Source organism: Salmo trutta, chromosome 32 (genome assembly GCF_901001165.1).
Source record: "Salmo trutta chromosome 32, fSalTru1.1, whole genome shotgun sequence".
NCBI classification, from domain to species: Eukaryota; Metazoa; Chordata; class Actinopteri; order Salmoniformes; family Salmonidae; genus Salmo; species Salmo trutta.
In genome coordinates, this window is record NC_042988.1 from 43621485 (window position 1) to 43765663 (window position 144179).

At 45.2% G+C, this 144179-nt stretch overlaps 4 protein-coding genes and 1 non-coding gene across 8 annotated transcripts in view; 4 read left to right on the forward strand and 1 right to left on the reverse strand.

Annotated features, from left to right (window-relative positions):
- Positions 1–15427: 15427 nt before the first annotated feature.
- On the forward strand, positions 15428–33454 carry LOC115171978 (cell death-inducing p53-target protein 1). Of its 2 annotated transcripts, none has more exons than XM_029729215.1 (5): positions 15428–15524; positions 25055–25116; positions 26820–26942; positions 27280–27490; positions 30954–33454. In XM_029729215.1, the coding sequence occupies exons 2-5, from the start codon at positions 25074–25076 to the stop codon at positions 31066–31068; spliced, it is 492 nt and encodes a 163-aa protein (XP_029585075.1). In that variant the 5' UTR covers positions 15428–15524; positions 25055–25073; the 3' UTR covers positions 31069–33454. The 2 variants fall into 2 exon arrangements, with proteins under 2 accessions (XP_029585075.1, XP_029585076.1); XM_029729216.1 differs by having other exon boundaries at positions 15456–15524; positions 24980–25116.
- A 2357-nt stretch (positions 33455–35811) lies between these two features.
- Positions 35812–93767, reverse strand: LOC115171979 (ubiquitin carboxyl-terminal hydrolase 7). 2 transcript variants are annotated; one of them, XM_029729217.1, is made up of 31 exons: positions 92702–93766; positions 83378–83479; positions 82533–82731; positions 80793–80931; positions 80622–80710; positions 78784–78892; positions 78236–78366; positions 77339–77393; positions 70746–70826; positions 67525–67615; positions 65986–66068; positions 64470–64579; positions 63371–63548; positions 62948–63092; positions 62581–62711; positions 62185–62319; positions 61916–62017; positions 61695–61800; positions 58736–58828; positions 58068–58135; positions 56111–56211; positions 55752–55905; positions 55100–55167; positions 54721–54829; positions 50619–50696; positions 47719–47819; positions 46896–46995; positions 46089–46208; positions 44492–44563; positions 42048–42138; positions 35812–37870 (listed from the first exon to the last, which is right to left on the reverse strand). In XM_029729217.1, exons 1-31 carry the CDS (start codon positions 92778–92780, stop codon positions 37764–37766), a joined length of 3327 nt encoding a protein of 1108 aa, XP_029585077.1. In that variant the 5' UTR covers positions 92781–93766; the 3' UTR covers positions 35812–37763. The 2 variants fall into 2 exon arrangements, with proteins under 2 accessions (XP_029585077.1, XP_029585078.1); XM_029729218.1 differs by having other exon boundaries at positions 37523–37870; positions 54721–54823; positions 92702–93767.
- Positions 93768–96849: 3082 nt separating this feature from the next.
- Positions 96850–97010, forward strand: LOC115172024 (small nucleolar RNA SNORA14). Its single transcript, XR_003871363.1, has one exon. It is a non-coding gene; the product is annotated as a small nucleolar RNA SNORA14 (small nucleolar RNA).
- Positions 97011–97127: 117 nt separating this feature from the next.
- On the forward strand, positions 97128–108326 carry LOC115171980 (UPF0472 protein C16orf72 homolog). Its single transcript, XM_029729219.1, has 4 exons — positions 97128–97516; positions 98784–98867; positions 100239–100529; positions 105891–108326. The coding sequence occupies exons 1-4, from the start codon at positions 97321–97323 to the stop codon at positions 106151–106153; spliced, it is 834 nt and encodes a 277-aa protein (XP_029585079.1). The 5' UTR covers positions 97128–97320; the 3' UTR covers positions 106154–108326.
- A 21549-nt stretch (positions 108327–129875) lies between these two features.
- The window catches only part of LOC115171981 (enoyl-CoA delta isomerase 1, mitochondrial-like), a 15682-nt gene continuing 1378 nt past the window's right edge, over positions 129876–144179 (forward strand). The window contains exons 1-7 of one of the 2 annotated variants that reach the window (XM_029729222.1): positions 129876–130024; positions 136775–136900; positions 138465–138592; positions 139255–139401; positions 140081–140202; positions 140373–140551; positions 143647–143709. In XM_029729222.1, coding sequence (XP_029585082.1) covers positions 129982–130024; positions 136775–136900; positions 138465–138592; positions 139255–139401; positions 140081–140202; positions 140373–140551; positions 143647–143696 — 795 coding nt within the window. In that variant the 5' untranslated portion in view covers positions 129876–129981 and the 3' untranslated portion in view covers positions 143697–143709. Of the gene's footprint in view, positions 130025–136774; positions 136901–138464; positions 138593–139254; positions 139402–140080; positions 140203–140372; positions 140552–143646; positions 143710–144179 lie in introns of those variants that run through there. The other variant, XM_029729220.1, reaches the window with a different exon arrangement.

The following is a 144179-nucleotide window of genomic DNA, read 5'->3' on the forward strand; positions in this document are numbered from 1 at the left end:
CCAGAGACAGTATTGTGTTATAATGTTAACAGACTGCCCAGAGACAGTATTGTGTTATAATGATACAGACTGCCCAGAGACAGTATTGTGTTATAATGTTAACAGACTGCCCAGAGACAGTATTGTGTTATAATGTTAACAGACTGCCCAGAGACAGTTTTTTTACCAGAGCCCTATAACACCCTATTCCCTATAGAGTGCACTACTTTAGACCAGGCTCTATCCATGTGGAACACACACAGATCTTTCCTCTGAACAGGTACAGTCATAACATGTGTTTGTAATACAGGAAGATAATGTGACAGATACGCATTACTTGCGTATGATGTAGTAATGTTGTAGTAATGTTGTAGTAATGTTGTCTGAGTGGTACAGGTTGTATGATGTAGTAATGTTGTAGTAATGTTGTCTGAGTGGTACAGGTTGTATGATGTAGTAATGTTGTAGTAATGTTGTCTGAGTGGTACAGGTTGTATGATGTAGTAATGTTGTAGTAATGTTGTCTGAGTGGTACAGGTTGTATGTTGTAGTAATGTTGTAGTAATGTTGTCTGAGTGGTACAGGTTGTATATTGTAGTAATGTTGTAGTAATGTTGTCTGAGTGGTACAGGTTGTATGATGTAGTAATGTTGTAGTAATGTTGTCTGAGTGGGACAGGTTGTATGTTGTAGTAATGTTGTAGTAATGTTGTCTGAGTGGTACAGGTTGTATGTTGTAGTAATGTTGTCTGAGTGGTACAGGTTGTATGTTGTAGTAATGTTGTAGTAATGTTGTCTGAGTGGTACAGGTTGTATGTTGTAGTACTGTTGTAGTAATGTTGTCTGAGTGGTACAGGTTGTAATGTTGTATTAATGTTGTAGTAATGTTGTCTGAGTGGTACAGGTTGTATGATGTAGTAATGTTGTAGTAATGTTGTCTGAGTGGTACAGGTTGTATGTTGTAGTAATGTTGTCTGAGTGGTACAGGTTGTATGATGTAGTAATGTTGTAGTAATGTTTTTGAGTGATACAGGTTGTATGTTGTAGTAATGTTGTAGTAATGTTGTCTGAGTGGTACAGGTTGTGTGATGTAGTAATGTTGTAGTAATGTTGTGTGAGTGGTACAGGTTGTAATGTTGTCGTGATGTTGTAGTAATGTTGTCTGAGTGGTACAGGTTGTATGTTGTAGTAATGTTGTAGTAATGTTGTCTGAGTGGTACAGGTTGTATGTTGTAGTAATGTTGTAGTAATGTTGTCTGAGTGGTACAGGTTGTATAATGTAGTAATGTTGTAGTAATGTTGTCTGAGTGGTACAGGTTGTATGTTGTAGTAATGTTGTAGTAATGTTGTCTGAGTGGTACAGGTTGTATGTTGTAGTAATGTTGTAGTAATGTTGTCTGAGTGGTACATGTTGCTCTGATGATGGCTATCGTACGGTAGATTTCCTGAACTTGTTTCGTCATTGGAAAAAACCTTAGAACACACACACACACACACACACACACACACACACAAACACACATGCAAACACATATACACACACACACAAGCATGGACACACGTATGCAAACACACACACAAAGAATGTTCATAGCCCTGTTGTGGAATGCAGAGAACACAAAAAAAGGTTTGGTCTGGGCTTCGGAATGTAGTTGATCAGGCCGAACAGCAACACACACACACACACACACACACACACACACACACACACACACACACACACACACACACACACACACACACACACACACACCTTGACTGAGTATTGGACCACGCCTGCAATGACAACCAAGTCAGAGCCAACACCCTCCAGGTCACTCAGACACACACACACACACACACACACACACACACACACACACACACACACACACACACACACACACACACACACACACACACACACCTTCTGATGGACCTCACCCTGTTCCCTGGGAGTAGTTGGGGGCTGGTGGGAGAAGAGGAGGGGGAGGAGGGAGTGACTGACACAAACAGTGAAAGATTATTTTCCATCCTGGACTTTAAATCACTCTAAATGACTTCTAAACCAGAGCTGCTGTCACGTCCTGGCCAGTATAAGGTTAATTGTTTTGTAGTTTGGTCAGGACGTGGCAGAGGGTATTTGTTTTATGTGGTTCAGGGTGGTGTGTTTTGTTAAAAGGGTGTTTGATTTAGTAATTCCGGGTTTTGGTTTATGTTTAGGTATTTCTATGTGGAGTCTAGTGAGTGTATGTCTATGTTTGGTTAATTGGGGTTGGGACTCTCAGTTGAAGGCAGGTGTTGTCAATCTGCCTTTGATTGAGAGTCCCATATAGTAGGGTGTGTTTGTGTTTGGTATTTGTGGGTGATTGTTCTATGTTGAGCCTTAGGCTTTGCCACTGTTTCTTGTTCATTCGTTAGTTCTCGTGTTTTTGTTATTTTTTTTATGTTCATTTTGAAAATAAATAATCATCAAGATGAGCATACACATACCTGCTGCGTTTTGGTCCTCCTTAACCGACGACAACCGTGACAGAATCACCCACCAAAATTGGACCAAGCAGCAGAGGAAGGAGCAGACGGATTTCGAGTTGGACTGGCGGGAGAAGTGGACTTGGGAGGAAGTTCTGGACGGGGCCGGACCTTGGCACCAGGCTGGGGAGTATCGCCGCCCGCAGTGGGAAATTGAGGCAGCCAAGGCAGAGAGGTGGTGGTACGAGGCCAGAGACGCGCTGAGGGAGAAGCACGAGAGGCACCCCCAATAAAAAAAATTTGGGGGGGCACACGGGTAGTTTGGATAGGCGAAGGAAGAGCCGGAAGCCAGCTACCCGTGGTTATATGGAGGAGCGTATGGGGTGGAAAGCGCTATGTTTCGCTGAGAAGAGCACTATCTCACCCATACGCACGCACAGTCCGGTGCGAGTTATTCCAGCCCCTCGCAGGTGCCGTGCTAGAGCGGGCATCCAGCCTGGTAGGAGGATGCCTGCGCAGCGCATCTGGTCGCCGGTACGCCTCCGAGGACCAGGCTACCCAACTCCCGCTCTACGCACGGCTACCATCAGGCCCCTGCACAGCCCAGTCTGCCCTGTACGAGCACCCCGCTCGTACAGGGCTACTAGTTCCATCCTGCCAAGCAGGGTTGTGCAGGAGGTAAGATCTAGACCGGCTGTGCGCCTCCATAGCCCTGGGTTTCCAGCTCCTGTCTCTCGTGCGGACCCGGAAGTGCGTCAACCCAGTCCGACTCGTCCTGTTCCCGCTCCCCGCACTAGCCTTCAAGTGCGTAAACCCAGCACCGCCAGTCAACAGTCGTCAGAGCTGCCCGCCATTCAACAGTCGTCGGAGCTGCCTGCCAGTCAACAGTCGTCGGAGCTGCACACCAGTCAACAGTCGTCGGAGCTGCACGCCAGTCAACAGTCCGTCGGAGCTGCCCGCCAGTCAACAGTCGTCGGAGCTGCCCGCCAGTCAACAGTCGTCGGGGCTGCCCGCCAGTCAACAGTCGTCGGGGCTGCCCGCCAGTCAACAGTCGTCGGAGCTGCCCGCCAGTCAACAGTCCGTCGGAGCTGCCCGCCAGTCAACAGTCCGTCGGAGCTGCCCGCCAGTCAACAGTCGTCGGAGCTGCCCGCCAGTCAACAGTCGTCGGAGCTGCCCGCCAGTCAACAGTCGTCGGAGCTGCCCGCCAGTCAACAGTCGTCGGAGCTGCCCGCCAGTCAACAGTCGTCGGAGCTGCCCGCCAGTCAACAGTCGTCGGAGCTGCCCGCCAGTCAACAGTCGTCGGAGCTGCCCCGCCAGTCAACAGTCGTCGGAGCTGGCCCGACTGCGCTGAACAGCCGCCGGAGTGGCCAGACTGCGCTGAACTGCCGGAGTGGCCAGACTGCGCTGAACTGCCGGAGTGGCCAGACTGCGCTGAACTGCCGGAGTGGCCAGACTGCGCTGAACTGCCGGAGTGGCCAGACTGCGCTGAACTGCCGGAGTGGCCAGACTGCCCTGAACTGCCGGAGTGGCCAGACTGCCCTGAACTGCCGGAGTGGCCAGACTGCCCTGAACTGCCGGAGTGGCCAGACTGCCCTGAACTGCCGGAGTGGCCAGACTGCCCTGAACTGCCGGAGTGGCCAGACTGCCCTGAACTGTCGGAGTTGCCAGACTGCCCAGACTGTCCCGAGCTGCCAGACTGCCCAGACTGTCCCGAGCTGCCAGACTGCCCAGACTGTCCCGAGCTGCCAGACTGCCCAGACTGTCCCGAGCTGCCAGACTGCCCAGACTGTCCCGAGCTGCCAGACTGCCCAGACTGTCCCGAGCTGCCAGACTGCCCAGACAGCCTGGAACGGCCTGAGCCGGAGCCACCTCCAGAAATAGGTGGGTTGGGGAGGGGGGGTGTAGCACAGTGCCGTCGTTGACGGCAGCCACCCTCCCTTCCCTCCCTTTAGAAAAGGGGAATTTTTCTTTTGGTGTTGCTTGGGGTTATTTTTTGTTAAGGTGCTTCCGGGGTAGCACCTTTAAGGGGGGGGTACTGTCACGTCCTGGCCAGTATAAGGTTAATTGTTTTGTAGTTTGGTCAGGACGTGGCAGAGGGTATTTGTTTTATGTGGTTCAGGGTGGTGTGTTTTGTTAAAAGGGTGTTTGATTTAGTAATTCCGGGTTTTGGTTTATGTTTAGGTATTTCTATGTGGAGTCTAGTGAGTGTATGTCTATGTTTGGTTAATTGGGGTTGGGACTCTCAGTTGAAGGCAGGTGTTGTCAATCTGCCTTTGATTGAGAGTCCCATATAGTAGGGTGTGTTTGTGTTTGGTATTTGTGGGTGATTGTTCTATGTTGAGCCTTAGGCTTTGCCAGACTGTTTCTTGTTCATTCGTTAGTTCTCGTGTTTTTGTTATTTTTTTTATGTTCATTTTGAAAATAAATAATCATCAAGATGAGCATACACATACCTGCTGCGTTTTGGTCCTCCTTAACCGACGACAACCGTGACAGAATCACCCACCAAAATTGGACCAAGCAGCAGAGGAAGGAGCAGACGGATTTCGAGTTGGACTGGCGGGAGAAGTGGACTTGGGAGGAAGTTCTGGACGGGGCCGGACCTTGGCACCAGGCTGGGGAGTATCGCCGCCCGCAGTGGGAAATTGAGGCAGCCAAGGCAGAGAGGTGGTGGTACGAGGCCAGAGACGCGCTGAGGGAGAAGCACGAGAGGCACCCCCAATAAAAAATTTTGGGGGGGGCACACGGGTAGTTTGGATAGGCGAAGGAAGAGCCGGAAGCCAGCTACCCGTGGTTATATGGAGGAGCGTATGGGGTGGAAAGCGCTATGTTTCGCTGAGAAGAGCACTATCTCACCCATACGCACGCACAGTCCGGTGCGAGTTATTCCAGCCCCTCGCAGGTGCCGTGCTAGAGCGGGCATCCAGCCTGGTAGGAGGATGCCTGCGCAGCGCATCTGGTCGCCGGTACGCCTCCGAGGACCAGGCTACCCAACTCCCGCTCTACGCACGGCTACCATCAGGCCCCTGCACAGCCCAGTCTGCCCTGTACGAGCACCCCGCTCGTACAGGGCTACTAGTTCCATCCTGCCAAGCAGGGTTGTGCAGGAGGTAAGATCTAGACCGGCTGTGCGCCTCCATAGCCCTGGGTTTCCAGCTCCTGTCTCTCGTGCGGACCCGGAAGTGCGTCAACCCAGTCCAACTCGTCCTGTTCCCGCTCCCCGCACTAGCCTTCAAGTGCGTAAACCCAGCACCGCCAGTCAACAGTCGTCAGAGCTGCCCGCCATTCAACAGTCGTCGGAGCTGCCTGCCAGTCAACAGTCGTCGGAGCTGCACACCAGTCAACAGTCGTCGGAGCTGCACGCCAGTCAACAGTCGTCGGAGCTGCCCGCCAGTCAACAGTCGTCGGAGCTGCCCGCCAGTCAACAGTCGTCGGGGCTGCCCGCCAGTCAACAGTCGTCGGGGCTGCCCGCCAGTCAACAGTCGTCGGAGCTGCCCGCCAGTCAACAGTCGTCGGAGCTGCCCGCCAGTCAACAGTCGTCGGAGCTGCCCGCCAGTCAACAGTCGTCGGAGCTGCCCGCCAGTCAACAGTCGTCGGAGCTGCCCGCCAGTCAACAGTCGTCGGAGCTGCCCGCCAGTCAACAGTCGTCGGAGCTGCCCGCCAGTCAACAGTCGTCGGAGCTGCCCGCCAGTCAACAGTCGTCGGAGCTGCCCGCCAGTCAACAGTCGCCGGAGTGGCCAGACTGCGCTGAACTGCCGGAGTGGCCAGACTGCGCTGAACTGCCGGAGTGGCCAGACTGCGCTGAACTGCCGGAGTGGCCAGACTGCGCTGAACTGCCGGAGTGGCCAGACTGCACTGAACTGCCGGAGTGGCCAGACTGCCCTGAACTGCCGGAGTGGCCAGACTGCCCTGAACTGCCGGAGTGGCCAGACTGCCCTGAACTGCCGGAGTGGCCAGACTGCCCTGAACTGCCGGAGTGGCCAGACTGCCCTGAACTGCCGGAGTGGCCAGACTGCCCTGAACTGCCGGAGTGGCCAGACTGCCCTGAACTGCCGGAGTGGCCAGACTGCCCAGACTGTCCCGAGTTGCCAGACTGCCCAGACTGTCCCGAGCTGCCAGACTGCCCAGACTGTCCCGAGCTGCCAGACTGCCCAGACTGTCCCGAGCTGCCAGACTGCCCAGACTGTCCCGAGCTGCCAGACTGCCCAGACTGTCCCCCAGACTGTCCCGAGCTGCCAGACTGCCCAGACTGTCCCGAGCTGCCAGACTGCCCAGACAGCCTGGAACGGCCTGAGCCGGAGCCACCTCCAGAAATAGGTGGGTTGGGGAGGGGGGGTGTAGCACAGTGCCGTCGTTGACGGCAGCCACCCTCCCTTCCCTCCCTTTAGAAAAGGGGAATTTTTCTTTTGGTGTTGCTTGGGGTTATTTTTTGTTAAGGTGCTTCCGGGGTAGCACCTTTAAGGGGGGGGGGTACTGTCACGTCCTGGCCAGTATAAGGTTAATTGTTTTGTAGTTTGGTCAGGACGTGGCAGAGGGTATTTGTTTTATGTGGTTCAGGGTGGTGTGTTTTGTTAAAAGGGTGTTTGATTTAGTAATTCCGGGTTTTGGTTTATGTTTAGGTATTTCTATGTGGAGTCTAGTGAGTGTATGTCTATGTTTGGTTAATTGGGGTTGGGACTCTCAGTTGAAGGCAGGTGTTGTCAATCTGCCTTTGATTGAGAGTCCCATATAGTAGGGTGTGTTTGTGTTTGGTATTTGTGGGTGATTGTTCTATGTTGAGCCTTAGGCTTTGCCAGACTGTTTCTTGTTCGTTCGTTAGTTCTCGTGTTTTTGTTATTTTTTTTATGTTCATTTTGAAAATAAATAATCATCAAGATGAGCATACACATACCTGCTGCGTTTTGGTCCTCCTTAACCGACGACAACCGTGACAGCTGCATTCTAGAATGTCTTAGTACCACAGTAGAACCTGAGACAGAGCTGCATTCTAGAATGTCTTAGTACCACAGTAGAACCTGAGACAGAGCTGCATTTCCCGACAAAATGTCAACAATATAAAACAATTAGAGAGTGTCATTTCCCCAAATTTAGAACCCTTATTAAAGGTTTCAAAGACCTCTCTGATGAGGATAGGCTACCCGTCCTGTTGGGGGAGGACACAGAGAGCTGTGGGTTGGCAGCACACTACATTGCTGCCTGCCATAAGTTGAGGGACAGTGTCTGACAGACCAATCAACCTGCACATGTCCTCTACTGTATGCTTATTGTTATTGTTCAATGTGTTGGTTATTTTGACCCTTGGTTATTGTTGTTACTGTTGTCCCGTTGACAATTTTGACCATTCTTACTTTAATTATGTTAATATTGTAAATCTCCAAAGAAAGCTTTGGCAATATGTACATTGTTACATCATGCCAATAAAGCAAATTTAATTTAATTGAAATGAGAGACAGAGACAGAGAGAATTGCCAAAGCTTTAATAATCAATATTGTCAGCGGGACAACAGTAACAACAACAATAACCAAGGGTCAAAATAACCATACATTCAACAATAACAATAAGCATATAGTAGAGGACATGTGCAGGTTGATTGGTCTGTCAGACACTGTCCCTCAACTTATGGCAGGCAGCAATGTAGTGCGCTGCCAACCCACAGCTCTCTGCGTCCTCCCCCAACAGGACGGGTAGCCTATCCTCATCAGAGAGGTCTTTAGGGAGTGATTAAAAAAGCTTCTTCTACTTTCCCAACACATAAGTGGTTATCTCCACCCTGCCACCATACAGTGGGTGAATGCAAGCATTTCACGTGACTGTGCCTCAAAACTAAATGTTTACCTGGACCACCACTCCACCCTGGACTTGAACAGCCTCTATGACCAGGTCCACCTATACAAGGCAGCAGTGCCCACCTTCGCCTGGACTCTAAAGGACATCGCTCTCAAACACAGCCCCAACACTTCACACAGGAGCAACAGATCAATAGACACCCCGCCCAGACCAGCGAGACACTCTCCCAGACCTGTGGGACCCCCCCCCCCCGGACCTACACATAGAGGACCCACGCTGAGAGGACCTACATCCAGACCACAACACCACCAGTCACATCCACACCCCCACCCCAACCAATCATCACCCCCCCAAGTCAACCATGCCCACACCCCATTTAGGTCCCCTCAGATCAGACCTATGCCCCTCCTGCCCACCCCATGACCCCCACTCCCGTAAAGAGGGCCTCAACATGGAAGTCACACATACGCCCAGACCATGAGCAGGCAAACAGGCCCAACCCCCCATCTTACACTAGCCCAGATGGACCCGCTGGTTGCCCTCTAGGTTACAGAGAGCTGGTAGTCCCATCCACCACACTACCAGGTGGTATAGAGGAGATGGACCCACTGGTTGTCCTCTAGGTTACAGAGAGCTGGTAGTCCCATCCACCAAACTACCAGGTGGGTGGTATAGAGGAGACGGACCCACTGGTTGCCCTCTAGGTTACAGAGAGCTGGTAGTCCCATCCACCACACTACCAGGTGGTATAGAGGAGATGGACCCACTGGTTGCCCTCTAGGTTACAGAGAGCTGGTAGTCCCATCCACCAAACTACCAGGTGGTATAGAGGAGATGGACCCACTGGTTGCCCTCTAGGTTACAGAGAGCTGGTAGTCCCATCCACCACACTACCAGGTGGTATAGAGGAGATGGACCCACTGGTTGCCCTCTAGGTTACAGAGAGCTGGTAGTCCCATCCACCACACTACCAGGTGGTATAGAGGAGACGGACCTACTAGTTGCCCTCTAGGTTACAGAGAGCTGGTAGTCCCATCCACCAAACTACCAGGTGGTATAGAGGAGACGGATCCACTGGTTGCCCTCTAGGTTACAGAGAGCTGGTAGTCCCATCCACCAAACTACCAGGTGGTATAGAGGAGATGGACCCACTGGTTGCCCTCTAGGTTACAGAGAGCTGGTAGTCCCATCCACCACACTACCAGGTGGGTGGTATAGAGGAGATGGACCCGCTGGTTGCCCTCTAGGTTACAGAGAGCTGGTAGTCCCATCCACCACACTACCAGGTGGTATAGAGGAGACGGACCCACTGGTTGCCCTCTAGGTTACAGAGAGCTGGTAGTCCCATCCACCAAACTACCAGGTGGTATAGAGGAGATGGACCCACTGGTTGCCCTCTAGGTTACAGAGAGCTGGTAGTCCCATCCACCACACTACCAGGTGGGTGGTATAGAGGAGACAGACCCGCTGGTTGTCCTCTAGGTTACAGAGAGCTGGTAGTCCCATCCACCACACTACCAGGTGGTATAGAGGAGACGGACCACTGGTTGCCCTCTAGGTTACAGAGAGCTGGTAGTCCCATCCACCACACTACCAGGTGGTATAGAGGAGATGGACCCACTGGTTGCCCTCTAGGTTACAGAGAGCAGGTAGTCCCATCCACCACACTACCAGGTGGTATAGAGGAGATGGACCCACTGGTTGCCCTCTAGGTTACAGAGAGCTGGTAGTCCCATCCACCACACTACCAGGTGGTATAGAGGAGACGGACCCACTGGTTGTCCTCTAGGTTACAGAGAGCTGGTAGTCCCATCCACCAAACTACCAGGTGGTATAGAGGAGACGGACCCACTGGTTTCCCTCTAGGTTACAGAGAGCTGGTAGTCCCATCCACCACACTACCAGGTGGGTGGTATAGAGGAGATGGACCCACTGGTTGTCCTCTAGGTTACAGAGAGCTGGTAGTCCCATCCAACACACTACCAGGTGGGTGGTAAAGAGGAGACGGACCCACTAGTTGCCCTCTAGGTTACAGAGAGCCGGTAGTCCCATCCACCACACTACCAGGTGGTATAGAGGAGACGGACCCACTGGTTGCCCTCTAGGTTACAGAGAGCTGGTAGTCCCATCCACCACACTACCAGGTGGTATAGAGGAGACGGATCCACTGGTTGTCCTCTAGGTTACAGAGAGCTGGTAGTCCCATCCACCAAACTACCAGGTGGTATAGAGGAGACGGACCCACTGGTTGCCCTCTAGGTTACAGAGAGCTGGTAGTCCCATCCACCACACTACCAGGTGGGTGGTATAGAGGAGACGGACCCACTGGTTGCCCTCTAGGTTACAGAGAGCTGGTAGTCCCATCCACCAAACTACCAGGTGGTATAGAGGAGACGGACCCACTGGTTGCCCTCTAGGTTACAGAGAGCTGGTAGTCCCATCCACCACACTACCAGGTGGTATAGAGGAGATGGACCCACTGGTTGCCCTCTAGGTTACAGAGAGCTGGTAGTCCCATCCACCAAACTACCAGGTGGTATAGAGGAGACGGATCCACTGGTTGTCCTCTAGGTTACAGAGAGCTGGTAGTCCCATCCACCAAACTACCAGGTGGTATAGAGGAGACGGACCCACTGGTTGTCCTCTAGGTTACAGAGAGCTGGTAGTCCCATCCACCACACTACCAGGTGGGTGGTATAGAGGAGACAGACCCACTGGTTGTCCTCTAGGTTACAGCGAGCTGGTAGTCCCATCCACCACACTACCAGGTGGGTGATATAGAGGAGACAGACCCACTGGTTGCCCTCTAGGTTACAGAGAGCTGGTAGTCCCATCCACCAAACTACCAGGTGGTATAGAGGAGATGGACCCACTGGTTGCCCTCTAGTTTACAGAGAGCTGGTAGTCCCATCCACCAAACTACCAGGTGGTATAGAGGAGATGGACCCACTGGTTGCCCTCTAGGTTACAGAGAGCTGGTAGTCCCATCCACCAAACTACCAGGTGGGTGGTAAAGAGGAGACGGACCCACTGGTTGCCCTCTAGGTTACAGAGAGCTGGTAGTCCCATCCACCACACTACCAGGTGGTATAGAGGAGATGGACCCACTGGTTGCCCTCTAGGTTACAGAGAGCTGGTAGTCCCATCCACCACACTACCAGGTGGTATAGAGGAGATGGACCCACTGGTTGCCCTCTAGTTTACAGAGAGCTGGTAGTCCCATCCACCACACTACCAGGTGGTATAGAGGAGATGGACCCACTGGTTTCCCTCTAGGTTACAGAGAGCTGGTAGTCCCATCCACCACACTACCAGGTGGTATAGAGGAGATGGACCCACTGGTTGTCCTCTAGGTTACAGAGAGCTGGTAGTCCCATCCACCAAACTACCAGGTGGGTGGTATAGAGGAGATGGACCCACTGGTTGTCCTCTAGGTTACAGAGAGCTGGTAGTCCCATCCACCACACTACCAGGTGGTATAGAGGAGATGGACCCACTGGTTGCCCTCTAGGTTACAGAGAGCTGGTAGTCCCATCCACCACACTACCAGGTGTGGAACAGGGAAGAGACTCAGGGGGTTGTGCTAATTTGGTGTAGAGCAGACCTAACCCACTCTATTAAATTAATCAAAACAGGAACACATTACATTTGGCTAGAAATTCAAAAGGAAATGATCTCAACAGAGAAAAATGTCCTCCTGTGTGCTACCTATATCCCCCACTAGAATCCCCATACTTTAATGAAGACAGCTTCTCCATCCTGGAGGGGGAAATCAATCATTTCCAGGCCCAGGGACATGTACTCGTCTGTCGTGACCTAAATGCCAGAACTGGACCAGAACCTGACACCCTCAGCACACAGGGGGACAAACACCTACCTGGAGGTGACAGCATTCCCTCCCCCTTCTGCCCCCCCTAGACACAACTACGACAACATAACCAACAGAAACAGGTCACAACTTCTGCAACTTGGTCTCACGCTGGGTATGTACATAGTCAATGGTAGGCTTCGAGGGGACTCCTGTGGTAGGTACACCTATAGCTCATCTCTTGGCAGTAGTACTGTAGACTACTTTATCACTGAGATCACCCCAGAGTCTCTCAGAGCATTCACAGTCAGTCCACTGACACCTCTATCAGACCACAGCAAAATCACAGTCTACTTGAACAGAGCAATACTCAATCATGAAGCATCAAAGCCAAAGGAAATGAGTAACATTAAGAAACGCTATAGATGGAAGGAAAGTAGTGTAGAAACCTACTTAGAAAACAATTAGGCAACAACACATTCAATCCCTTTTATACAACTTCCTGGACAAAACGTTCCACTGCATGGAAAAAAGTCCCCATATAGAGGTGTGCCAAGCTTGTAGCTTCATAAACATATGAGAGACACATATCTCCCTCAGATTCACAAAGATTTAAAAAACAAACCCAATTTTGATAAACTCCCATATCTATTGGGTGAAATACCACAGTGTGACATCACAGCAGCAAGATGTGTGACCTGTTGCAACAAGAAAATGTCAACCAGTGAAGAATTGTACAACCCATATTTATGTTTATTTATTTTCCCTTTTGTGCTTCAACTATTTGCACATAATATGAAATTACTTTATTATTTTGGAACTTTTGTGAGTGAAATGTTTAATGTTCATTTATATTGTTTATTTCACTTAGTTTATTGTCTACTTCACTTGGCAATGTTAACATGTGTTTCCCCATGCCAATAAATCCCCTTGAGTTGAAAAGAGAGAGAGAGAGAGAGAGAGAGAGCGAGAGAGAGAGAGGGAGAGGGAGCGAGAGAGAGAGAGAGAGGGAGAGAGAGAGAGAGAGAGAGAGAGAGGGAGCGAGAGAGAGAGAGAGAGGGAGCGAGAGAGACAGAGCGAAAGAGACAGAGCGAGAGAGAGCGAGAGAGAGCGAGAGAGAGCGAGAGAGAGCGAGAGAGAGAGGGAGCGAGAGAGAGGGAGCGAGAGAGAGAGAGAGAGGGAGCGAGAGAGAGGGAGCGAGAGAGAGGGAGCGAGAGAGAGAGAGAGAGAGAGGGAGCGACAGAGACAGAGCGAGAGAGACAGAGCGAGAGAGAGCGAGAGAGAGCGAGAGAGAGCGAGAGAGAGAGAGAGAGAGAGGGAGCGAGAGAGAGAGAGAGAGAGAGAGAGAGAGAGCGAGAGAGAGAGAGAGAGAGAGAGGGAGCGACAGAGACAGAGCGAGAGAGACAGAGCGAGAGAGAGCGAGAGAGAGCGAGAGAGAGCGAGAGAGAGAGAGAGAGAGAGGGAGCGAGAGAGAGAGAGAGAGAGAGAGGGAGCGAGAGAGAGGGAGCGAGAGAGAGCGAGAGAGACAGAGCGAGAGAGAGCGAGAGAGAGAGAGAAAGAATCTGTCAGTATCTGTGTCAATGTCCTCCTGTCACATTCCAAGATAAAGGGAAGTGAAAACAGGTAGAAATGTATTACCATATCAATAACAGAAATACCTTATTTACATAAGTATTCAGACACTTTGCTATGAGACTTGAAATTGAGCTCAGGTGCATCCTGTTTCCATTGATCATCCTTGAGATGTTTCTACAACTTTACTGGAGTCCACCTGTGGTAAATTTAATTGATTAGACATGATTTGGAAAGGCACACACCTGTCTATATAAGGAATTGTCCGAAGAGCTCTGAGACAGGATTGTGTTGAGGCACAGATCTGGGGAAGGGTAAAAAAAAAAAACTTCTGCAGCATTGAAGGTCCCCAAGAACACAGTGGCCTCCATCATTCTTAAATGGAAGAAGATTGGAACCACCAAGACTCTTCCTGGAGCTGGCCGCCCGGCCAAACAGAGCAATCATGGGAGAAGGGCCTTGGTCAGGGAGGTGACCAAGAACCTGATGGTCACTCTGATAGAGCTCCAGAGTTCCTCTGTAGAGATGGCAGAACCTTCCAGAAGGACAACCATCTCTGCAGCACTCCACCAATCAGGCCTTTATGGTAGAGTGGTCAGACGGAAGCCACTCCTCAGTAAAAGGCAAGAAACAAGATTCTCTGGTCTGATGAAACCAATATTGAACTCTTTGGCCTGAATGCGAAGCATCACGTCTGGAGAAAACCTGGCACCATCCCTACGGTGAAGCATGGTGGTGGCAGCATCATGCTGTGGGGATGTTTTTCAGCGGCAGGGACTGGGAGACTAGTCAGGATCGAGGGAAAGATGAACGGAGCAAAGAACAGAGAGACCCTTGATGAAAACCTGCTCCAGAGCACTCAGGACCTCAGACTGGGGCGAAGGTTCACCTTCCAACAGGACAACGAACCTAAGCACACAGCCAAGACAACGCAGGAGTGGCTTCGGGACAAGTCTCTGAATGTCCTTGAGTGGCCCAGCCAGAGCCCGGACTTGAACCCGATCTAACATCTCTGGAGAGACCTGAAAATAGCTGTGAGCGACGGTCCACATCCAACCTGACAGAGCTTGAGAGGATCTGCAGAGAAGAATGGGAGAAACTCCCCATATGCAGGTGTGCCAAGCTTGTAGCGTCATACCCAAGAACACTCGAGGCTGTAATCGCTGCCAAAGGTGCTTCAACAAAGTACTGAGTAAAGGGTCTGAATACTTATGTAAATGTCATATTTATTTTTGATTATATATATATAAATGTGCAAAAAAAATCTAAAACCTATTTTTGCTTTGTCATTATGGGGTATTGTGCGTAGATTGATGAGGGAAAAACAACAATCTAATCCATTTTAGAATAAGGTTGTAACGTAACAAAATGTGGAAAAGGTCAAGGTTTGTGAATACTTTCTGAAGGCACCGGAAGTGTGTATGCGCGTGAGAAGTCCCTCTAAGTTTGGACAGTCAGGTAAGAGTACGGGTGGCTAGAAACAGGTTATAGTGAGAGTAGAGCACTGCTGAGAAACAGGCCCAGCCCTACTGCATGCCAACAAACACAAAACACACGGAAACAAAGAACACACAGAGAAAACACACAGAGAAAACATACTCAGCATGTATCCCAAATGGTACCCTATTCCCTATATAGTGCACTACTTTGGACCAGGGCCCTGGATGGAAAAGGGATGGTCCCTGGTCAAAAGTAGTGCACTATATAGGGAATAGGGTGCGACTTGGAACGCACAATGAGACGGGCCCTGTACAGTATCATCCACCCAGGAAGATTCCTATGACATATTCAGGACTAGGTTAATGAGGGGGTGGGGCTTGGATAAGGGGGCGGGGCCTGGGAGTGGATAAGGGAAAGAGGGAAGCAGAGAGAGAGTTCTCCGTCCTATCAACAGCTTCAACACATATCTATCCACACAGCTAGACAGGTAAGACTCTCTACTGAATTACATTCATTATTATTGTTGTTAGACAAGTTAAATAAAGGTTAAATAAAAAAAAGGTAGGAATCTATACTGAATGACATTCATTTTTATGGTCGTCAGGGTTGAGCTGCGGCTTTCAGGTGATTTCAGGTGTGAGGTTCAGACGACCTGATAACTTAGAACCCACTGGGCAAAAACTGGTTGAATCAATGTTGTTTCCACGTCATTTCAACCCCCAAAAATCTATGTGATGACGTTGAATCAACGTGGAAGACTGATTGGATTTGCATAAAGTCATCAACGTAATGGAATTATTATAATTTTTTTCACCCAACTCGGAACCTAAATCCACTGACATGGTGACATTTATTGTTGATTTCACACTGAATTCACATTAGTTGACAACTCAACCAAATGTAAATCACAATTAGACGTTGAACTGACGTCTGTACCCAGTGGGTAGTTTCCATAGATTACACTGAAACAGATCTGAGACAGGCTACAAAACCAGGTGAACAGAAACTAAACCAAGCTGTTGAAATACTAATCATTCACTATCCACCTGTGAGACTTAGCAAGATAGAGATGAGGTGTCAAAGTGTGTGACGTCATTAGGGGGTTGGGTGCTTGGGAGGTGTCTCTCTGTCATATGGAGTTGGTGTCTGGTCTGAGAATTAAAGAGCAACTGCCTTTAAAAAGCAACAAATCCCTTTGAAAACGGCCTATGGGGTGTCCATATGAGTCAGAAACACTTATTCTACTGTCACAATTGACTACAAAGTAGAAATAGGATAATTTTGGTGATAAAGTCAGTCTGGTCTAAAATGGAGTTTGGAACATCCATGCATCACAATGGGTAAATGAAGGTTGGGTTTTGATTTGATGATGTTTTGCCCACTAACATGGGCTGAACAGCTGCCGTGATCGCTCTCTATCCAATAGCACAGACAATGCAACAGACCTGTTCAGCAGCTCCGCCTGTTTACATGAGACAACACGGAGACAACACATTTCTTTACTCCAGAAATACTGCATCATACACCTTAGTTAGATGTAAAATTGCGCAACAAAAAAAATCCTTGAGAAATAGGCTACGGTGTCTCATGAGGGACAAACATCACTAACCAAACACAGAATCGGTCAGGAAAAAATCGAGTTTTTCTAATGAGGAACAGAAAAACACACGTGCCAATCGGCGTGTTCAGTGGCTCTATAAGAGTTCATTATAAACTGGGTGGTTTGAGCCCTGAATTCTGATTGGCTGAAAGCCATGGTATATCAGGCCGTATATCATGGGTATGACAAAGCATTTATTTTTACTGCTCTAATTACGTTGGTAACCAGTTTATAATAGAAATAAGGCTCCTCAGCGGTGTGTGGTATATGGCCAATATACCACGGCTAAGGGCTGTGTTCAGGTACTCCACGTTGTGTCGTGCTTAAGCCCTTTAGCCGTGATATGTTGGCCATATACCACACCTCCTCGAGGCTTATTGCTTAATTATAGACTACCCTGACTTTCTCTGTTTCCTATTTCTATCATGTTAAATATTAGCCACTATCAGAATGGACTGTCACTAGGCCTAATTAGCCAATTAACTGTTAGTTCCCTTCAGTTGGTACAGCCTCCATCACCATTCCATTTAATAACATTGTTTCATTTGCTTTCATTTGCTTCCTCTGTAAACACACTCATTGCCATGTCGTTGTTGCTGAGGATCATTAGTAACAGTTGATAATATATATATATATATATATTTTTTTAAACGAATATTGAGGCCAATTAAATCGGTTAGGAAGCGGAGCACAGATCAAGTTGTAACATGTTGTACCTGACTTGGCTGTGTCATCAACACAATATCACACTCAATTCGTGCAAATATGTAAAAAAAAAAGTATTTCAGTAGATTTTGTGCATTTTGGTGCATTTTTGTACATTTTTGTATGTTTTTGTGTGGCTTAATTTGTGTGAAAATACACACATTTTCCGAATAGTCTTTTGAAAGTTATAGAATCAATGCATTTTGGGCAATGGTGTTCTACACGGCCTTTTTTAGTGTCACATTTATTTATATAAAAAACAAACGTCTTAACAACCCAATATTGTTAATCAACCAGGTTGTGACCTAAATAATTATAATATAAGAGTAGCCTTACGATGTTTTATTATTATTATTATTATTATTAATGCCAATACTGTTTCTATGCTTGTTTTCACTTAACACTTTGGGACACTGGTGCTGTGTCCGATATTATGAGGGTTGCCAGATTGGAGTAAAAAGCTGTATTGTCTGGGGTTTTGTGTGGTATTGATGAAGGTATTTGATTGGGGAATGGGGATACATGTTCATGATGGGAAATTAATTCATCAATAAATGTGAGGAATTTTATTTAACCTTTTATTTAACTAGGCATAGTTAAAACATAAGACCTGTAAAAAGAAACCTGTTTGGTCTAAATTCCCCTGGTCAAACTGCATGGCATTTGCAGCTATAACAAGTCTGGATTATGACCAATTAAGCCATATCTATAACAAGTCTGGACTATAATCAATTAAGCCATATCTATAACAAGTCTGGACTAGGATCAATTAAGCCATATCTATAACAAGTCTGGACTAGGATCAATTAAGCCATATCTATAACAAGTCTGGATTATGACCAATTAAGCCATATCTATAACAAGTCTGGATTATGACCAATTAAGCCATATCTTTAACAAGTCTGGATTATGACCAATTAAGCCATATCTATAACAAGTCTGGATTAGGATCAATTAAGCCATATCTATAACAAGTCTGGATTTTGATCAATTAAGCCATATCTATAACAAGTCTGGACTATAATCAATTAAGCCATATCTATAACAAATCTGAGCTATGATCAATTAAGCCATATCTATAACAAGTCTGGACTATAATCAATTAAGCCATATCTATAACAAGTCTGGACTATGACCAATTAAGCCATATGTATAACAAGTCTGGGCTATGATCAATTAAGCCATATCTATAACAAGTCTGGATTATGACCAATTAAGCCATATCTATAACAAGTATGGATTATGACCAATTAAGCCATATCTATAACAAGTCTGGACTATAATCAATTAAGCCATATCTATAACAAGTCTGGACTATAATCAATTAAGCCATATCTATAACAAATCTGAGCTATGATCAATTAAGCCATATCTATAACAAGTCTGGACTAGGATCAATTAAGCCATATCTATAACAAGTCTGGACTATAATCAATTAAGCCATATCTATAACAAGTCTGGACTATGACCAATTAAGCCATATCTATAACAAGTCTGGGCTATGATCAATTAAGCCATATCTATAACAAGTCTGGACTATGATCAATTAAGCCATATCTATAACAAGTCTGGACTATGATCAATTAAGCCATATCTATAACAAGTCTGGGCTATGATCAATTAAGCCATATCTATAACAAGTCTGGACTATGACCAATTAAGCCATATCTATAACAAGTCTGGACTATGACCAATTCAGCCATATCTATAACAAGTCTGGACTAGGATCAATTAAGCCATATCTATAACAAGTCTGGACTATGACCAATTAAGCCATATCTATAACAAGTCTGGACTAGGATCAATTAAGGCATATCAATGCAGTTAAACAGGTTAATGTAAAATAATGAATTTTGTTGGCTTACACTAATGGCACTTCCAAGGCCATTTCATGATGATTATTACGGTCCTGTCAATCATGTTATATAATTAGGCTGTTGTAACAAGGCATATGCCAGCATTGTTGGACTACTGCCTCTGCCCAGAGGCCTACAGGACTTTCATGGCAACCGCCGTTAGAGTTCACTTTGCCACGTATGAGCCCTGGTTAGAGTCCCTGTTGCAGCTTTCACTGTCTTCTGCTACATTGGTGGCAGAGTTGGGATCACGTCCAGCTCACATCTGGTTATGTGATCTAGTGTTGGGAAGCATTCTGTTTTTCAGCATTGTGTTGGGTGTAATTACACTGATATATCTAGTGAACAATGGATAAGCAGTAATGGGTGTAGCTCAGTTGGTAGAGCATGGTATTTGCAATGCATGGTGTTTGCAATGCCAGGGTTGTGGGTTCGATTCCCACAGGGGGCCATGTATGAAATGTATGCATTCACTACTGTAAGTCGCTCTGGATAAGAGCGTCTGCTAAATGACTAAAATGTAAAATGTAAAATGTAATCACTACAGGTGTGAACAAGCCTTTCATCCAAGCTGCCTGAAGCTGAATGGAAAGTGTTATGCCCTGACCAGTTATTCAGAGGAACATCCACTGTGACTGTCTCATTTACATAAGTTAACTTAACAGCGTGGACCCAAAACAAACACATTCTACACATTCAGAAACGAACTGTTTAAAGTGTTATAAAACCAGGGCTCCCGAGTGGCGCAGCGGTCTAAGACACTACAGTCGATGGTTCAAATCCAGGCTGTATCACATTGGGAGTGCCGTAGGGCGGTGCACAATTGGCCCAGCGTCATCTGGGTTTGGCTGGAGTAGGCCGTCATTGTAAATAAGAATTTGTCCTTAACTGACTTGCCCAGTTAAACAAAACCATAGTGTTGTTTTATTACTGAAGTATATATGTGTTGATTAATTATTGCTTTCTTCAGTGGAAATACAGAACATGTATAAAAATACCAAATATACCAAAAGCTAAATCAAGCAGAGATTTACAACTCTTTAACCATTACTGCAACATTCAAACTACAAACATTTTACCAGTTAAAGATAGTGAATACATTAGATACAAATATATTCTTAAAAATAATGAATACAAAAGTCAAGAGTTGGCTATAACATGAGTACAAACAAAGTGCATGTGTGTATTATGGTGTGTATTATATTTCCCATCATAAAAATGTATCCACATTCCCCAATCCAATACCTTCACCGACACCAAATTTTGTAAAAAAAAAGATAAATCAGTATTTCTTCTCCAATCTGGCAACCCTCATAAAATTCAACATATAAATTGTGTAATGTACATGAAAAAGTGGAGCCTTGTATTAAATGCATTATGAAAAAAATGATATAATATAGGCTCCACCAAATATGGAATACATTATGAAGAAAAGCGTGTAGGACTACTGTTGCCTACATGAAAAAAGGCCTTTCTGACTACAAGATCCCCAGCATCCCAAAGTGTTAAGTGAAAACAAACATAGAAAACAGCATTGGCATAAATAATAATAATAATAATAATAATAATAATAATAAAACAACGTAAGGCTATTATAATGAATTCTTTCTGTGATAACCTGGTTGATTAACAATATTGGGTTGTTAAGACATTTGCTTTTTTATATAAATAAATGTGGGACACAAAAAAAAGCCAGTGTAGAACACCATTGCCCATCATGCATTGGTCTAATAACTTTCAAAAGATTGTTCCCGAAATTTGCATCCCAAAAATGTATTCACTTATGAATGAAGTCACAAAGAACAATTGTGTATTTTCCTACGAATTACATCACACACATTTTTTTTTTTTTTGTCTTTTCACACGAATTAAGAAACACAAAAAACGCACAAAATCTGCTGAAATACTTTTTGTACATATTTGCTCGAATTGAGTGAGAGATTGTGTTGGTGTCATCACACAGTTCCATGGTTAGTACAGGCAACAGACGAGGGTATAGCCTACTACTGTACACTATTCTACATATTATAATTCTATGTACACTATTCTCCATATTATAATTCTATGTACACTAATCTCCATATTATAATTCTATGTACACTAATCTACCAACATTACTACAGGTTGAAGAACTGAATGAATCAAACCACAAACTGTTTCCTTTTTTTTTTTTGCGTAAAGGCTCTCCAAACCTGTTTTCATGATTCATAAATACTTTCCTAACCCTAAATAATCTACAAGATAAGAGTTTTTTAAATCTACCAAATGGTGCTGAAACGGAGAAGAATATGCACGTACATGACTTGGCCGAAAGTGGAAAAAAATTGTGGATTTGGCTATTTCAGCCACACCCGTTGCTGACAGGTGTATAAAATCGAGCACACAGCCATGCAATCTCCATAGACAAACATTAGCAGTAGAATGGCCTTACTGAAGACCTCAGTGACTTTCAACGTCTGTTTGTCAAATTTCTGCCCTGCTAGAGCTGCCCCGGTCAACTGGAAGTGCTGTTATTGTGAAGTGGAAATGTCTAGGAGCAACAACGGCTCAGCCATGAAGTGGTAGGCCACACAAGCTCACAGAATGGGACCGCCAAGTCCTGAAGCGTGTAGCGCGTAAAAATTGTCTGTCCTTGATAGCAAAACACTCTCTACCGAGTTCCAAACTGCCTCTGGAAGCAACATCGGCACAAGAACTGTTCGTCGGGAGTTTCATGAAATGGGTTTCCATGGCCGAGCAGCCACACACAAACCTAAGATCAAAATGCGCAATGCTAAGCATTGGGTGGAGTGGTGTAAAGCTTGCCCCCATTGGACTCTGGAGCAGTGGAAACGCGTTCTCTAAAGGGATGGACGAATCTGCGTTTGGCGGATGCCAGGAGAACGCTACCTGTCCCAATGCATAGTGCCAACTGTAAAGTTTGGTGGAGGAGGAATAATGGTCTGGGGCTGTTTTTCATGGTTCGGGCTAGACCCCTTAGTTCAAGTGATGGCAAATCATAACGCTACAGCATACAATGACATTCTAGACAATTCTGTGCTTCCAACTTTGTGGCAACAGTTTGGGGAAGGCCCTTTCTTGTTTCGCCCCCGTGTACAAAGCGAGGTCCATACATAAATAGTTTGTTGAGATCGGTGTGGGAGAACTTGAATGGCCTGCACAGAGCCTTGACCTCAATCCCATCAAACACCTTTGGGATGAATTGGAACGCCTACTGCGAACCAAACCTAATTGCCCAACATCAGTGCCCGACCTCACTAATGCTCTTGTGGCTGAATGGAAGCAAGTCCCCGCTCAGGAAAAGCTGTAGAGATGAACAGTATATGTTTACCTTGTATTTCCTCGTTTAGAGCCTGATCCCAACTTAGGAATTTATACCTTTCCCAAGAACGTCTTTCCTACGCACTTCTCAGTATTTTGGATTCAGACTTCCCTTTTTCAGTTGTGTAATGCTCTCTGAATGCATTTCATTCAACCACTGAAAACCCTCCCACTTGCTGACCAACCAATTTTGTTGTAGAGTTTTCATTCAATAGGGTTTTCAGGACATTTATCTTAAGCCATCCCTTCAAATATGGGGAAGCATCATGTAGGACACCAGAGGAGACAGACAGGGAAGGGAAGCATCCTGTAGGGATCCAGAGGAGACAGACAGGGAAGGGAAGCATCCTGCAGGGCACCAGAGGAGACAGACAGGGAAGGGAAGCATCCTGTAGGGCACCAGAGGAGACAGACAGGGAAGGGAAGCATCCTGCAGGGCACCAGAGGAGACAGACAGGGAAGGGAAGCATCCTGTAGGGCACCAGAGGAGACAGACAGGGAAGGGAAGCATCCTGCAGGGCACCAGAGGAGACAGACAGGGAAGGGAAGCATCCTGTAGGGATCCAGAGGAGACAGACAGGGAAGGGAAGCATCCTGTAGGGCTGCATTCCTCCTCTTCTGTTCTACGGTTGTATGACTGCTTCCACCAAGGTGTGTGTGTTTTTCCCTGTCTATGTGTGTATCTATTCCATTTGTGTGTGTGTGTGTGTGTGTGTCTGTGTGTGTCTGTAGCCTTTGGTCCCCACCCTAGTTAAGGTAGCCATCCTTCATGTTGCATAGTGTATAATCCCACTGACAGCAGAGGACTGAGTGACAGACAGTCAAAGCTCTTTGTCTGTTCCTTGTCTGATGGATGGGTGGGCAGGGTGTGTGTGTGTGTGTGTGTGTAGGTATATGAAAGGCTACAGGCAGGTTACAGTGAAGGCGTAACTCAGCTCTAGTAAAGGAGCTGGTCCGTATGTCTGAGCCTGGGGTAGAGTTAGATTTGGGTCAGATAGATAGTTCCATCTCAGGTCAGGTTTAACAGGTACAGATAGTCAGTCTTCTGACTTCCAAATGGAATCCTTAGGGCTTTACAACATTCTGAACATTTTGTCTCAGAATTCCCTGCTTTGCAGAAGTCCTGGTTGCAGGATTCCAGATTTAGCAGCAACACAACACTGATCCAGTAATGAGATGAGATTTGGTCGCTGTAGAATGAGATCATCTCCCTATATAAATGTTCTGCCGTTTGTGGATTGGGGTCAGATACAGTGAGCTACATGTATTGGGACAGTGACACATTTGTTGTTGTTTTGACTCTGTACTCCAGCACTTTGAAATGATACAATGTCTATGAGGCTAAAGTTCAGAGTGCAGAGTTTAATTTGAGGGTATATTTTCATCTATATCAGGTGAACCGTTTAGAAATGACAGCACTTTTTGTACATAGTCCCCCCCCCTTTTTCCGGGACCAAAAGTATTTGAACTTGTGGGTATTAAAATAGTCCAAAGTTTCATATTTGGTCCCATATTCCTGTGGTTGTTTTGAAATGTTTCTTCTTTGTGGAATTCAGGAAGAGTAGATGTTGCCATAGTAACAGCCAATGGACACCAAATATCTAGCTCTCTAAATTATGATGACTCATAACCAAAACAGTGGAGCACTAGTTTGGGTACCAGTCTGTTTAGTCGTCATTCCAACCCATGCTGAACATCTGACGTGGAGAACAAGGAGAGGAATGTTAGCTAAACAGACTGGTACTGAGACTAGTGAAGCCCCGCCTGTAACCTTCAAAAGACACAAGACGACACTCCCTAAACAACTACAGGACAGTAAGGCTGTTCAGCTCATTCTCACCATAACTCTTAGTCTGTGGAGTATGCTGAATGACAGGTTTCAGCTGTGGAGTGAATGTGTGTGTGTGTGTGTGTGTGTGTGTGTGTGTGTGTGTGTCTGTTCTCCGTACCTGGTGTTATAACACCACCTAGTGACTGAACAGAGGATTATGTCAGCCTGGGTTGGACTTGCGTCGTTTTAACGAAGGCAGTGGCACACATTTTACAGGGGCTGACTTCATATCTAAGGCTTCACTTCAGTCCCACTTTAAACCAATTACAACGTATAAAGGCTTTTGGTGGCCTACATAGAGGCTTCATAAGCACTACATAAATGCTTCTCAAACCATCTATATGTGTATGTTATCCTCTATAAATGGTGTGTAAACATAGTGCTTCATGTCACATTTGGCACATCAACCTATACTGGTAATTATATCACCGTTTATACACTATTTATAGAGGTTCACAAGCGCTTATAGATGATTTGTGAAATAATAGTTTTTTGTAGCGCTTATGAAGCCTCTCACTCCAGCCCTGCCTGTTACACACCTGATTCAAGTCTTTATTGGAGATTATGATTGGTTGATTCAGTCCTTATGAGCCTGGCTTGCTCCACCTAACCTCTGACCCCTCTCACAGAAAGCCCAGGCAGAGGACGATGCTGATGTTACAGTGCTAATGGTAGATACACCTAACTTCTGACCCCTCTCACAGAAAGCCCAGGCAGAAGACAATGAGCGTAAATGGAAAAGAACCTCCCCCCTACAACATACCAGGTACGTCAACATTCTGCTGTTCGCTGTAACATGCGGATTATAAAGTTGTATTGTACTGTACTATTACGTCCCAGGTTGTAACTATACTGTACCTGTGTATCATATAGGTTACATCCCAGGTTGTAACTGTACCTGTGTATCATATAGGTTACATACCAGGTTGTAACTATACTGTACCTGTGTATCATATAGGTTACATACCAGGTTGTAACTGTACCTGTGTATCATATAGGTTACATCCCAGGTTGTAACTGTACCTGTGTATCATATAGGTTACATACCAGGTTGTAACTGTACCTGTGTATCATATAGGTTGCATACCAGGTTGTAACTGTACTGTACCTGTGTATCATATAGGTTACATACCAGGTTGTAACTATACTGTACTTGTGTATCATATAGGTTACATCCCAGGTTGTAACTATACTGTACCTGTGTATCATATAGGTTACATACCAGGTTGTAACTGTACTATACTTGTGTATCATATAGGTTACATACCAGGTTGTAACTATACTGTACCTGTGTATCATATAGATTACATACCAGGTTGTAACTGTACCTGTGTATCATATAGGTTACATACCAGGTTGTAACTATACTGTACCTGTGTATCATATAGGTTACGTCCCAGGTTGTAACTGTACTGTACCTGTGTATCATATAGGTTACGTACCAGGTTGTAACTATACTGTACCTGTGTATCATATAGGCTACATACCAGGTTGTAACTATACTGTACCTGTGTATCATATAGGTTACATACCAGGTTGTAACTATACTGTACCTGTGTATCATATAGGTTACATACCAGGTTGTAACTATACTGTACCTGTGTATCATATAGGTTACATACCAGGTTGTAACTATACTGTACCTGTGTATCATATAGGTTACGTCCCAGGTTGTAACTATACTGTACCTGTGTATCATATAGGTTACATACCAGGTTGTAACTGTACTATACTTGTGTATCATATAGGTTACATACCAGGTTGTAACTATACTGTACCTGTGTATCATATAGGTTACGTCCCAGGTTGTAACTATACTGTACCTGTGTATCATATAGGTTACATACCAGGTTGTAACTGTACTATACTTGTGTATCATATAGGTTACATACCAGGTTGTAACTATACTGTACCTGTGTATCATATAGGTTACATACCAGGTTGTAACTGTACCTGTGTATCATATAGGTTACATACCAGGTTGTAACTGTACCTGTGTATCATACAGGTTACATCCCAGGTTGTAACTATACTGTACCTGTGTATCATATAGGTTACATCCCAGGTTGTAACTGTACTGTACCTGTGTATCATATAGGTTACATACCAGGTTGTAACTGTACTATACTTGTGTATCATATAGGTTACATACCAGGTTGTAACTATACTGTACCTGTGTATCATATAGGTTACATACCAGGTTGTAACTATACTGTACCTGTGTATCATATAGGTTACATACCAGGTTGTAACTGTACTATACCTGTGTATCATAAGTTCCAGGTGTCACTTGCTACAGATTGTATTCAGTTTATTTTACTTATTGGAGCTATCTAATCAACCTCTCTCTTTCTCTTTTCCTAACTCTCTATCAACCCCCCCGCAACTCTCTCCTTCTCTTCCTCCTCCCCATCTTCCCCCTCCCTCTCCCTCTCCCTCCCTCTGTCTCCCTCTCTCTTCCAATTGAAGGACAAGGTGATGATGGGGTGAAGGTATATCATGTCCATACCCCCTTCAACCCTCCTTCCTCCACCATCCCCTCCGATAACTACTCTATGTCTCAGTCTCAGTCTCAGTCTCAGGGCAAGCCAGGTAAGCACTTCCTGTCTTAAGCCTAATTTATACTGTACGCAAGCACACAACACCAGAACTGTAGCAACATCAGCTAGCTCATCTAGCTAGCGAAAATTAAATGTCGTTGGTTGAAGAATTGTTCTGACTTCAAAAGAAACTTGAACACAATCATGGCGTATTTATAACTGGTAAATTCCCAGGTTCCAAGGGAGGCATTTTGAAGGCAGCATAAGTCTCTCGCTTGTCTCTACCCATTATACCCTCTTTCTCTCCCTTGTTCCCCTCTATACCAGCAGTGTTGGAGCCAGACAAAATATAACTTGTCCTCTTTCTCTCTCTCTCTCTCTTCCCCTAGTGTACACCAGTGGAGGAGGTGGTATTGGAGGAGGTGGTATTGGAGGAGGTGATGGAGCTCCTACTCAGAAGTTTGTGAGTTATGAGACAGAACTGGGCCGTTCAGAGGGCATGACCACCTGTACTTCCTGTCAACAACAGGTGATGACTAACGTCACCTATAAAGTCGGAGCCTACGCCTGGCTCATGTGCATCCTCTTCATCCTCTGTGGGTGAGTAAAGAAGAGGAGGGGGAGGGGAGAGAGGGAGGGTGGGAGGGATAGAGGGGGACAGAGGGACCTATAAAGGGGTCGTCATCCTCTTTTTTAAACTTTTTTTTATTTATTTCACCTTTATTTAACCAGGTAGGCCAGTTGAGAATAAGTTCTCATTTACAACTGCAACCTGGCCAAGATAAAGCAAAGCAGTGCGACACAAACAACAACACAGAGTTACACATGGAATAAACAAACGTACAGTCAATAACACAATAAAAAAAAAGAAAGTCTATATACAGTGTGTGCAAATGGCGTGAGGAGGTAAGGCAATAAATAGGCCATAGTAGCGAGGTAGTTACAATTTAGCAAATAGACACTGGAGTGATAGATGAGCAGATGATGATGAGAAGATGAAGGTGTGTAAGTAGTGATACTGGTGTGCAAAAGAGCAGCAAAGTAAATAAAACCAAAATGGGGATGAGGTAGGTAGAATGGGTGGGCTATTTACAGATGGACTATGTACAGCTGCAGCGATCGGTTAGCTGCTCAGATAGCTGATGTTTAAAGTTAGTGAGGGAAATAGAAGTCTCCAGCCTCAGCGATTTTTGCAATTCGTTCCAGTCATTGGCAGCAGAGAACTGGAAGGAAAGGCGGCCAAAGGAGGTGTTGGCTTTGGGGATGACCAGTGAAATATACCTGCTGGAGCATGTGCTACGGGTGGGTGTTGTTATCGTGACCAGTGAGCTGAGATAAGGCGGAGCTTTACCTAGCAAAGACTTATAGATGACCTGGAGCCAGTGGGTCTGGCGACGAATATGTAGCGAGGGTGCAGCCGACTAGACCATACAGGTCGCAGTGGTGGGTAGTATAAGTGGCTTTGGTAACAAAACGGATGGCACTGTGATAGACTACATCCAATTTGCTGAATAGAGTATTGAAAGCTATTTTGTAGATGACATCGCCGAAGTCGAGGATCGGTAGGATAGTCAGTTTTACTAGGGTAAGTTTGGCGCCGTGAGTGAAGGAAGCTTTGTTGCGAAATAGAACGCCAATTCTAGATTTGATTTTGGATTGGAGATGTTTGATATGAGTCTGGAAGGAGAGTTTACAGTCTAGCCAGACACCTAGGTATTTGTAGTTGTCCACGTATTCTAGGTCAGAACCGTCCAGAGTAGCGATGCTAGCCGGGCGGGCAGGTGCGGGCAGTGAACGGTTGAAAAGCATGCATTTGGTTTTACTAGCGTTTAAGAGCAGTTGGAGGCCACGGAAGGAGTGTTGTATGGCATTGAAGCTCGTTTGGAGGTTAGTTAATGTCCAAAGAAGGGCCAGATGTATACAGAATGGGGTCGTCTGCGTAGAAGTGGATCAGGGAATCACCCACAGCAAGAGCGGCATCGTTGATATATACAGAAAAAAGAGTCGGCCCGAGAATTGAACCCTGTGGTACCCCCATACAGACTGCCAGAGGTCCGGACAACAGGCCCTCCGATTTGACACACTGAACTCGGTCTGCGAAATAGTTGGTGAACCAGGCGAGGTAGTCATTTGAGAAACCAAGGCTGTTGAGTCTGCCGATAAGAATACGGTGATTGACAGAGTCGAAAGCCTTGGCCTGGTCGATGAAGATGGCTGCACAGTACTGTCTTTTATCGATTGCGGTTATGATATCATTTAGTACCTTGAGCGTGGCTGAGGTGCACCCGTGACCAGCTCGGAAACTGGATTGCACAGCGGAGAAGGCACGGCGGGATTCGAAATGGTCAGTGATCTGTTTATTGACTTGGCTTTCAAAGACTTTAGAAAGGCAGGGCAGGATGGATATAGGTCTATAACAGTTTGGGTCTAGAGTGTCACCCCCTTTGAAGAGGGGGATGACCGTAGCAGCTTTCCAATCTTTAGGGATCTTGGACGATACGAAAGAGAGGTTGAACAGACTGGTAATAGGGGTTGCAACAATGGCGGCTGATAATTTTAGAAAGAGAGGGTCCATATTGTCTAGCCCAGCTGATTTGTACGGGTCCAGGTTTTGCAGCTCTTTCAGAACATCTGCTATCTGGATTTGGGTGAAGGAGAAGCTGGGGAGGCTCGGGCAAGTAGCTGTGGGAGTTGCGGAGCTGTTGGTCGGGGTTGGGGTAGCCAGGAGGAAAGCATGGCCAGCCGTAGAGAAATGCTTATTGAAATATTCGGTTATCATGGATTTATTGGTGGTGACCGTGTTACCTAGCCTCAGTGAAGTGGGCAGCTGGGAGGAGGTGCTCTTGTTCTCCATGGACTTTACAGTGTCCCAAAACTTTTTGGAGTTAGAGCTACAGGATGCAAATTTCTGTTTGAAAAAGCTAGCTTTTGCTTTCCTGACTGACTGCGTGTATTGGTTCCTGACTTCCCTGAACAGTTGCATATCGCGGGGTCTATTCGATGCTATTGCAGAACGCCACAGGATGTTTTTGTGCTGGTCAAGGGCAATCAGGTCTGGAGTGAACCAAGGGCTATATCTGTTCTTATTTCTACATTTTTTGAAAGGGGCATGCTTATTTAAGATGGTGAGGAAATTACTTTTAAAGAACGCCCAGACAACCTCGACTGACGAGATGAGGTCAATATCCTTCCAGGATACCCGGGACAGGTCGATTAGAAAGGCCTGCTCACAGAAGTGTTTTAGGGGTGCGTCTGACAGTGATGAGGGGTGGTCGTTTGACCGCGGACCCATAGCGGATGCAGGCAATGATCTCTGAAAACAGCAGAGGTGTATTTGGAGGGCAAGTTGGTCAGGATAATATCTATGAGGGTGCCCATGTTTACCGGTTTAGGGTTGTACCTGGTGGTTTCCTTGATAATTTGTGTGAGATTGAGGGCATCTAGCTTAGATTGAGGGGGACAGAGGGGGACAGAGGGGAACAGAGGGACCTATAAAGTGGTCTTCATCCTCTGAGGGGGAAGGGAACAGAGGGGAACAGAGGGACCTATAAAGTGGTCTTCATCCTCCGAGGGGGAAGGGAACAGAGGGACAGAGGGACCTATAAAGTGGTCTTCATCCTCCGAGGGGGAAGGGAACAGAGGGGAACAGAGGGACCTATAAAGTGGTCTTCATCCTCTGAGGGGGAGTAAAAAAGAGGAGGGGAGAGAGGGACAGAGGGGAACAGAGGGACCTATAAAGTGGTCTTCATCCTCTGAGGGGGAAGGGAACAGAGGGGAACAGAGGGACCTATAAAGTGGTCTTCATCCTCTGAGGGGGAAGGGAACAGAGGGGAACAGAGGGACCTATAAAGTGGTCTTCATCCTCTGAGGGGGAGTAAAGAAGGGGAGGTGGAAGAGTTATAGAATGTCTTGATTCTTTTGAGGGAATTAGACATGTCTAAAAATCAACTGAATACCATGTCTCTCTCCCACCCTTCTCCCCCTCAATCTCCCACCCCTCTCTCCCCCACCACTTCCACTCTCCCCATCTCCCATCCCCTCCTATCCCCCCTCTCTCTCCCAGGTTGGTAGTGGGCTGCTGCCTGATCCCGTTCTTCATGAAACACTTTAAGGATGCGTACCACTCCTGTCCTCGCTGTAACCGCATTCTCCACGTGGACAAGAAACGCTGCTGCTAACCGCCTTAACCCCACCCACCACTAGGGGAGCTGCTGCTGACCGCTATACCACCACCCACCACTAGAGGAGCTGCTGCTGACCGCTATACCACCACCCACCACTAAGGGAGCTGCTGCTGACCGCTATACCACCACCCACCACTAGGGGAGCTGCTGCTGACCGCTATACCACCACCCACCACTAGGGGAGCTGTGGCTCTGCTCTCAGTCTGACCACTGGCCACTCTCTCGGTCTGGGCTGGATTCCATTAGAAGTGCATCAGTACAGTGAAATGCATTTCTCACAGAAAACATGCCCCCTTTCCCTCATGCACCCACAGCTCTGTGTGGGAATTTGTGAGTGGTTATATTTATCCAGCCCCATCCTTCAGCTGTTTACCAATGCAGTGGCGGGGTCAGGGTGACCGTTTGGTAGTTCTTTGAATTGCAGATTGCCCTTTTAAGTTTCGGTTTCAATACTGCTCTTATCTACACTCTTTCAGAACAGCGAGGGAGAGGAAAAGGGGGGATGTTTTCAGAATGGAATCCAGCCGAAGGGAGCCTAGCAGCAGCCCCACAGAAACCTACAGGATTACACAGTCATAGGATGAATCCCAAAATGGCACCCTACTCCCTATATAGTGCACTACGTTCGAGAGGGAGCTAGTACAAAAGTAGTGCACTACATAGGGAATAGGGTACAATTTGGGATGCACATTAGTTTAAATGCTGACCTAACTTACTGTACCAGAGGGTTGTAAATAGTACGAATCTGTGAACTATTTTTGTAAAATTAAAAAACAAGCTAGCAGATGAAGACGTGGTCGAGCTCAACCTGGGTCTTGTTCACAAAGGGAGTAGGGTTGCACAATTCTAGTAACTTCCCCAGGTTTTCCACAAACCCAGGTTGGAAGACTGGAATCCGGAGGGAAGAGGGTAGCCTGGGTACCAGTCTGTTAAGATATCATTCCACTCTTTGTCTTGGAAAACATGGCTTGACAAAGAGTGGAATGTTAACACACAGACTGGATTTCTCCAGGCTAGAAAGAGGCAGAAAATACGGGAATACGCCAACCGGGATGTCTGGTTGGTTACCGGACGATTGCAAACCGTTGAGTAACCTTAGATAGAAATGTGTTGTGTAGAACAGACATGATTCCCTGGTAAATGTATACATTACTATCTATATTTCCTTGAATAAGGCCCTGGGTTGACCAACCGACAGACAACGAGCCCAATATACAGATTATTATCATTAAAACTATGATTCCTACAATCGGGTGTCATTTAGGGCTCTCCCCAGTTTCCCCCCTTTTCAGAAAGCTGTTATGTACATAAAGGACTGAACTGGGTGTTTTACCTTATTTTCGAATAAACCAAAGATGATTTTATTGAGAAAACTCAGTCTAACTCTCAACTACAATGACGTGTAACACCACCACACAGCTGACCTGATGGAGTTCTGTTTTATTGATGTGTAACACCACACAGCTGACCTGATGGAGTTCTGTTTTATTGATGTGTAACACCACACAGCTGACCTGATGGAGTTCTGTTATATTGATGTGTAACACCACCACACAGCTGACCTGATGGAGTTCTGTTATATTGATGTGTAACACCACCACACAGCTGACCTGATGGAGTTCTGTTTTATTGATGTGTAACACCACACAGCTGACCTGATGGAGTTCTGTTATATTGATGTGTAACACCACCACACAGCTGACCTGATGGAGTTCTGTTATATTGATGTGTAACACCACCACACAGCTGACCTGATGGAGTTCTGTTATATTGATGTGTAACACCACACAGCTGACCTGATGGAGTTCTGTTATATTGATGTGTAACACCACCACACAGCTGACCTGATGGAGTTCTGTTATATTGATGTGTAACACCACCACACAGCTGACCTGATGGAGTTCTGTTTTATTGATGTGTAACACCACACAGCTGACCTGATGGAGTTCTGTTATATTGATGTGTAACACCACCACACAGCTGACCTGATGGAGTTCTGTTATATTGATGTGTAACACCACACAGCTGACCTGATGGAGTTCTGTTATATTGATGTGTAACACCACCACACAGCTGACCTGATGGAGTTCTGTTATATTGATGTGTAACACCACCACACAGCTGACCTGATGGAGTTCTGTTATATTGATGTGTAACACCACCACACAGCTGACCTGATGGAGTTCTGTTTTATTGATGTGTAACACCACACAGCTGACCTGATGGAGTTCTGTTATATTGATGTGTAACACCACCACACAGCTGACCTGATGGAGTTCTGTTATATTGATGTGTAACACCACACAGCTGACTAGACATGGAGTACTGTTCTATTGCTTATATAGATTATATGCCTCTAATAAAATATGTTATCACTTTTGTTGTGGTTTGGTTGTTGCATTAGACAGGAAGTTGAGAGTAAATGAGAGTTGTTTATTTTAACCAGGGGGTCAGTTAAGAACCAAGTTGTTTAAGCTAAAGACAAAAGGTTTATCATATATAAACATACAGTGCATTCAGAAAGTATTCAGACCCCTTGACTTTATCCACATTTTGTTACGTTACAGCCTTACTCTAACATTTATTAACTCGTCCCCCCATATCAATCTACACACAATACCCCATGACAAAAAAAAACCTCCGGAAATATCACATTTCCATAAGTATTCAGACCCTTTACTCAGTACTTTGTTGAAGCACCTTTGGCAGCGACTACAGCATTGAGTCTTCTTGGGTATGACGCTACAAGCTTGGCACACCTGTATTTGGGGAGTTTCTCCCATTCTTCTCTGCAGATCCTCTCAAGCTCTGTCAGGTTGGATGGGGAGCGTCGCTGCTCAGCTATTTTCAGGTCTCTCCAGAGATGTTCGATCGGGTTCAAGTCTGGGCTCTGTCTGGGCCACTCAAGGACATTCAGAGACTTGTCCCAAAGCCACTCCTGTGTTGTCTTGGCTGTGTGCTTAGGGTCATTGTCCTGTTGGAAGGTGAACCTTCGCCCCAGTCTAAGGTCCTGAGTGCTCTGGAGCAGGTTTTCTTCAAGGATCTCTCTGTACTTTTCTCCGTTCATCTTTCCCTCGATCCTGACTAGTCTCCCAGTCTTTGCCGCTGAAAAACATCCCCACAGCATGATGCTGCCACCACCATGCTTCACCGTAGGGATGGTGCCAGGATTCCTCCAGATGTGACACGTGACACTTAGCATTTAGGCCAAAGAGTTCAATCTTGGTTTCATCAGACCAGATAATCTTGTTTGTCATGGTTGGAGTAATTTAGGTGCCTTTTGGCAAACTCCAAGTGGGCTGTCATGTGCTTTTTACTGAGGAGAGGCTTCCGTCTGGCCACTCTAACATTGGTGGAGTGCTGCATTGGTGGAGTGCTGCAGAGATGGTTGTCCTTCTGGAAGGTTCTCCAATCTCCACAGAGGAACTCTGGAGCTCTGTTACGAGTGACCATCGAGTTCTTGGTCACCCCCGATTGCTCAGTTTGGCCAGGCGGCCAGCTGTAGGAAGAGGCCTCCATCATTTAAGAATGATGGAGGCCACGGTGTTCTTGGGAACCTTCAATGCTGCAACAATTTTTTGGTACCTTTCCCCCGATCTGTGCCTCGACACAATCCTGTCTCTGAGCTCTATGGACAATTCCTTCAACCTCATGGCTTGGTTTTGCTCTGACATGCACTTGTCAACTCTGGGACATTATATAGACAGGTGTGCACCTTCCCAAATCATGTCCAATCAATTGAATTTTGACTCCAAGTAGAGTCCAAATTCCAGGTGGACTCCAAGTTATAGAAACATCAAGGATTATCAATGGAAACACGATGCCGCTGAGCTCAATTTCGAGAGAAAATATTTGTTAATACATTTGCAAACATTTCCAAAAACCTTTTTCACTTTGTCATAATGGGGTAGTGTGTAGATTATTTAGGAAAAACAAATATTTAATCCATTTTAGAATAAGGCTGTAACTTAAAATGTGGAACAAGTCAAAGGGTCTGAACAATTTCCGAACGCACCGTACATACACACCACAAATCCACTATATTTTCTTTAAACAATAATTGGTATATTTCTGGAAGTAGGCCGACAAGACAACTTGCTAGTCCTGGTGCCGTCCTTCTCAGCATTGTTTTAACACATACATACAGTATATTACAGTGTAAAAAACATTAGGAACACCTTCCTAATATTGAGTTGTGCACCCCCCTTTTCCCTCAGAACAGCCTCAATTCGTCGGGTATGGACCGTCGAAAGCGTTCCACAGGGATGCTGACTCATGTTTACTCCAATGATTCCCCCAGTTGTGTCCAGTTGGCTGGATGTCCTTTGGGTAGTGGACCATTGTTGGATACACACAGGAAACTGTCGAGTGTGAAAAACCCAACAGCGTCGCAGTTCTTGACACAAACTGGTGCACCTGGCACCTACCCCATTCAAACACACTTAAATCTGTTGTCTTGCCCATTCACACTCTGAATGGCACACATACACAATCCAGGTCTTAGTTTTCTGTAGGCTTAAAAATCCTTCTTTAACCTGTCTCCTCCCTTTCATCTACACTGATTGAAGTGGATTTTTTAAACAAGTGACATCAATAAGGGATCAAAGCATTTCACCTGGTCAGTCAACATCATGGAAAGGTGTTCTTAATGTTTTGTCCACGCTGTCTATATACTCGCTCCATATAAAACAGGCCTGGTTTTAACTTTGCTCAGATGGGACTAGCAGCGAGCGGACATGTTTTTATAGAAAATTTTATTCAACATACATTTTCCAGCAAAAAAAGGCAATATACAGGAGTAGTTGTGGTACACTGCTGCTACAGGGACGAGCTTCAACTGGAAAAATACCAAATCAAGGAGGAACAAGGGTGTTGATCAGGGACCGTATCCACCAAGAGTCTCAGGATAGTAGTGCTGGTCTAGCAGCAGTTTGGCCTTCTAGATCATAAAGGAATAAGCTTGTACGGACAGATCCTAGATCAGCACTCCTAATCAGAGACTCTTTGTGGATAACGGGCCCTGAACTCATCTAGGGTGAGAAAACTCCAGTAACTTTCCCCGAATTCCCTGGGTTTTCCAGAAATCCCTGTTGGAAGATTACTCGGAATCAGAGGAGTATACGCAGGTAGTCTGGAATCGTCCAACTGGGATTTGTGGAAAAGCTGGGAGTTTTTGGGAAAAGTGATCATTTCTGAACCCTAATCCCCCCGGTCGGTACCGCAGCTCGTTATCTTAACCCTTAACATCACTATCAGAACCAACGGGTGCCGTTAGTTAAAACAAAAATGAGAAAACAGAACCAAAAACAACAAGAATCTAAAGAATCAAGGAACCCTAAACAAAAAAAAACAAAAAAACTACACAAGGAATATGAACACCTGAATCTTTTCAGTTTGTAGCCAACCAATAACAAAGTTATGTTTCTCTCATTTCACATTTTTTTAGTGTTTTTTTTTTTAATATATATATACACACACAATTTCAAATCTCTTCACAAAGCCAACTATGATGGGCTTTTAGGCGGGGGGGCATTCCATCTGTGCTTAAGAAAAAAGGTCAGTGTGTTTGTTGTTCTAATAATAATTATAGTAACACTGGTTCTGTGTATATATGGTGAAACCAGAGGGCTCACTAATGGCCGAGGCTTCCTACTAAAGCAGCACTGCTCAGTCAAACTCCCCCAGCACAAACACCAGAGGAGATACACCCCGTCACAAACCCTCAGGGAGAGAGGGATGGAGGGAACATAACAGGAGAGGAAAAGAGGAGATACACCCCGTCACAAACCCTCAGGGAGAGAGGGATGGAGGGAACATAACAGGAGAGGAAAAGAGGAGAGGAAGGGCAACATTAAAATCATAAGTACGACCAAAGTTGCCATTTACCAGTCCTGAGAAACGGCTTTGATATGAAGTGGCAACGTGCAGATGAAAGTACAGACCACTTCTTCTCTTTTTACATTTATTTTAAACAGATGCTGTGGATTTTTATTTTATTATACAAGAAGATATTGCAGAAAAAAGACAAAAACTGATTTTTTTTTTTAAAGATGGAAACACTTTGACTAGTTGACTAAAGAGGAGGGGGATATGAAGGATCACATCAGGAATACGAGTCTCAAGCTTTAACCCTTCTGCAACTGGTTCTCTTCTTTACAAGACCAAATCATCCTTCTTGGTTTCTGCTAATGATGATGTCTGCCTCGTCACCCCCCACTATATGCAGCAGCGCTCTTTACGTTTCGAAACAACTCTTATTATTAAAAACAAAACAAAAAATAAACCGGGAAAAAGTAAAGTTCATCACCCTGTCCTTTTTCCAATTTCATTTCTTTCATCCAGACAAAAATAGGCAGTCGGAGTTAGAGAAGCCAAAAACCTAACAGCCTCAAAAACAGTAGAAGGGTGGTGGTGGTGGTGGGGGGTGGGGAAGGGGGTTTGGGAGGAAGAAGGGGTGGTATAGTATCATCATCATCATCATCATCATCAGCAGCAGCCTGCTAATGGATGGATGGATGGATCCGTGTGACAGAGACAGAAGACATCACGGTGTCTGTGGAAGGTGTTAGAGGTGGGGCACAGACACTTGGTTGGTTACAGTCTGTGGTTATGGTGGGGTAAGGAGGAGGAAGAGAGAGGAGGAAGGAGGAAGAAGAGGAGAGAGGAGGAAGAGGCGAGAGGAGGGTTGCTCAGTTGTGGATCTTGATAGCTTTCTCCAGGTAGGTATAGCGACCTCTCTTCGGGGCTTTGTTGAAGTGGTCCAGGCCTAACCAGGGTCGAGGGTGGGACATGTTACCTAGAGGGGAGAGGGATGTTACACAACTATAGCACATAGTTAACATTCTGAGAGAGAGAGAGAGAGAGAGAGAGAGAGAGAAAGAGAGAGAGAGAGAAAAAGCCTGGTGGTGGTAGTATTAGTAATAGTAGTAGCAGTGGTAGTAGTTGGTAGCAGTGATAGTATTAGTAGCAGTATTAGTATTAGTAGTAGTATTAGTAATAATAGTAGCAGTCGTTAGCAGTGTCAGCAGTAGTAGCAGTAAGTGGTAGTTAGTATTAGTCATAGTAACAGTGGTAGTAGTTAGTATTAGTAGTAGTAGTTAGTATTAGTAGTAGTAGTAGTAGTAGTAGTAGTAGTAACAGTAGTAGTAACAGTGGTAGTAACAGTGGTAGTAACAGTGGTAGTAAGTGGTAGTAGTTAGTATTAGTAGTAGTAACAGTGGTAGTAGTAGTAGTAGTAGTAGTAACAGTGGTAGTAGTAGTAGTAGTAGTAGTAGTAGTAGTAACAGTGGTAGTAGTTAGTATTAGTAGTAGTAATAGTAGCAGTAGTAGTAACAGTGGTAGTAGTTAGTATTAGTAGTAGTAACAGTGGTAGTAGTAGTAGTAGTAACAGTAATAGTAGCAGTAGTAGTAACAGTAATAGTAGCAGTGGTAGTAGTTTGTATTAGTAGTAATAGTATTAGTAGTAGTAACAGTGGTAGTAGTAGTAGTAGTAGTAGTAGTAGTAGTAGTAACAGTGGTAGTAGTTAGTATTAGTAGTAGTAATAGTAGCAGTAGTAGTAACAGTGGTAGTAGTTAGTATTAGTAGTAGTAAAAGTAGTGGTAGCAGTAGTAGTAGTTAGTAGTGGTAGCAGTAGTTAGTAGTGGTAGCAGTAGTTAGTAGTGGTAGTAGTAGTTAGTAGTGGTAGCAGTAGTTAGTAGTGGTAGTAGTAGTTAGTAGTAGTAGTGGTAGCAGTAGTTAGTAGTGGTAGCAGTAGTTAGTAGTGGTAGCAGTAGTTAGTAGTGGTAGCAGTAGTTAGTAGTGGTAGCAGTAGTTAGTAGTGGTAGTGGTAGCAGTAGTTAGTAGTGGTAGCAGTAGTTAGTAGTGGTAGCAGTAGTTAGTAGTGGTAGTGGTAGCAGTAGTTAGTAGTGGTAGTGGTAGCAGTAGTTGGTAGTGGTAGTAACAGTGGTAGTAGTTAGTAGTGGTAGCAGTAGTTAGTAGTGGTAGTGGTAGCAGTAGTTAGTAGTGGTAGCAGTAGTTAGTAGTGGTAGTGGTAGTTAGTAGTGGTAGCAGTAGTTAGTAGTGGTAGCAGTAGTTAGTAGTGGTAGTAGTAGTTAGTAGTGGTAGTAGTAGCAGTAGTTAGTAGTGGTAGTAGTAGTTAGTAGTGGTAGTGGTAGCAGTAGTTAGTAGTGGTAGTAGTAGTTAGTAGTAGTAGTGGTAGCAGTAGTTAGTAGTGGTAGCAGTAGTTAGTAGTGGTAGCAGTAGTTAGTAGTGGTAGTGGTAGCAGTAGTTAGTAGTGGTAGTGGTAGCAGTAGTTGGTAGTGGTAGTAACAGTGGTAGTAGTTAGTAGTGGTAGCAGTAGTTAGTAGTGGTAGTGGTAGCAGTAGTTAGTAGTGGTAGCAGTAGTTAGTAGTGGTAGCGGTAGTTAGTAGTGGTAGCAGTAGTTAGTAGTGGTAGCAGTAGTTAGTAGTGGTAGTAGTAGTTAGTAGTGGTAGTAGTAGCAGTAGTTAGTAGTGGTAGTAGTAGTTAGTAGTGGTAGTGGTAGCAGTAGTTAGTAGTGGTAGTAGTAGTTAGTAGTAGTAGTGGTAGCAGTAGTTAGTAGTGGTAGCAGTAGTTAGTAGTGGTAGCAGTAGTTAGTAGTGGTAGCAGTAGTTAGTAGTGGTAGTAGTAGTGGTAGCAGTAGTTAGTAGTGGTAGCAGTAGTTAGTAGTGGTAGTGGTAGCAGTAGTGGTAGCAGTAGTTGGTAGTGGTAGTAACAGTGGTAGTAGTTAGTAGTGGTAGCAGTAGTTAGTAGTGGTAGCAGTAGTTAGTAGTGGTAGCAGTAGTTAGTAGTGGTAGTGGTAGTTAGTAGTGGTAGCAGTAGTTAGTAGTGGTAGCAGTAGTTAGTAGTGGTAGCAGTAGTTAGTAGTGGTAGCGGTAGCATTAGTTAGTAGTGGTAGTAGTAGTGGTAGCAGTAGTTAGTAGTGGTAGCAGTAGCAGTAGTTGGTAGTGGTAGTAACAGTGGTAGTAGTTAGTAGTGGTAGCAGTAGTTAGTAGTGGTAGCAGTAGTTAGTAGTGGTAGCGGTAGTTAGTAGTGGTAGTGGTAGTTAGTAGTGGTAGCAGTAGTTAGTAGTGGTAGCAGTAGTTAGTAGTGGTAGCAGTAGTTAGTAGTGGTAGTGGTAGCAGTAGTTAGTAGTGGTAGTAGTAGTGGTAGCAGTAGTTAGTAGTGGTAGCAGTAGTTAGTAGTGGTAGCAGTAGTTAGTAGTGGTAGCAGCAGACAAAATAATTCTACAACTACATGTAATTTGAGACAGGGTTAATTTGTTTATCTATGGCCATAATATTGGGTCAAATCAGATCAGACATATAATTCATAACAGCTAAATAACTGAATGTATTAAATGAATAGTTTAGTTCCAAAATGACAAAACACACATCAAAACTCGTTTCTGAAGCTTCTATATTGCAATAGTCTACATGACATAGAAACACAATCTAATTTACACAGCATACTAAGATTCCCAGAGTGCATTTCATTTCCCAGGGTGCAACGCTCTGCCCAGGACTGCTGGCTGGCTAGTCCACACAAACGTGAAGTAGTCTAAAAGTATTGCTGTCAAGTTATGAGTGCATTTGACCTTACTTTTGGGTTGTGTAACCATATTATAATGCTCACATGTCATGCTGAATATATTGTCATGTCATTGTCACACACAAATTATTCACATTTAGTAGAATAATGATGACGTTACAATGTGATGTGTAAAGTATTTGTATGTTGTCATTTTGGAACAAAACCTCTCTTGCACTGCACTGTTTTGTTCCACCATTTGCTTACCGTAATTTCCGGACTATTGAGCGCACCTGAATATAAGCCGCACCCACTGAATTGTAAAAAAAAGTATTATTTTGAACTTAAATAAGCCGCACATGTCTATAAGCCGCAGGTGCCTAACGGTACATTGAAACAAATGAACTTTACACAGGCTTTAACAAAACACGGCTTGTAACAAAAATAAATAGGCTTTAACGAAACACGGCTTGTAACAAAAAATAAAAAATTAGCAGTAAGCTTTGTCTTTTTGCACTGAGTCAATTCCTCACGCTGCTGTTTCCAACGTCTTATCATCGACTCATTAAGACCAAGCTCCCGTGCAGCAGCTCTATTTCCTTCTCCAACAGCCAGATCAATCACCTTCAACTTGGAAGCTGCATCATATGCATTTCTCCGTGTCTTTGCCATGATGAGGGTGACAAAATAACTACCGTAATCAGAATGATGGGAAGTTTGAGAGCGCTCGATTTAATCTAAACAGTAAACAAAAAAGTTGTTTGACCTTAACCCGTTCGGCAATTTCATTGGTCTAATGAAAGCTTCATGCCGCCAAAAAACGGAGCACGTCACAGAATGTGTTTAAAAAAATTAAAAATAATTGAAAGCGGGAAAAATCCATATATTAGCCGCGTCCTTGTTTAAGCCGCGAGGTTCAAAGCGTGGGAAAAAAGTTGCAGCTTATAGTCCGGAAATGACGGTAGTTGTTTAGGTGGGCTGGCCCTCGTCATCTGCTCTGTAAGCGAAGTATTCCCATAGTTGACTTCTGCAGACAGTTTGGTCAACAAGCTGCGGGCGGAGGTGGTTTTTATTTCAACATGCCATGCTGACTGCATTTTCTCTTGCTTACTACTCCAAAATGTCTCACGCTGTGTCAGCTACATGCTCAAGCACAGCCTGGCTAGCTACTGCCCCCCCCTGGAGAAGACAAGTAGCCTGGCTAGCTACTGCCCCCCCCCCCCCCCCAGAGAAGACAAGTAGCCTGGCTAGCTACTGCCCCCAAGAGAAGATTCAGACAAATTACGAGACAGACTGGATCCTCTCTGACAGAAGTACCGAAAGTAACAGAAAGTGTAGTACCCAACCGTTTTTCATGTTCTAGTCTCAAAAGAGTACCAAAGTTTTGGTATACCGTGCAAAACTAGTAGTGAGTAGTAGTAGTTGATATAAGTTAGCAGTAGTGTACCTGGCTGTGGCTGGAAGTCTTTCAGGTTGACCTCGTACTCATCCTCAGTGATGTACTGATGCCGGCCCATCATCACTATCGCAAACTTGAACTGCAGACAAACAAAGAACACAGTGAGTATTCATAAAGCAGTTTATACTCAACCCTCCTGGTTATAGGCTATAGATGGCTGATGGATGTAGTAGCATAGCAGCTAGGCTTTAGATGGCTGAAGCAGCATAGTGGCTAGGCTATAGATGGCTGACGGATGTAACAGCATAGTGGCTAGGCTATAGATGGCTGACAGATGTAGTAGCATAGCTGCTATGCTATAGATGGCTGATGGATGTAGTAGCATAGTGGCTAGGCTACAGATGGCTGAAGTAGGCTATAGATGGCTGATGATGTAGCAGCATAGTGGATAGACTACAGAAGGCTGATAGATGTAGCAGCATAGCGGCTAGGCTATAAATGGCTGATAGATGTAGCAGCATAGCGGCTAGGCTATAAATGGCTGATGGATGTAGTAGCATAGTGGCTTGGCTATAGATGGCTGAAGCATGGGGTTGTCCATCTGCATTTGTTTAGGCTACCCCAATGGGCTAATCATTAGCTAGATCACTAAGTGTTCAGCATTTTGGCTTAGATACCTATACCAGCTTAGTATAAAGATACTTAATACCATAACGATATCACTGTGAAAAAAATAACTTAAAGTCAAATGTACAGCACTGTTACTGTATAAAACACATGGTCAACTGTCCATCTGGAGAGACAGGTCACTGGGTGTGCAGGCTTTTGGTCCAGCACTGCTCAAACACACCTGAGTCAGCTTAACAAGATCCTGTTGAGCTGTTGATTTGTAGAATCTGGTGTTAGAGTAGGGCTGGAACTAAAGTCTACACACCCAGTAACACTCCTGGAGGTGTTATACTATTACATTAAAACATGATCTTACAACCAGAAAGTCTAATAAAATCACTCCCCTCATTCAGTGAATCCGGTATGAAATGACTATACTTAGCAGCAGGAGGCCTCTAGACTGACCTTCCAGTGCCAAGTAAGACATGAAACAAGTTAGCCATTTTGTCCAACATGTTCTGGGAATGCATGATGGGATATTTTTAATGTGCAACATATCAAAATAAATCAGATATTTTGGGCTCTTTAGAGATGAATGTGCCTGCATGTTTTCAGTGAATATTGTCCTAGCCTATATGCTAGATAATTCACCACCTGAGGAACTGGCAACTCAAAACACATGAGCTATATTGCTAATTGTAAATATGATATCTCAATGACATACTCCGCCAGTATAGTGTTATTTCCTATATATTGACAGTTGACAAATAATTGTTATAGTCACAAAGCTGAAACTACTCGTTTTTAACAGTAACAGTAGGCGTTTTAACAACTGTCTTCGCCGCAATTACATTTCAAAACGTCGCTCAACTGTCAGAATGCTTGTGTGCATCAAAACGCTCCCTTCACTACTCTGTGTGCTAAGTGGGGGGGAGGGAGTGAGAGCCCGCAGAGAAACAAGGGCTAGGTTTCAGACTCATAAAAGACACACCCTTGTCTACTTACCCTCGCCTTATGCCCTTGGGGGAATCCCCGTTTGCGAGTGTACAATTATGTTCACGTCGGGGCCTGAAACGCCCCATAATTCAATTCACGATGATTGTACATCCGCTAAGAAAAGTCAGCCGAAACTTAACGTCAACGTCAATACGGAGAAGTCAACATACAAGTGTAAGTAAAAACGAATGTAAATAAGTTAGAAATTGTGCTACTAATGCACATGATGGCTCAAACACTTCTCGTAAAAGTAATGATGTTTTTGTTTGGTTATCTTCTGGAAATTGTAGAAATAAACATTTTCCTTATTCAGAAGTTCCAGCTAGGCAGGCTAAAGTTAGCTAGGTAATTAATTTGCTAGCTATCCTACAGTAGGTTTCTATTAATAATGATACAGTTAATATAAGTAGACATGCAATAATAATTGACTAACACATATAAAGCAACAACAAGCGGTGGCTGAAAACACAATTGCGGGATGAGACGAATTTCTGGGCAAGGGCGGTCCATTTAAAAACCTAAATCATTAAGTATGCACTTCATTTGAGGGCTGAGGGTGTGTCTTAAGTGTTTGGAATGCAGCCAAGGACTGGGCAGATACTGTCATTGCAGGAAGCAGGTTAATTGTACATTACTGTTGACCAAATAATGGTTTTAGAACACAAACAATCTGCAGTTGTGTGGCCTAATCATCGAAATTACCGACATTATCAAAACTGCTTCGGTAAGAGGGCAAATGTCGTCAGTAATTTTCTGTTTATCGTCACATCTTTAGTTAGTGAACACCCTGGAAAGAGAGCAACGGCGAGGGAGGAGGAGAGAGGAGAGAGAGGGAAGGAAGAAATAGAGAGGGAGTGAAGAGAGGAGAGGAGGAAGAAAGTACTGACCTTCTCAAACTCTTTCTCCTGGATTTCCAGCATGCTCTGAATCCTCCTCATCACGTCTCTGAACGGCTCACCCTGAGAACACACACAGAGTTTGTCAAACGCACAGGAAAACCCCAGCAGCGTTACAATTCTCCAAGTTGTTTAAAAGGCACAGTCAACTTAGTGTATGTAAACTTCTGACCCTGACAAAACGCATAGTGAATAGAACAGCAGACTTAAAAAACTTTTTTTTGATAAATCTTGGGGAATCTCTTGTACAATAGGTTAAAGTCATGTGCTTCTACACCTGCATTGCTTGCTGTTTGGGGTTTTAGGCTGGGTTTCTGTACAGCACTTTGAGATATCAGCTGATGTAAGAAGGGCTATATAAATACATTGGATTTGATGTACAGCAACACCAGATTTAAAATCATAAAATAATGGTTACTTCTCATAAAGTATTGAACTGCCCAGAGGAGTTAAACAAGGTTGTCCATTGTCTCCATATTTATTTGTTCTGGCCATTGAAATGCTCTCTTAATAAGATCAGATCGAACAATAACATCAAGGGTTTACAAAATCATAGACTAAAAACAAGTGTTAATATATGCAGATGTTTAACTATTTATGAAGAGATTAAAATATCACACTGATTAACTCTAATCACATCACAGTTTATGTATTTACTACTAACGGCGCTGTCTACTCCAGACTACTCATGGTTCAAATTATATGAGCAAATAATATTTACATGTATTTGGAATGGTAACCCAGACAAAAGTAAACATGCTTATTTATATAATGAATATGTTTGGGGGACTGAAATGTAAATATTAATGCATTAAAAGATCTCACTAAAAGCTTCACTCATATAAAAGTTAAACTGAAACCCAAAATGGTTCCTCAGTAGCAACATTTGTAGTTAATCCACAATAGTAATCTAATTGACAGAGTGAAAAGAAGGAAGCCTGTACACAATATGAATATTCCAAAACATGCATCCTGTTTGCAACAAGGCACTAAAGTAATACTGCAAAAAATGCGGCAAAGCAATTACATTTTCGTTAAATATGATTTTGTTTTAACAACATTACATGGCAAAAATAGTAGCAGCGGAAAGTTCCATCCTGAGTGATAAAGTAGAGGCTTTGAATGACTTTACCAGCAGCTACAGTGGCCTACACTCCTCTGTCTGAGACAGTAGAACAGACATGCTTCAGCATTAGGCTGTCAGTCAACACACAGACACATAGTAACTCAAACCAGATCCAGTCAGTCAGACAGAACAGTCAGTCACACCAGATCCAGTCAGTCAGTGAGAACAGTCAGTCACACCATATCCAGTCAGAACAGTCAGTCACACCTGATCCAGTCAGTCACACCAGATCCAGTCAGTCAGAACAGTGAGTCACACCAGATCCAGTCAGTCAGAACAGTCAGTCACACCAGATCCAGTCAGTCAGAACAGTCAGTCACACCAGATCCAGTCAGTCACACCAGATCCAGTCAGTCACACCAGATCCAGTCAGTCACACCAGATCCAGTCAGTCACACCAGATCCAGTCAGTCACACCAGATCCAGTCAGTGAGACATGAAACGGAGTAAAACAACACACACCTGTCTGATCTTCAGCAGGAAAGGGATTCCAAACGTTCCAAAGACCTCCTTGTGGAAATGTGCCACGGGAATCACCATCTCAGTGTCCTTATCCAGGTCTACCTGGTCCAGAGGAAGTTCCTAGAGAGAAAGAGAGAGGTTAGGAGGAGAGGAGGAACATATCTCTATTCTGAAGGAGTGGAGAGAGAGATAGGAGTGAGCAGGAGAGGAGGAACACACCTCTATTCTGAAGGTGTGGAGAGAGAGAGAGGAGTGAGCAGGAGAGGAGGAACACACCTCTATTCTGAAGGTGTGGAGAGAGAGAGAGAGGTTAGGAGGAGAGGAGGAACACACCTCTATTCTGAAGGTGTGGAGAGAGAGAGAGGAGTGAGCAGGAGAGGAGGAACACACCTCTATTCTGAAGGTGTGGAGAGAGAGAGAGGAGTGAGCAGGAGAGGAGGAACACACCTCTATTCTGAAGGTGTGGAGAGAGAGAGAGGAGTGAGCAGGAGAGGAGGAACACACCTCTATTCTGAAGGTGTGGAGAGAGAGAGAGGAGTTAGGAGGAGAGGAGGAACACACCTCTATTCTGAAGGTGTGGAGAGAGAGAGAGGAGTGAGCAGGAGAGGAGGAACACACCTCTATTCTGAAGGTGTGGAGAGAGAGAGAGGAGTGAGCAGGAGAGGAGGAACACACCTCTATTCTGAAGGTGTGGAGAGAGAGAGAGAGAGAGAGGTTAGGAGGAGAGGAGGAACACACCTCTATTCTGAAGGTGTGGAGAGAGAGAGAGGAGTGAGCAGAGAGAGAACAAGAGGAGAAGGAACACACCTCTATTCTGAAGGTACGGCTGGCGGCGGGAGATAAACATTCTAACAGCTCGTCCTCCTGGTGAACCCCGATGATCTTATAGCTTACTATCTCCAACAGTCTGGAGAGAGGGAGGTGGGAGGGAGAGCGAGAGGTTAGAGGCAGGGTGGAGAAAAGTAGAGAACAGCAGCAGTCATGCATAATAATAGCATTGAAGAACCCCTGGATGTAATACAGGCCTGACCAGCAGAGGTATAATAATAGCATTGAAGAACCCCTGGATGTAATACAGGCCTGACCAGCAGAGGTATAATAATAGCATTGAAGAACCCCTGGATGTAATACAGGCCTGACCAGCAGAGGTATAATAATAGCATTGAAGAACCCCTGGATGTAATACAGCCCTGACCAGCAGAGGTATAATAATAGCATTGAAGAACCCCTGGATGTAATACAGGCCTGACCAGCAGAGGTATAATAATAGCATTGAAGAACCCCTGGATGTAATACAGGCCTGACCAGCAGAGGTATAATAATAGCATTGAAGAACCCCTGGATGTAATACAGGCCTGACCAGCAGAGGTATAATAATAGCATTGAAGAACCACTGGATGTAATACAGGCCTGACCAGCAGAGGTATAATAATAGCATTGAAGAACCCCTGGATGTAATACAGGCCTGACCAGCAGAGGTATAATAATAGCATTTAAGAACCCCTGGATGTAATACAGGCCTGACCAGCAGAGGTATAATAATAGCATTGAAGAACCCCTGGATGTAATACAGGCCTGACCAGCAGAGGGCAGCACTGTGGTGACACTGTCTATCACAGTCTCTGCTTACCGGAGCTTCTCTGAGCCTTTGTCGGAGAGCTCCACAGCTTTTTTACATTCCTCCAGCAGGTCCCTGACACAGCCGTGTTTATCTGGGTAGAGAGTGATCTCCTGGAGGGAGAGAGGGAGATAGTTATGAAAATAATTTCTTCGTCATCAGGGTCAAAGTTTAGAAATCACATTTTTCATATGAGGTGACCGTACAGAATGTAAAATTTTATTTGAGGGTATTTTCATGTTTATTTTATTTTATTTTATTAATGCATTTTATACATCTAGTTCCACCCTTTTGAAGAAGTCAGAAGTATTGAGACAAATTCACTTGGGTGTATTAAAATAGTCAAAGGTTTAGTGTTCGGTCCCATAGTTCTAGCACGCAATGAATATATCAAGCTTGTGACTCTACAAACTTGTCCGATAAATTTGCAGCTTGTTTTGGTGTAACATTAAAGATCATGGCCCCGCCCCCCACTACTACTAATAATAGGGTGGTATGATCATGGCCCGCCCCACACTACTACTACTAATAATAGGGTGGTATGATCATGGCCCCGCCCCACACTACTACTACTACTAATAATAGGGTGGTATGATCATGGCCCCGCCCCACACTACTACTACTACTAATAATAGGGTGGTATGATCATGGCCCCGCCCCACACTACTACTAATAATAGGGTGGTATGATCATGGCCCCGCCCCACACTACTACTACTACTAATAATAGGGTGGTATGATCATGGCCCGCCCCACACTACTACTACTAATAATAGGGTGGTATGATCATGCCCCGCCCCACACTACTACTACTAATAATAGGGTGGTATGATCATGGCCCCGCCCCACACTACTACTACTAATAATAGGGTGGTATGATCATGGCCCGCCCCACACTACTACTACTAATAATAGGGTGGTATGATCATGGCCCGCCCCACACTACTACTACTAATAATAGGGTGGTATGATCATGGCCCGCCCCCCACTACTACTACTAATAATAGGGTGGTATGATCATGGCCCCGCCCCCCACTACTACTAATAATAGGGTGGTATGATCATGGCCCCGCCCCACACTACTACTACTAATAATAGGGTGGTATGATCATGGCCCCGCCCCCCACTACTACTACTAATAATAGGGTGGTATGATCATGGCCCCGCCCCCCACTACTACTAATAATAGGGTGGTATGATCATGGCCCCGCCCCCCACTACTACTACTAATAGGGTGGTATGATCATGGCCCCGCCCCACACTACTACTACTACTAATAATAGGGTGGTATGATCACGGCCCGCCCCCCACTACTACTACTAATAATAGGGTGGTATGATCATGCCCCGCCCCACACTACTACTACTAATAATAGGGTGGTATGATCATGGCCCGCCCCCCACTACTACTAATAATAGGGTGGTATGATCATGGCCCCGCCCCCCACTACTACTACTAATAATAGGGTGGTATGATCATGGCCCGCCCCCCACTACTACTAATAATAGGGTGGTATGATCATGCCCCGCCCCCCACTACTACTACTAATAATAGGGTGGTATGATCATGGCCCGCCCCCCACTACTACTAATAATAGGGTGGTATGATCATGGCCCGCCCCACACCACTACTACTAATAATAGGGTGGTATGATCATGCCCCGCCCCCCACTACTACTACTAATAATAGGGTGGTATGATCATGCCCCGCCCCCCACTACTACTACTAATAATAGGGTGGTATGATCATGCCCCGCCCCACACTACTACTAATAATAGGGTGGTATGATCATGGCCCCGCCCCCCACTACTATATAATAATAGGGTGGTATGATCATGCCCCGCCCCACACTACTACTAATAATAGGGTGGTATGATCATGGCCCGCCCCCCACTACTACTAATAATAATAGGGTGGTATGATCATGCCCCGCCCCACACTACTACTAATAATAGGGTGGTATGATCATGCCCCGCCCCCCACTACTATATAATAATAGGGTGGTATGATCATGCCCCGCCCCCCACTACTATATAATAATAGGGTGGTATGATCATGCCCCGCCCCACACTACTACTAATAATAATAGGGTGGTATGATCATGCCCCGCCCCACACTACTACTACTAATAATAGGGTGGTATGATCATGGCCCCGCCCCACACTACTACTACTAATAATAGGGTGGTATGATCATGCCCCGCCCCACACTACTATATAATAATAGGGTGGTATGATCATGGCCCGCCCCCCACTACTATATAATAATAGGGTGGTATGATCATGCCCCGCCCCACACTACTACTAATAATAGGGTGGTATGATCATGCCCCGCCCCCCACTACTATATAATAATAGGGTGGTATGATCATGCCCCGCCCCCCACCATAACCAATAACAGGGGAGCAATTTTGGGCAGTATGATCACTATTATTCATGATTTTGGGGGTATGAGTGATCATTGTTATTCATGATTCATTCAGGATTATCTGTAACCATGGTAGCATCCACATTCATGTGTTTAGAAACATTCTATTTACAATAAAAGTGACTCCAATGACAAAACATTATTTAACATTAATTTCTATTGGGCACAACATAACGCAAATTCATCCAACTAGTTGGTAGTCACAAGCTTGATGTAGTCATTGCATGCTAGGAATATGCAACCAAATACTAAACTTGACTATTTTAATACACCAAATACATGATACTTTCAAAATGGGGGACTAGATACATAAAGTGCTTTAATTTCTAAAACAGTAAAACAGATATGAAAATACCCTCAAATAAAAATGTCACATTCTGTTCTGTCGCCTCAGGAAACACATTCAAAAAGCTGGAGTATAAAGTCAAATGAAAAGTTGTATCTTTACTGTGTGTAATATAAACAGGGAGGCAGTGTGTATGTTACCTCTTCTCTGTATTGGCTGTTGAGCCATATGGACTTGAAGCTCCTCCTGTTCTCAAAGTCTGTGATCTTCATCTTTAACTGAGAGGAGACAACATTAACAGTCAGTTCACTCTCACACACACACGACCCCCCACTACCCCACCCACAGGTAAACCCCCACAGGTACACCCCCACAGGTACACCCCCACAGGTACACCCCCACACCCACAGGTACACGCCCACACCCACAGGTACACCCCCACACCCAACAGGTACACCCCCACACCCACAGGTACACCCCCACACCCACAGGTACACCCCCACACCCACAGGTACACCCCCACACCCAACAGGTATACCCCCACACCCACAGGTACACCCCCACAGGTACACCCCCACACCCACACCCCCACACCCACAGGTACACCCCCACACCCACAGGTACACCCCCACCCCCACAGGTACACCCCCACCCCAACAGGTACACCCCCACACCCACAGGTATACCCACAATGTCAACCTTTGTCCTATCGTGATTATGTACCCAGAAAACATTGTGATGTACGATGCCATCGCCCCGTATTGGACAAACACATTTTTTAAATGTTTTAATATAGTAAAATAAGAAGCTGAAACAACAGTTGGGCTACAGCGCAGAATCTAATGCAACTGGACGAATCAAAGAAATGTTGAGAGCCTGGGTAACCATGAGGAAAGATAATGTTGTTGAGAGCCTGGGAGAACCATGAGGAAAGATAATGTTGTTGGAAGTAGAGGTCGCCCGATTAAATCGGAATGGCCGATTTCAAGTTTTCATAACAATCGGTAATCTGTATTTTTAGACACACGATTTGCCGATTTTTTAATTTAATTTTTTTAACTAGGCAAGTCAGTTAAAAACACATTCTTATTTTCGATGACGGCCTAGGAACAGTGGGTTAACTGCCTTGTTCAGGGGCAGAACGACAGATTTTTACCTTGTCAGCTCGGGGATTCGTTTTTGCAACCTTCCGGTTACTAGTCCAACGCTCTAACCACTTGCTTTACATTGCACTCCACGAGGAGCCTGCGTGGCAGGCTGACTACCTGTTACGCGAGGACAGCAAGAAGCCAAGGTAAGTTGCTAGCTAGCATTAAACTTATCTTATAAAAAACAATCAATCTTAACATAATCACTAGTTAACTACACATGGTTGATGATATTACTAGTTTATCTAGCTTGTCCTGCGTTGCATATAATCGATGCGGTGCCTGTTAATTTGTCATCGAAACACAGTCTACTTCAACTTCTCCAAATGGGTGATGATTTAACAAGCGCATTTGCGAAAAAAGCACTGTCGTTGAACCAAACCTAACCATAAACATCAATGCCTTTCTTTAAAATCAATACACAAGTATATATTTTTAAACCTGCATATTTAGTTAATATTGCCTGCTAACATAAATTTCTTATAACTAGGGAAATTGTGTCACTTCTCTTGCGTTCCGTGCAAGCAGTCAGGGTATATACAGCAGTTTGGGCCGCCTGGCTCATTGCGAACAGTGTGAAGTCCATTTATTCCTAACAAAGGCCGTAATTAATTATGACATAACATTGAAGGTTGTACAATGTAACAGCAATATTTAGACTTAGGGATTAGATAAAATACGGAACGGTTCCGTATTTCACTGAAAGAATAAACATTTTGTTTTCGAAATTATAGTTTCCGGATTCGACCATTTTAATGAACAAAGGCTCGTATTTCTGTGTGTTATTATGTTATAATTAAGTCTATGATTTGGTAGAGCAGTCTAACTGAGCGATGGTAGGCACCAGCAGGCAAGTAAGCATTCATTAAAACAACACTTTCGTGCGTTTGCCAGCAGCTCTTCGCAATGCTTCAAGCATTGCGCTGTTAACAACTTTAAGCCTATCAACTCCCGAGATTAGGCTGGTGTAACCGATGTGAAATGGCTAGCTAGTTAGCGGGGTGCGCGCTAATAGCGTTTCAAACGTCACTCGCTCTGAGACTTGGAGTAGTTGTTCCCCTTGATCTACATGGGTAATGCTGCTTCGAGGGTGGCTGTTGTCGATGTATTCCTGGTTTGAGCCCAGGTAGGAGCGAGGAGAGGGACGGAAGCTATACTGTTACACTGGCTATGCTAAAGTGGCTATAAGAACATCCAATAGTCAAAAGTATTTAAATACAAATCATATAGAGAGAAATAGTCCTATAATTCCTACAACCTAAAACTTCTTACCTGGGAATATTGAAGACTCATGTTAAAAGGAACCACCAGCTTTCATATGTTCTCATGTTCTGAGCAAGGAACTTAAACGTTAGCTTTTTTACATGGCACATATTGCACTTTTACTTTCTTCTCCACTGTTTTGACATTATTTAAACCAAATTGAACATGTTTCATTATTTATTTGAGGCTAAATTGATAGTATTTATGTATTATATTAAGTTAAAATAAGTGTTCATTCAGTATTGTTGTAATTGTCATTATAATTTTTATTTTTTTTAAATTACAACCGTCCGATTAATCGGTATCGGCCTTTCTGGTCCTCCAATAATCGGTATCGGTGGTGAAAAATTATAATCGGTCGACCTCTAGTTGAAAGCCTGGGAGAATCATGAGGAAAGAATGTTGTTGAGAGCCTGGGCAGAGGCTAAGAGCAGGCAAATCTTACATAATATTCCTTTATGGTGGAGGAGCAGGTATGTGTGTGTGTGTGTGTGTGTGTGTGTGTGTGTGTGAGACACTGATGGAGCAGTTACTGGTGAGGAACGGGCTGTCTTACGGCCCTGCTACATTATAGACGCCGGGCACCCGGCCATCAGCCATCAAGGAAACGCTTCCTTTGAAATTAAATGAAAGCAGCTTTGTTTTCTGTGTTGTGTCACGTCCAACGGCAGGGTCCAAGCTCAAGAATCGGCGAGGTTCAATTCTCCACCAGACGCGCCACAGGGCCTCCCACCAGACGCCACAGGGCCTCCCACCAGACGCCACAGGGCCTCCCACCAGACGCCACAGGGCCTCCCACCAGACGCCACAGGGCCTCCCACCAGACGCCACAGGGCCTCCCACCAGACGCCACAGGGCCTCCCACCAGACGCCACAGGGCCTCCCACCAGACGCCACAGGGCCTCCCACCAGACGCCACAGGGCCTCCCACCAGACGCCGCTGGCCACAGGGCCTCCCACCAGACGCCGCTGGCCACAGGGCCTCCACCAGACATCTACCACCTCACTACCAGATTAGCGGGTTGGGGGGGGCAGTGTAAATCACCGTTACTCACTAATTAAGTTGTCATTTTTGCAGATTCAGTTTGAGCTAGTAATGTATCAGTATTTATTGTTTAGAAATCAGCCATGACATAGTGCCATATATTTAACTGGCCAACTTTGGATTTCACCCCAATGGTTAAGACTGTTTGGAAGTTCTGGAGAGATCTCTCTCTTCAGCCATGCAGTGTGGCTAGCAAAAGCGATTGATTCTGGAATGATCAAGTTTACGCTGTACATCTAAACATGACCATATGCACTGACTGTTGAAAGTAAAACTAGTGGTAATCTAATGTAGGCCTGTTCAGCAGGTATATCCAGATGAGAGATGTCTCTGATACATAACAATAACACATGTTGTCAGTCAGCTGATAAAGCCTCATATCAACAAGACATTTCATCATTTGAATGCTGAAGGTGTGCAAGATACCTCATTGGTCAGCGTGTGACGCTGGGCACAGTGCTCAGTTTGACTACTGATATTGTCTAGGGGTTCTTCTTCATGCTAAATAACCTGGAGACCAATGACGGTCAACACAGTGACATGCTCAGGTCCACACATCTTCTGTCACAAAAGATGAGGTGTAGAAACAATATGAAGGGTTTTTCCTGACTGATGCATGCTCCATTTGGACGGGTTTGGGGTCTGCAGACCGATGAACTCGTATCTTAAACATCTGAATGGGGACTGATAGGAGGTGACGTGTGTGCTGCTCTGCAGTGTCCCGAGAGACACACCGTTCTTCACTGGGACGCGCCAGTCAAGTTCAAATAGACTCAACCATCTGCTGTCACGTCACCATCAATGACGACTGTCAATCATATCACACACACACACACACACCCCTACCTGTTGGTAGTAGAGTTTCTTGGGCTGACGTGGTTTGAAGAACTGCAGCAAATCTCGGAGAGTTCCTTCATAGTTGTGTCTGAGAGGATTCCCAGGTCCGTCTCTGTACCTGCCCAGAGAGGAGAGGAGAGGGGGAGGAAAGAGGAGGAGAAGAGACAGAGGAGAGAGAAGGACGGAGGAGGAGAGAGATGGAGTAGGACGAGAAAGGGGGAGTAGGACAAGAGAGAGAGGGAAGGAAGAGGAGGGAGAGAGGGAGTAGGACGAGAGAGAGAGGGACAGGTTACTCAACAAGTCAACTTGGGGCTTCAAACTTTTTGTACTGACTCAGTCTGGCACGTGAAACCGGAGTGTGTGTCCATGTGTGTGACGGCAGTCCTACCCCTGGGATTTGAAGAACTGGAGGAGCATGGGATCTGTGTTCAACCTCTGAGCCACCGTCTTCGCCACCTGACAGACAGACAGGTTAAAGAGATTCTCCAGCACTTTTGTTGGGTGCAGCACAGCTTCAAGAAAACAGTTGCTTTCAAACTACGGATGTCATGGCAAATTGAGGTAAGACAGTAATTCTGCTGATAGATTATACATGTATGAACAACAAACACCTTGACACATCCAGCCCAAAGCAGTAGGTTAAAAAACACTTTCTTAGTGGCCAAAGTACCAGAGCATGTCTTTAACAAACACACTAGCTTTGTTGAACAATACCCAAATGTTGAAGGAACAGTCACAATGCAAGACAGTGTGACCTCTTGCTGACCTGGAAGTAGGTCATCCTGTTGGGAGTGTGTGTGTGTGTGTTACCTGGAAGTAGTTAATCCTGTTGGGTGTGTGTGTGTGTGTGTGTTACCTGGAAGTAGTTCATCCTGTTGGGTGTGTGTGTGTGTGTGTGTGTGTTAGTTACCTGGAAGTAGTTCATCCTGTTGGGTGTGTGTGTGTGTGTGTGTGTGTTACCTGGAAGTAGTTCATCCTGTTGGGTGTGTGTGTTACCTGGAAGTAGTTCATCCTGTTGGGTGTGTGTGTGTGTGTGTTACCTGGAAGTAGTTCATCCTGTTGGAGAGTGTGACGACAAAGCCGGGGTCGTTGTGGATGGTCTTGTCACAGAAGATAACGTCCACTCGGTGGTAGAGGTCCCGGAAGTAGTCCTTGGCTGTGGGCAGCTCACTGCTGTCGTTCTCTGGGTCGTCTCTGTAGAGAGGGGAGGAGAGGGGAGGGAGAGAGATAGAAAACAGACAGACATTAGCTGGGAGAGGCTAGTCAATATGTTACTGAATTCTCCAAACACAACTGATGTGTTGGGAAGAGCATAACATTCTCTACAACAGGGCTCTCCAACTCTGTACCCTCCTGTAGGTTTTTGTTAGATTCCCGGGACCATGTTGGAATGACTTACTTCTGGAAGACGATGATGTCTCCGTCCATGAGTTCATCCAGGGCCTTGTCCAGTGACACGTCATAGTCCTGTATCCGCTCCGTTAAATTAGGCTTCACTTCCTGGAACACAGACACATGGGAGATGTAGGCTGTTTGTGTAGATGTGTCAGACCTGGAGTTGGGTGTGTGTTCTCAACCGATAGAGGGTAAGGCAAGTGTGTGTGTGTGTGTGTGTGTGGTAGGGGTTGCGGTTCACCAAGCCCGTTCACCAAACTCAAAGTTCGGTACGCATTGTGGTTTTGGGGGGGGGGGGGTCACAGTTCGGTACGCATTGCGGTTTAGGGGGGGGGGGGGGGTTCACAGTTCGGTACGCATTGCGGTTTAGGGGGGGGGTCACAGTTCAGTACGCATCGCGGTTTAGGGGGGGGTCACAGTTCAGTACGCATTGCGGTTTAGGGGGGGGGGGTCACAGTTCAGTACGCATTGTGGTTTAGGGGGGGGGGGGGGGGGGGGGGTCACAGTTCAGTACGCATTGCGGTTTAGGGGGGGGTCACAGTTCAGTACGCATTGTGGTTTAGGGGGGGGGGTCACAGTTCAGTACGCATTGTGGTTTAGGGGGGGGGTCACAGTTCAGTACGCATTGCGGTTTGGGGGGGGGTCACAGTTCAGTACGCATTGCGGTTTAGGGGGGGGGTCACAGTTCAGTACGCATTGCGGTTTAGGGGGGGGGGTCACAGTTCAGTACGCATTGTGGTTTAGGGGGGGGGTCACAGTTCAGTACGCATTGTGGTTTAGGGGGGGGGGTCACAGTTCAGTACGCATTGCGGTTTAGGGGGGGGTCACAGTTCAGTACGCATTGTGGTTTAGGGGGGGGGTCACAGTTCAGTACGCATTGTGGTTTAGGGGGGGGGGGTCACAGTTCAGTACGCATTGCGGTTTAGGGGGGGGTCACAGTTCAGTACGCATTGTGGTTTAGGGGGGGGTCACAGTTCAGTACGCATTGCGGTTTGGGGGGGGTCACAGTTCAGTACGCATTGCGGTTTGGGGGGGTCACAGTTCAGTACGCATTGCGGTTTAGGGGGGGGTCACAGTTCAGTATGCATTGCGGTTTAGGGGGGGGGTCACAGTTCAGTACGCATTGCGGTTTAGGGGGGGGGGGGTCACAGTTCAGTACGCATTGCGGTTTAGGGGGGGGGTCACAGTTCAGTACGCATTGCGGTTTAGGGGGGGGTCACTGTTCAGTACGCATTGCGGTTTAGGGGGGGGTCACAGTTCAGTACGCATTGCGGTTTAGGGGGGGGTCACTGTTCAGTACGCATTGCGGTTTAGGGGGGGGGTCACAGTTCAGTACGCATTGCGGTTTAGGGGGGGGGGGTCACAGTTCAGTACGCATTGCGGTTTAGGGGGGGGGGTCACAGTTCAGTACGCATTGTGGTTTAGGGGGGTCACAGTTCAGTACGCATTGTGGTTTGGGGGGGGTCACAGTTCGGTACGCATTGCGGTTTAGGGGTCATATATTTACATTTTGGGGTGTAATTACCCTTTAATTTAGGCGTGCACCAGCAAGTGTAGAAGATTAGTGGTTTGATGTCCAGATCAGATTTACTGAAGGTTTACTACCCAGTGTAGAGGACTAGTGGTTTGATGATCAGATTTACTGAAGGTTTACTACCCAGTGTAGAGGACTAGTGGTTTGATGATCAGATTTACTGAAGGTTTACTACCCAGTGTAGAGGACTAGTGGTTTGATGATCAGATTTACTGAAGGTTTACCACCCAGTGTAGAGGACTAGTGGTTTGTATTTTATGAAGTATTAATTCTGGTTCACAGTGCGGATCCAAGATGTCCCCGTATCGAATGGGTCGGTACAAATATGTGTACTGTTACACCCTTAGTATGTGGATACGTGTTAGACCGGTGTTCTCGCCTCAGAGAAGGCTAGTGTGTGTGTGTGTGTGTGTGTGTGTGTTCTCACCTCATAGAGGATAAGGCTGGTCTCCTGTTGAAAGCCTGCTCTCTCACACATGACGGGCAGCAGGTCTCCTGGTAGAGAAAACAGCATACATTTAACACTGCTTTACACACACACTTTTCAACTGTAATACTACTCCACATCCACCACAGGGTTCTCCTCAGGATTTAACAAGGTGGTGCTGCTGAGTAAGGAGAGGGAGGCATAACTCAACTCCCTCCCCCCCTCAAACGCAACTCCCTCCCCCCCTCAAACGCAACTCCCTCCCCCCCTCAAACGCAACTCCCTCCCCCCCTCAAACGCAACTCCCTCCCCCCCTCAAACGCAACTCCCTCCCCCCTCAAACGCAACTCCCTCCCCCCTCAAACGCAACCACACAGCCCTGACACAGCAGGGTCCTTACGTATTGTTAGGAGAGGAGTCTGTACCACACAGCCCAGACACAGCAGGGTCCTTACGTATTGTTAGGAGAGGAGTCTGTACCACACAGCCCAGACACAGCAGGGTCCTTACGTATTGTTAGGAGAGGAGTCTGTACCACACAGCCCAGACACAGCAGGGTCCTTACGTATTGTTAGGAGGAGTCTGTACCACACAGCCCAGACACAGCAGGGTCCTTACGTATTGTTAGGAGTCTGTACCACACAGCCCAGACACAGCAGGATACTTACGTATTTTACAGGATATAGCTGTGTAGATATGTCCACAATAATTTAAGCTTCTGCTTTTTGGATCATACATCTTCAGGAACAACATGACGTCGTCTGAAAAGAGAAGTTTGAGGACGATCATTAAAAAAAGGACAATCTATTTTTACTTGACCACAGTTACATGAAAAAACATTTCCATTTCTTTGAAACGACTAGAAAAGTAAAATGGCTTTAACCTGTTGGGGAGAGGGGGCAGTATTTTCACGGCCGGATAAAAAACGTACCCGATTTAATCTGGTTACTACTCCTGCCCAGAAACTAGAATATGCATATAATTAGTAGATTTGGATAGAAAACACTAAAGTTTCTAAAACTGTTTGAATGGTGTCTGTGAGTATAACAGAACTCATATGGCAGTCAAAAACCTGAGAAGATTCCATACAGGAAGTGCCCTGTCTGACAATTTATTGTCCTTCTGTAGCCTCTCTATCGAAAATACAGCATCTGTACTGTAACGTGACATTTTCTAAGGCTTCCATTGGCTCTCAGAAGGCGCCAGAAAGTGTAATGAGATGTCTGCAGTCTCTGGGCAAAGAACAGCAGCAGAGTTTGTTACTGGCCTGCCTGGGGACAGTGACACTGGAGATGCGAATTCATGTGAATTCTCCATTTTGTTCTTTCAGTCTTTGAAGAATACAACGTCGCCAGGTTGGAATATTATCGCTATTTTACGAGAAAAATCGCATAACAATTGATTTTAAACAGCGTTTGACATGCTTCGAAGTACGGTAATGGAATATTTTTACATTTTTTTGTCATGAAATGCGCCACGCGCATCACCCTTCGGCTTGTGACCTGAGCGCACGAACAAAACGGAGCTATTTCAATATATCTATGGATTATTTGGAACCAAAACAACATTTGTTGTTGAAGTAGAAGTCCTGGGAGTGCATTCTGACGAAGAACAGCAAAGGTAATCCAATTTTTCTTATAGTAAATCTGAGTTTGGTAAGTGCCAAACTTGGTGGGTGTCAAATTAGCTAGCCGTGATATCTACTCAGAATATTGCAAAATGTGCTTTCACCGAAAAGCTATTTTAAAAATCGGACACCGCGATTGCATAAAGGAGTTCTGTATCTATAATTCTTAAAATAATTGTGTTTTTTGTGAACGTTTATCGTGAGTAATTAAGTAAATTCACCGGATGTTTGCGGTGTGTATGCTAGTTGCTAGTTCTGAACATCACATGCTAATGTAAAAAGCTGTTTTTTGATATAAATATGAACTTGATTGAACAAAACATGCATGTATTGTATAACATAATGTCCTAGGAGTGTCATCTGATGAAGATCATCAAAGGTTAGTGCTGCATTTAGCTGTGGTTTTGGTTTTTGTGACAGATATGCTTGCTCGAAAAATGGATGTGGTTATTTCTGACTATGTACCTTCCTAACATAATCTAATGTTTTGCTTTAGCTGTAAAGCCTTTTTGAAATCGGACAGTGTGGTTAGATTAACGAGAGTTCTTTTTCAAATGGTGTAAAATAGTCCTATGTTTGAGAACTTTAAATTATGACATTTTGTGGTTTTAAATTTGGCGCTCTGATGTGTCACTGGCTGTTGAATAGTGCGGGACGATTTTGTCCCACCTACCCTATTAACTTGCTGCTTTGTACTTAGTGGTCATTAGTCAGAGGGCGTTAACGCCCCCCCCCCCCCCAGTCAGAGGGCGTTAACGCCCCCCCCCCCAGTCAGAGGGCGTTAACGCCCCCCCCCCCAGTCAGAGGGCGTTAACGCCCGCCCCCCAGTCAGAGGGCGTTAACGCCCCCCCCCCCAGTCAGAGGGCGTTAACGCCCCCCCCCCCAGTCAGAGGGCGTTAACGCCCCCCCCCCCAGTCAGAGGGCGTTAACGCCCCCCCCCCCCAGTCAGAGGGCGTTAACGCCCCCCCCCCAGTCAGAGGGCGTTAACGCCCGCCCCCCAGTCAGAGGGCGTTAACGCCCGCCCCCCAGTCAGAGGGCGTTAACGCCCCCCCCCCCAGTCAGAGGGCGTTAACGCCCCCCCCCCCCAGTCAGAGGGCGTTAACGCCCGCCCCCCAGTCAGAGGGCGTTAACGCCCCCCCCCCCCCAGTCAGAGGGCGTTAACGCCCCCCCCCCCCAGTCAGAGGGCGTTAACGCCCCCCCCCCCCAGTCAGAGGGCGTTAACGCCCCCCCCCCCCCAGTCAGAGGGCGTTAACGCCCCCCCCCCCCCCAGTCAGAGGGCGTTAACGCCCCCCCCCCCAGTCAGAGGGCGTTAACGCCCCCCCGCCCAGTCAGAGGGCGTTAACGCCCCCCCGCCCAGTCAGAGGGCGTTAACGCCCCCCCGCCCAGTCAGAGGGCGTTAACGCCCCCCCGCCCAGTCAGAGGGCGTTAACGCCCCCCCGCCCAGTCAGAGGGCGTTAACGCCCCCCCCCAGTCAGAGGGCGTTAACGCCCCCCCGCCCAGTCAGAGGGCGTTAACGCCCCCCCGCCCAGTCAGAGGGCGTTAACGCCCCCCCGCCCAGTCAGAGGGCGTTAACGCCCCCCCCCCAGTCAGAGGGCGTTAACGCCCCCCCCCCCCCCAGTCAGAGGGCGTTAACGCCCCCCCCCCCCCAGTCAGAGGGCGTTAACGCCCCCCCCCCCCCCAGTCAGAGGGCGTTAACGCCCCCCCCCCCCAGTCAGAGGGCGTTAACGCCCCCCCCCCCCAGTCAGAGGGCGTTAACGCCCCCCCCCCCAGTCAGAGGGCGTTAACGCCCCCCCCCCCCAGTCAGAGGGCGTTAACGCCCCCCCCCAGTCAGAGGGCGTTAACGCCCCCCCCCCCCAGTCAGAGGGCGTTAACGCCCCCCCCCCCCAGTCAGAGGGCGTTAACGCCCGCCCAGTGTCCTAAACAACCTGGGAATAAAGGAATATCAGAATAACAGTCTTTGATAATCGGTAATAATCTGTAAAATAAATGTCTAAACGCACGGTCTTTGTCGAACTTGGGTAACGTTGCTCCACTGGCAGCCATCTCAGGATCCACCGTCTCCAAAAATATAGTCCAGGGATTCTCATTGTCGCTCAAGTCTATCATCTGGGGAGGAAATACACACAGGGTTACACACACATCTACACACACCAGTCCCTCTACTGTCTTCCAAGAGACTACAGGACAGTTTCCAGGTCAGCCTGATGGTTGTGTTACTCACAGACTTGCTGCAGTCTGCCTCGTAGTCCAGCATGGCAGGTCTCTTGGTGCCGTTGCTCCGGGCCTGCATGGGCCACAGCCTCATCTGGTCCTGTGGGAAACCCTGCAGCACATCAATACACACTGTCAGACTTGGGCTACACACAAGCATGGTTCCTCTCAAGGTTTCTTACTTCGGCGTCCTCTGGGAGAAGAAGAACAGTGGTCGAACAGCAGGTTAAAGGTTAACTGAGGAGAGGACAGCAACACACAGAGAGAAGAGAGTCTCACCATGGTCTGGGAGAGATTCTGGACAAACTCCTGCAGCGTGGAGCTCTTCAGGACCTTGAACACAGTGTACTTCACCTTCTCCTCATCATACATGTCATTACCCTGGTGACCACAGAACTGGTCCTCTGTCACAATCTGTGAGGAGAGAGGGGGAGGAGAGAGAGAGGGCGAGGGGGAGACAGAGGGAGGGGGAAGAGACATGGAGAGAGAGAGACAAGTGATTCATAACACCAACATTCTCCAAAAGCTGTTCTGTTATTAGCTGGACCTGTGACTGGGGGGGAAGAGCTCCAAGCCTTACCTGGACCTGTGACTGGCGGGGAAGAGCTCCAAGCCTTACCTGGACCTGTGACTGGGGGGGGGGGGGGGGGGATAGGAGAGAGCTCCAAGCCTTACCTGGACCTGCATGTAGAGATGGGCCTCCTGCCGCTCCTTCCTCTTCTGAGCCTCAACCCTCTTCTCCTCCTGAAGCCTCTCCACCAGCTGCTGGGGGATGTCCACGTCGTTTACCGCCAGCAGCACCTCACCTGGGGGGAGACGGGTAAACACAGGGTTACCTAACAATACCTCACCTGGGGGGAGACGGGTAAACACAGGGTTACCTAACAATACCTCACCTGGAGTGTTGACTACCATGTGCTACAAAAGGTAGTATAAGGCATCATAGCATTGACTTAGTGAGTTATAAGGCTTCATAGAGTTATAAAAGTCATCATAACCTGACTTAAGCTACTGAGTTGTAAAGCGCCATAAGGTGACTTACTGAGTTTGGACTCGCGGATGTACACCAGCATGTAAGCGTTGGTGCAGTGACGTACTGATAGGTCGTCGTCATGGCCACCGTAGTTGTGTTCAATGGCTTCCTCCTTGGTGCACCGTGACACCACGTCATCATCAAACTTACACCACTGGAGGAGGAGGAGAGACCGAGAGGAGACGGGAACGGAGAGGGAGACAGGAACAGATGTACGTTATGAAGAAAACAGTTGATGTTCCATCATTGTATCATTTCTTAGGACACACACGAGCAGAGTGTTGGGCTGCATATTATGACATCATTTCCTCTTACTAGGTTAATAACATGATAAAACACCTTCCAGGTTGACAATACAACAGTAGTTCTTACGCCACATTAATGATCAGATATACTAGTGCATTTAACTGATTGGTGGGTTGGGGGACTCACGATGGGCTCCTTGACGCTGACTTTTCCGTCTCCTTTGGGGTTGAGGTAGACAACGTAGTGTCCTCCGTGGTTGTCTCCGCTGTGCACCAGCACGGCATGCAGGATGTAGTTGGCCGGGTCCTTAGAGTCAGTCTTCTGGAGGAACTCATCCAGGGGTAGCTGCTCTGGAAACTCAAACCTGGGAGGGGGAGGAGAGACAGAGACACAGAGAGGGGGCAAGACAGAGAGGGAGCGAGAGGGAGAGGGGGCGAGAGGAAGAAAAGGTGTTTCTGTGATCAGTATTATCGTGTCCATGTTCTTCCTGTGTTGTAGATTCAATGTGAGCTCCATTCAGGACATCAGACAGGTATGTGCTGTGTTACCCCAGTGGGGCTTTGACCTACACGGGGGGTGGTACAGTTACCATGACCTACACGGGGGGGTACAGTTACCATGACCTACACGGGGGGGGTACAGTTACCATGACCTACACTGAGTGTACAAAACATTAGGAACACCAGCTCTTTCCATGACATAGACTGACCAGGTGTTATACATAACAGACTGACCAGGTGAATCCAGGTGAAAGCTATGATCCCTTATTGATGTCACTTGTTAAATCCACTTCAATCAGTGTAGATGAAGGGGAGGAGGCAGGTTAAATAAGTGTTTAAGCCTTGAGACAATTGAGACATGGATATTGTATGTGTGCTATTCAGAGGACAAGACAAAAGATTTAAGTGCCTTTGAACGGGATATGGCAGTAGATACCAGGTACACCGGATTGTGTCAAGAACTGCAACGCTGCTGGGTTTTTCACACTCAACAGTTTCCCTGTGTGTACCAAAAATGGTCCACCACCCAAAGGACATCCAGCCAACTGGACACAACTGTGGGAAGCATTGGAGTCAACATGGACCAGCATCCCTGTGGAACGCTTTCAACACCTTGTAGAGTCCATGTCCTGATGAACAGGCTGTTCTGAGGGCAAAACAGGGGCAACTCAATATTAGGAAGGTGTTCTTAATATTTGGTATAGTCAGTGTACCTGTGGAATCAACATGTTTAGACAGGTGTGTGTGTCGGTGTGTGTGCCCAGTGTGTGAGCTAGATGTGTTACCTGTCGTTGATCTTGATGTTTTGGTCGGTCTGAGGGTCGTACATGAACCTCATCAGCTGCAGGTGCAGAATGGGAGGGAAAGTCAGGAACTTCACCCCCTTCTCCGCTTCCTGGAAACACACACATGGCCAGGAAGTTTACTGACTCATCATCCATGTGTCCTCCAGTAGATTATACAGGACCGGAAACACTCCAGGTTTAAATCTAGATTATACAGGACCAGAAACCCTCCAGCTCTGAATCTAGATTATACAGGACCGGAAACACTCCAGGTTTAAATCTAGATTATACAGGACCAGAAACCCTCCAGGTCTGACTCTAGATTATACAGGACCGGAAACACTCCAGGTTTAAATCTAGATTATACAGGACCAGAAACCCTCCAGGTCTGAATCTAGATTATACAGGACCGGAAACACTCCAGGTCTAAATCTAGATTATACAGGACCAGAAACCCTCCAGGTCTGAATCTAGATTATACAGGACCAGAAACCCTCCAGGTCTGACTCTAGATTATACAGGACCAGAAACCCTCCAGGTCTGACTCTAGATTATACAGGACCAGAAACCCTCCAGGTCTGACTCTAGATTATACAGGACCGGAAACCCTCCAGGTTTAAATCTAGATTATACAGGACCAGAAACCCTCCAGGTCTAAATCTAGATTATACAGGACCAGAAACCCTCCAGGTCTGAATCTAGATTATACAGGACCAGAAACCCTCCAGGTTTAAATCTAGATTATACAGGACCGGAAAACCCTCCAAGTCTGAATCTAGATTATAGAGGACCAGAAACCCTCCAGGTCTAAATCTAGATTATACAGGACCAGAAACCCTCCAGGTCTGAATCTAGATTATACAGGACCAGAAACCCTCCAGGTCTAAATCTAGATTATACAGGACCAGAAACCCTCCAGGTCTGAATCTAGATTATACAGGACCAGAAACCCTCCAGGTCTGAATCTAGACAGAAAGTATGTGAAGATTATACAGGACCAGAGATGTTCAACTAACTGACCTTTCTCTGGTCCAAATAATTCATTTTTACCAACAAATCCTTCCTAAGAATTTTGAAATCCCGTTGTGGCCCTCAAACCAAAAATGATTGTAGAACAGGTGGGCAGCCTCACCTATAGGCCATGTTCATAAAGCACATTTACACCATTCATTAACCTGTTCTACAGCCTCACCTATAGGCCATGTTCATAAAGCACATTTACACTCCTCATTAACCTGTTCTACAGCCTCACCTATAGGCCATGTTCATAAAGCACATTTACACTCATCATTAACCTGTTCTACAGCCTCACCTATAGGCCATGTTCATAAAGCACATTTACACTCATCATTAACCTGTTCTACAGCCTCACCTATAGGCCATGTTCATAAAGCACATTTACACCATTCATTAACTCTATATAAACCCATTATGAAGATGTTATGGCCACCCGTAGTCTTATAAAGCATCTTTTAACCATACCTAAGGCCTTTATAAAGCCTGAATAAGGCCTCACCTGTAGGCCGTGTTCTCCTGCGTCGTATTTGTTGTCTCCGTCAAGCTGCTCCACAGCGACATAGTCCTTAAAGGACTCAAAGACTAGAGAGAGAAGAGAAACAGTTAGCCACACACACACACACCAACTCAGTAGCCTTGTGGTTAGAGTGTCTGCCCTGATATTGAAAGGTTGGGAGTTCTATCCCCGTACGAGTCATACCAAAGACTGTACAAATGCGATTTGAAGCATCTCTGCTTGGCACTCAGCATTAAGGACACTGGGAGTAAAGGCCGTCTGCATGTCAAACTCAGATAAACCCTTAACACTAGAAACGCCTGGCCTTTCAGCCCATCAGTACACGCTAGAGAACATTGCCTGGCATCCCCTTTAGCATCAGATGCATATCAACCTGCAAAGTGCACAAACATGCTTGATAAATAGTGAATAAACTAGCATAATTTATTAATTGCATTAAATAATATTCATGGAAATATCAAGGATGTAAACACTTGATATTTCCTTTACGTCTGTACACAGTGAGTGTTGCTTTACCACACCCCATCACACCGTGAGTGTTGCTTTACCACACGCCATCACTGATGTGGAGCACAGCTCCGCTGGTATGTTGTTCTGCTCAGAGGGAGGGGGGGGGGGCAGCTCCCAGCTTTGTTTGTTCACTGTTCCTAGCAGGCTAGTGTTCTTTGTTTGTTCACTGTTCCTAGCAGGCTAGTCTTCTTTGTTTGTTCACTGTTCCTAGCAGGCTAGTCTTCTGTGTTTGTTCACTGTTCCTAGCAGGCTAGTCTTCTGTGTTTGTTCACTGTTCCTAGCAGGCTAGTCTTCTTTGTTTGTTCACTGTTCCTAGCAGGCTAGTCTTCTGTGTTTGTTCACTGTTCCTAGCAGGCTAGTCTTCTTTGTTTGTTCACTGTTCCTAGCAGGCTAGTCTTCTTTGCAATCAACTTGTCTGCCAGGGAAATTGATGTGAAGAAGTTGTCCATGGTCACATTTCTGCCTTTGCCCATGTAAGGCTCCACGAGTCTCTAAACCACACTGTCAAACAGTCGCTCACCCGCCGGCCTGGCTTCCCACCCGCCGGCCTGGCTTCCCACCCGCCGGCCTGGCTTCCCACCCGCCGGCCTGGCTTCCCACCCGCCGGCCTGGTTTCCCACCCGCCAGCCTGGTTTCATCTTTCCCCAGATAGGGAAAGTCATTGAGCCAGTACCTGGTTGGGACATCAGCGGCTAACCAAAACTGAAGTCACATGTTCCATTATCAGCTTCTATCTCGTTTCTATTGGCCATTCAGCCACTGATGATATTTTAATGTTACGTTTATTATGTTACTAGTTTTTTGCTTGTAGAATTGCATGTAATTGGTTAAAAAGAAACGTGAACATTTGTCTACACCACCAAGATGGGGGCCTCTAAATGTCTCTAAAATCCAGCCGAGCCGACAGGACGACTGAGCCCCTTTCCAAAGCAGAAAACCCCCTGTATAAGGACGGAGACTGGATTGGACACACATCCAATAACCCAGAGAAGAAAAGGGATTGATACTCACTGTTTTTCTTTCCTTTGATACTGAGCTGGATGTCGTAGTAATCCTCTATCCGCTCTGACCGGTAGTCAACGTGCTTACACTGGATATAGGACTGGAGAGAGAGAGAGATACAACACAGTTACACTGGATATAGGACTGGAGAGAGAGAGAGATACAACACATAGTTACACTGGATATAGGACTGGAGAGAGAGAGAGATACAACACAGTTACACTGGATATAGGACTGGAGAGAGAGAGAGATACAACACATAGTTACACTGGATATAGGACTGGAGAGAGAGAGAGAGATACAACACATAGTTACACTGGATATAGGACTGGAGAGAGAGAGAGATACAACACATAGTTACACTGGATATAGGACTGGAGAGAGAGAGATACAACACAGTTACACTGGATATAGGACTGGAGAGAGAGAGAGATACAACACAGTTACACTGGATATAGGACTGGAGAGAGAGAGAGATACAACACAGTTACACTGGATATAGGACTGGAGAGAGAGAGAGATACAACACAGTTACACTGGATATAGGACTGGAGAGAGAGAGAGAACACAGTTACACTGGATATAGGACTGGAGAGAGAGACAACACACAGTTACACTGGATATAGGACTGGAGAGAGAGAGAGAGACAACACACAGTTACACTGGCTATAGGACTGGAGAGAGAGAGAGAGACAACACACAGTTACACTGGATATAGGACTGGAGAGAGAGAGAGACAACACACAGTTACACTGGATATAGGACTGGAGAGAGAGAGAGACAACACACAGTTACACTGGATATAGGACTGGAGAGAGAGAGAGACAACACACAGTTACACTGGATATAGGACTGGAGAGAGAGAGAGAACAACACACAGTTACACTGGATATAGGACTGGAGAGAGAGAGAGAGAGAACAACACACAGTTACACTGGATATAGGACTGGAGAGAGAGAGATACAACACACAGTTACACTGGATATAGGACTGGAGAGAGATACAACACAGTTACACTGGATATAGGACTGGAGAGAGATACAACACAGTTACACTGGATATAGGACTGGAGAGAGATACACAGTTACACTGGATATAGGACTGGAGAGAGAGAGAGAGAGAGACAACACACAGTTACACTGGATATAGGACTGGAGAGAGAGAGAGAGAGACAACACACAGTTACACTGGATATAGGACTGGAGAGAGAGAGAGAGAGAGAGAGACAACACACAGTTACACTGGATATAGGACTGGAGAGAGAGAGAGAGAGACAACACACAGTTACACTGGATATAGGACTGGAGAGAGAGAGAGAGAGAGAGAGAGACAACACACAGTTACACTGGATATAGGACTGGAGAGAGAGAGAGACAACACACAGTTACACTGGATATAGGACTGGAGAGAAAGAGAGACAACACACAGTTACACTGGATATAGGACTGGAGAGAGAGAGAGACAACACACAGTTACACTGGATATAGGACTGGAGAGAGAGAGAGACAACACACAGTTACACTGGATATAGGACTGGAGAGAGAGAGAGACAACACACAGTTACACTGGATATAGGACTGGAGAGAGAGAGAGAGAGAACAACACACAGTTACACTGGATATAGGACTGGAGAGAGAGAGATACAACACACAGTTACACTGGATATAGGACTGGAGAGAGATACAACACAGTTACACTGGATATAGGACTGGAGAGAGATACAACACAGTTACACTGGATATAGGACTGGAGAGAGAGAGAGAGAGAGACAACACACAGTTACACTGGATATAGGACTGGAGAGAGAGAGAGAGACAACACACAGTTACACTGGATATAGGACTGGAGAGAGAGAGAGAGAGAGACAACACAGTTACACTGGATATAGGACTGGAGAGAGAGAGTGACAACACACAGTTACACTGGATATAGGACTGGAGAGAAAGAGAGACAACACACAGTTACACTGGATATAGGACTGGAGAGAGAGAGAGACAACACACAGTTACACTGGATATAGGACTGGAGAGAGAGAGAGACAACACACAGTTACACTGGATATAGGACTGGAGAGAGAGAGAGAGAGAGACAACACACAGTTACACTGGATATAGGACTGGAGAGAGAGAGAGAGAGAGACAACACACAGTTACACTGGATATAGGACTGGAGAGAGAGAGAGAGAGAGACAACACACAGTTACACTGGATATAGGACTGGAGAGAGAGAGAGAGAGAGACAACACACAGTTACACTGGATATAGGACTGGAGAGAGAGAGAGAGAGACAACACACAGTTACACTGGATATAGGACTGGAGAGAGAGAGAGAGAGAGACAACACACAGTTACACTGGATATAGGACTGGAGAGAGAGGGAGACAACACACAGTTACACTGGATATAGGACTGGAGAGAGAGTGACAACACACAGTTACACTGGATATAGGACTGGAGAGAAAGAGAGACAACACACAGTTACACTGGATATAGGACTGGAGAGAGAGAGAGACAACACACAGTTACACTGGATATAGGACTGGAGAGAGAGAGAGACAACACACAGTTACACTGGATATAGGACTGGAGAGAGAGAGAGACAACACACAGTTACACTGGATACAGGACTGGAGAGAGAGAGAGACAACACACAGTTACACTGGATATAGGACTGGAGAGAGAGAGAGACAACACACAGTTACACTGGATATAGGACTGGAGAGAGAGACAACACACAGTTACACTGGATATAGGACTGGAGAGAGAGAGAGAGAGAACAACACACAGTTACACTGGATATAGGACTGGAGAGAGAGAGAGAGAGACAACACAGTTACACTGGATATAGGACTGGAGAGAGAGAGAGAGAGAGAGAAACACACAGTTACACTGGATATAGGACTGGAGAGAGAGAGAGAGAGAGAGAGACACAACACACAGTTACACTGGATATAGGACTGGAGAGAGAGAGAGAGAGAGACAACACACAGTTACACTGGATATAGGACTGGAGAGAGAGAGAGATACAACACAGTTACACTGGATATAGGACTGGAGAGAGAGAGAGACAACACACAGTTACACTGGATATAGGACTGGAGAGAGAGAGAGATACAACACAGTTACACTGGATATAGGTCTGGAGAGAGAGAACACAGTTACACTGGATATAGGACTGGAGAGAGAGAGAGAGACCTCAACGGGGAGAGAGAATAGAGGACGTGAACGTACCACCATCTTTCCTCTGAACAGTTTGGGGATGGTTCCCTCCACGCAGGTGCCTTTCATTTTGTTCTCAACGTTGTCCAGGAGCTGGAACACACACATTATGGAAGGAACAGTGTGTGAGCAGAGCAGAGATGGAGCGTGCCCGATTTGACTGGAGCGCAGAGCGAGATTCCCCAAAAGCTGGAGCGTTGGGCTTCTCACCCTCTCCAATCTGGCTCCAGCAACGTTCACTTCCCTAGCTCAGGGAGCGCCCGGCCCAGCATGCATTTGTAGTCTAATTGATTGCCACTATAGCCCCTTGCTTTAGCTACTGTCATGGAGTTCACTAAATATTTTCATCAAGAAACTGATAAAACACACAGGTGCTAAATCAAGGTGACTTACAAAGATGAGGACCAAGAGCAAGAGAGGCAGTGTGGTGATGTAGTGTCCACAACTAAAGAAGAGAGGCAGTGTGGTGATGTAGTGTCCACAACTAAAGAGAGGCAGTGTGGTGATGTAGTGTCCACAACTAAAGAAGAGAGGCAGTGTGGTGATGTAGTGTCCACAACTAAAGAAGAGAGGGAGTGGGGTGATGTAGTGTCCACAACTAAAGAAGAGAGGCAGTGTGGTGATGTAGTGTCCACAACTAAAGAAGAGAGGGAGTGTGGTTATATAGTGTCCACAACTAAAGAAGAGAAGCAGTGTGGTGATGTAGTGTCCACAACTAAAGAAGAGAGGCAGTGTGGTGATGTAGTGTCCACAACTAAAGAAGAGAGGGAGTGTGGTGATGTAGTGTCCACAACTAAAGAAGAGAGGCAGTGTGGTGATGTAGTGTCCACAACTAAAGAAGAGAGGCAGTGTGGTGATGTAGTGTCCACAACTAAAGAAGAGAGGGAGTGTGGTGATGTAGTGTCCACAACTAAAGAAGAGAGGGAGTGTGGTGATGTAGTGTCCACAACTAAAGAAGAGAGGCAGTGTGGTGATGTAGTGTCCACAACTAAAGAAGAGAGGCAGTGTGGTGATGTAGTGTCCACAACTAAAGAAGAGAGGCAGTGTGGTGATGTAGTGTCCACAACTAAAGAAGAGAGGCAGTGTGGTGATGTAGTGTCCACAACTAAAGAAGAGAGGCAGTGTGGTGATGTAGTGTCCACAACTAAAGAAGAGAGGGAGTGTGGTGATGTAGTGTCCGCAACTAAAGAAGAGAGACAGTGTGGTGATGTAGTGTCCACAACTAAAGAAGAGAGGGAGTGTGGTGATGCAGTGTCCACAACTAAAGAAGAGAGGCAGTGTGGTGATGTAGTGTCCACAACTAAAGAAGAGAGGGAGTGTGGTGATGTAGTGTCCACAACTAAAGAACCATTGTGGAATCTGAAACGACACCTATCCTGAAAGTATGATGGTGTTCTTACTGTGTACATGCCAACAGAAAGAACGAGGTGGGTAGATAACTAACTGTGTTATTGTAGCAAAGTATTTATTAACTAAAATTCAGATCTCTTAAACATTTCAGTTCATTGTTGTTCTATTATCTATACGATAGGGCATAATTGATTTTAGCCCAATAGGCCTGGCAGTCCCATGTTCAAGGAGCTTTCTGTTTTGATTGGGTTGTTTTGCCTAAAAGCCTTTAGGCCTACCTATAGATAAAATAACTCTGCATCTCTGCCCAGCCTGGATAGAGTGGCCAAAAGGGTGTTTATCATCCCCAGTGGCTCTGCAAGTGAGGAGATGATGTTCTCCACCACTGTCCTGCTCTCCAGTCACCATCACATGAGCCTGCAGACAGACAAGTCAAACTCCTGTTTCTAAGAATGAATTCAAAAAGGCACTAATAAGTGCATTTTCATTTTATTTGTATTTAATTCTAAGTAAGTCACAGGCCATATGCGTAATTTATAGACTATAATGATTAAATACAACTAAATGCTGTTTAAATGCTGAGTGCTTTATGTCCCTACCAGCCACTCCCAAATGCTTCAATGTATTTCTTTGTAGACTATACCCTTGAAATAATTGAAATAATACAGCCTAAATACTTCATTTTTGTTCCTTCTTAGTCTCCCTGTCTGGCTCTTAACCGATTGAGAGTGTTTATATGCTGTTTAATATGACATATAGCCTATTGAGTGTTTATATGCTGTTTAATATGACATGTAGTCTATTGAGTGTTTATATGGTGTTTAATATGACATGTAGCCTATTGAGTGTTTATATGCTGTTTAATATGACATGTATCCTATTCAGAGTGTTTATATGCTGTTTAATATGACATGTAGCCTATTGAGTGTTTATATGGTGTTTAATATGACATATAGCCTATTGAGTGTTTATATGCTGTTTAATATGACATATAGCCTATTGAGTGTTTATATGCTGTTTAATATGACATGTAGTCTATTGAGTGTTTATATGGTGTTTAACATGACATGTAGCCTATTGAGTGTTTATATGCTGTTTAATATGACATGTAGTCTATTGAGTGTTTATATGGTGTTTAATATGACATGTAGTCTATTCAGAGTGTTTATATGCTGTTTAATATGACATGTAGTCTATTCAGAGTGTTTATATGGTGTTTAATATGACATGTAGCCTATTCAGAGTGTTTATATAGTGTTTAATATGACATGTAGCCTATTGAGTGTTTATATGCTGTTTAATATGACATGTATCCTATTTAGAGTGTTTATATGCTGTTTAATATGACATATAGCCTATTGAGTGTTTATATGCTGTTTAATATGACATGTAGCCTATTGAGTGTTTATATGCTGTTTAATATGACATGTAGCCTATTGAGTGTTTATATGCTGTTTAATATGACATGTAGCCTATTGAGTGTTTATATGCTGTTTAATATGACATGTAGCCTATTGAGTGTTTATATGCTGTTTAATATGACACGTAGCCTATTCAGAGTGTTTATATGGTGTTTAATATGACACGTAGCCTATTCAGAGTGTTTATATGGTGTTTAATATGACATGTAGCCTATTCAGTGTTTATATGGTGTTTAATATGACATGTAGTCTATTCAGAGTGTTTATATGGTGTTTAATATGACATGTAGCCTATTCAGAGTGTTTATATGCTGTTTAATATGACATGTAGCCTATTCAGAGTGTTTATATGGTGTTTAATATGACATGTAGCCTATTCAGTGTTTATATGGTGTTTAATATGACATGTAGCCTATTCAGAGTGTTTGTATGGTGTTTAATATGACATGTAGCCTATTCAGAGTGTTTATATGCTGTTTAATATGACATGTAGCCTATTTGAAATGATGAGCGCTTCTGTTAATTATAATTCTTATCATTGAAATCCATATGGTTTGGTTTCAATACTTCAAAACCCAAATGGTAGGTTCAGGTAGACACACAAAAATAGATGGCTGCTGGTTAAATTATGATTTTAATGAACGGAGCGAATTTGGAGCGATGATTGTTTTTTTCCCTGTGAGGAAAGGACCGTGGGGCACCAGAGAGGTGAGTGATGAGCGGGATTTCAACCATTCAACTCTGCTCACATACTCTGGGAAGGAACACATACACATGTTATTTAACAAACATGGGACCTCAGATCCTCAAAAAGTTCTACAGCTGCACCATTGAGAGCATCCTGACTGGTTGCATCACCGCTATGGCCCTAAACATTTTCTAGGACTCCAGCCACCCAAGTCATAGACCACCGCATGGCAAGTGGTACCTGAGTCTGTGACCAAAAGGCTCCTAAACAGCTTCTAGCCCCAAGCCATAAGACTCCCGGACCAGTTCACCAAAGGGCCACCCCCGGACCAGTTCACCAAAGGGCCACCCGGACCAGTTCACCAAAGGGCCACCCGGACCAGTTCACCAAAGGGCCACCCGGACCAGTTCACCAAAGGGCCACCCCCGGACCAGTTCACCAAAGGGCCACCCGGACCAGTTCACCAAAGGGCCACCCGGACCATTTCACCAAAGGGCCACCCGGACCATTTCACCAAAGGGCTACCTTGCCTCTTGCACCGGCTCGATGTACACTCACCGCACATTCTACACTGGCACTCTAACACACACACACACACACGGGACACACACACATTGACGCCACACACACGCTGCTGCTTCTCTTATCTATCCTGATGGCCTAGTCACCTTTACCAATACCTACATATTACCTCAACTACCTGGTACCCCTGCACATTGACTCAGTACTGCTACTCCTTATAGTCTCATTATTACCTCAACTACCTGGTACCCTGCACATTGACTCAGTACTGGTAGTCATTATAGTCTCATTATTACCTCAACTACCTGGTACCCCTGCACATTGACTCAGTACTGGTAGTCATTATAGCCTCATTATTACCTCAACTACCTGGTACCCTGCACATTGACTCAGTACTGGTACTCCTTATAGTCTCATTATTACCTCAACTACCTGGTACCCCTGCACATTGACTCAGTACTGGTACTCCTTATAGTCTCATTATTACCTCAACTACCTGGTACCCCTGCACATTGACTCAGTACTGGTACTCCTTATAGTCTCATTATTACCTCAACTACCTGGTACCCCTGCACATTGACTCAGTACTGGTACTCCTTATAGTCTCATTATTACCTCAACTACCTGGTACCCCTGCACATTGACTCAGTACTGGTACTCCTTATAGTCTCATTATTACCTCAACTACCTGGTACCCCTGCACATTGACTCAGTACTGGTACTCCTTATAGTCTCATTATTACCCCAACTACCTGGTACCCCTGCACATTGACTCAGTACTGGTACTCCTTATAGTCTCATTATTACCTCAACTACCTGGTACCCCTGCACATTGACTCAGTACTGGTACTCCTTATAGTCTCATTATTACCCCAACTACCTGGTACCCCTGCACATTGACTCAGTACTGGTACTCCTTATAGTCTCATTATTACCTCAACTACCTGGTACCCCTGCACATTGACTCAGTACTGGTACTCCTTATAGTCTCATTATTACCTCAACTACCTGGTACCCCTGCACATTGACTCAGTACTGGTACTCCTTATAGTCTCATTATTACCCCAACTACCTGGTACCCCTACATACTGACTAGGTACCGGTACTCCTTGTATACAGCCTCGTTACTATCTTTCCTTTAGATCATTATTTACAACTCTGCCTTGTTGGTGAAGGCCTTGGAAGTAACCATTTCACGCTAAGCTCAACACCTGTGGTACTCGGCACGTGACAAAGAAAATTAGATTTGAACACACACACACACACACACACACACACACACACTGGAAAGAAAACAAACAGTGCGACCAACTCGGTCACATATGTGACAATATTTTGCTGTATGAGCAGCAGTTTTATTTTGGGAGCACTGTGTGACTATGAAAATGATCTTCCTGATAATAGTTGTAGTAATAAGGCTTGGCTGTACCAGTGTTTCTGATGCCTTACAGAAGCAAGTCAGTGCAGATTCATCAGCGTCATGGTTGCACCATTACTACAGAGACAATGGCTTGGTTCATACCCAACCAGGTCAACAGATCTGACCCATTACTATAGTGAAAACATGTTGGTTCTAACCCAACCAGGTCAACAGATCTGACCCATTACTATAGAGAAAACATATTGGTTCTAACCCAACCAGGTCAAAAGATCTGACCCATTACTATAGTGAAAACATGTTGGTTCTAACCCAACCAGGTCAAAAGATCTGACCCATTACTATAGTAAAAACATGTTGGTTCTAACCCAACCAGGTCAAAAGATCTGACTAGAAGCATTTGAATCTTCCTATAGCGGATTGCCGGGAACCGCATTTAACATTCATAAACCACGTCACAGACCATTCTAAAAGGACGTGCGCATCGACATCGTTAACCATTTGTTTACACGCCGTTCAGTCATGTTAGGTCACTGGCTAGCTAGTTAATAACCTGGTAACTTTAGTATATCCAGACATCTGGGGACACAGACAGGTAAAGCTTCTTCAGGAGATCAAGGATCATAGTAAGGACAGACATCTTGCATGTCATCATCAAACCAGACTTATTTTTAAAGAGACAGTGTACCATTTATAATATAACGCTTCTCAATAGGAAAACTGTGCTTTTACACAACATAGAAACCTCATTTCCCACAAATGATTTTGTAATTTCAATGGCATGTATTTTTCATCAAATGTTTAGCTTTTATAATAAACTAATGTATTTACAGTGTTACATATTAGTTTCTAGGTCTCAACATGTGCTTCAAAAGTAGCTAGAATTCATATAGGCCCAACATAGGCTGTATCTCAATCAATTTGAAGGTGCAATGTGCAGAAATCGCTCCAACATTTCCTGGTGGCTAAAATTCAAATAGCTCGCCTAATTTCAGTTTGTGACCAAACAAGCAATGTATAGTGTAGAGAATCATTGTACCATCTAAACCGCTGTGAAATATCTCTTCAATAACCAAAAATATTGTATTTTCAGCCGGTATACAAAACCTAAAGAAAAATACACACAAACAAAACTTAAGATCCGGTCTGGTGCTCCTAAATTTCGCGTGGTGCAACCAACATTTTTAAATTTAGAGCCCTGAATACACACACTACTGAACGAACACACACACACAGAACTACTCACCACTCTGCACAGCTCCTGAACGTCATGTTGCATGAAGCTGTCTAACGTCTCCCACCTACACAGAAAACAACACATTCACTGTCAACTTCAGTCACAATACCGCCATGTTTTTTTAAACAACACATTCACAATACCACCATGTTTTAAACACATTCACAATCTGTCAACTACGGTCACAAAACCACCATGTTTTAAACAACACATTCACAATGCCACCATGTTTTAAACAACACATTCACAATCTGTCAACTACTGTCACAATGCCACCATGTTTTAAACAACACATTCACAATCTGTCAACTACTGTCACAAAACCACCATGTTTTAAACAACACATTCACAATCTGTCAACTACTGTCACAAAACCACCATGTTTTAAACAACACATTCACAATCTGTCAACTACTGTCATAATACCACCATGTTTTAAACAACACATTCACAATCTGTCAACTACTGTCATAATACCACCATGTTTTAAACAACACATTCACAATCTGTCAACTACTGTCATAATACCACCATGTTTTAAACAACACATTCACAATCTGTCAACTACTGTCATAATACCACCATGTTTTAAACAACACATTCACAATCTGTCAACTACTGTCACAAAACCACCATGTTTAATCACTGACCCATAATGGAACATGATGCAAAGCGTCACTTGATCAGGACAATGTGACTTATTACCAGGGTCCATCACTGTAGTCACTATTCATTAGTGCACACCGATGCAAAACATTTAGCAATGGAAAATGAAAACAATCGTTTCTCAGACAAAATCAGGTAGTCCCTTCCAGTCTCATTGATTGATTAATCAATCAATCAATCAATCAATCAATCATCTCTTTCCTCCTGCAGCGTTGCTAGCTGAGGGGTCCTGGCACCTACCCAAAGGACTTGGTGAGTTTCTTGGTGCCGACGGGCTTGTCGCTGTGCTGCAGCTCATAGAAAACCCTCTGTAGAGCCAGCGGAACACTCTTAGACGAGTCATCTCCCTCTGTAGGCATCATGTACACCGCCTGGTAGAGAGAGAGAGGTGGGGTTAGACACACAAACACTCTCAGACGAGTCACCTCCCTCTGTAGGCATCATGTACACCGCCTGGTAGAGGAGAGAGGTGGGGCTAGACACACAAACATTCACACACTCTCTCAAAAGAGTTGTCTCCCTGTATAGACACCATATACACCGCCTGGTAGAGAGAGAGGGGGGTTAGACACACAAACACACTCTCATAAGAGCCGTCTCCCTCTGAACACATGTACACCGCCTGGTAGAGGAGAGAGGAGGGTTAGACACAAACATTCACACACTCTCTCAAAAGACTCGCCTCCCTGTATAGATATCATATACACCGCCTGGTAGGCACAGAGGAGAGGGGAGTTACACACACTTGAGCGTAGTATGACAGAGTGGTAGTTAGTTGTCTCACTGACCCTCCGTAGCTGGTTGGTGAAGAACAGGGTCTGTAGGAGGCTGTTCATATAACATGTCGCTCCCTGGTTCTTCAGACCCACGTAGCCGGTGTGTTTCTTTGAGTCCCACCTGCACACACACACACACACACACACACACACACACACACACACACACAGGACAGAAATGGGTTAACCCAACTACACACACACACACAGGACAGCCCTGCTCTAAACCAGGGGTGGGTAACTCCAGGAAGAGGGTTGGACAGCCCTGCTCTAAACCAGGGGTGGGTAACTCCAGGAAGAGGGTTGGACAGCCCTGCTCTAAACCAGGGGTGGGTAACTCCAGGAAGAGGGTTGGACAGCCCTGCTCTAAACCAGGGGTGGGTAACTCCAGGAAGAGGGTTGGACAGCCCTGCTCTAAACCAGGGGTGGGTAACTCCAGGAAGAGGGTTGGACAGCCCTGCTCTAAACCAGGGGTGGGTAACTCCAGGAAGAGGGTTGGACAGCCCTGCTCTAAACCAGGGGTGGGTAACTCCAGGAAGAGGGTTGGACAGCCCTGCTCTAAACCAGGGGTGGGTAACTCCAGGAAGAGGGTTGGACAGCCCTGCTCTAAACCAGGGGTGGGTAACTCCAGGAAGAGGGTTGGACAGCCCTGCTCTAAACCAGGGGTGGGTAACTCCAGGAAGAGGGTTGGACAGCCCTGCTCTAAACCAGGGGTGGGTAACTCCAGGCCCTTGAGGACCTGATTGGTGTCACACTTTTTCTCCATCCCTAGCAAACACAGCTGATTAATCACGTCATTCTAAACTGAAGATCATGATCAGGTGATTATTGGAGTCAGGTGTGTTAGCTGGGGCAAAACTGTGACACCAAATCAGGCCCTCCAGGACTGGAATTGCCCACCAGCCCTGGGTTAACCCAACTACACTGGGACACAGGGGTAAGTTTACAACCACACACTGATGTCAGGATCACAGGATCTATGGTCAGGTCACTAGAAATTAAACATTCTTAAAATCAAGCTTTTAATAAGATAGTTTTAATTCAAGACACCGCTAAATAGAACTGGTTCAAGATAGTGTTCTCGTTATTCCAAACATCTGGTGAACTGGCCAATGGTCCCAAAACACAGAGGTGAGAGAGGACAGCAAAAAGGGAACGAGAAGGAGAGAGAGAAAGAGAGCAGGTGAGAGAAGAGAGAAGGAGAGAGAGAGAGAAAGAGGCCAGGTGAGATAGAAGAGAGAAGGAGAGAGAGAGAGAAAGAGGCCAGGTGAGAGAAGAGAGAAGGAGAGAGAGAGAGAAAGAGGCCAGGTGGGATAGAAGAGAGAAGGAGAGAGAGAGAGAAAGAGGCCAGGTGAGAGAAGAGTGAAGGCGAGAGAGAGAGAAAGAGGCCAGGTGAGATAGAAGAGAGAAGGAGAGAGAGAGAGAGAGAAAGAGGCCAGGTGAGATAGAAGAGAGAAGGAGAGAGAGAGAGAGAAAGAAAGAGGCCAGGTGAGATAGAAGAGAGAAGGAGAGAGAGAGAGAGAAAGAGAGCAGGTGAGATAGAAGAGAGAAGGAGAGAGAGAGAGAGAAAGAGAGCAGGTGAGATAGAAGAGAGAAGGAGAGAGAGAGAGAGAAAGAGAGCAGGTGAGATAGAAGAGAGAAGGAGAGAGAGAGAGAGAGAAAGAGAGCAGGTGAGATTGAAGAGTGAAGGAGAGAGAGAGAGGAGAGCAGGTGAGATAGAAGAGTGAAGGAGAGAGAGAGAGAGAGAGAGAGAGAGGAGAGCAGGTGAGATAGAAGAGTGAAGGAGAGAGAGAGAGAAGGAGAGCAGGTGAGAGAAGAGGGAAGGAGAGAAGTGAGGAATCAAGACTCACGCCACTCCATGAGGAGCGTCCGCCTGCACGTAGACTTCAAAGGAGACTTTATCATCCTCCACAAAGCCTCTCTCTGGATCAGTCACATCCTGAAAACACACCGGAGGAAAATTATGTTGGCTGTGTCTGTACGTGTATATCCCAGTGTGTGTGTGTGTGTGTGGTACTCACGCTCCAGGACATAAAGTTAGAGAAGCCCCAGTCGTTTTCCTTGTGGAAGAAGAGGTGGCTGATTCTGCGGCTGAACGACTTCTCATCGTCCTTATAGTTGATGATCTTCAGCATGGCCTGAGCATGGCACGACCAGGACCTAGCAGGGGGACACATTTACACGTTACACCAGGAAACTACTTCAGCATGGCCTGAGCATGGCACGACCAGGACCTAGCAGGGGGACACATTTACACGTTACACCAGGAAACTACTTCAGCATGGCCTGAGCATGGCACGACCAGGACCTAGCAGGGGGACACATTTACACGTTACACCAGGAAACTACTTCAGCATGGCCTGAGCATGGCACGACCAGGACCTAGCAGGGGGACACATTTACACGTTACACCAGGAAACTACTTCAGCATGGCCTGAGCATGGCACGACCAGGACCTAGCAGGGGGACACATTTACACGTTACACCAGGAAACTACTTCAGCATGGCCTGAGCATGGCACGACCAGGACCTAGCAGGGGGACACATTTACACGTTACACCAGGAAACTACTTCAGCATGGCCTGAGCATGGCACGACCAGGACCTAGCAGGGGGACACATTTACACGTTACACCAGGAAACTACTTCAGCATGGCCTGAGCATGGCACGACCAGGACCTAGCAGGGGGACACATTTACACGTTACACCAGGAAACTACTTCAGCATGGCCTGAGCATGGCACGACCAGGACCTAGCAGGGGGACACATTTACAGGTTACACCAGGAAACTACTTCAGCATGGCCTGAGCATGGCACGACCAGGACCTAGCAGGGGGACACATTTACACGTTACACTAGGAAACTACTTCAGCATGGCCTGAGCATGGCACGACCAGGACCTAGCAGGGGGACACATTTACAGGTTACACCAGGAAACTACTTCAGCATGGCCTGAGCATGGCACGACCAGGACCTAGCAGGGGGACACATTTACACGTTACACCAGGAAACTACTTCAGCATGGCTTGACCAGGACCTAGCAGGGGGACACATTCACACGTTACACCAGGGGGACACATTTAAATGTTACACCACACACGAGCTAAGTCAGTGTTTCCACTTAAAAAGTCTAAATAAAAAGTCTGATGTGGAAAGTAATCGTGTGTGTGTGTGTGTGTGTGTGTGTGTGTGTGTAGCGGAGGTGAGTCGGACTCATGCTCTCGTGATGAGTTCACGTCACCCAGCCTACAACTTCAAAAACAGCGCCACCCTGGACCCAAGATGAAATGTCTTGTCCTAATGAACGGTTAAGTTGGTTTCCCCAGCAGGAGGCCGGGGTTCAGATCCCACCCATGACGTCTGTCTGTATCATGTGACGTCCATGGAGTCAGCAGGATACATATACCATGAGGTAGTCGCTAGAAACAGGGCCTAAGAGAAATGAAGCAATGCTGTGTTTCTCTGTGTGTGCGTGTCGATCAGGGTCTCTGCCTGCATGCTGTGTGTGCGTGTCGATCAGGGTCTCTGCCTGCATGCTGTGTGTGCGTGTCGATCAGGGTCTCTGCCTGCATGCTGTGTGTGCGTGTCGATCAGGGTCTCTGCCTGCATGCTGTGTGTGCGTGTCGATCAGGGTCTCTGCCTGCATGCTGTGTGTGCGTGTCGATCAGGGTCTCTGCCTGCATGCTGTGTGTGCGTGCACTAAGGGCCTAATGATTAAGGCGTTGGTCCCTGAGTGTGTGTGTGTATATCATGTGACTTACGTGGAGTCGGAGTCTGCGTTGCACTGCAGGAAGAAGCCAACACTCTTCTGGTGCGGCCGGTCTGGGTAGAAGCGAGGCATCACCATGATCTTCCAGGGCAGGTTCCTGACGAAGCAGGACGGGCTGAGAACAGACTCACTCAGCCGGCTGAACCTCTCCACCACAAAACGACATGTCGCCTCCGACCGCCAGCTGGTATCTAGATACACACACACAGCAGGGGAGGGTCAGTGTGTGGCCATCAGTGTGTGTGTGTGTGTGTCCATCAGCGTGTGTGTGTGTCCATCAGCGTGTGTGTGTGTCCATCAGCGTGTGTGTGTGTCCATCAGCGTGTGTGTGTGTGGCCATCAGTGTGTGTGGCCATCAGTGTGTGTGTGTGTGTCCATCGGTGTGTGTGGCCATCAGTGTGTGTGTGTGTGTGTGTGTGTGGCCATCAGTGTGTGTGTGTGTGTGTGTGTGTGTGGCCATCAGTGTGTGTGTGTGTGTGTCCATCGGTGTGTGTGTCCATCAGCGTGTGTGTATCCATCAGTGTGTGTGTGTGTGGCCATCAGTGTGTGTGTGTGTGTGTCCATCGGTGTGTGTGGCCATCAGTGTGTGTGTGTGTGTGTGTGTGTCCATCAGCGTGTGTGTATCCATCAGTGTGTGTGTGTGTCCATCAGCGTGTGTGTGTCCATCAGTGTGTGTGTATCCATCAGTGTGTGTGTGTATCCATCAGTGTGTGTGTGTGTGTGTATCCATCAGTGTGTGTGTATCCATCAGTGTGTGTGTGTGTGTGTGTGTGTGTGTGTGTGTGTGTGTGTGTGTGTGTGTGTGGCCATCAGTGTGTGCAGGTGAGTCCTCCTCACCATCCTCCATGTCCTCCTCTGTGTTGTGTCCGTCTGCCATGGCAACGTTGCCGTTAATCACCGGGTTGGCTGGGATTCTCGGGGGATCGTCTGTGTCCCCAGCTGCACATACACCACACAGAGAGGAAGACGATCGTCAGATAAACAGACATGGAAGACACCAGCATGGAGATACTGTATTATAGTTACTGTATTATAGTTATGATGACGGTCAGTTTAAAACACTGATCTGTATTATAGTTATGATGACTGGGTCAGTTTAAAACACTGATCTGTATTATATAGTTATGATGACTGGGTCAGTTTAAAACACTGATCTGTATTATATAGTTATGATGACTGGGTCAGTTTAAAACACTGATCTGTATTGACGTTATGATGACTGGGTCAGTTTAAAACACTGATCTGTATTATATAGTTATGATGACTGGGTCAGTTTAAAACACTGATCTGTATTATAGTTATGATGACTGGGTCAGTTTAAAACACTGATCTGTATTATAGTTATGATGACTGGGTCAGTTTAAAACACTGATCTGTATTATATAGTTATGATGACGGTCAGTTTAAAACACTGATCTGTATTATAGTTATGATGACTGGGTCAGTTTAAAACACTGATCTGTATTATAGTTATGATGACTGGGTCAGTTTAAAACACTGATCTGTATTATAGTTATGATGACTGGGTCAGTTTAAAACACTGATCTGTATTATAGTTATGATGACTGGGTCAGTTTAAAACACTGATCTGTATTATAGTTATGATGACTGGGTCAGTTTAAAACACTGATCTGTATTATATAGTTATGATGACTGGGTCAGTTTAAAACACTGATCTGTATTATATAGTTATGATGACTGGGTCAGTTTAAAACACTGATCTGTATTGACGTTATGATGACTGGGTCAGTTTAAAACACTGATCTGTATTATATAGTTATGATGACTGGGTCAGTTTAAAACACTGATCTGTATTATAGTTATGATGACTGGGTCAGTTTAAAACACTGATCTGTATTATAGTTATGATGACTGGGTCAGTTTAAAACACTGATCTGTATTATATAGTTATGATGACGGTCAGTTTAAAACACTGATCTGTATTATAGTTATGATGACTGGGTCAGTTTAAAACACTGATCTGTATTATAGTTATGATGACTGGGTCAGTTTAAAACACTGATCTGTATTATAGTTATGATGACTGGGTCAGTTTAAAACACTGATCTGTATTATAGTTATGATGACTGGGTCAGTTTAAAACACTGATCTGTATTATAGTTATGATGACTGGGTCAGTTTAAAACACTGATCTGTATTATAGTTATGATGACTGGGTCAGTTTAAAACACTGATCTGTATTATAGTTATGATGACTGGGTCAGTTTAAAACACTGATCTGTATTATAGTTATGATGACTGGGTCAGTTTAAAACACTGATCTGTATTATAGTTATGATGACTGGGTCAGTTTAAAACACTGATCTGTATTAGTTATGATGACTGGGTCAGTTTAAAACACTGATCTGTATTGTGGTTTTCCTTGTGATGTCTGTGTTTAATATTTAGAACAGAAGTTAATTTCCCTGCAATCTAAACATGCTGTCCGCATCCAAAATAGCACCCTATTCCCTACATAGGGCTCTGGTCTAAAGTAGTGCACTATGGGCCCTATTCCCTACATAGAGCTCTGGTCTAAAGTAGTGCACTATGGCACCCTATTCCCTATATAGTGCACTACTTCTGACCAGGGCCCTATTTAGGATGCGGACACCGTCTCTTCATCTTTAACCATCAGGAAGAACACTGTAGTGCTGAGGCAGTGTCGCAGCAGCAGCAGCGTGTGTGTGTGTGTGGCAGTCGACTACAGCAGTCTGGTAATTAGTAACAATGAAGGATTAAGCTGTGAGCTCCTCTGACACACACAAGCCTGTGTAGCTGCTTTAGGAAGGGGACAGGAGAAACTCAGGCAGGTAATTACCCAGACAAAGAGCCTGGGACTAGTCTCATCAATCACAACTAAGATGCCTACTGAAGAAGAACACAGCAAGTCTATCTCAAACGGCACCCTATTCCCTATATAGTACACCACTTTTAACCAGAGCCCAATGGCACACTATTCCCTACATAGTGGACTACTTTTAACCAGGGCCCCTAGGGAAGGTGTAGAGAATAGGGTGTCATTTGAGAGTCAGACTAAAAGTGTGAGAGTCAGTGAAGTATACCTTGTCTCTGTTAGCAATTCTACAGTCAGTTTGAATGACAGAAAAGCATCTCATATTATATATATATATATATATATATATATATATATATATTAGTGTGTCCTTACCTACCCTAGCAATATGCGTGTCATCTCTTCCCAATGCATGCCCTTCTGTGTGAGAGCCTGGTTGCATGTACTGAGTCCGTGTGTGTGTGTGTGTGTGTGTGTATATACGGAGACCCAGTGAGCCACGCTCACGAGACTGGCCTCATTTTTCCAAGTGGATTACAAGCAGCTAACGACATGTGTCCCTCAGCCTGCGTCCCTCAGCCTGCATCCCTCATGACTCCCTATTCCAGGGATCCTCAACTAGATTCAGCCGCGGGCCTATTTTTTTCTTGAGTGGCTTTTCAGGGGGCCAGGCTCCCAAGTGGGCTCCCAGGTGGCGCAGCGGTCTAAGGCACTGCATCTCAGTGCTAGAGGCGTCACTACAGACCCTGGTTCAATCAAATCAAATTTCAAATCAAATTTATTTATATAGCCCTTCGTACATCAGCTGAAATCTCAAAGTGCTGTACAGAAACCCAGCCTAAAACCCCAAACAGCAAGCAATGCATGTGAAAGAAGCACGGTGTCTAGGAAAAACTCCCTAAGAAAAACTCCCTAGAAAGGCAAAAAACCTGGGAAGAAACCTAGAGAGGAACCAGGCTATGAGGGGTGACCAGTCCTCTTCCGGCTGTGCCGGGTGGATATTATAACAGAACATGGTCAAGATGTTCAAATGTTAATAAATGACCAGCATGGTCAAATAATAATAATCATAGTAGTTGTCGAGGGTGCAACAAGCACATCCGGTGAACAGGTCAGGGTTCCGTAGCCGCAGGCAGAACAGTTGGATCCAGTTGAACGGCTGGATCACAACCGGCCGTGATTGGGAGTGCCATAGGGTGGTGCACAATTTGCACAGTGTCGTCCGGGTTAGGGTTTGGCCGGTGTAGGCCGTCACTGTAAATTAAGAATTTGTTCTTAACTGACTTGCCTAGTTAAATAAAAGCTTAAATAAAATAAAAACATACTTAAATAATTTTTAGATTGCAAATTGAATGCAAGAAGCAAAAACATATGTTTTACTAAAACTTAACCATTTCAAACCTTGCTTAGATTTGTAAACGATCACGTCTCTCTATTATGCGTGGGAATACCTTGGAACAGATTTCTTAAATCGTTATTTACTTGGAGCTGATTTCCTGGTGTTTTTACAGTATTTTAAGTGCAACAACTAAATTAAAAAAATATATATATACATTTTTATTTACTGAGCAAACTTGGGGAGGCCAAATAAAACCAGCAATTGGAGATTCCCTACATAGGGCAATACAGTATCCTCTGGAAAAATGTGTAGCAGTCGGGGGGGAGGGTCCCTCCTATAATTCTTATGTTGAAGGATGAGGAGCTCCAATGGCACCCTAGTCACTCAGTTCTTGTGCCTTTTTAAAAAAGGACATTCTACTCAAATGAATGAAAATGAGTATGCCGACACCACCTAAAAATGGAATGCCCACCTCCAAAAACTTGCCCAATAACACATTGGTAAAATGATTTGTTAAAATTCTTAACATATTGTGCCATGTTCAGTATATGAAATGGGGGGCAGGTCTAGTGTTTATAGCATTGGACGAGTAACCAGAGGGTTGCAAGATCGAATCCCCGAGCTGACAAGGTAAAAAATCTGTCCTTCTGCCCCTGAACAAGGCAGTTAACCCACTGTTCCTAGGCCGTCATTGAAAATAAGAACGTTCTTAACTGACTTGCCTAGTTAAATTAAGGTAAAATAAAAATATATATATTTAAACAAATCTAGCCTATGCATGGTCCATATTATCAGGTATGCTATTAGAAATAATCAACTTTAGCCCAACTGATGCAGCAAAGTGCAAATAAATAGGCTGAAGCATGGGGTTGGCTATCTGCATTCACCCCCCTTTATTTAAACTAGGCAAGTCAGTTATGAACAAATTCTTATTTACAATGACGGCCTACCCCAGACGACGCTGGGCTAATTGTGCGCCACCCTATGGGCCTCCCAATCACGGCCGGCTGTGATACAACCTGGGTTCGAACCAGGTACTGTAGTGACGCCTCTTGCACTGAGATTTTTATTTTTTATTTTACCGTTATTTTACCAGGTAAGTTGACTGAGAACACATTCTCATTTACAGCAACGACCTGGGGAATAGTTTCAGGGGAGAGGAGGGGGATGAATGAGCCAATTGTAAGCTGGGGATGATTAGACAGCCGTGATGGTATGAGTGCCAGATTGGGAATTTAGCCAGGACACCGGGGTTAACACCCCTACTCTTACGATAAGTGACATGGGATCTTTAATGACCTCAGAGAGTCAGGACACCCGTTTAACGTCCCATCCGAAAGACTGCACCCTACACAAGGCAGTGTCCCCAATCACTGCCCTGGGGCATTGGGATATTTTTTAGACCAGAGGAAAGAGTGCCTCCTACTGCTCCTACAACACCACTTCCAGCAGCATCTGGTCCCCCATCCAGGGACTGACCAGGACCAACCCTGCTTAGCATCAGAAGCAAGCCAGCAGTTGGATGCAGGGCCTTAGACGGCTGCGCCACTCGGGAGCTTATCATTACTAGATCTCATATGTAATCTTTTAACTAGTTATCATATTGATTAATTTTATGTCACACAAAAAAACTTGCATGAACACAGAATATAATGTAGGCCTACCTGTTAGGGTAACTTGGGGTAAATCGCCACCAGGGGTAATAAGCCCCCTGCCTGTACTTCTCACAGAAACCACTTGGTCACTATCCCCCCCAACACTTTCCCTGGTTTCCACTACTCTTGCTCAACAAAAAATATTATCTGTCTCACAATTTTTTAAGTCATTCCAAAGAAATTAAATTGGAGGTAGAGTGACGTTGTACCCCAAGTCACCCTACAATTGACAGACGTTACATTTAGCCCCACTCTCCCCTAGGCACATGCCAGTGTTAACATGCTTCTGCTAAAAATCCTGGGTTTAAAATGGTGCAGTTCGCACATATTTAGGAGTTGATAAATAAAGTGTGACTGGAAAGCTGGGATTTCTCTCTTTTGAACAAAAGCCATTAAAACTGCTGTTTTTGAGATTACAAGAATTGTTATGCATTCTGACAAGAAGTCAATGCACGTTTCCCTCCCTATGGCACTGAGAACAGGAATGAGCCACGAGAGCAATATTTATCTAGCAACAAGCTGACAAGGTAAATAGATAAACTATTCTACTATGGGATTGTTAGATTTTCTTATTATTTACTTGTTTTGTTTGCAGAGGAAAAGTACATGTGGAATGATATCGCATCTACAAAATGCGCAGCAGAAATATTTGTTCATGTTCCATATTTTTTTGTTGTTGTGTGGCGGCAATGATTTTGCCGTGGCGCAGCACCACAGCAAAACGGAAACATAGGAGCAATACCTTTGACCAGGTCACATAGGGTAGACCTAAAAGCAGTGCACTATGCAGGGAATGGGCCAATAGATTTTGCTATGAAAAGTTAAGCATTAGATCACTTATTTTGGTGTTGCCTACATGTAGCTTGTTTGTGGCCACAGGTTGAAGAATGGCTGAAAAAGCTAAACATTAATCTAAAATTAACCCTACAATTCGCGCTGTTGGGAGAGTCGGAAAACCATAAATAAACTATATAATACTTTTAGTAAAAACATTGATCATTAACCTCAGGTTCAGAATTTATATGAAACATCACAGCAGTTGAAAAATATATAGCACCTGGAAATCACAAGAGGGCGGTTTACAGAGATAGGTGGGATCGGGCATAAAATTTACTTTTTGGACCACCAGCCACTGCAGCAGGTAGATTTAAAAAAAAAAATCTGTGATTCATTTAATTGCAAAAAGAAAAAACCATCAGAAATACTTTGAAAACAGCTACTGCAGCATTTATTTAGCAATAAATGTGAGAAAACGTCCCTATTTTTTACTCACAAATGCGGGTGAAATGCTCACACTGGAGCCTTGACCACCCACCAATATGGCTGGTGAAATAGACATCTTACCCACCAATGCCAAAATCTCTCCGCATTTGGCAGGTGTTAATTTTAGGCCCTGGGTGGGATGGACTGAGAGTAGCTGGGGGCGGGGTTTAAAAGCTCACCTTCTATAACAGTTATGACTGAAAATACAATGTATAATATAAGTACATCAAAATATGGACTCATCAACCCAAAGGGTGGCTACTTTGAAGAATCTCAAACATAAAATATATTTTGATTTGTTTAACACTTTAGTAATTACATGATTCCATATGTTATTTCATAGTTTTGATGTCTTCGCTATTATTCTACAATGTAGATTATTTTTACTATTAAGAAAAACCCTTGAATGAGTAGGTGTGTCCGAACTTTTGACTGGTACTGTATTTGTAACAAAAGAAAAAGCTGTAGGTCCCCAGAAGAGTTTGTCCTGCATCTCAGTAGGAGTGCTGCTCTAGGATCAGTTTGTCCTGCATCTCAGTAGGAGTGCTGCTCTAGGATCAGTTTGTCCTGCATCTCAGTAGGAGTGCTGCTCTAGGATCAGTTTGTCCTGCATCTCATTAGGAGTGCTGCTCTAGGATCAGTTTGTCCTGCATCTCAGTAGGAGTGCTGCTCTTGGATCAGTTTGTCCTGCATCCCATTAGGAGTGCTGCTCTCGGATCAGTTTGTCCTGCATCTCAGTAGGAGTGCTGCTCTAGGATCAGTTTGTCCTGCATCTCAGTAGGAGTGCTGCTCTAGGATCAGTTTGTCCTGCATCTCAGTAGGAGTGCTGCTCTAGGATCAGTTTGTCCTGCATCTCAGAGTAGGAGTGCTTACCACTGGTGCTAAATTAGGTACATTTAGTAAGAGTAGCGCATGGCTATTAGACTAGTATTCAGCAGCTGGGATGGGAAAGGGGCCAGGCCAGGAATAACTACTGGTGTTAAGTTAGGTACATTTAGTAAGACATTAAAATGGTTATAAGAATGACAAGGTGCCAATGTAAACCAACTGGTTGATGTATATGACTATTACAGTGGAAGGCCTCTTGTCCATGCACCTCAGCGAGACCTGAATCTGCTCATCAGTTGTGTAAATAAATCAAACAGAGATTATATATCAGTTGGACTAATGCACCTGTGGTAATGATGAATGATGTGTAATCTCCATCATATGCATCACAATTGATCAAAATGCTAAAGAGCATGCTATTGATGAAAATATTGCTAAACTGTCAGAAATGTTGTTGACTGTCTCAACAAATGAGGATCATTAAAAATGGCGAGCCACACGCGTTGTCTTCATACAATGAAGCAGCAAATCCCCGCGCGATGGCTGTGTCGATGCAACCTCCACATGCAGGCCTTGCCGCAGAAACATAAACCCCGCACTGCCACCCACCTCGAGTTCTTATGTTGGCTAAATCCTAAACTTGGCTAAACGCCATCTATCTAGCTGTGCTCCATTAAATATTTCTGGGCATCTTTTGGGCACTAGTGCTTATTTCAGTAACGTTAGTTCGCCAGCTAGCTTAGACTATCGTTGATGTATGGCAAACCAAATTGACGCATCTGTGTTGATTAACTGAATTGTAAGCTAGCTAGTACCTCTTTGCTAGCTAATGAAGTAGGTCTTTCAGCTAGATATCACCACTGCTAAATTAGTTAGCTATCTAGCTAGCTACATGATTATTTCCTGTATAGCTAGGTCATTTGAAAATGCGAGTCTCAATGGCGATGATGCAAACCATTCCTTTATAAAAAACGTAAACAAACAGGTAAGGCCTTGCTTCACATTGATCGCTTTAAAACGCTAGCTAAGTATCCACCATCTTGGAATCGCCACACACCCCCGTCCACGGAGAGGCCTCCTGTAACGTCACTAAGCGCTAGCTAAGGCTAACCATTTTCAGTTAACAAATCATAATACAGCAAAAACAATTATATTACAAATACACGTTATTAAATTATACATATACTGTTTACAACAAAACTGAGTGACGCGATGAATTTGTACCACTGAGTGATCGCACCTTGTTACCTGGTTACTGTAGCATGGCTAACGTTCGCTGATTCGCGGCTAAGCAGAGCTGGCGTTAGTTAGCTAATTACAAATACATTACACAGGCTAGTTAACAGACAAATAGTAAACGCACAGTAGCCATGAGATCACTGTAAAATACCTAACTACCAATTGGTCAGTCAAAGGTGTAAGTAAATAGCAACATTTGCCTAATACTGCTGGGTCATTAATAGCCATTGTTAAAACTGCATGCGTAGGCTCAAAGAGTCAAGTGAAACGAGCTAACTTTAGCTAAGTGGGCTACTGTTTACAAACATGAACGGGGGTGTAACATTCAGACTAAAATTGTGTTAACGTAACCCCTGTGACCGTGCACAAACGATCGATATTGTAGCGTGAGTGAGCTATTGAGTCGGTTTATTTGGCAACCAGCAGGTTGGCTAGCTAACCGCGATGAATGAATTTTACATGCTATTGCTAACTAGCCAACTGATCAAAATATAATCTAAGTTAGCTTGTTAGGCGACATATGGCGGTTGTAAATATACTGTAAAACATGTGGTTTGTGTAATGTTTCACTCAAGTTGGCTTACGTTAAACCCAAACGGATGTTTTCACCATCGGTAGCTACCTAACGTTAGCTACCAAGTTGACTGCGCCACGTTTATCACGCCAACTTGGCTAGCTAGCTAACGTCAGACAGTGAGAGTGCAAGAAATCAGTCCGTGAATGTGCTAACCTGCCAGTTGCATGTGTTAGCGAGTCTCGGCTAGTTACCGGGTTGTCCAACGTTAACTAACTAGTTACATCCATGACGCTGGTATTTGACGTCAACAACACTAACTTAGCTAGCTAACGTTGGCTACTGACTAAACGAGCGAACGAGGTCAGATGCTGCTGCAATGGGCGCATCATCAGCAAAATGAGTTATGACCATTGTGGCAGGCCTTGATGTTTACAGGAACGATACATCAGTTCACGCTAGCTATGCACTTCAACTATTTTCATGTCATTGTTTTCGTTTGTTGTGCCTTCCCGTGGCATTTTACCTTCCATCTCCATATCCTCGGGCTCGCTAAGTTGTTGCTCGCCGGCTTTCTGCTGCTGTTGAGTGTGGTGGTGGTTCATGTTGGCAACTGTTGTGAAGGGATGATGCCTGTTGTCTTTGTTCCCCTCGAACTTGTGTGTTGCTGGTTCCGCGGGGAGCCGGTTTCTGGGTTGTTGGTGAGGTGTTTGAGGGTGCGGAGGTGGAATAGACAGGTCGAACCTTGGCGGCTGGGCCTGTTCTAAAACAACCTCGGCCTCTTCTCCCGTCAGCGCCGGGGATTGAGGGGAGGAGGTCGGTGGAGGAGCAGGCAGAGAAACGCGGACGTATTTGCTTGCTATTCGCCCAATCTCGGCGCCTTGATGGGTGCAAGTCGCCGACGGTGGTGATGACTACGGCTCCAAAAAGGGAGACCCGTGGAATTATATTAAATCCGACTTTACCCCAGGTAATAATGGGGCAATTGGCTAAGTGAGAAAGACAACTCACGACCTGCAGCCTGAGAAACAAATATTGTTGCCCTGCTTTAAAGCCAACTGGCACAAGGCAGCCAACTAACGAAATGAGTCAAACAGGGAAAACAAATGTTCATAAACGATCGATGCACATTGAAATACAACTTTCCCTTCGATATTCCCAGTCCGTGTGCTCCTCCGATTGTCCCTCGTCTGGGGGAGAGCAGAGAAAAAAGCTATCCATTCAAACCTGCTTCTAATTTGGAATCGCAGTAATTTAGAAGTTTAGGGTGATAGCGATGCCACAGCCCGATATCGACTTTCCCACACATTAAACCACCGTATTACTATTAGCAACAAAATTCAGCACCTTGTCGCATTTCAAACGTCTGTTCAATTACGAAATGTGCCCGGTCACAGCCAGAGCCTCTCACCCGCTTCCTTGGTTTGTGATGTTGAGTTTGAGGTAAAACTCAAAATGGCGGTCGCGCTCTTCTCTGAAATGTCACATCCGCATGGAGATCTAAACACTCCCGCACACAGCACAATCGCTGGGTCGCTCGCTGACTGACTGTGTATTTTTCATTAACCAATATACTGGTCAGCAATCATAGGTTACAACTCATGGCAGTAAAAAAATATATAATCCTAGTTAATATTATAAGTTAGTTGGTATAACGGGTTATAGCAGAGGTGTCAAAATCATTTTGCTCCGGGGGCCGCATTCGGTCTTCAACGAGGTCCGGAGGGCCGCACTGAAAATTGGTTATATTTCCACACCGTCAAAATGTGCAAGAAATTGTCCTCTATCCATCGTTTTCTGAATTTTCGATGCTCCCTGACTGTCTAGCCTTCATTTTGGTGATTATTAGCAAGCTGGACACAGTCAAGAAACTATGAATGTAAGTCAATTATAATTTACAAAGTTTCAATTTGGTTTTAGTCATTTTAAAGTAAGCCTATATTAAGTATGTTCCTTCGTCCCCCGTCCCCCCCCAAAAAAACACCCATGGGCCGGATTTTGACACCCCTGGGTTATAGCGTTTACCAGAAATAGGACTGTACTGGATGCACTTAAAGGGCCCATTTTCTTTAAAAGAATTGCAACAAGCCACTGCAAACACATAACATAAGTTTTATTCTCCAGTGCTATGGATATGAGTTGTATAAATTGTATTATTTTTCCCGCTTTGGAGTATATTCTGTTTTAAGGATATATGATGAGTCAATATCGCAGTGTAAAAACTGAGTGAAAGGGCCAAACATCATTTTTTTGTCTCTAAGCTTCAATTTTCCAATCCAAATAAATTCTCTGGTACATAACTGGACAACTGAACATTGCAACATTTTGACACAATACACTGATACAAGGCTGTATCACAACCGGCCGTGATTGGGAGTCCCATAGGGCTGCGCACAATTGGCCCAGCATCGTCCAGCGTAGGCTGTCATTGTAAATAAGAATTTGTTCATAACTGACTTGCCTAGTTAAATAAAGGGGGGTGAATGCAGATAGCCAACCCCATGCTTCAACCTATTTATTTGCACTTTGCTGCATCAGTTGGGCTAAAGTTGATTGTTTATTTCTAATAGCATACCTGATAATATGTACCATGCATAGGCTAGATACTGTACATGGCACAATATGTTAAAATCCTATAAAACTGGTGTTAGCTGCACTATTTACTGCATTGTTATGGGACTGTTGTAAAATGCAGTAAACTTGAAAGGTTCACAGGAATGAAATGATATCTCAAGCCTCGTAGTGGACCCACACACTCATACATTGTTATGGGACTGTTGTAAAATGCAGTAAACTTGAAAGGTTCAGAGGAATTAAATGATATCTCAAGCCTCATAGTGGACCCACACACTCATACTGAATTTGTTTAGTACGTTGTTAATACATAGCTAGTATGTTTGTTATTGTTGTAGCTATTAGCTACAATATGAAGAGTATCCTTCCCTCCTATCATAGATGAAGCAATATGAACTGAGTGATGAGAGATGTTCTATTTGTAGGAAAACCGTGCCCTCTAGTGGAGAGATAGGGGAAGGGTGCTGAAAGTTGCTGTAGTGAGGTACAACAGCTTTTCAGCTGACTCATCCAAAGCTATTGGAATGTCTTGTTCATCTACCTCCACCCACACACAGGAACACACACACACTGGCCTAACCCGGTCTTGACCAACAAGCTGCCATGATTACCATAGATATCATACCAGACACATCACTTGTAATGTCCTGCTGTATAAGGAAAGTGGCCTATTAAATAATTATATAGCTACGTTGTGAAGAATCAAATCAAAATCAAATAAAATTGTATTTGTCACATGCGCCGAATACAACAGGTGTAGACCTTACCGTGAAATGCTTACTTACAAGCCCTTAACCAACAATGCAGTTAAGAAAATTCCCCATAAAAGTAACAAATAATTAAAGAGCAGCAGTAAAATAACAATAGCGAGGCTATATACGGGGGGGGGCGGGGGGGGGGGGGGTACCGGTACAGAGTCAATGTGTGGGGACACCAGTTAGTCGAGATAATTGAGGTAATATGTACATGTAGGTAGAGTTATTAAAGTGACTATGCATAGATAATAACAGAGAGTAGCAACAGCGTGGAAGAGAGGGGGGGCAATGCAAATAGTCTGTAGCCATTTGATTAAAAGTTCCTCAAACTTTGTCTTGTAAACATAGCTGAGCTGCTAAATGTTTTAATTAATTCACTTAACACTCAGTCCATGTTGTTACACAAACTGGGGTTCCCTTTACTTGAGGACAGGTCCCCTAGATTCACACCTGTCTGCCTCCAGCCTTGAAGGTGTTCGATCAGCAATGAGCTCAGCCCTGGGTCGGGTTCATTACACACCACACAAAAGAAAATGGATTGAAACAGGGAGTACCGAGAAAAAGCTGGGGGGGGGGGGGGTTTCCTGGGGCCCAGAGTTGCTGGGGGGGGTGGTTTCCTGGGGCCCAGAGTTTTTCCAGTTCTGGTAGACTAACCTAACCAGGTAAAACGTGGGACCCTAGTTGTAGGGAATGACATAGTAATAAATCAGGTGTAAAATAGTTTTATATGGGCTATGATGGGACCAGAGTTGTTCGCATCATGGTTAAAAGAAAACTAGACAACAACTGCGATTGGACAATAGAACTAACAGGGCTTTATGCAGGGTTGCATCACGTAGGTCTTTGCATCTGTAATTAAAAAGTTACTCACATTGTATGTCATCACTGTGTTGATTGATTAATTGATAAGGGACCACCCAAAGTTTGAATATAAACTTTTTTCTCTTAACACAAATAAATAGGCCTATTTTAGACTATAAATACATGATTTTATCCCAAATTTTGGGGCAAATGCCAGCTCACTACACATTTGCCAGCGGTCCTGCTGCGCTGATCTTTGCAATGTGGGTAGATGGAAACCGCCACATAATGCTACAAATTAAGAAACATATCCTATATGTATGTTCTACTTTCTCTAAATGTCGAGTTAGTATCTCGAAATTTTGAGTTAGTATCTTGAAATGTTGACTTACGTATTTCAAAATTGTTAGTTAGCATCTCCAAATGTTGACTTACTATTTCGAAATGTTGACTTAGTGTCTTTACATTTTGAGATAGCATTAAAAAAAATGTAAATAGTATATAAAGAAAATGTAGCTAGTACCTCTAAATGTTTCGATAGTATTAACATTTCAAAATGTTTTTGGTGGCGGGTATGGGCTTCCATAAATGTTGAATGGCTATAAATTCTAGTGGAAACCTAAAAGCACAGCTTTTTACTTCTCACACAAGCTTAAGTAGCTAAGAATTTTCGTGGCGTTCCTTTATGTCATTTCTATGACAGATGTTTCTGTGGTCCAGTGAAACCTTCAGCACAAACCTGAAGCCACGACCCAGAGCCATACTAGCCAATCACTGCTTGAAATAGAGGCGGAGTAGAAACGACAACACGGTAGTCTGACTTTTACATAGGCGGACGTCGGCAACGTCCAAACTAGTTGAAGAGTCTTTTCAGACCGGAGTAGTCGGTTTGAGAAACAGCTAGTAAGTAATAACAAAATTAATGAATTCACTAACGGACATTTATACGCATCGCCAAGTAATTTATTCATCGACATACTAAAGTTGTAATCTACCTGAGGGTTTAGCGTGGTAAATGGAGGAGAAGAAGAAAGACGGAGACCCGGAGATTCAAGAACACGGACCCGAACATTGGTTCTCAAAATGGGAGCGGCAGTGTTTGGCCGAAGCGGAGCAAAGGGAGTCAAACGAGGAGGAGGCCGATAACGACCAGGATAAATTATGGCATCTCTTCCAGAATTCCGCCACTGCTGTGGCTCAGCTCTACAAAGGTCCGAGACAAGACCAGAACTAGCTAACTAACTTACGTTAGTCGGCTGCCACCCCTGTGCCTTGTTACTGAGCTTGCTATGCTACACAGTCACTGTTAGTGGCGGTGGGAACTAGCTAATGTTAGCTACCTAGCTAGTAGCCAACTAGCTAGTTTACCAGCTCAGCTGATCAGCTGGTTAACTAGCTACTGTACTATAGCAACTGTTTGCCGTCTTAAGTCAAGACATCCCGTAATTATAGTTTGCTCCTTTTTTGTGTTAGTAAAACAGAACACCTAAATGTATCTTTATGAAACTAAACAATTTCTTAAACATTACAGTAGTTTGATCTGGCTGTTAGCTAACGTCTAACTCGTTAACGATAACTGCCAAGCAACCTAACCAGCCAACACACTTTTGGTATTTAAGTTAGTTGAATAGCTATCAAATACAGTCTTTAAACTAATATGGTTTATACTGTTACTGAGTTAACCATCTGGTTAGAGAAACTGCGAGTCCGACAATGTCAGTGAACAAGTAGCTAACGTTAAACGCTGTTGAGTGCATGTATTAGAGAAACAAAATGGCGATGGAAACAACAATCATCGCTACGCGACATTCCCTTGTGACAGATTGCGTCTTTCAGTGTTGCCTTTTTGTTAGGTGTGTGGGGCTAATATTACTTACCATAGATATACATGAAAGTTATATTATCCGTTTTGGTTTAAGTCTACAGTCAACGAATAACCCGAGTTTTATCAATGCATACTGAAAATTAAACAAAATGGCGAAGATTTACTATTGGCTTTGGGGTTATTGAGAATTCTTACCTGCTACTGTAATACTTCTCATAGATATACTGAAGTATCGTAACCATCAATTCTTTAGTTACTAAGGTATCAAGTATGTATAATTTACGACTGCAACTTTCCTGCTGAAAGGGCAACTTTAGTTGGTGCGTTATGCACTCGTGCTCATAAACTGTCGAGTTGGCCATCTAGTGCTGGCTGACAGTTATTTTTATTCCAAAGCCCGCCTGCAACTCTAGATGCAAGACAAAATGGCGAATAAAAACAGTCCTGTAATCAAGACGCTTTCAGTCTCATGTGTTGCCTTGCATCATGTACTACTAAAGTGGGAGTACTGTACAATAATTGGGGCCTAACTTGCTATTTATGTAAAGTGTTGTCAACCAGGCTATTTATGTACTGTTGTCAACCAGGCTATCTATCTTAGTAGGAAATTCCAACAAACCTGTAATGTATTTGGTGGTGTGTTGTCTCGACAGACCGAGTATGTCACCAACAGGGGGGGCTTTCTTTGTGGGTGCCGTTTCAGAACGCTGCCACAGCTGTGACCAACCTGTACAAAGGTAGGTGTCAGGGACACTCAACTGTTTTCACTTTCTTGTCTTCTAACTTGCTTTCACGACAGTATAGGATGATCATAAGTCTATAGGCTTTTCATTATCGTTCTGCTGTAGTCTAAGCATGTATTGATTTGTACAGTAGTTGTCAAGGTACTTGGCCTACCACAGGGGGTAGGGTACTTCAGAAGACTCAATAAAGGGTAATCGGGACAAAGCAAAATGTACAGTAGCCCAAAAAAATGGTTGAGGGCCAAAGGCTCGTCATAAAGTCCATAGGCTTTCCTTTGTCATTCTGCTGTAAACAGGACATGTATTGATTAGTAGATCGATAGAAACTTGTAAACAATCAAGGGCCTGTTCTAGTCACCTGAATATTGACCATCTCACAGTTTACAGCCGTCTTCTCAATTTCTGGTCCTGGAGAGCACAGCACGGTGTTCAGCCTAACTCTCAAACTGTAGTCGGCATTCTGCCTTCTTCCTACAGTTTTTAGCCACCACCTTTGCTAACGACTGGCTCATGTGAACTACAATCCCGTCGCTGTATTTTTTTAGGTTTAGAAAAGTCAATAATTATCGCTCGGATACGGCTGTCGAAACATATGGCCCTTTTATCAGTGAGAGAAAAAAAATGATACTTACTGTAGCAGTTACAGATCCACACAGCTATGGGTGCCTCATCAAATGAAACTACACTTGTGCTGCGCTTCCCGAGTTATGGTTACACAGGTGTTCGGAGCACATAGCTAATTAGCACAGGTGATGGCCTCTAACATGGAGATATGGCGTGTGGGAACCCTAACCCTAAAAAGGTGTTTATCAATTATACCTTTTTGTTTTTTGGAAATGATTTCTTGCTGATATGAAAGATATAGATAGATACAGATGTGTGTGTTAGTTTTGGAAGCATACAGACCTTACCTCAAGTGATGCATGTTAATGTTCAGACCGAGCGCCGAGGCTCTTATCAAAACCTCCCCGTATAGAAGACGCCTTGGTCCAATAACTAATGTGTATTGGAACAGAGTCATGTTCAACGGCTAGTTCCAGTCCAGCACTAACACATCTGATTCAGCTGATCATCAAGAGTCCCTGTGGATAGTTGAATCGGGTGTGTTCGTGCTAGACTAGGACAAAAGCCTCCATACCCTATGGCTCTCCAGGATCATGATTCCAGCATCTGTGCTGTCTGACTGGCAACCTCTGGAAGGGGGGGGGGGGCTGCCTGCCTGAACTGTCAACTGTTAGTCACACGTTTCACTCAGGCTACACAAAGGAACCTTTAGCCAAGTCTCATCACATGTTCTCACTTTCTCACTTAATGTCACACACTCTCCTTTCTCTCTTTCTGCCCCCCCCCCCCCCACACACACAGAGTCCGTGGAGGCCCACCAGCGTAGCTACGACCTAGGTATACAGATCGGCCACCAGCGTCGCAACAAGGATGTGCTGGCCTGGGTGAAGAAAAGGAGGAGAACAATTCGGCGAGAGGACCTCATCAGCTTCCTGTGTGGCCGGGCCCCACCCCCCCGGAGCTCCAGAGCCACCCTCACCCCAGGACACAGACTGACCATGGTCTCCCCTAACCGGCCTCCCCCGGCCCCTGAGACTGACTCCTCTGTGGAGGCTGACCTTCAGCCCTTCAGAGAGGCCATCGCACTGCATGGTAAATACACAGATATACAGTGGGGTCTAAAATTGACAGCCTTGATAAAGGTGAGCAAAAATGACTGTGTAAAATCAACAATTTGAGTACTGAGCTGTATTTTATGGTTAAAAAAATGGGGAAGTTACAGTACCGGTCAAAAGTTTTAGAACACCTGCTCTTTCAAGGTTTTTTCTTTTTTTACTATTTTCTACATTGTAGAATAATAGTGAAGACATCAAAACTATGAAATAACACATTAAGGAATTAAGTGTTAAACAAATCAAAATATATTTTATATTTGAGGTTATTGAAATAGCCACCCTTTGCCTTGATGACAGCTTTACACACACTTGGCATTCTCTCATCCAGCTTCATGAGGTAGTCACCTGGAATGCATTTCAATTAACAGGTGTGCCTTACAAGTAAATTTGTGGAATTTCTTCCCTTAATGAATTTGAGCCAATCATTTGTGTTGTGACAAGGTAGGGGGTATACAGAAGATAGCCCTATTTGGTAAAAGACCAAGTAAATATTATGTCAAGAACAGCTCAAATAAGCAAAGAGAAACGACAGTCCATCATTACTTTAAGACAAGAAGGTCAGTCAATATGGAAAATGTCAAGAACTTTGAACGTTTCTTCAAGTGCAGTCTATGATGGAACTGGCTCTCATGAGGACCGCCACAGGAATGGAAGATCCAGAGGAGACTGTAAATCAGCCTTCATGGTCAAATTACTACAAAGAAACTACTACTAAAGGACACCAATAAGAAGAGACTTGCTTGGGCAAAGAAACACGAGCAATGGACATCAAACTAGTGGAAATTTGTCCTTTGGTCTGGAGTCCAAATTGGAGCTTTTTGGTTCCAACCGCTGTGTCTTTGTGTTTGCTGTGTGGGTGAACGGATGATCTCCGTATGTGTATTTCCCACCGTAAAGCATGGAGCAGGAGGTGTTATGGTGTGGGGGTGCTTTGCTGGTGACATTGTCTGATTTTATTTAGATTTCAAGGCACACTTAACCAGCATGGCTACCACAGCATTCTGCAGCAATGCGCCAATCCATCTGGTTTGGGCTAGTGAGACGATCATTTGTTTTTCAACAGGACAATGACCCAACACACCTCCAGGCTGTGTAAAGGCTATTTAACCAAGAAGGAGAGTGATGGAGTGCTGCATCAGATGACATGGCCTCCACAATCCCCCGACCTCAACCCAATTGTGATGGTTTGGGAGGAGTCGGACCGCAGAGTGAAGGAAAAGCAGCCAACGAATGCTCAGCATATGTGGGAACTCCTTCAAGACTGTGTGAAAAGCATGAAGCTTGTTGAGATATTGTCAAGCGTGTGCAAAAGCTGTCAAGGCAAAGGGTGGCTATTTGAAGGATCTCAAATATGAAATATATTTTGGTTTGTATAAAACTTTTGGTTACTACATGATTCCATGTGTAATTTCATAGTTTTGATGTCTTCACTATTCTGCAATGTAGAAAATAGTAAAAATAAAGGAAAAACCCTTGAAATGAGTTGGTGTCCTAAAACTTTTGACCGGTAGTGTGTTTCATTTTATTCTAATACAATTGAGCAGAGAGAGATTTGGTTCAGCAAGTAACTGTTTTCTCTCAGTGATCAAAATGGTTGACGCCCAATTTAAACCACAGGTTTTCAATGGGTTTCATGTCAGGTGACTGAGATGGCCATTACAAAATGTTTGATGCTGTGGCCAATCAACGATTTCTTTGGATTTTGGCGTGTGCTTGGTCTAAAACTTGGCTCCAAGTCAAATAAAATTTTATTCGTCAACAACAGGTGTAGACTAACAGTGAAATGTTGACTTACGAGCCCTTCCCAACAATGCAGAGAGAAAGAAAATAGATAAATAATAGAAAAATCAAATGCGTAATAATACACATTTTACGTTTTAGTCGTTTAGTAGATGTTCTTATCCACAGCTACTTACAGTAGTGAGTGCATACATTTGAAACTATTTGTTATTGGTCCCTGTGGGAATCGAACCCACATCCCTGGCAATGAGTAACGATAAATTGGCTATGTATACTGGGCACCAGTACAGAGTGGATATGCAGGGGCACGAGGTAATTGAGGTAGAGATGTACATATAATTAGGAATAAAGTGACGGATAATAAACAGTATCCGCAACGTATGTGATGAGTCAAATAGGGTCAATGCAGATAACCAATAGCTACCCGGACTAACTATTTAGCAGCCTTATTGCTTGGGGGATAGAAGCTGTTCAGGGTCCTGTTGGTTCTAGACTTGGTGCATCGGTACCGCTTGCCGTGGAGTAGCAGAGAGAACAGTATGACTTGGGTGGCTGGAGCCTTTAACAATTTTCAGTGCCTTCTGACACCGCCTGGTGAAAAGGTCCTGGATGGCAGGGAGCTCGGCTCCAGTGACGTACTGGGCTGTACGCGCTACCCTCTGTAGCGGCTTGCAGTCGGATGCCAAGCAGTTGCCATACCAAGTGTTGATGCAGCCAGTCAAGATGCTCTCAATGGTGCAGCTGTAGAAGCGTTTGAGAATCTGAGGGCCCATGCCAAATTTTTTCATCCTCCTGAGGGACCACTGTCCTGTTGTCGGGAAACTTAATGATGGCTTTGGAGTTGTGCCAGGCCACGCAGTCATGGGTGAACAGGGAGTACAGGAGAGGACTACGCACGGACCCCTGAGGGGCCCCATGTTGAGGGTCAGTGTGGCAGATGGTATTGGCTACACTCACCACCTGGGGACGGCCCTTAGGAAGTCCAGGATACAGTTGCAGAGGGAGGTATTTAGTCCCAGGGTCCTTAGCATAGTGATGAGGCGGCGCGGTAGTCATTTAGACAGGTTACCTTGGCATTCTTGGGCACAAGGACTATGGTGGTCTGCTTGAAACGTATAGGTATTACAGACTACGTCAGGGAGAGGTTGAAATGTTAGTGGAGACACTTGCCAGCTGGTCAGTGCATACTCTGAGTCCGGAACAGCTGGTGCTCTCATGCATGGTTCAGTGTTGTCTTCTATGCTTGCGTCAAGGAAAGCATTTTAGCTCGTCTGGTTGACTCCTGTCACTGGGCAGCTCGCTACACAGTAAATGCACACATATCTAGTTCTAATGGTTAGGGTCAGAGGGGACATAGCACTGCACAGTAAAGACACAGATATCTAGTTCAAATGGTTAGGGTCAGAGGGGACATAGCACTGCACAGTAAAGACACAGATATCTAGTTCTAATGGTTAGGGACAGAGGGGACAGCACTGCACAGTAAATACAGATGCAGTGCATTCATAAAGTATTCAGACCCCCTGATTTTCCCCTCCCTCCACATTTTGTTACGTTGCAGCCTTCTAAAATGTATTAAATAATATGTCCTCATTAATCTACACAATACAATAATGACGTCACAATACCCTATAATGACAAAGCAAAACCATTTTTTTAAAATTTTTAAACATTTTGTTACTTTAAAAAAGAGCCAAAAAACACTTATTTACATAAGTTTTCAGATCCTTTGCTATGAGACACGAAATTGAGCTCAAGTGCATCCTGTTTCCAGTGATCATCCGTGAGATGTTCTACTACTTGATTGGAGTCCACCTGTGGTAAATTAAATTGATTGGACATGATTTGGAAAGGCACACACCTGTCTATATAGGGTCCCACGGTTGACAAGTGCATGTCGGAGCAAAAACCAAACCATGAGGTCGAAGGAATTGTCCTTAGAGCTCTAAGACAGGATTGTGTCAAGGCACAGATCTGGTTAAGGGTACAAAAACAATGTCTGCAGCATTGAAGGTCCCCAAGAACACAGTGGCCTCTTAACTTATTCCATTTTGGAACCACCAAGACTCTCTTCCTAGAGCTGGCCGCCCAGCCAAACTGAGCATTCGGGGGAGAAGGGCCTTGGTCAGGGAGGTTACCAAGAATCTGCTGGTCACTCTTGACAGAGTTCCTCTGTGGAGATGGGAGAACCTTCCAGAAGGTCAGCCATCTCTGCAGCACTCCTCCAATTAGGCCTTTATGGTAGTGGCCAGACAGAAGTCACTCCTCAGTGAAACTGCTTGGAGTTTGCCGAAAGGTACCTAATGACTCTGATCATGAGAAACAAGATTCTCTGGTCTGCTAAAACCCAGATTGAAATCTTTGGCCTGAATGACAAGAGTCCCGTCTGGGGGAAAACCTGGCACCATCCCCACGGTGAAGCATGGTGGCAGCAGCATGCTGTGGGGATGTTTTTCAGCGGCAGGGACTGGGAGACTAGTCAAGATCGAGGGAAAGATGAACGAAGCAAAGTTCAGAGATCTTTAATGAAAATCTGCTCCAGAGCGCTCAGAACCGCTGACTGGGGCGAAGGTTCACCTTCCAACAGGACAACAACCGTAAGCACACAGCCAACGCAGGAGTGGCTTTGGGAAAAGTGTCACTGTTCTTGAGTGGCCAGCCAGAGCCTGGACTTGAACCCAATTGAACATCTCTGGAAGATTAGTGTTGGTCATTCAGAGGCAGAGTCCTAAACTGCACCCTTTTCCCTACATCAGGGAGGGGCAACTTCGATGGGGGTGGGGGCCAAAACGAATCTGAACTAGTCACGAGGGGCCGCAGTTTCTCGCGAGTCTGCGTACCCACATCAATACCCCTTAACACACACATTGCGAGCAAAACATTTGTGAGCCCGCTCTTGACAGCTGACAATGTTTACATTTTAGAGTTAATTTTGTGCAATTCTAGACTTTGCCATGGGGTGTAGAGGAAATGTTGCTGTTTTTAAATCAAGTTTACTGTAATTCTGCACATTTTGCCATGTGATTTTCATAACATATGAGTAATTTGACCATGATAACAAGTTTAGGTAGCTGGCTGCAAAACTAGCTTTGCAATCCCCAAAAAATTTTTGCTGACATGGGCTATTACTATCAGCGACTTACATAACGAGAGAACCAGCTGAGGTGCAATCACATTTTGAAATTGCACGTTGTGTATTCTACTATTATAAGTTGCGACCACGACTGAGTTCCAAAAGTTTATTAAAAAAAAAAGAATAACATTTTTGATCCGAGGACCTCATGTGGCCCGCGGGCCGCCAGTTCCCCATCCCAGCCCTTCATAGTTCACTACCTTGTTGACCAGAGCCCTATGGACCCTGTTCCAAAGTAGTGCTTATATAGGGACTATGATGCCATTTGGGGGATGTGCCATTGTGCCCCATGTCCTGAATGCATCCTAGACAGACTTCCTTGGTATTTCATGTCTTCTCTGAGTCAGGGTTCGATGACTGAGTTTGACCTTATGGTGGTGTTTTTCTTTCCTTCTCCCCTCCCTACCTTATCCTTCCCCCCCCCCCCCCCCCCCTCTCCAATCTGTCCTCTCCTCCTCTCTCCAGGTCTAAGTGGGGCTATGGCCAGCATCAGTGTTCGTTCCGGTACCCCAGGCTCTCCCACCCACGTGGGGGGTGCTGCTGGCGGTGTGGGTGGGTCGACTCCGGTGGGGCGTCGGCGTAACGGTCTCCATGATGTGGACCTGAACACTTTCATCTCCGAGGAGATGGCCCTGCACCTGGACGCTAACCCCAGGAAACGCAGCTCCGCCCAGTGCAATGACATCATAACAGACTCCCCCACCCATAAACGCAACCGGATGATCTGATTGGGCTGGCAGCCCAGCCCCAGGGAGGGTTAAGTGACCTTTGTGGGAGGGGGGGGGGGGGGGGTGAGTTCTTGAAACAGACTGAAGGATGTATGGCTGTGGAGTGAACTGGGGTTGAGGACTAAGGAGGCCTTCCATTTAGTTGAGTGGGTGGTGTCCTCCTGTCCTTGTCTCCTTTCCTAGTTGAGAGCACTGGTCTAAACTGAAAGCATGCTTGTTGGAAACCTGTCATCAAGCTCCTAACCCTGTTAGGCTGCGTCTACACAGGTAGCCTAATTCAGATCTTTTCCCACTAATTGGGCCTTTTGACCAATCAGATCAGTTCTTTTCCCAATAATTGGGCAACGGAACAGAATTGGGCTGTCTTTGTAAATGCAGCCTTAGTGATCAGTGCTTGTGACTGAGGAACGGAAGCGAGGACAGAAAGGCATCAAGGAGGTTGGGATGCAGCCCCCTTTCAGAGGAGAAATGCACTGTGCTGATTTGAAATAAAAAGAAGCCACTTGATCCTCACCCCTCCTCCCTTCCTAAGGAAACGAGGGCCGTGGAGAACATGTTACTCAGTGAACTAGATCATGATTGATGCCAGAAGTGGTTCTGTTGGAGAGATGCCTTCTTTGCTAGGACTTATTGCTTTGTGTTAGTCATCCTGCTCAGTGGACATTGATGCTGTCTGTGATGATGAAGAGGACATCCCGCACTTGAGATTTCCTGACTGTGTCCCAAATGGCACCCATGTCCCTACACAGCACCCTAGTCTCTACATCCTAGCCCCTACACCCTAGTCTCTACACACCACCCTAGTCCCTACATGGCACCCTACTATATTACAGCGTAGGGCCCTTTTCAAAAGTGTTGCACTATACAGGGTGTTGTTTGGGAGCAGCCCTGCTGTCTCCTGTGTCTAGTTTCATGGCTGTGGGGTCTCGGGGCTGATTCTCCCAATAGCAGGCTGTTGATATTTGATTGTATAGGCTTCCTTTCTGTCTGACAACTGTGCTTTAGCAGTCATGTTAGTTTTGAGTTGCAAGTGCAACCAACCCGCAGGGTCAGCGTCCCAAAATCGCACCCTATTCCCTATATAAAGTGAACTACTTTTGCCTATAGGTCACTCTGGTCAAAGTAGTACACTATGTAGGGAATAGGGATGCTATTTGCTGCACTAACCCCAGAGTTCAGGTTTGTATACCTCTGCTGCAGTTGGTTCATTTATACACCGCCTTGCTTTTTCTGTTGAGGGGTATTTCAAAGTTCAGGAATTATCTGTGTTGCTTAATGCTTGGATAATATCTGACTGTTGCCAGACTAACCCTCCAGTCAGTGATGTAGTGTGGAAACCGATAGGAAGGTAAACTATGATCACCGTTCACAGTGAGTACATGTAATGCTCCATAAACTTTCAATGCATTTTTTTTAATGTAAAAGATGGGACTGGTAAACGCTCCCGCAAAATAACCTGTGTTTCTACTCCACTACACCTCTGCCCCCTTCTGAGTGTGTTGAAGATGTTTTCTGAGTATTCTGTTCAGTGTGGTTGTGTTCACCATATTACCAGAGTTGGAATAATGATTTTGCACTTAAGCCTCTTTCACATCTAAACTCATGCAAGTTGATCTTCCATCAGAACCAACCAGGCAGCCCATCCTCCACCTAAGGTATTCAATCAGACACCACCACCTTCACCTCCCCACCCTCTGGAACCTGTGGGGGTTCACCTGCCACCAAACGGAAGAGAAACAAACTGAAATGTTTTGCTACTCTGCCGTAATGAACATGCCCCAAACCAGAAGAGAAAGACTAAAATGTTTTGCTACGTTGTGCTGTAAATGAACATGCCCCAAACCAGAAGAGAAACTCCTGTATGTTTTTTTCCCGTTGCAAAACGTTTTGCTATGCTGTGCCATACTGAACACCACCCAGATTAAGAGATGTGGTTGGAGCTAAAGTGGAGGCCCCAGAAACAAACTGACAGATTTGTCTACATCCCAATGTCCACACTACTGTTTAGTATGCCGTATGAATGGCCAATCCAGTGCATCGCTCCATACTAAGTGATATTGTGACGTAGTCTGTCTTCTAATGGGTGTTCATTATTGACTTGTGTTGATGTGAAAAGATGCAGTTGCCTGACTATTAAAGCTGAAAGGGATAGTTTACCTGAATTATTAGAAAATGATGCTGGTTTCCTTACCCTGTATAGACAAGGAATACAGCAATCCATGCTTTGTTTTTTTAAAAACATTTTAGTCATTTAGCAGACGCTCTTATCCAGAGCAACTTACAGTAGTGAATGAATACATTTCATTCAATTTCATAGATTTCATTCTTTTTTCTTCTTCTGTGCTGGCCCCCTGTGGGAATCAAACCCACAACCCTGGCGTTGCAAACACCATGCTCTACCAACTGAGCTACAGGGAAGGTTTACATGTGCTGCGTTTAGTACCCCCCCCACCCCCCCCCAAAAAAAATGTAATTGGTGCTGTACCCGTTTTCAGTTGATAAACAGGGAGGGTTTGGGTTGTGGGGGTAAATAAACAGGGAGGGTTTGGGTTGTGGGGGTAAATAAACAGGGAGGGTTTGGGTTGTGGGGGTAAATAAACAGGGAGGGTTTGGGTTGTGGGGGTAAATAAACAGGGAGGGTTTGGGTTGTGGGGGTAAATAAACAGGGAGGGTTTGGGTTGTGGGGGTAAACAAACAGGGAGGGTTTGGGTTGTGGGGGTCAATAAACAGGGACGGTTTGGGTTGTGGGGGTAAACAAACAGGGAGGGTTTGGGTTGTGGGGGTAAATAAACAGGGAGGGTTTGGGTTGTGGGGGTAAATAAACAGGGAGGGTTTGGGTTGTGGGGGTAAATAAACAGGGAGGGTTTGGGTTGTGGGGGTCAATAAACAGGGACGGTGGGGGTAAACAAACAGGGAGGGTTTGGGTTGTGGGGGTAAATAAACAGGGAGGGTTTGGGTTGTGGGGGTAAATAAACAGGGAGGGTTTGGGTTGTGGGGGTAAACAAACAGGGAGGGTTTGGGTTGTGGGGGTAAATAAACAGGGAGGGTTTGGGTTGTGGGGGTAAATAAACAGGGAGGGTTTGCGTTGTGGGGGTCAATAAACAGGGACGGTTTGGGTTGTGGGGGTAAACAAACAGGGAGGGTTTGGGTTGTGGGGGTAAATAAACAGGGAGGGTTTGGGTTGTGGGGGTAAATAAACAGGGAGGGTTTGCGTTGTGGGGGTAAATAAACAGGGAGGGTTTGCGTTGTGGGGGTAAATAAATCTCCCGCTGCCCTTTAAATACGTCACTCGTTTCAAGCCACACCCCGGGACACCCGCCGAACGCCAAGCCACACCCCGGGACACCCGCCGAACGCCAAGCCACACCCCGGGACACCCGCCGAACGCAGTAAACATATCTGTTAAAGAACGTTTTGGAAAAATGTGTCGTTCAGTACAAACCGTTCTACAACTCAGCAAACGTTCAAGCGAACTGAACGCACCCCTGGCCGTGGTCTCCAAATGCCAACTTTGTAGCATTATTGTCCAAACCCAATGCAACCAAGTCATTATCCCTGATATCCCTCACATTTCATGTCAGACCGATTTTGACATTTGTGTGAACTATCCCTTATGTGACAGATTGAGGTTGTTCCTAAGCTCTGATCTGGGATCAGCTAACATGAATCCGTTTTAACCCTGATACAGAGCTCTACAGTGCCACCATTTTACTCTCATACACGCCTAAATATTCTGCTGTGCCACCTGGAAATGTTTTATTTAGGAGCACCAGTGAGCCTAGAAACATTAAGGATTCTAGCTTCATTATCTACAATCATTTAGATTGTGCTCCTAAATCTCTTCGTGTTCGCCTACAATTTTCAACTTGTAAAAAAAAAAAGTAAATGTAGAGCCCTGGCTTAACCAATAGGAGGTCAGAAAGCAGGACCCATATTCACAAAGCTGATCCCAGTAGGAGTGCTGATCTAGGATCAGTTTGACCTTTCAGATCATAACGAGTCCCGTCATATAGACAGACAGGGGGGAGGGGGTCATACTCTAAGACACGTTATGAATATGGGACCTGATCAGAGATCAGTTCTTAGTGCCACTTCGTCCTAACCTGGTTGCTTATTCAAACCAAGAGGGAGCATAGTTACCTGATCAGAGATCAGTTCTTAGGGCCACTTCATCCTATCGTGGTTGCTTATTCAAACTAAGAGGGAGCACAGTTACCTGATCAGAGATCAGTTCTTAGGGCCAAACGGGTACCTTATTCTCTACTTCTCACCAGGGCACATGGGGAGGTAGATATGTTTGTAGAACATTTGGGACGTAGGTATGGGGTGGCTGCTCCCCAATAATAACTCCTTTCTCTTGAAGTGTACACTCGTTCACTACTTCGCACAAATCTAAAAGAATTGTATTGGTGGAGACGTAGGTGGAGTTTCCCACCATGTTTCTGTTTCCAGCCATTCCCTTTACAGGAAGTGAACAAGTTCACACTGGGAGGAAGGAGAGATAAATGGGACATTGCCATGGGAAGAATCTCAATTGCGTTTCCTTCATTCTTCGTATTCTCTCTCCTCGTCGCCTTCTCAAACCCCATTGGATGAGGAATCAAGGAAATGCAGTTGAAATTGTCCCCATGTTCTCCTGCCATGCAGAATAGGAGGTCCATCTGGACGGCTCTGTACGTTTCATGTCTTTCTGCCGTGTTCAGCCCACTGAGTAGACCTCTGACTTTCAGAATATAGACAGGTCAGAGTCCAGAACAGATCTTTTTCCCAGAGGCACTTCTTGTAGAGCTGAAAGAATGTAATAGGTCAACATTTTCAGCATATTGCTTACACCTACCCATCCAATCCCCTCAGCTCTACACAAGTGTTTAGAGGTGTGTTGGGTGACGGGAAAGACTCTAAACCAGGGGTGGGTAACTCCAGGAAGAGGGTTGGACAGCCCTGCTCTAAACCAGGGGTGGGTAACTCCAGGAAGAGGGTTGGACAGCCCTGCTCTAAACCAGGGGTGGGTAACTCCAGGAAGAGGGTTGGACAGCCCTGCTCTAAACCAGGGGTGGGTAACTCCAGGAAGAGGGTTGGACAGCCCTGCTCTAAACCAGGGGTGGGTAACTCCAGGAAGAGGGTTGGACAGCCCTGCTCTAAACCAGGGCTGGGTAACTCCAGGAAGAGTGTTGGACAGCCCTGCTCTAAACCAGGGGTGGGTAACTCCAGGAAGAGGGTTGGACAGCCCTGCTCTAAACCAGGGCTGGGTAACTCCAGGAAGAGGGTTGGACAGCCCTGCTCTAAACCAGGGGTGGGTAACTCCAGGAAGAGGGTTGGACAGCCCTGCTCTAAACCAGGGGTGGGTAACTCCAGGAAGAGGGTTGGACAGCCCTGCTCTAAACCAGGGGTGGGTAACTCCAGGAAGAGGGTTGGACAGCCCTGCTCTAAACCAGGGGTGGGTAACTCCAGGAAGAGGGTTGGACAGCCCTGCTCTAAACCAGGGGTGGGTAACTCCAGGAAGAGGGTTGGACAGCCCTGCTCTAAACCAGGGGTGGGTAACTCCAGGAAGAGGGTTGGACAGCCCTGCTCTAAACCAGGGGTGGGTAACTCCAGGAAGAGGGTTGGACAGCCCTGCTCTAAACCAGGGCTGGGTAACTCCAGGAAGAGTGTTGGACAGCCCTGCTCTAAACCAGGGGTGGGTAACTCCAGGAAGAGGGTTGGACAGCCCTGCTCTAAACCAGGGCTGGGTAACTCCAGGAAGAGGGTTGGACAGCCCTGCTCTAAACCAGGGGTGGGTAACTCCAGGAAGAGGGTTGGACAGCCCTGCTCTAAACCAGGGGTGGGTAACTCCAGGAAGAGGGTTGGACAGCCCTGCTCTAAACCAGGGGTGGGTAACTCCAGGAAGAGGGTTGGACAGCCCTGCTCTAAACCAGGGGTGGGTAACTCCAGGAAGAGGGTTGGACAGCCCTGCTCTAAACCAGGGGTGGGTAACTCCAGGAAGAGGGTTGGACAGCCCTGCTCTAAACCAGGGGTGGGTAACTCCAGGAAGAGGGTTGGACAGCCCTGCTCTAAACCAGGGGTGGGTAACTCCAGGAAGAGTGTTGGACAGCCCTGCTCTAAACCAGGGGTGGGTAACTCCAGGAAGAGTGTTGGACAGCCCTGCTCTAAACCAAGGGTGGGTAACTCCAGGAAGAGGGTTGGACAGCCCTGCTCTAAACCAGGGCTGGGTAACTCCAGGAAGAGGGTTGGACAGCCCTGCTCTAAACCAGGGGTGGGTAACTCCAGGAAGAGGGTTGGACAGCCCTGCTCTAAACCAGGGGTGGGTAACTCCAGGAAGAGTGTTGGACAGCCCTGCTCTAAACCAAGGGTGGGTAACTCCAGGAAGAGGGTTGGACAGCCCTGCTCTAAACCAGGGGTGGGTAACTCCAGGAAGAGTGTTGGACAGCCCTGCTCTAAACCAGGGGTGGGTAACTCCAGGAAGAGGGTTGGACAGCCCTGCTCTAAACCAGGGGTGGGTAACTCCAGGAAGAGTGTTGGACAGCCCTGCTCTAAACCAGGGGTGGGTAACTCCAGGAAGAGGGTTGGACAGCCCTGCTCTAAACCAGGGCTGGGTAACTCCAGGAAGAGGGTTGGACAGCCCTGCTCTAAACCAGGGGTGGGTAACTCCAGGAAGAGGGTTGGACAGCCCTGCTCTAAACCAGGGGTGGGTAACTCCAGGAAGAGGGTTGGACAGCCCTGCTCTAAACCAGGGGTGGGTAACTCCAGGAAGAGGGTTGGACAGCCCTGCTCTAAACCAGGGGTGGGTAACTCCAGGAAGAGGGTTGGACAGCCCTGCTCTAAACCAGGGGTGGGTAACTCCAGGCCCTCGAGTACCTGATTGGTGTCACACATTTTCTCCATCCCTAGCAAACACAGCTGATTAATCACATGTCATTCTAAACTGAAGATCATGATCAGGTGATTATTGGAGTCAGGTGTGTTAGCTGGGGCAAAACTGTGACACCAAATCAGGCCCTTGAGGACTGGAATTGCCAACCTCCCTGGGTTAGAGCATTTGACTAGGGATTATTTGGCCAGGGTTCAATACCTGCTATAGTTACAATATATATTTTTTACGTGTTCTAAAATGGTTTAGACAGAAATAGAATGAATAGAACTGACACGATTCCCTATTCTACCTGACAGAATCATTTCTATCTGAACTGACACGATTCCCTATTCCACCTGACGGAATCATTTCTATCTGAACTGACACGATTCCCTATTCTACCTGACAGAATCAGTTCTATCTGAACTGACACGATTCCCTATTCTACCTGACAGAATCATTTCTATCTGAACTGACACGATTCCCTATTCTACCTGACAGAATCATTTCTATCTGAACTGACACGATTCCCTATTCCACCTGACGGAATCATTTCTATCTGAACTGACACGATTCCCTATTCTACCTGACAGAATCAGTTCTATCTGAACTGACACGATTCCCTATTCTACCTGACAGAATCATTTCTATCTGAACTGACACGATTCCCTATTCTACCTGACAGAATCATTTCTATCTGAACTGACACGATTCCCTATTCTATCTGAACTGACACGATTCCCTATTCTACCAAACAGAATCATTTCTATCTGAACTGACACGATTCCCTATTCTACCAAACAGAATCATTTCTAATTGCTGTCTGGGCGGGGCTGAAGATCTGTCCGTCTGTCAATCAACCAGTGAACGGCCTCCATCCTTGCACCCACATCACATCACTAGATAACCCTATTTTCGCGTCCTAAATGACACCCTGTTCCCTGTGTAGTGCATTATGTAGGGGTTAGGGTGACATTATGTAGTGGTTAGGGTGACATTATGTAGGGGTTAGGGTGACATTATGTAGGGGTTAGGGGGACATTATGTAGGGGTTAGGGTGACATTATGTAGGGGATAGGGTGACATTATGTAGGGGTTAGGGTGACATTATGTAGGGGATAGGGTGACATTATGTAGGGGATAGGGTGACATTATGTAGGGGTTAGGGTGACATTATGTAGGGGTTAGGGTGACATTATGTAGGGGTTAGGGTGACATTATGTAGGGGATAGGGTGACATTATGTAGGGGTTAGGGTGACATTATGTAGGGGTTAGGGGGACATTATGTAGTGGTTAGGGTGACATTATGTAGGGGTTAGGGTGACATTATGTAGGGGTTAGGGTGACATTATGTAGGGGTTAGGGTGACATTATGTAGGGGTTAGGGTGACATTATGTAGGGGTTAGGTATGTAGGGGTTAGGGTGACATTATGTAGGGGTTAGGGTGACATTATGACGGGGTTAGGGTGACATTATGTAGGGGATAGGGGGACATTATGTAGGGGTTGGGGTGGCATTATGTAGGGGTTAGGATGACATTATGTAGGGGTTAGGGTGACATTATGTAGGGGTTAGGGTGGCATTATGTAGGGGGGAGGGTGACATTATGTAGGGGTTAGGGGGACATTATGTAGGGGTTAGGGTGACATTATGTAGGGGTTAGGGTGACATTATGTAGGGGTTAGGGTGACATTATGTAGGGGGGAGGGTGACATTATGTAGGGGTTAGGGTGACATTATGTAGGGGATAGGGTGACATTATGTAGGGGTTAGGGTGACATTATGTAGGGGTTAGGGTGACATTATGTAGGGGTTAGGGTGACATTATGTAGGGGTTAGGGTGACATTATGTTGGGGAATAGGGTGACATTATGTAGGGGATAGGGTGACATTATGTAGGGGTTAGGGTGACATTATGTAGGGGTTAGGGTGACATTATGTAGGGGGGAGGGTGACATTATGTAGGGGTTAGGGTGACATTATGTAGGGGTTAGGGTGACATTATGTTGGGGAATAGGGTGACATTATGTAGGGGATAGGGTGACATTATGTAGGGGTTAGGGTGACATTATGTAGGGGTTAGGGTGACATTATGACGGGGATAGGGTGACATTATGTAGGGGTTAGGGTGACATTATGTAGGGGATAGGGTGACATTATGTAGGGGTTAGGGTGACATTATGTAGGGGTTAGGGTGACATTATGTAGGGGTTAGGGTGACATTATGTAGGGGTTAGGGTGACATTATGTAGGGGTTAGGGTGACATTATGTAGGGGTTAGGGTGACATTATGTAGGGGTTTAGGGTGACATTATTGTAGGGGTTAGGGTGACATTATGTAGGGGTTTAGGGGTGACATTAGTAGGGGTTAGGGTGACATTATGTAGGGGTTAGGGTGACATTATGTAGGGGTTCGGGTGACATTATGTAGGGGTTAGGGTGACATTATGTAAGGGGTTAGGGTGACATTATGTAGGGGTTAGGGTGACATTATGTAGGGGTTAGGGTGACATTATGTAGGGGATAGGGTGACATTATGTAGGGGTTAGGGTGACATTATGTAGGGTTAGGGTGACATTATGTATTGGTTAGGGTGACATTATGTAGGGGTTAGGGTGACATTATGTAGGGATAGGGTAACATTATGTAGGGGTTAGGGGGACATTATGTAGGGGTTAGGGGGACATTATGTAGGGGTTAGGGTGACATTATGTAGGGGTTAGGGGGACATTATGTAGGGGTTAGGGTGACATTATGTAGTGGTTAGGGTGACATTATGTAGTGGTTAGGGTGACATTATGTAGGGTTAGGGTGACATTATGTAGGGGTTAGGGGGACATTATGTAGGGGTTAGGGGGACATTATGTAGGGGTTAGGGTGACATTATGTAGGGGTTAGGGTGACATTATGTAGGGGTTAGGGTGACATTATGTAGGGGTTAGGGTGACATTATGTAGGGGTTAGGGTGACATTATGTAGGGGTTAGGGTGACATTATGTAGGGGTTAGGGTGACATTATGTAGGGGTTAGGGTGACATTATGTAGGGGTTAGGGTGACATTATGTAGGGGTTAGGGTGACATTATGTAGGGGTTAGGGTGACATTATGTAGGGGTTAGGGTGACATTATGTAGGGGTTAGGGTGACATTATGTAGGGGTTAGGGTGACATTATGTAGGGGTTAGGGTGACATTATGTAGGGAATAGGGTGACATTATGTAGTGGTTAGGGTGACATTATGCAGGGGAATAGGGTGACATTATGTAGGGAATAGGGTGACATTATGTAGGTGTTAGGGTGACATTATGTAGGGGTTAGGGTGACATTATGTAGGGGTTAGGGTGACATTATGTAGGGGTTAGGGTGACATTATGTAGGGAATAGGGTGACATTATGTAGGGGTTAGGGTGACATTATGTAGGGGTTAGGGTGACATTATGTAGGGGTTAGGGTGACATTATGTAGGGGTTAGGGGTGACATTATGTAGGGGTTAGGGTGACATTATGTAGGGGTTAGGGTGACATTATGTAGGGGTTAGGGTGACATTATGTAGGGGTTAGGGTGACATTATGTAGGGTTAGGGTGACATTATGTAGGGTTAGGGTGACATTATGTAGTGGTTAGGGTGACATTATGTAGGGTTAGGGTGACATTATGTAGGGGATAGGGTGACATTATGTAGGGGTTAGGGTGACATTATGTATTGGTTAGGGTGACATTATGTAGGGGTTAGGGTGACATTATGTAGGGGATAGGGTGACATTATGTAGGGGATAGGGTGACATTATGTAGGGGTTAGGGTGACATTATGTAGGGGTTAGGGTGACATTAGGTAGGGGTTAGGGTGACATTATGTAGGGGTAAGGGTGACATTATGTAGGGGATAGGGTGACATTATGTAGGGGTTGGGGTGACATTATGTAGGGGTTAGGGTGACATTATGTAGGGGTTAGGGGGACATTATGTAGGGGTTAGGGTGACATTATGTAGGGGTTAGGGGGACATTATGTAGGGGTTAGGGGGACATTATGTAGGGGTTAGGGTGACATTATGTAGGGGATAGGGGGACATTATGAAGGGTTAGGGTGACATTATGTAGGGGTTAGGGGGACATTATGTAGGGGTTAGGGGGACATTATGTAGGGGTTAGGGTGACATTATGTAGGGGTTAGGGTGACATTATGTAGGGGTTAGGGTGACATTATGTAGGGGTTAGGGTGACATTATGTAGGGGTTAGGGTGACATTATGTAGGGGATAGGGTGACATTATGTAGGGGTTAGGGTGACATTATGTAGGGGATAGGGTAACATTATGTAGGGTTAGGGTGACATTATGTAGGGGTTAGGGTGACATTATGTAGGGGTTAGGGTGACATTATGTAGGGGATAGGGTGACATTATGTAGGGGTTAGGGTGACATTATGTAGGGGTTAGGGTGACATTATGTAGGGGTTAGGGTGACATTATGTAGTGGTTAGGGTGACATTATGTAGGGTTAGGGTGACATTATGTAGGGGTTAGGGTGACATTATGTAGGGGTTAGGGTGACATTATGTAGGGGTTAGGGGGACATGTAGGGGTTAGGGGGACATTATGTAGGGGTTAGGGTGACATTATGTAGGGGTTAGGGTGACATTATGTAGGGGTTAGGGTGACATTATGTAGGGGTTAGGGGGACATTATGTAGGGGTTAGGGTGACATTATGTAGGGGATAGGGTGACATTATGTAGGGGTTAGGGTGACATTTGGGACAAAGATCCCCAAGTCTTCTGCCTGTTGTGTTCCATCTATATAGAGCCAACGCTACTATAAAATGTTTCCTGATTCTTGATGAATGGCTCCTCTATATAGTTAACATGTAGGTGTTGGTATGATGCCTGTGGTTTACATTACTCTATATAGTTAACATGTAGGTGTTGGTATGATGCCTGTGGTTTACATTACTCTATATAGTTAACATGTAGGTATGATGCCTGTGGTTAACATTACTCTATATAGTTAACATGTAGGTGTTGGTATGATGCCTGTGGTTTACATTACTCTATATAGTTAACATGTAGGTATGATGCCTGTGGTTTACATTACTCTATATAGTTAACATGTAGGTATGATGCCTGTGGTTAACATTACTCTATATAGTTAACATGTAGGTGTTGGTATGATGCTTGTGGTTTACATTACTCTATATAGTTAACATGTAGGTGTTGGTATGATGCCTGTGGTTCACATTACTCTATATAGTTAACATGTAGGTGTTGGTATGATGCCTGTGGTTAACATTACTCTATATAGTTAACATGTAGGTGTTGGTATGATGCTTGTGGTTTACATTACTCTATATAGTTAACATGTAGGTGTTGGTATGATGCCTGTGGTTTACATTACTCTATATAGTTAACATGTAGGTATGATGCCTGTGGTTTACATTACTCTATATAGTTAACATGTAGGTGTTGGTATGATGCCTGTGGTTAACATTACTCTATATAGTTAACATGTAGGTGTTGGTATGATGCTTGTGGTTTACATTACTCTATATAGTTAACATGTAGGTATGATGCCTGTGGTTTACATTACTCTATATAGTTAACATGTAGGTGTTGGTATGATGCCTGTGGTTTACATTACTCTATATAGTTAACATGTAGGTGTTGGTATGATGCCTGTGGTTTACATTACTCTATATAGTTAACATGTAGGTGTTGGTATGATGCCTGTGGTTTACATTACTCTATATAGTTAACATGTAGGTGTTGGTATGATGCCTGTGGTTTACATTACTCTATATAGTTAACATGTAGGTATGATGCCTGTGGTTTACATTACTCTATATAGTTAACATGTAGGTGTTGGTATGATGCCTGTGGTTCACATTACTCTATATAGTTAACATGTAGGTGTTGGTATGATGCCTGTGGTTCACATTGGAAAAATTAATACAATAAACCATTAAAATGCAATTGATGTCCTATGTTTCATAAAAATACATGCTTTAAAATATTTTGGTTTTCTTTCTCAAGGTATCCTTCTGGTTTTCATGTTCAAGTTGAATGTATTTCCCATTTGTCTTTAGACAAGCTCAATTGTGAAAAGGTTACATATACAGTACCAGTCAAAAGTTTGGACACACCTACTCATTCAAGGGTTTTTCTTTATTTTTACTATTTTCTATATTGTAGAATAATAGTGAAGGCATGAAAACTATGAAATAACACATATGGAATCATGTAGTAACCAAAAAAGTGTTAAACAAATCAAAATATATTTTGATTCTTCAAAGTAGCTACCCTTTGCCTTGATGACAGATTTGCACACTCTTGGAATTCTCTCAACCAGCTTCACCTGGAATGCTTTTCCAACAGTTTTGAAGGAGTTCACACATATGCTGAGCACTTGTTGGCTGCTTTTCCTTCACTCTGCAGTCCGACTCTTCCCAAACCATCTCAATTTGGTTGAGGTCGGGTGATTGCAGCACTCCATCACTCTCCTTTTTGGTCAAATAGCCCTTACACAGCCTGGAGGTGTGTTGGGTCATTGTCCTGTTGAAAAACAAATGATAGTCCCAATAAACGCAAACCAGATGGGATGGCGTATCGCTGCAGAATGCTGTGGTAAATCATATCAAATTGTATTGGTCATATACACATGTTTAGCAGATGTTATTGCGGGCGTAGCGAAATGCTTGTGTTTCTAGCTCTGCCAGTGCAGTAATATCTAACAAGTAATATCTAACAAATTACACAACATATACCCAATACACACAAATCTAAGTAGGAATTAGTTAAGACTATATACAGTTGAAGTCGGAAGTTTACATACACTTAGGTTGGAGTCATTAAAACTCGTTTTTCAACCACGCCACATATTTCTTGTTAACAAACTATAGTTTTGGCAAATCGGTCAGGACATCTACTTTGTGCATGACACAACAATTGTTTACATACAGATTATTTCACATATAATTTTTTATTTTTTTTAGGGGTGGATCAGCTTAATATTGCGGAAAGATTGTTGCTTCCATCAATGTAATTGTCTGCATCATTTCCAATCACTCATATATTTTTGGGGTAAATAAATATATATATCCATATACATACACACATGCATGCATACATATACACATATATACATACACTTACCTATATAGATATACATACTTTTTTTAGAATATACCTTTATTATTCCCCCCAAACCCAACCACTGATCCCCCAATTGGAGTAAACTAATAAACACTTAGGCTTCTACCTTTAGTTTATACATATTATACACATTTTACAGACACAATCTATTTTACAATAGTTATATTTTGTTTGTTTTTAGTCCTTCCTCTATTTCTGATGTCCATCCAGTTTGATTTCTATTTGTAACTGTGCTATTTCACAAAAGTTCTGAACCTATATACATTTTACAGACCCCGTATGTTTTACATTGTTTATCTTGTTATTAGTCCCACCCTTCAGCTCCATTCAACCCCTCCCATCTATCTCTCAACATCATCCATTTTGGATTTCTATTTGCCATATATTTTTCAACTGTGCAGTGATGCTTCACTAAAGTACTGAACCTTTCTATTCTCATAGATTCTACAGATTGTTAATGTAAAACATTTTTTTTTGCTAAAATAATTATTATATTATTGATTGACTATGGCTTTTCAAATCACCCAGTACTGCTATCTGCAGTGTTAGTTCTAGGCAAATGTTGCAATTCTTCAGCCATTCCTGGACCTGTGACCAAAAACGAGCTACATATGGACAATACCAAAATAAATGATCTAATGACTCTGCCTCCTCACAGCAGAATCTGCAGAGCTGGGAAGATTGTATCCCCCATATATATAACATTCTATTAGTTGCAAGAATTTTGTATAGTAATTTAAATTGAAAAATTCGAAGTTTTGAATCTGGCGTTGTTTTGCGTATCAATTCATAAACCATGTGCAGATGGAATGGGTACATCGAAAATCTCTTCCCAACTATTTTGCAACTTATATGGCACAGCTGTCAGTTTTTTGGTCCTTAAATGAAATTGGTATATGTTTTTATTTATCACACTTTTCTTTAACCATTTATGTTCTTTAATACAGGGCCGACATACAAGTTCCTTACTTTTTTCCCCTTCTACTTGCCTCTTCCATTTTTGTGGTAACGCTGCAATTAATTGGTTGTAATTTTGGGTAGAGCAGACATTTCTATATGTCTGTGTTAGCTGCATGTGTGACATCACTCCACCAGTCCTATTTATAATATCATTCACTAAAATTATACCTTTTTTTTTTAATTTCTTCGAAAAATATGTTTTTTTTTTTACTATATTTGAATTTAACCACAATATTTGTTGTATTATTTGTTCTGTCTTTTCAGGTGGATTAAACTGAAATTGCAACCAACTTTCTAAGGCTTGTTTAAAAAATAAAGATATTTTGGAGATTATTTCCTTTTCAAACAACAGAAAGTGGGCAGGTGTAATCTGAATAAAGGGAAAAGGCCCTTCTTGAACATAGGATGAGACATTCGTACCAATTTACTAGAAAACCAGTTTGGATTTAAGTATAACATTGGTATGACTGATGCCTTTAGTGAGAGGTCTAATGCTTTAATATTTAATAATTTCTGCCCTCCGAATTCATATTTGTTATACAAATAGGCCCTTTTAATTTTGTCTGGCTTGCCGTTCCAAATAAAATTCAACATTTTTTGTTCATATAATTTAAAAAGCAGGTCACTTGGTGTACAGTCGTGGCCAATGGTTCTGAGAATGATACAAATATTAATTTTCACAAAGTCTGTTGCCTCAGTGTCTTTAGATATTTTTGTCAGATGTTACTATGGAATACTGAAGTATAATTACAAGCATTTCATAAGTGTCAAATACTTTTATTGACAATTACATGAAGTTGATGCAAAGAGTCAATATTTGCAGTGTTGACCCTTCTTTTTCAAGACCTCTGCAATCCGCCCTGGCATGCTGTCAATTAACTTCTGGGCCACATCCTGACTGATGGCAGCCCATTCTTGCATAATCAATGCTTGGAGTTTGTCAGAATTTGTGGGTTTCTGTTTGTCCACCCGCCTCTTGAGGATTGACCACAAGTTCTCAATGTGATTAAGGTCTGGGGAGTTTCCTGGCCATGGACCCAAAATATCAAGGTTTTGTTCCCCGAGCCACTTAGTTATCACTTTTTCCTTATGGCAAGGTGCTCCATCATGCTGGAAAAGGCATTGTTCGTCACCAAATTGTTCCTGGATGGTTGGGAGAAGTTGCTCTCGGAGGATGTGTTGGTACCATTCTTTATTCATGGCTGTGTTCTTAGGCAAAATTGTGAGTGAGCCCACTCCCTTGGCTGAGAAGCAACCCCACACATGAATGGTCTCAGGATGCTTTACTGTTGGCATGACACAGGACTGATGGTAGCGCTCATCTTGTCTTCTCCGGACAAGCTTTTTTCTGGATGCCCCAAACAATCGGAAAGGGGATTCATCAGAGAAAATGACTTTACCCCAGTCCTCAGCAGTCCAATCCCTGTACCTTTTGCAGAATATCAGTCTGTCCCTGATGTTTTTCCTGGAGAGAAGTGGCTTCTTTGCTGCCCTTCTTGACACCAGGCCATCCTCCAAAAGTCTTCAACCTCACTGTGTGTGCAGATGCACTCACACCTGCCTGCTGCCATTCCTGAGCAAGCTCTGTACTGGTGATGCCACGATCTCGCAGCTGAATCAACTTTAGGAGACGGTCCTGGCGCTTTCTGGACTTTCTTGGGCGCCCTGAAGCCTTCTTCACAACAATTGAACTGCTCTCCTTGAAGTTCTTGATGATCCGATAAATGGTTGATTTAGGTGCAATCTTACTGGCAGCAATATCCTTGCGTGTGAAGCCCTTTTTGTGCAAAGCAATGACGACGGCACGTATTTCCTTGCAGGTAAGCATGGTTGACAGAGGAAGAACAATGATTCCAAGCACCACCCTCCCTTTGAAGCTTCCAGTCTGTTTTTCGAACTCAATCAGCTTGACAGAGTGATCTCCAGCCTTGTCCTCATCAACACTCACACCTGTGTTAAAGAGAGAATCACTGACATGATGTCAGCTGGTCCTTTTGTGGCAGGGCTGAAATGCAGTGGAAATGTTTTTGGGGGATTCAGTTCATTTGCATGGCAAAGAGGGACTTTGCAATAAATTGCAATTCATCTGATCACTCTTCATAACATTCTGGAGTATAAGCAAATTGCCATCATACAAACTGAGGCAGCAGATTTTGTGAAAAATTATATTTGTGTCATTCTCCAAACTTTTGACCACGATTATAGGCAAAACCATAAGCAAATAGGTAAACTGTGATATGACTAAAGAGTTAATCAGGGTGATTTTTCCACAAATAGATAGGTATTTTCCTTTCCATGGCAGCAAGATCTATTTTTGCTAACTTTCTATAAAAATGTATTGGAGTGAGATCATTTATTTCTTTTGGGGATTTGTATTTGTATGTTTCACTTATAATTCACTGTATCACAATTCCAGTGGGTCAGAAGTTTCCATACATTAAGTTGACTGTGCCTTTTAACAGCTTGGAAAATTCCAGAAAATTATGTCATGGCTTTAGAAGCTTCTGATAGGCTAATTGACATAATTTGAGTCAATTGGAGGTGAACCTGTGGATGTATTTCAAGGCCTACCTTCAAACTCAGTGCCTCTTTGCTTGACATCATGGGAAAATCAAAAGAAATCAGCCAAAACCTCAGAAGAAAATTGTAGACCTCCACAAGTCTGGTTCATCCTTGGGAGCAATTTCCAAACGCCTGAAGGTACCACGTTCATCTGTACAAACAATAGTACGCAAGTATAAACACCATGAGACATTTACATTTACATTTATGTCATTTAGCAGACACTCTTATCCAGAGCGACTTACAAACTGGTGCATTCACCTTATGATATCCAGTGGAACAACCACTTTACAATTGTACATCTATATCTTTTTTCTTTTTTGGGGGAGGGGTTAGAAGGATTACTTTATCCTATCCCAGGTATTCCTTAAAGAGGTGGGGTTTCAGGTGTCTCCGGAAGGTGGTGATTGACTCCGCTGTCCTGGCGTCATGAGGGAGCTTGTTCCACCATTGAGGTGCCAGAGCAGCGAACAGTTTTGACTGGGCTGAGCGGGAACTGTGCTTCCGCAGAGGTAGGGGGGCCAGCAGGCCAGCGGTGGATGAACGCAGTGCCCTTGTTTGGGTGTAGGGCCTGATCAGAGCCTGAAGGTATGGAGGTGCCGTTCCCCTCACAGCTCCGTAGGCAAGCACCATGGTCTTGTAGCAGATGCGAGCTTCAACTGGAAGCCAGTGGAGTGTGCGGAGGAGCGGGGTGACGTGAGAGAACTTGGGAAGGTTGAACACCAGACGGGCTGCTGCGTTCTGGATGAGTTGTAGGGGTTTAATGGCACAGGCAGGGAGCCCGGCCAACAGCGAGTTGCAGTAATCCAGACGGGAGATGACAAGTGCCTGGATTAGGACCTGCGCCGCTTCCTGTGTAAGGCAGGGTCGTACTCTGCGAATGTTGTAGAGCATGAACCTACAGGATCGGGTCACCGCCTTGATGTTAGTGGAGAACGACAGGGTGTTGTCCAGGGTCACGCCAAGGCTCTTAGCACTCTGGGAGGAGGACACAATGGAGTTGTCAACCGTGATGGCGAGATCATGGAAAGGGCAGTCCTTCCCCGGGAGGAAGAGCAGCTCCGTCTTGCCGAGGTTCAGCTTGAGGTGGTGATCCGTCATCCACACTGATATGTCTGCCAGACATGCAGAGATGCAATTCGCCACCTGGTTATCAGAAGGGGGAAAGGAGAAGATTAATTGTGTGTCGTCTGCGTAGCAATGATAGGAGAGACCATGTGAGGATATGACAGAGCCAAGTGACTTGGTGTATAGCGAGAATAGGAGAGGGCCTAGAACTGAGCCCTGGGGGACACCAGTGGTGAGAGCACATGGTGCGGAGACGGATTCTCGCCACGCCACCTGGTAGGAGCGACCTGTCAGGTAGGACGCAATCCAAGAGTGAGCCACGCCGGAGATGCCCAGCTCGGAGAGGGTGGAGAGGAGGACCTGATGGTTCACAGTATCAAAGGCAGCAGATAGGTCTAGAAGGATGAGAGCAGAGGAGAGAGAGTTAGCTTTAGCAGTGCGGAGAGCCTCCGTGACACAGAGAAGAGCAGTCTCAGTTGAATGACCAGTCTTGAAACCTGACTGATTTGGATCAAGAAGATCATTCTGAGAGAGATAGCAAGAGAGCTGGCCAAGGACGGCACGCTCAAGAGGTTTGGAGAGGAAAGAAAGAAGGGATACTGGTCTGTAGTTGTTGACATCGGAGGGATCGAGTGTAGATTTTTTGAGGAGGGGTGCAACTCTCGCTCTCTTGAAGACGGAAGGGACGTAGCCAGCGGTCAAGGATGAGTTGGTAAGCGAGGTGAGGTAAGGGAGAAGGTCTCCGGAAATGGTCTGGAGAAGAGAGGAGGGGATAGGGTCAAGCGGGCAGGTTGTTGGGCGGCCAGCCGTCACAAGACGCAATTTTTCATCTGGAGAGAGAGGGGAGAAAGAGGTCAAAGCATAGGGTAGGGCAATGTGAGCAGGACCAGCGGTGTCGTTTGACTTAACAAACGAGGATCGGATGTCGTCAACCTTCTTTTCAAAATGGTTGACGAAGTCATCCGCAGAGAGGGAGGAGGGGGTGGGAGGGGGAGGAGGATTCAGGAGGGAGGAGAAGGTAGCAAAGAGCTTCCTAGGGTTAGAGGTAGATGCTTGGAAGTTAGAGTGGTAGAAAGTGGCTTTAGCAGCAGAAACAGAGGAGGAAAATGTAGAGAGGAGGGAGTGAAAAGATGCCAGGTCCACAGGGAGGTTAGTTTTCCTCCATTTCCGCTCGGCTGCCCGGAGCGCTGTTCTGTGAGCTCGCAGTGAGTCGTCGAGCCACGGAGCAGGAGGGGAGGACCGAGCCGGCCGGGAGGATAGGGGACATAGAGAGTTAAAGGATGCAGAAAGGGAGGAGATGAGGGTTGAGGAGGCAGAATCAGGAGATTGGTTGGAGAAGGATTGAGCAGAGGGAAGAAATGATAGGATGGAAGAGGAGAGAGTAGCAGGAGAGAGAGAGAGCGAAGGTTGCGACGGCGCAATACCATCTGAGTAGGGGCAGAATGAGTAGTGTTGGAGGAGAGCGAGAGGGAAAAGGATACAAGGTTGTGATCGGAGACTTGGAGGGGAGTTGCAGTGAGATTAGTAGAAGAACAGCATCTAGTAAAGATGAGGTCAAGCGTATTGCCTGCCTTGTGAGTAGGGGGGGACGGTGAGAGGGTGAGGTCAAAGGAGGAGAGGAGTGGAAAGAAGGAGGCAGAGAGAAATGAGTCAAAGGTAGACGTAGGGAGGTTAAAGTCACCCAGAACTGTGAGGGGTGAGCCATCCTCAGGAAAGGAACTTATCAAGGCGTCAAGCTCATTGATGAACTCTCCAAGGGAACCTGGAGGGCGATAAATGGTAAGGATGTTAAGCTTGAATGGGCTAGTGACTGTGACAGCATGGAATTCAAAGGAGACCACGCAGTCGTCATACTGCTCAGGAAGGAGACGCATTCTGTCTTCTCGAGATGAACGTACTTTGGTGCTAAAAGTGCAAATCAATCCCAGAACAACAGCAAAAGACCTTGTGAAGATGCTGGAGGAAACAGGTACAAAAGTATCTATATCCACAGTCAAACGAGTCCTATATCGACATAACCTGAAAGGTCGCTCAGCAAGGAAGAAGCCACTGTTCCAAAACCGCCATAAAAAAGCCAGACTACGGTTTGCAACTACACATGGGGACAAAGATTGTACTTTTTAGAGAAATGTCCTCTGGTGTGATGAAACAAAAATAGATGGCATCATGAGGGAGGGAAATTGTGGATATATTGAAGCAACATCTCAAGACATCAGTCAGGAAGTTAAAGCTTGGTCTCAAATGGGTCTTCCAAATGGACAATGACCCCAAGCATACTTCCAAAGTTGTGGCAAAATGGCTTAAGGACAACAAAGTCAAGGTATTGGACTGGCCATCACAAAGCCCTGACCTCAATCCAATAGAAAATGTGTGGGCAGAACTGAAAAAGCATGTGCGAGCCAGGAGGCCTACAAACCTGACTCAGTTACACCAGCTCTGCCAGGAGGAATGGGCCAAAATTCACCCAACTTATTGTGGGAAGCTTGTGGAAGATGACCCAAAACGTTCGACCCAAGTTAAACAATTTTAAAGGCAATGCTACCAAATACTAATTGAGTGTATGTAAACTTCTGACCCAGTGGGAATGTGATGAAAGAAATAAAAGCTGAAATAAATTCTTCTCTCTACTATTATTCTGACATTTCACATTTTTTAAATAAAGTGGTGATCCTAACTGACCTAAGACAGGGAATTTTTACTAGGATTAAATGTCAGGAATTGTGAAAAACTGAGTTTAAATGTATTTAGCTGAGGTGTATGTAAACTTTCGACTTCAACTGTACATATGGATGAGCAATGTCAGAGCGGAAGGAACTAAGATACAGTAGAATAGTATAGAAAACAGTATATTCACATGAGATGAGTAATGCCAGATGTGTAAACATTAAGTGACTAAGATACAGTAGAATAGTATAGAAAACAGTATATACTTATGAGATGAGTAATGCCAGATATGTAAATATTATTAGCCATGCTGTTTAAGTGTGCCTTGAATTCTAAATAAATCCCTGAGAGTGTCACCACCAAAGCACACCCACACCATCACACCTCCTCCTCCATGCTTCACGGTGGGAACCACACATGCGGAGATCTTCCGTTCACCTACTCTGCGTCTCACAAAGTCTCTGCGTTTGGAACCAAAAATCTCAAACTTGGACTCATCAGACCAAAGGGCAGCTTTTCACCGGTCTAATGTCCATTGCTTGTGTTTCTTGGCCCAAGCAAGTCTCTTCTTATTATTGGTGTCCTTTAGTAGGGTTTTTTTTGCAACAATTTGACCATGAAGGCTTGATTCACGCAGTCTCCTCTGAACAGTTGATGTTGAGATGTGTCTGTTACTTGAACTCTGTGAAGCATTTATTTGCGCTGCAGTCTGAGGTGCAGTTAACTCTAATAAACTTATCCTCTACAGCAGAGGTAACTCTGGGTCTTCTTTTCCTGTGGCGCTTGATGGTTTTCGCGACTGCACTTGACTGTGCAAAGCTGTCATCAAGGCAAATACCCCCCTAGTGAATTCCCTATATATTGCCCTAGATCCAACCCTAATGAATTCCCTACATAGTGCCCTAGTTCCAACCCAAATACAACCCTAATGAATTCCCTACATAGTGCCCTAGTTCCATCCCAAACGCCACTTTAATGAATTCCCTACATAGTGCCCTAGTTCCATCCCAAACGCCACTTTAATGAATTCCCTACATAGTGCCCTAGTTTCAACCCAAATGCCACTTTAATGAATTCCCTACATAGTGCCCTAGTTCCATCCCAAACGCCACTTTAATGAATTCCCTACATAGTGCCCTAGTTTCAACCCAAACGCCACTTTAATGAATTCCCTACATAGTGCCCTAGTTTCAACCCAAACGCCACTTTAATGAATTCCCTACATAGTGCCCTAGTTTCAACCCAAACGCCACTTTAATGAATTCCCTATACCACTTCATGCCACCAGATGGCGTCAGAGCAGCAGCTCTGGACTGGGAGGACCTCTTTTACAGAGAAACATGGAGATAGAGGCATCTGATCCATCGGTTGATTGATTGATTGATTGATAGACTGGGAGGACCTCTGCTGCAGAGGAACAGGAATAGAGTCATCTGATCGATTGATTAGGTTTATGGTCCGTTAAGAGGAGGATTCCACCACCGCTCACCATAACCTTTAGCCTTGATCCTGAACTTGGCGTAACAGTTAAGGTGTTGACTTGACAGTTGTTAAACCCGGGTTCTAGTCTTGGTTGGGGCTACCCACCGAATTCACTACAATATACTTTCACGGTTGGTTATCATTGTATCTCCCCTTTAAAGCTGGAATCTTCTGTGGTTGGTTTCATTGTATCTCCCCTTTAAAGCTGGAATCTTCCATGGTTGATTTCATTGTATCTCCCCTTTAAAGCTGGAATCTTCTGTGGTTGGTTTCATTGTATCTCCCCTTTAAAGCTGGAATCTTTCACGGTTGATTTCATTGTATCTCCCCTTTAAAGCTGGAATCCTTAATTGAAACAACAACTAAACGGGCACCCCACCTGTGTTTTAGTAAAAAGCTGAGGGATGGGCCTGGAGAAATGTAACCACTCTTAATAAATTCAAAGTGTAACAGTATAGAGAGCTATGTATGCATGTATGCAATGACTGACCACCCATGATATCAAAATTAGAGTTTTAACTATGATTTTAGGATATATATATATATATATATATACACAGTGTTTGTTTACATTTACTTTGTTTACAAACATTTGAGTATAACAAGCTTATATTTGGGGTTCTGATGAGGTACGAGAGTTTAACCAATAGTAAAATATACATTAGTATCTAACTATGTACGACGACTGACTGTAAAACATACAACTTCAAGTCATCAGTCCTTGACCCTCGAAGTAACCTGTAACCAATCCCTGTCAAGCAACCCCCACTTTGTCAGTGGGTGAGTTCGTTTTGCATTGCCCGATGCCCCGGTTTGGTAAAGATTTTTAAAGAACAATGGGAATGGTTTAAAAATGGAAACTCCGCACCCTGGGCACCGGGCCTTGTTAAACGAGCTTCCCCAGTGTGGTTGATAGTCCGGCAGTCTGATAGGAGGAATCACGTTTTCAACACCCACAATGCACCTACAGTCACCGCGTTCAGATCCAATCAGATGCCAGTAGTGATATGTTGGCGGCGCCGCTGTAGTTTCCTCCTCCAAGGCAGAGCAGCCCCGCCGCAGTGTGTGATCCCTGCTTGTGTCAACTTGACGAGTCGAGATGGCTAATGTGTTGAGAAATTCCGCTAAATTCGGGTTTTCAGGTATGTGAACTTACCTGACATTGAGTAAGAACAGCAGGAAGAGTTTAATAGCTATTTCTCATGAGTTTTGACGGCCCATTTTGAGAAGAAACAAGAATATCAGTGGTTATATTGCATGGCTAAGTAGTTACCTAGCTAGCTAGCTAGCCTCCCCTTCGCTGGTCAAAACTTTCAGAAACTAGAGCAAAGTTCACAGAACGCTTGTGTCTGTCCTTATGTCGCGTAATGTCACATTATGTCAGTTTGCGTGGGCTATCTAGGAACTATCAAGTAGTTAACTATATCAACTAGTTAATATATCGTAGCGAGTTGTTGTCATATAAGAGCATATCTAACATGATTACAGAATCACACACATACCCCCCCATAAATGCTAACCTCCCCTGTTATTGTAATGGTGAGAGGTTAGCTTGTCTTGTTGGTATGATATAAAATGCTAACCTCCCCTGTTATTGTAATGGTGAGAGGTTAGCATGTCTTGTTGGTATGATATAAAATGCTAACCTACCCTGTTATTGTAATGGTGAGAGGTTAGCATGTCTTGGGGGTATGATATAAAATGCTAACCTCCCCTGTTATTGTAATGGTGAGAGGTTAGCATGTCTTGTTGGTATGATATAAAATGCTAACCTCCCCTGTTATTGTAATGGTGAGAGGTTAGCTTGTCTTGTTGGTATGATATAAAATGCTAACCTACCCTGTTATTGTAATGGTGAGAGGTTAGCATGTCTTGTTGGTATGATATAAAATGCTAACCTCCCCTGTTATTGTAATGGTGAGAGGTTAGCATGTCTTGTTGGTATGATATAAAATGCTAACCTACCCTGTTATTGTAATGGTGAGAGGTTAGCATGTTTTGGGGGGTTATGATATAAAATGCTAACCTCCCCTGTTATTGTAATGGTGAGAGGTTAGCTTGTCTTGTTGGTATGATATAAAATGCTAACCTCCCCTGTTATTGTAATGGTGAGAGGTTAGCATGTCTTGTTGGTATGATATAAAATGCTAACCTACCCTGTTATTGTAATGGTGAGAGGTTAGCATGTCTTGGGGGTATGATATAAAATGCTAACCTCCCCTGTTATTGTAATGGTGAGAGGTTAGCATGTCTTGTTGGTATGATATAAAATGCTAACCTCCCCTGTTATTGTAATGGTGAGAGGTTAGCTTGTCTTGTTGGTATGATATAAAATGCTAACCTACCCTGTTATTGTAATGGTGAGAGGTTAGCATGTCTTGTTGGTATGATATAAAATGCTAACCTCCCCTGTTATTGTAATGGTGAGAGGTTAGCATGTCTTGTTGGTATGATATAAAATGCTAACCTACCCTGTTATTGTAATGGTGAGAGGTTAGCATGTTTTGGGGGGTTATGATATAAAATGCTAACCTACCCTGTTATTGTAATGGTGAGAGGTTAGCATGTCTTGGGGGTATGATATAAAATGCTAACCTCCCCTGTTATTGTAATGGTGAGAGGTTAGCATGTCTTGGGGGTATGATATTAAATGCTAACCTATCCTGTTATTGTAATGGTGAGAGGTTAGCATGTCTTGGGGTTGTGCTATTTGTGTCTAACTTTCTCACTCGTAATTTATTCATGATTCATTCATCATTATCATGGTAACATCCACATTAATGTAGAAGTGTTCAGAAACAATCTATTTTTATTTACAATAAAAGTGACTCCAAAATGGCTCAATATATTATTTACCATTTCATTTCTATTGGTCACCAAATAATCTGAAACACAACTAAAACAAACAGCAAATGCATCCAACCAATTTGTAGTCACAAGCTTGATATAATCATTGCATGCTATGAATATGGGACCAAATACTAAACTTTAAACTACTTTAATATACATAAGTGAATTTGTCCCAATACTTTTGGTCCCCTAAAATGGGAGGACTATGTACAAAAAGTGCTGTAATATCTAAATTGTTCGTTCACCTGATATGGATGAAAATACCCTCAAATTAAAGCTGACAGTCTGCACTTTAACCTCGTAGTCATTGTATCATTTAAAATCCAATGTGCTGGAGTACAGAGCCAGAACAACATGTCACTGTCCCAATTCTTTTGGAGCTCACTGTACATAGTGAATAGGGTTCCATTTCAGACACAGCCATGGTCTTATAATACAGGGTCACATCGTTTCAGTGACAATGTCAACTATCAGGGGGGAATCGTTATCTGTTAGCTGTTGCAAAAGCAGCAGCTACTCTTCCTGAGGTCCACACAGAACATGAAACATAATACAGAATGACATAATACAGGACATCATTAGACAAGAACAGCTCAAGGACAGAACTAAATAATAATTTTTAAAAAAGGCACACGTAGCCTACATAGCAATACATACACACAAACTATCTCGGTCCAATAGGGGAGAGGCGTTGTGCCATGAGGTGTTGCTTTATGTTTTTTGAAACCAGGTTTGCTGTTAATTTGAGCAATATGAGATGGAAGGAAGTTCCATGCAATAAGGGATCTATATAATACTGTATGTTTTCTTGAATTTGTTCAGGATTTAGGAACAATGAAAAGACCCCTGGTGGCATGTCTGGTGTGATAAGTGTGTGTGTCAGAGCTGTGTGTAAGTTGACTATGCAAACAATTTGGGATTTTCAACACATTAATATTTCTTATAAAAAGAAGTGACACAGTCAGTCTCTCCTCAACTCTTAGCCGAGAGACTGGCAGCATAGTATTAATATCAGCCCTCAGATTACAATTAAGACGGTCTGCTGATTTGCAGAAGGTGGCTGTTTTCTGTCTCCTGACTTGTGCTGAGCGAGTGCTTTTTCGATGATATATATATAAATGTACTATTGAACCTGAAAATAGTGATTCTTTATTTTAATTATATATAATTTAAAATAAAGAATCACTATTTTCAGGTTCAATAGTACATTTAAAAAAATAAAAAGAATTATAACATGATATGCATTATGTGGGTTGAATGCTGTAACACAGAATATATTTTCTAGAAAAGTCCCAGCAAGCTTCCAGAAAATTGGAACGGAAATGGCGCCACACTAAACTGGAAGTCTTCCGACTAGCTTGGAAAGACAGTACCGTGCAGTATCGAAGAGCCCTCACTGCTGCACGATCATCCTATTTTTCCAACTTAATTGAGGAAAATAAGAACAATCCGAAATTTCTTTTTGACACTGTCGCAAAGCTAACTAAAAAGCAGCATTCGCAAATGGAGGATGGCTTTCACTTCAGCAGTAATAAATTTATGAACTTTTTTGAGGAAAAGATCATGATCATTAGAAAGCAAATTACGGACTCCTCTTTAAATCTGGGTATTCCTCCAGGGCTTCATTGTCCAGAGTCTGCACAACTCTGCCAGGACCTTGGCTCAAGGGAGATACTAAAGTGTTTTAGTACTATATCTCTTGACACAATGATGAAAATAATCATGGCCTCCAAACCCTCAAGCTGCATACTGGACCCTATTCCAACTAAACTACTGAAAGAGCTGCTTCCTGTGCTTGGCCCTCCTATGTTGAACATAATAAACGGCTCTCTATCCACCGGATGTGTACCAAGCTCACTAAAAGTGGCAGTAATAAAGCCTCTCTTGAAAAAGCCGAATCTTGACCCAGAAATTATAAAAAACTATCGGCCTATATCGAATCTTCCATTCCTCTCAAAAATTTTAGAAAAAGTTGTTGCGCAGCAACTCACTGCCTTCCTGAAGACAAACAATGTATACGAAACGCTTCAGTCTGGTTTTAGACCCCATCATAGCACTGAGACTGCACTTGTGAAGGTGGTAAATGACCTTTTAATGACGTCAGACCGAGGCTCTGCATCTGTCCTCATGCTCCTAGATCTTAGTGCCGCTTTTGATACCATCGATCACCACATTCTTTTGGAGAGATTGGAAACCCAAATTGGTCTACATGGACAAGTTCTGGCCTGGTTTAGATCTTATCTGTCGGAAAGATATCAGTTTGTCTCTGTGAATGGTTCGTCCTCTGACAAATCAATTGTAAATTTCGGTGTTCCTCAAGGTTCCGTTCTAGGACCACTATTGTTTTCACTATATATTTTACCTCTTGGGGATGTCATTCGAAAACATAATGTTAAATTTCACTGCTATGCGGACGACACACAGCTGTACATTTCAATGAAACATGGTGAAGCCCCAAAATTGCTCTCGCTAGAAGCCTGTGTTTCAGACATAAGGAAGTGGATGGCTGCAAATTTTCTACTTTTAAACTCGGACAAAACAGAGATGCTTGTCCTAGGTCCCAAGAAACAAAGAGATCTTCTGTTGAATCTGACAATTAATCTGGATGGTTGTACAGTCGTCTCAAATAAAACTGTGAAGGACCTCGGCGTTACTCTGGACCCTGATCTCTCTTTTGAAGAACATATCAAGACTGCTTCAAGGACAGCTTTTTTCCATCTACGTAACATTGCAAAAATCAGAAACTTTCTGTCCAAAAATGACGCAGAAAAATTAATCCATGCTTTTGTTACTTCTAGGCTCGACTACTGCAATGCTCTACTTTCCGGCTACCCGGATAAAGCACTAAACAAACTTCAGTTAGTGCTAAATACGGCTGCTAGAATCCTGACTAGAACCAAAAAATTTGATCATATTACTCCAGTGCTAGCTTCCCTACACTGGCTTCCTGTTAAGGCAAGGGCTGATTTCAAGGTTTTACTGCTAACCTACAAAGCATTACATGGGCTTGCTCCTACCTATCTTTCCGATTTGGTCCTGCCGTACATACCTACACGTACGCTACGGTCACAAGACGCAGGCCTCCTAATTGTCCCTAGAATTTCTAAGCAAACGGCTGGAGGTAGGGCTTTCTCCTATAGAGCTCCATTTTTATGGAATGGTCTGCCTACCCATGTGAGAGACGCAGACTCAGTCTCAACCTTTAAGTCTTTACTGAAGACTTATCTCTTCAGTAGGTCCTATGATTAAGTATAGTCTGGCCCAGGAGTGTGAAGGTGAACGGAAAGGCTGGAGCAACGAACCGCCCTTGCTGTCTCTGCCTTGTCGGTTCCCCTCTTCCCACTGGGATTCTCTGCCTCTAACCCTTTTACAGGGGCTGAGTCACTGACTTACTGGTGTTCTTCCATCCCGTCCATGGGAGGGGTGCGTCACTTGAGTAGGTTGAGCCACTGACGTGGTCTTCCTGTCTGGGTTGGCGCCCCCCCCTTGGGTTGTGCCGTGGCGGACATCTTTGTGGGCTATACTCGGCCTTGTCTTCGGACGGTAAGTTGGTGGTTGTAGATATCCCTCTAGTGGTGTGGGGGCTGTGCTTTGGCAAAGTGGGTGGGGTTATATCCTGCCTGTTTGGCCCTGTCCGGGGGTATCATCGGATGGGGCCACAGTGTCTTCTGATCCCTCCTGTCTCAGCCTCCAGTATTTATGCTGCAGTAGTTTATGTGTCGGGGGGCTAGGGTCAGTCTGTTTCATCTGGAGTATTCTCTTGTCTTATCCGGTGTCCTGTGTGAATGTAAATATGCTCTCTCTAATTCTCTCTTTGTTTCTTTCTTTCTCTCGGAGGACCTGAGCCCTAGGACTACCTGGCATGATGACTCCTTGCTGTCCCCAGTCCACCTGGCCATGCTGCTGCTCCAGTTTCAACTGTTCTGCCTGCGGCTACGGAACCCTGACCTGTTCACCGGACGTGCTTGTTGCACCCTCGACAATTACTATGATTATTATTATTTGACCATGCTGGTCATTTACGAACATTTTAACATCTTGACCATGTTCTGTTATAATATCCACCCGGCACAGCCAGAAGAGGACTGGCCACCCCTCATAGCCTGGTTCCTCTCTAGGTTTCTTCCTAGGTTTTTGGCCTTTCTCAGGAGTTTTTCCTAGGGAGTTTTTCCCAGCCACCGTGCTTCTTTCACATGCATTGCTTGCTGTTTGGGGTTTTAGGCTGGGTTTCTGTACAGCACTTTGAGATTTCAGCTGATGTACGAAGGGCTATATAAATAAATTTGATTTGATTTGATGATGCTAGTGACTGTTCATTACTGCTGATCGCTTATTAACCATCACTTATTCACTTTACTTTAATAGAATATTTCAGTTGTTGTGTTTATTACATTAGTTTAATTGGATGACTTTATTATCTCATTCCAAGTCATCATCTCATCTCTATAGAGCTGCTGTCTGACAAAATCACTATTTTAGTATTTCTTCATAGTAAATAAGGCTTTATGACTGCTGAATACCATTATGTCGCCAAGCAACTTCTCTCTGTTTCCCCTCTTGATCATGCATTCTTCTCTCTTATGTAGCAGGCATAAAAGAAACAGACAGGACAAGTAGGTGCGCAATGGATTATGGTCATTGTAGTTAATTATCACTTTTTTTCTTGGCATGTTGGAAACTACAAGTCCCTACTACATGGCACAGTTTGGGCATGATCGGATTTATCTGTAGAGCAACTGCAGTGCTATGACAGAATGAAAATGGAATTCTAATAATTGAACAGACGTCGGTCAATTGTTTTTTTTAAAAGCTGAAAAATAACCGAAAATTCGGTTAATCGCTGTCTATACACAGTAAACATGATGGTGTGTGTTATTTTGGTTATTGTTTTATACCATGGCGTTTTTCAATACTCCTTTCTGATTGGCTTAAAGGGCATTCTAGAGTGGGCATTATTTCCCTATACCACACGGTATATTGTTATATTATTATTAAGTTATGTTATATTGTTATTGTATTATTATATTGTTGTTCTTTGGCAGGCGTGTTGTCCCAGTTGTCCATCCACAGTAGACATGGGAGAGTGTGTGTGTCGCCGTGCTTCTCTCTGCAGCAGAGGAACAACTCTACCTCACCTAAGATCAAGGTGGATCTGGACAGCAGTACAGGTAAACCCCTGCACAGCTTCTTTACCTGTCCCAAATGGCACCCTGACCCCTACATCAGGGTAGACAGCCCTGGTCCTGGAGGTCTCAGGTACTGTTTACATCAGGGTAGACAGCCCTGGTCCTGGAGGTCTCAGGTACTGTTTACATCAGGGTAGACAGCCCTGGTCCTGGAGGCTACAGGTACTGTTTACATCAGGGTAGACAGTCCTGGTCCTGGAGGCAATAGGTACTGTTTACATCAGGGTAGACAGCCCTGGTCCTGGAGACCACAGGTACTGTTTACATCAGGGTAGACAGCCCTGGTCCTGGAGGTCTCAGGTACTGTTTACATCAGGGTAGACAGCCCTGGTCCTGGAGGCTACAGGTACTGTTTACATCAGGGTAGACAGTCCTGGTCCTGGAGGCAATAGGTACTGTTTACATCAGGGTAGACAGCCCTGGTCCTGGAGGTCTCAGGTACTGTTTACATCAGGGTAGACAGCCCTGGTCCTGGAGGTCTCAGGTACTGTTTACATCAGGGTAGACAGCCCTGGTCCTGGAGGCTACAGGTACTGTTTACATCAGGGTAGACAGTCCTGGTCCTGGAGGCAATAGGTACTGTTTACATCAGGGTAGACAGCCCTGGTCCTGGAGGCAATAGGTACTGTTTACATCAGGGTAGACAGCCCTGGTCCTGGAGACCACAGGTACTGTTTACATCAGGGTAGACAGCCCTGGTCCTGGAGGTCTCAGGTACTGTTTACATCAGGGTAGACAGCCCTGGTCCTGGAGGTAATAGGTACTGTTTACATCAGGGTAGACAGCCCTGGTCCTGGAGACCACAGGTACTGTTTACATCAGGGTAGACAGCCCTGGTCCTGGAGGTCTCAGGTACTGTTTACATCAGGGTAGACAGCCCTGGTCCTGGAGGTCTCAGGTACTGTTTACATCAGGGTAGACAGCCCTGGTCCTGGAGGCTACAGGTACTGTTTACATCAGGGTAGACAGTCCTGGTCCTGGAGGCCACAGGTACTTCATGGTTTTGATTTAACCGACCTGGAAGACCAGAGGTGTGGAATTTAGGAAAGCACTGAACTGATATATTGTTGTAACTACACCCACAAAATCTAAATGTCTTAGATTTTCCCCAGACCTCATAAATGGTCTCCTGATGTGGTTTAAGCATTGTTGTGGACTTCCAATTGTGTTGTTTTTCTTCTGTCAAACAAATGTCATTTTGAGAGTAAAAACCTGAACAAAATTGGGAAAACAGTAACCTGGAAAAACAAAATGGAATCAGGCAAAAAATAAAATCGCATTTAAAAAAAATAGTGTACTATTTTAACCAGAGCCCTATTTATTTATTTATTTATTTATTTATTTATTTATTTATTATTTTTTCAACCTTTATTTGACTAAGTCAGTTTTAAGAACAAATTCTTATTTACAATGACGGCCTACCGGGCCAGACCTGGACGACGAGTTAGGGTTTGCGCCACAGGGATTAGGCTGCCATTTGTTGTCTCCTCCCCCTCTCATCCCTCTATCTCTCCCTCCCCTGCATCTCCCCCTCCTCCCTCTCTAGGTGTAGCAGTGTTGAGGATGCAGAGTCCCCCTGTCAACAGTCTGAGTCTGGACTTCCTCACTGAGTTCTGTATCAATCTGGAGAAACTAGAGATGGATAGGAGTTGTAGAGGTCTGATCATCACCTCGGTCAGTACACACACACACACACGTCCTGTCACAAAACCACGATGCATACTATAACTCTCCCTGTGTGTGTGTGTTTCTATATCTGTGTGTGCCTGGTGTCCCAGACCCTCTCCAAGGTGTTCTCTGCAGGGCTAGACATCATAACTCTCCCTGTGTGTGTGTTTGGTGTCCCAGACCCTCTCCAAGGTGTTCTCTGCAGGGCTAGACCTCGTAACTCTCCTGTGTGTGTGTTTGGTGTCCCAGACCCTCTCCAAGATGTTCTCTGCAGGGCTAGACATCATAACTCGCCCTGTGTTTGTGTTTGGTGTCCCAGACCCTCTCCAAGGTGTTCTCTGCAGGGCTAGACATCATAACTCTCCCTGTGTGTGTGTTTGGTGTCCCAGACCCTCTCCAAGGTGTTCTCTGCAGGGCTAGACCTCGTAACTCTCCTGTGTGTGTGTTTGGTGTCCCAGACCCTCTCCAAGATGTTCTCTGCAGGGCTAGACATCATAACTCGCCCTGTGTTTGTGTTTGGTGTCCCAGACCCTCTCCAAGATGTTCTCTGCAGGGCTAGACATCATAACTCTCCCTGTGTGTGTGTTTGGTGTCCCAGACCCTCTCCAAGGTGTTCTCTGCAGGGCTAGACATCATAACTCTCCCTCTGTGTGTGTTTGGTGTCCCAGACCCTCTCCAAGGTGTTCTCTGCAGGGCTAGACATCATGGAAATGTATGGGAAAAGTCCGGAGCGCTGTGGAGAGTTTTGGAAGGCTGTTCAGGAGATGTGGCTCAAACTCTACGGATCCAACATGGCAACCATAGCTGCCATCAACGTGAGTCAGCACACCCAGTCGTGTCGTCTGTCTCTGTCTGTCTGTCGGTCAGTCCCATGTGTTTATCTATATATAGGGTTCTAGTCTATTGGATGTGACTATAGGATCATGGCTGATAGCCACCTCTGTCTCTCTGTCTATAGGGTTCTAGTCTATTGGATGTGACTATAGGATCATGGCTGATAACCACCTCTGTCTCTCTGTCTATAGGGTTCTAGTCTATTGGATGTGACTATAGGATCATGGCTGATAGCCACCTCTGTCTCTCTGTCTATAGGGTTCTAGTCTATTGGATGTGACTATAGGATCATGGCTGATAACCACCTCTGTCTCTCTGTCTATAGGGTTCTAGTCTATTGGATGTGACTATAGGATCATGGCTGATAGCCACCTCTGTCTCTCTGTCTATAGGGTTCTAGTCTATTGGATGTGACTATAGGATCATGGCTGATAACCACCTCTGTCTCTCTGTCTATAGGGTTCTAGTCTATTGGATGTGACTATAGGATCATGGCTGATAGCCACCTCTGTCTCTCTGTCTATAGGGTTCTAGTCTATTGGATGTGACTATAGGATCATGGCTGATAACCACCTCTGTCTCTCTGTCTATAGGGTTCTAGTCTATTGGATGTGACTATAGGATCATGGCTGATTACCACCTCTGTCTCTCTGTCTATAGGGTTCTAGTCCAGCAGGTGGTTGCCTCATGTCTATTGGATGTGACTATAGGATCATGGCTGATAACCCTCGCTACAGCATCGGACTCAACGAGACTCAGCTCGGCATCGTAGCTCCCTTCTGGTGAGACACACACACACTAATACACACGGAGTGTTGATGTGTTGAATCTGCTCAGGGTTGTGGTTGTGATGGTTCATGGTCACTGTAGTGAATGTGTGTGAGGTGCTGAATGTGGTTGTGTTCATGTTGTGTTCATGTTGTGGTCATGTTGTGGTCATGTTGCGGTCCAGGTTTAAGGACACGCTGGTGAACACGGTTGGTAACCGGGCAGCAGAGCTGTCGTTGGAGCTGGGTCTGTTGTACAGCGCTCCTGATGCCCTGAAGATCGGCCTGGTGGACCAGTTAGTACCTGAGGACCAGGTCCTCTCCACTGCACAGGACACCATGTCCAAGTGGCTGGCTGTACCAGGTCAGAACACTCTCCCTCTCACTGGCTGTACCGGGTCAGAACACTCTCTCTCACACTGGCTGTACCGGGTCAGAACACTCTCTCTCACACTGGCTGTACCGGGTCAGAACACTCTCTCTCACACTGGCTGTACCGGGTCAGAACACTCTCTCTCTCTCTCACTGGCTGTACCGGGTCAGAACACTCTCTCTCACACTGGATGTACCGGGTCAGAACACTCTCTCTCACACTGGCTGTACCGGGTCAGAACACTCTCTCTCTCTCTCTCTCTCTCACTGGCTGTACCGGGTCAGAACACTCTCTCTCTCTCACTGGCTGTACCGGGTCAGAACACACTCTCTCACACTGGCTGTACCGGGTCAGAACACACTCTCTCACACTGGCTGTACCGGGTCAGAACACTCTCTCTCACACTGGCTGTACCGGGTCAGAACACTCTCTCTCACACACTGGCTGTACCGGGTCAGAACACTCTCTCTCTCACACTGCCTGTACCGGGTCAGAACACTCTCTCTCTCTCACACTGGCTGTACTGGGTCAGAACACTCTCTCTCACACTGGCTGTACCGGGTCAGAACACTCTCTCTCTCTCACACTGGCTGTACCGGGTCAGAACACTCTCTCTCTCTCACACTGGCTGTACCGGGTCAGAACACTCTCTCTCACACTGGCTGTACCGGGTCAGAATACTCTCTCTCACACTGGCTGTACCGGGTCAGAATACTCTCTCTCACACTGGCTGTACCGGGTCAGAACACTCTCTCTCACACTGGCTGTACCGGGTCAGAACACTCTCTCTCACACTGGCTGTACCGGGTCAGAACACTCTCTCACACTGGCTGTACCGGGTCAGAACACTCTCTCTCACACTGGCTGTACCGGGTCAGAACACTCTCTCTCACACTGGCTGTACCGGGTCAGAACACTCTCTCTCTCTCTCTCTCTCTCTCTCTCACTGGCTGTACCGGGTCAGAACACTCTCTCTCTCTCTCTCACTGGCTGTACCGGGTCAGAACACTCTCTCTCACACTGGCTGTACCGGGTCAGAACACTCTCTCTCACACTGGCTGTACCGGGTCAGAACACTCTCTCTCTCTCACACTGGCTGTACCGGGTCAGAATACTCTCTCTCTCTCACACTGCCTGTACCGGGTCAGAATACTCTCTCTCTCTCACACTGGCTGTACCGGGTCAGAACACTCTCTCTCTCACACTGGCTGTACCGGGTCAGAACACTCTCTCCCACACTGGCTGTACCGGGTCAGAACACTCTCTCACTATATACTTTATAGTTTATCATCCTAGACATCTCTCTCCTGCCCCCAGACCAGGCCAGACAGACCATCTCCATCTCTCTGACTGGATCCACAAACCTATACATTATCCTATATATACACTAACCAGTATGTTATCCTGTATATACGCTGACATGTATACATTATCCTATATATACACTAACCAGTATGTTATCCTGTATATACGCTGACATGTATACATTATCCTATATATACACTAACCAATATGTTATCCTGTATATACGCTGACATGTATACATTATCCTATATACAGTACCAGTCAAAAGTTTGGACACGCCTCCTCATTCCAGAGTTTTTATTTTTACTATGTTCTACATTGTAGAATAATAGTGAAGACATCAAAACTATGAAATAACACATATGGAATCATGTAGTAACAAAAAAAGTGTTAAAGCTGTCAAGATATATTTTAGATTATTTCGAAGTAAGAAAAATAAGAAACCTGCACACTGCTCTGGCTGGCGTCACTGCTGGCGTCACTGCTGGCGTCGCTGCTCTGGCTGGCGTCACTGCTGGCGTCGCTGCTCTGGCTGGCGTCGCTGCTCTGGCTGGCGTCACTGCTGGCGTCACTGCTCTGGCTGGCGTCGCTGCTCTGGCTGGCGTCGCTGCTCTGGCTGGCGTCGCTGCTCTGGCTGGCGTCGCTGCTGGCGTCACTGCTCTGGCTGGCGTCACTGCTGGCGTCACTGCTCTGGCTGGCGTCACTGCTCTGGCTGGCGTCACTGCTGGCGTCGCTGCTCTGGCTGGCGTCGCTGCTCTGGCTGGCGTCGCTGCTAGCTCTGGCTGGCGTCGCTGCTAGCTCTGGCTGGCGTCGCTGCTAGCTCTGGCTGGCGTCGCTGCTAGCTCTGGCTGGCGTCGCTGCTAGCTCTGGCTGGCGTCGCTGCTAGCTCTGGCTGGCGTCGCTGCTAGCTCTGGCTGGCGTCGCTGCTAGCTCTGGCTGGCGTCGCTGCTAGCTCTGGCTGGCGTCGCTGCTAGCTCTGGCTGGCGTCGCTGCTAGCTCTGGCTGGCGTCGCTGCTAGCTCTGGCTGGCGTCGCTGCTCTGGCTGGCGTCGCTGCTCTGGCTGGCGTCGCTGCTCTGGCTGGCGTCGCTGCTCTGGCTGGCGTCGCTGCTCTGGCTGGCGTCGCTGCTAGCTCTGGCTGGCGTCACTGCTGGCGTCACTGCTCTGGCTGGCGTCACTGCTGGCGTCGCTGCTAGCTCTGGCTGGCGTCACTGCTCTGGCTGGCGTCGCTGCTAGCTCTGGCTGGCGTCGCTGCTAGCTCTGGCTGGCGTCGCTGCTAGCTCTGGCTGGCGTCGCTGCTAGCTCTGGCTGGCGTCGCTGCTCTGGCTGGCGTCACTGCTGGCGTCACTGCTGGCGTCGCTGCTCTGGCTGGCGTCGCTGCTCTGGCTGGCGTCGCTGCTCTGGCTGGCGTCGCTGCTCTGGCTGGCGTCACTGCTGGTGTCGCTGCTAGCTCTGGCTGGCGTCACTGCTGGCGTCGCTGCTCTGGCTGGCGTCGCTGCTCTGGCTGGCGTCGCTGCTCTGGCTGGCGTCGCTGCTCTGGCTGGTGTCGCTGCTCTGGCTGGCGTCACTGCTGGCGTCACTGCTCTGGCTGGCGTCGCTGCTCTGGCTGGCGTCACTGCTATTTAATAAGCTATATGTATTGGCCTCACGGCCTTCGTCAGAGCTTTTGATTCTTCAAAGTAGCCGCTCTAGTAAAAATAATGAGAAACACTTGAATGAGTAGGTGTCCAAACTGTTGACTGGTACTGTATATAAACACTAAACTATACACCTCTCCTTCTAGACCATGCCAGACAGATAGATCAGTGTGTTAGTGAGGGAAAAAGTATTTGATCCCCTGCTGATTTTGTACGTTTGCCCACTGACAAAGAAATGATCAGTCTATAATTTTAATGGCAGGTTTATTTGAACAGTGAGAGACAGAATAACAACAACAAAATCCAGAAAAACGCATGTCAAAAATGTTATAAATTGATTTGCATTTTAATGAGGGAAATAAGTATTTGACCCCTCTTTAAAACATGACTTAGTACTTGGTGGCAAAACCCTTGTTGGCAATCAGAGGTCAGACATTTCTTGTAGTTGGCCACCAGGTTTGCACACATCTCAGGAGGGTTTTTGTCCCACTCCTCTTCGCAGATCTTCTCCAAGTCATTAAGGTTTCGAGGCTGACTTTTGGCAACTCAAACCTTCAGCTCCCTCCACAGATTTTCTATGGGATTAGGGTCTGGAGACTGGCTAGGCCACTCCAGGACCTTAATGTGCTTCTTCTTGAGCCACTCCTTTGTTGCCTTGGCCGTGTGTTTTTTGGGTCAT

Excerpts from the sequence above, each read along its gene's own strand:
- LOC115171978 (XM_029729215.1), top strand. The coding sequence starts at position 25,074 with ATGAGCGTAAATGGAAAAGAACCTCCCCCCTACAACATACCAG. Across the intron at positions 25,117-26,819 it reads TCCCCCCTACAACATACCAG|GACAAGGTGATGATGGGGTG; the intron begins GTACGTCAACAT and ends TTCCAATTGAAG. Across the intron at positions 26,943-27,279 it reads TCAGTCTCAGGGCAAGCCAG|TGTACACCAGTGGAGGAGGT; the intron begins GTAAGCACTTCC and ends CTCTTCCCCTAG.
- LOC115171979 (XM_029729217.1), bottom strand. The coding sequence starts at position 92,780 with ATGAACCACCACCACACTCAACAGCAGCAGAAAGCCGGCGAGCAACAA. Across the intron at positions 78,367-78,783 it reads TCACCAACCAGCTACGGAGG|GCGGTGTACATGATGCCTAC; the intron begins GTCAGTGAGACA and ends TCTCTCTACCAG. Across the intron at positions 58,829-61,694 it reads ACCCAAGTTCGACAAAGACC|ACGACGTCATGTTGTTCCTG; the intron begins GTGCGTTTAGAC and ends TTCTCTTTTCAG.
- LOC115171980 (XM_029729219.1), top strand. The coding sequence starts at position 97,321 with ATGGAGGAGAAGAAGAAAGACGGAGACCCGGAGATTCAAGAACACGGA. Across the intron at positions 97,517-98,783 it reads TGTGGCTCAGCTCTACAAAG|ACCGAGTATGTCACCAACAG; the intron begins GTCCGAGACAAG and ends TTGTCTCGACAG. Across the intron at positions 98,868-100,238 it reads TGTGACCAACCTGTACAAAG|AGTCCGTGGAGGCCCACCAG; the intron begins GTAGGTGTCAGG and ends CCACACACACAG.